The 103054-nt window shown below is 41.6% G+C and overlaps 16 protein-coding genes, 1 long non-coding RNA gene and 1 pseudogene across 28 annotated transcripts in view; 7 read left to right on the top strand and 11 right to left on the bottom strand.

The window, feature by feature from the left end:
* Positions 1 to 1523: 1523 nt before the first annotated feature.
* Positions 1524 to 4027, bottom strand: LOC135646025 (uncharacterized). Its single transcript, XM_065165080.1, has 2 exons — positions 2262 to 4027; positions 1524 to 2069 (listed from the first exon to the last, which is right to left on the bottom strand). The coding sequence occupies exons 1-2, from the start codon at positions 3773 to 3775 to the stop codon at positions 1826 to 1828; spliced, it is 1758 nt and encodes a 585-aa protein (XP_065021152.1). The 5' UTR covers positions 3776 to 4027; the 3' UTR covers positions 1524 to 1825.
* Positions 4028 to 11418: 7391 nt separating this feature from the next.
* LOC103994382 (transcription factor DIVARICATA) lies at positions 11419 to 12782 on the bottom strand. Its single transcript, XM_065163001.1, has 2 exons — positions 12098 to 12782; positions 11419 to 12013 (listed from the first exon to the last, which is right to left on the bottom strand). Exons 1-2 carry the CDS (start codon positions 12562 to 12564, stop codon positions 11524 to 11526), a joined length of 957 nt encoding a protein of 318 aa, XP_065019073.1. The 5' UTR covers positions 12565 to 12782; the 3' UTR covers positions 11419 to 11523.
* Positions 12783 to 18858: 6076 nt separating this feature from the next.
* LOC103994042 (reticulon-like protein B12) lies at positions 18859 to 21413 on the top strand. Its single transcript, XM_009414306.3, has 4 exons — positions 18859 to 19047; positions 19496 to 19676; positions 20508 to 20719; positions 21091 to 21413. The coding sequence occupies exons 1-4, from the start codon at positions 18954 to 18956 to the stop codon at positions 21276 to 21278; spliced, it is 675 nt and encodes a 224-aa protein (XP_009412581.2). The 5' UTR covers positions 18859 to 18953; the 3' UTR covers positions 21279 to 21413.
* Positions 21414 to 22417: 1004 nt separating this feature from the next.
* On the bottom strand, positions 22418 to 23879 carry LOC103994043 (L-type lectin-domain containing receptor kinase VIII.1). The gene has a single exon (XM_009414307.3). It carries the CDS (start codon positions 23680 to 23682, stop codon positions 22642 to 22644), a length of 1041 nt encoding a protein of 346 aa, XP_009412582.1. The 5' UTR covers positions 23683 to 23879; the 3' UTR covers positions 22418 to 22641.
* An 861-nt stretch (positions 23880 to 24740) lies between these two features.
* On the bottom strand, positions 24741 to 26185 carry LOC108953650 (uncharacterized). The gene is made up of 3 exons (XR_010498647.1): positions 25993 to 26185; positions 25587 to 25917; positions 24741 to 25442 (listed from the first exon to the last, which is right to left on the bottom strand). It is a non-coding gene; the product is annotated as an uncharacterized LOC108953650 (long non-coding RNA).
* Positions 26186 to 26541: 356 nt separating this feature from the next.
* Positions 26542 to 29041, top strand: LOC135645341 (ras-related protein Rab11C-like). Of its 2 annotated transcripts, none has more exons than XM_065163638.1 (3): positions 26542 to 26707; positions 26827 to 27022; positions 28303 to 29041. In XM_065163638.1, the coding sequence occupies exons 2-3, from the start codon at positions 26858 to 26860 to the stop codon at positions 28786 to 28788; spliced, it is 651 nt and encodes a 216-aa protein (XP_065019710.1). In that variant the 5' UTR covers positions 26542 to 26707; positions 26827 to 26857; the 3' UTR covers positions 28789 to 29041. The 2 variants fall into 2 exon arrangements, with proteins under 2 accessions (XP_065019710.1, XP_065019711.1); XM_065163639.1 differs by having other exon boundaries at positions 26822 to 27022.
* Positions 29042 to 29793: 752 nt separating this feature from the next.
* On the bottom strand, positions 29794 to 38169 carry LOC103994046 (uncharacterized WD repeat-containing protein C17D11.16). 2 transcript variants are annotated; one of them, XM_009414310.3, is made up of 17 exons: positions 38068 to 38169; positions 37360 to 37491; positions 37044 to 37234; positions 36892 to 36971; positions 36704 to 36802; positions 35245 to 35368; positions 35079 to 35137; positions 34876 to 34941; positions 34399 to 34469; positions 34221 to 34317; positions 33225 to 33299; positions 31696 to 31794; positions 31082 to 31222; positions 30974 to 31003; positions 30839 to 30901; positions 30356 to 30433; positions 29794 to 30281 (listed from the first exon to the last, which is right to left on the bottom strand). In XM_009414310.3, exons 2-17 carry the CDS (start codon positions 37476 to 37478, stop codon positions 30195 to 30197), a joined length of 1479 nt encoding a protein of 492 aa, XP_009412585.2. In that variant the 5' UTR covers positions 37479 to 37491; positions 38068 to 38169; the 3' UTR covers positions 29794 to 30194. The 2 variants fall into 2 exon arrangements, with proteins under 2 accessions (XP_009412585.2, XP_009412587.2); XM_009414312.3 differs by having other exon boundaries at positions 37782 to 38168.
* Positions 38170 to 38597: 428 nt separating this feature from the next.
* Positions 38598 to 44071, top strand: LOC135584566 (uncharacterized). Of its 3 annotated transcripts, none has more exons than XM_065162737.1 (8): positions 38598 to 38705; positions 40523 to 40584; positions 42890 to 43033; positions 43182 to 43255; positions 43369 to 43423; positions 43469 to 43552; positions 43617 to 43744; positions 43854 to 44071. In XM_065162737.1, the coding sequence occupies exons 1-8, from the start codon at positions 38660 to 38662 to the stop codon at positions 43930 to 43932; spliced, it is 672 nt and encodes a 223-aa protein (XP_065018809.1). In that variant the 5' UTR covers positions 38598 to 38659; the 3' UTR covers positions 43933 to 44071. The 3 variants fall into 3 exon arrangements, with proteins under 3 accessions (XP_065018809.1, XP_065018811.1, XP_065018810.1); XM_065162738.1 differs by having other exon boundaries at positions 38602 to 38705; positions 43490 to 43552; XM_065162739.1 differs by lacking the exon at positions 43469 to 43552 and having other exon boundaries at positions 38601 to 38705.
* Positions 44072 to 44529: 458 nt separating this feature from the next.
* LOC135645931 (pentatricopeptide repeat-containing protein At5g65560-like) lies at positions 44530 to 50302 on the bottom strand. Of its 3 annotated transcripts, none has more exons than XM_065164845.1 (2): positions 48329 to 50302; positions 44530 to 45381 (listed from the first exon to the last, which is right to left on the bottom strand). In XM_065164845.1, exon 1 carries the CDS (start codon positions 50285 to 50287, stop codon positions 48419 to 48421), a length of 1869 nt encoding a protein of 622 aa, XP_065020917.1. In that variant the 5' UTR covers positions 50288 to 50302; the 3' UTR covers positions 44530 to 45381; positions 48329 to 48418. The 3 variants fall into 3 exon arrangements, with proteins under 3 accessions (XP_065020917.1, XP_065020918.1, XP_065020916.1); XM_065164846.1 differs by having other exon boundaries at positions 48350 to 50302; XM_065164844.1 differs by having other exon boundaries at positions 48355 to 50302.
* Positions 50303 to 56200: 5898 nt separating this feature from the next.
* LOC103994050 (probable WRKY transcription factor 49) lies at positions 56201 to 58137 on the top strand. The gene is made up of 3 exons (XM_065162630.1): positions 56201 to 56558; positions 56652 to 56795; positions 57535 to 58137. Exons 1-3 carry the CDS (start codon positions 56290 to 56292, stop codon positions 57992 to 57994), a joined length of 873 nt encoding a protein of 290 aa, XP_065018702.1. The 5' UTR covers positions 56201 to 56289; the 3' UTR covers positions 57995 to 58137.
* Positions 58138 to 58948: 811 nt separating this feature from the next.
* On the bottom strand, positions 58949 to 61121 carry LOC103994051 (receptor-like cytoplasmic kinase 176). Of its 2 annotated transcripts, XM_009414319.3 has the most exons (6): positions 60867 to 61120; positions 60386 to 60711; positions 60173 to 60308; positions 59955 to 60097; positions 59752 to 59875; positions 58949 to 59624 (listed from the first exon to the last, which is right to left on the bottom strand). In XM_009414319.3, exons 1-6 carry the CDS (start codon positions 60928 to 60930, stop codon positions 59164 to 59166), a joined length of 1254 nt encoding a protein of 417 aa, XP_009412594.2. In that variant the 5' UTR covers positions 60931 to 61120; the 3' UTR covers positions 58949 to 59163. The 2 variants fall into 2 exon arrangements, with proteins under 2 accessions (XP_009412594.2, XP_018686214.2); XM_018830669.2 differs by having other exon boundaries at positions 59955 to 60308; positions 60867 to 61121.
* A 3552-nt stretch (positions 61122 to 64673) lies between these two features.
* Positions 64674 to 67433, top strand: LOC135644744 (uncharacterized). Its single transcript, XM_065162617.1, has 5 exons — positions 64674 to 65293; positions 65744 to 65801; positions 65881 to 65998; positions 66104 to 66221; positions 66697 to 67433. Exons 1-5 carry the CDS (start codon positions 64736 to 64738, stop codon positions 66748 to 66750), a joined length of 906 nt encoding a protein of 301 aa, XP_065018689.1. The 5' UTR covers positions 64674 to 64735; the 3' UTR covers positions 66751 to 67433.
* Positions 67434 to 71013: 3580 nt separating this feature from the next.
* LOC135644519 (dof zinc finger protein DOF3.6-like) lies at positions 71014 to 72729 on the bottom strand. Of its 3 annotated transcripts, none has more exons than XM_065162158.1 (2): positions 72611 to 72729; positions 71014 to 72417 (listed from the first exon to the last, which is right to left on the bottom strand). In XM_065162158.1, exons 1-2 carry the CDS (start codon positions 72659 to 72661, stop codon positions 71485 to 71487), a joined length of 984 nt encoding a protein of 327 aa, XP_065018230.1. In that variant the 5' UTR covers positions 72662 to 72729; the 3' UTR covers positions 71014 to 71484. The 3 variants fall into 3 exon arrangements, with proteins under 3 accessions (XP_065018230.1, XP_065018231.1, XP_065018229.1); XM_065162159.1 differs by having other exon boundaries at positions 71014 to 72414; XM_065162157.1 differs by having other exon boundaries at positions 71015 to 72429.
* A 1280-nt stretch (positions 72730 to 74009) lies between these two features.
* On the bottom strand, positions 74010 to 76618 carry LOC135645313 (ABC transporter G family member 5-like). The gene has a single exon (XM_065163581.1). The coding sequence runs from the start codon at positions 76424 to 76426 to the stop codon at positions 74147 to 74149; it is 2280 nt and encodes a 759-aa protein (XP_065019653.1). The 5' UTR covers positions 76427 to 76618; the 3' UTR covers positions 74010 to 74146.
* Positions 76619 to 77483: 865 nt separating this feature from the next.
* LOC135645667 (uncharacterized) lies at positions 77484 to 78009 on the top strand (annotated as a pseudogene).
* A 783-nt stretch (positions 78010 to 78792) lies between these two features.
* On the top strand, positions 78793 to 94743 carry LOC103994055 (uncharacterized). The gene is made up of 18 exons (XM_009414322.3): positions 78793 to 79149; positions 80139 to 80354; positions 81088 to 81183; positions 81616 to 81668; positions 84022 to 84118; positions 85682 to 85755; positions 86446 to 86563; positions 86644 to 86754; positions 87655 to 87731; positions 89250 to 89316; positions 91516 to 91581; positions 92216 to 92323; positions 92457 to 92587; positions 92694 to 92760; positions 92885 to 92952; positions 93040 to 93133; positions 93949 to 94019; positions 94134 to 94743. The coding sequence occupies exons 1-18, from the start codon at positions 79000 to 79002 to the stop codon at positions 94543 to 94545; spliced, it is 2076 nt and encodes a 691-aa protein (XP_009412597.1). The 5' UTR covers positions 78793 to 78999; the 3' UTR covers positions 94546 to 94743.
* Positions 94744 to 95303: 560 nt separating this feature from the next.
* Positions 95304 to 97165, bottom strand: LOC135584409 (ankyrin repeat-containing protein At5g02620-like). Of its 3 annotated transcripts, none has more exons than XM_065163080.1 (3): positions 96809 to 97165; positions 96286 to 96730; positions 95304 to 96226 (listed from the first exon to the last, which is right to left on the bottom strand). In XM_065163080.1, the coding sequence occupies exons 1-3, from the start codon at positions 97140 to 97142 to the stop codon at positions 95338 to 95340; spliced, it is 1668 nt and encodes a 555-aa protein (XP_065019152.1). In that variant the 5' UTR covers positions 97143 to 97165; the 3' UTR covers positions 95304 to 95337. The 3 variants fall into 3 exon arrangements, with proteins under 3 accessions (XP_065019152.1, XP_065019153.1, XP_065019151.1); XM_065163081.1 differs by having other exon boundaries at positions 95304 to 96210; positions 96321 to 96730; XM_065163079.1 differs by having other exon boundaries at positions 95304 to 96210; positions 96321 to 97165.
* Positions 97166 to 99065: 1900 nt separating this feature from the next.
* LOC103994056 (uncharacterized) overlaps positions 99066 to 103054 on the bottom strand; it is a 6399-nt gene continuing 2410 nt past the window's right edge. Inside the window, exons 3-5 of the mRNA XM_009414323.3 lie at positions 100947 to 102902; positions 100031 to 100211; positions 99066 to 99942 (exon numbers count right to left, since the gene is read on the bottom strand). Of these exons, the coding sequence (XP_009412598.1) occupies positions 99323 to 99942; positions 100031 to 100211; positions 100947 to 102902 (2757 nt within the window). The 3' untranslated portion in view covers positions 99066 to 99322. The remainder of the gene's footprint in view (positions 99943 to 100030; positions 100212 to 100946; positions 102903 to 103054) is intronic.

Below are 103054 nucleotides of genomic sequence, written 5' to 3'. Positions count from 1 at the left end.
GGTTTATGTATATGACATTATCATCATAAGCAATAATTCTATAAAGATCAAGTAATTTCTTAAGTAATTAGCAGGTTAATTCTTTATCAAAAACCTAGAAACCTTAAGCTACTTTTTTTGGAGTGAAAGTAACATTTACATCTTTTGAATTTTTTCTATCTCAAAAGAAATACATTTGATATCTATTATCAAATATGAACATATAGAATGTCAAAGAAGTCGTCATCCCACTTTTCATTACTGAGTCACTCAAATTATATAATGACAACCTTGTTACGAATATCACAGAGTACCGATAAGTACTTGATTCCTTGCCGTATTTATCTCTCACACATTCAGATATTTTATTTGAAGTCAATAAATTATTATAATTTATGTATTAACCCTCTACTACATAATGGTCTACACTAAAATATATCTACGATATCTTAAACAGACTTTCAATTATAGACTTCTCCTTCATAAATACTCATCACTTCATCTTTATGTTTTCATGGATGCTGATCGAATAGACAACACTAATGATAGAGCATCTACGTCAGCCTATATTATTTTTCTTGGAGCAAATATGATTAGTTGGGGTTCTAAGAAATAGAATACAATCGCAAGATTCACCACTAAAGCTGAATACCGAGCTATCCCTACTACCGCTGTAGAACTCAACTAGGTCACTAATCTATTGTTCGAACTTGGCATCACCTCCCGATTTACTCCTACAATATACTATGATAATATCGGTGTCATCTACTTATGCGTCAACTCGATATTTCATTCATGCATGAAACACATTATCATCGACTTCCACTTTATTAAAGATCAAGTTATCATACATCAACTTATAATATTATTAGCAGACTCCCTCTCGAAGTCTTTCATCCACATGATATTTCAGTTGCATCGGTCCAATATTGACATTCTTACTAAAAACTTAATCTTACATGAGCATGATAAAAAATTATAATATAAATAAATATCAAATTATAATATTTTATACCTATATACTCTAATCCTTAATCAATATATGATTTGAGGATAATTACATATTTAAATATATAATTTGAATGCATATTTGAATATATGATTAAAAAATCGTTTCTTATAATTTATATAAATATATATTATCTCAATCAATCAAATTATTTTACAAATAAGGATGTGCTTGATTGCTCGATAAATACAGTCAGTAGGTCATCAAGCACTCATTGCAAACAGTCGGCTTCGTGATGTGTGCGCGGCGAGAGGTGCTAACCTTCACTCACAAAGGGTGTTGATATAGTACTTCCATCAGCTGTCCTCAACCCAAAGTTACTGTAAAGAGTCGGTCGCATGAAGAGTTCTCTGTTAAGTCCATCGGCCGCATAAGCTCCCAAAAAGATGCAGCTTTTGCACTCACACGCGCACAGCATAGCCTTTTAGAGTCGTGTACGCAGCCATGACCTGAGAGAGAAGCTAAACATGACAGTCAAGTCCTTCGACTCTGCTTTCGAAGTTCTTGGACTTAGCTAAGCCTCAGATTTAGTCCATAAACCAATAACATAATGCAGTTTGCCAAAACTATACCACACATCAAGCAAGGGAGCAGATCCCACACAATGGGTGGCCCGACCCCATTTTAACAGACACTACTCTCAAAAGACCAGCCCTTCTGCCCCACCAAAAGGCCAATTCCTCCGTCCGTTCATCCTTTTTCTGACACCAAATACCTCCCTAGTGATAATATATATAAATATGTAGTGTTGTATCGCCACTGTAGCCCGACTTTTGTCTTTTTCCCTCAAATATGTACTGTTGGTTTTGTTTCTTATTTGCTTTTAGCTTGTGTTTGCTACCGCCATGCACCGTCGCCCTCCAGGGGATAGCAAGTGTCCTCGCCGCCGGTGCTCCACAAGAAATGGGCGTAGTTGGCGGCGTGGACGGCGTTGCCGGGATCCGCGGCGATGGCTTCCAGGTAGGTCTCCTCCGCTGCCACCAGATCCTTCCTCGCCAGCCACAGGAAGCTCGCGTAGCGACTCAATGCCTCCGCGTCCTTCGGCTCCGTCCCCGCCGCCCTCTTGTAGTAGTGTTCCGCCCTGTCACATGGCCGTCGCCCAACACATTATTTTAGTCCAATGTAATCTCCTTCGTATCATCTTCTCTTAGTCATTAAGACAAACAGTTGCCTCATAAGGATTAAAAAACTGCCTTCTGTGAGTGCAAATAGTCGAACAGTTTGCGGGGATCACAAAAGGAGTAATTAGTACGTAAGAATGAGATCAAGTTACCTGTCGTGATCGTGGAGGACGAGATAGAGGAACTGAGCGAAGTTGGCGAGGAGAAGAGTGTTCTCCGGGTCCTGCGACAGGGCTTGATGGTACATTATCTCCATCCGCAGGTAGTCCGCGAGGTCGTCGGGCTCCAGCACGACCGTCACGGGCGAGACGAAGCGGCGTAGCGTCTCCGGGTCCATCAACGCCTCGTCCCTCGCTTGCGTCTTCGACGCCTCTTCCAGTATCGCCTTCCAGAGCCTCGCCTCCTCTTCCTGCTGCACTTCTGCCCCCGCAACCGCTTCCGACTCGCCCTCGCCACTTGCTCCTTTTCCCTCCTCGGTGTTCGTCGCCCCTGGCGCTGTCGAAACGCCGTCGGGGAGAATCGTCCTGTACGAGAGGGACCTGTCATCCGACCGCCCGTCGCCGGTGGCGCCGGCCACCGGCTTCGCCTTCCCCCCACCGCCACCTCCGATGGAAGCGGTCCTCCCAGTGGAGGAGAAGTTCTTGATGGAGAAGTTGTGATGGGTCTGGCGATGGTCTTCCACTACGATGGTCTCAACCATCGACTGGGTCGGCGGGTTGGGCGCGGCCATGGCTGCGGCCTCGAGGTGGCCCATGGAGAAGACAGTGAAGTTGGCTAAGAGGAGCATGACAGAGACCATGAGGGTCGGGGTGCACGAGAAGACCTGCTGAAAGAGCCAGACGAAGGAGGAGTTCATCTCCCGTTGTACCCGCGACAGGATCCCCTGGAGATCCTCGCGGAAGATCACCTCCCGCATCTGGAGAGTGTAGCTCTGGATCTCCCGGATCATGAACACCATGGACGAGAAGGCCCGCTTGACGGAGCAGCAGGCTGACTCGCCCGCCTCCCGGAGCCAACCGTCCTCCCACCGCTTCTTCCGCTTTATGATCCGGAGCGAGAGCGGTAGCTCCACGCTGTTCGCGTTCTTCTCCACGCTCGCCGGCACGATCTGGTCGGGCCACTCCGGCGGTTCCGGCCGGACCGGGACCCACGGTGCCTCGGTCGACGGCTCTTGCTTGCTCGTCAAGGGCAAAGGAGAAGGCGCCGGGCTCGAATCAGAGCAAAACGACGCAGAGGAAGACAAGGCCTCACCTCCTCCACTCCTCCACGACTCTGAAACGGTCACCTCCTCGCTGCCGTCTCCCTGTTGCCGCTGGAGCTCGAGGGCCAATTCCTCGAGCCTCAGCACGAACTCCTCATCCTCCTCCTCCTCCTCATCATCACCAGTCGCAAAGCGGTCAAGGCTGGCGCTGAAGGCTCGGCGCAAGGCTTGATCAACGCTTCGCCTTCCTCTCCCTCTGCGAACCTTGAGCGATCTGGACTTCAACAGCTTGGCAGTGCCGGACCCGAGGAAGGGCGAGGCGAGGGCGCGGTCGCAGCCACGGGTCCTCTGGCTGCACCCGAGACTAGAAACCAAGGCAGCGAAGGCGGCCTGGGAGAGAGCCGTGGAGTTGGTGGGCGACAGCTGCGGCCACTGCAAGCACGTCCCGCCGACCTGAACTCCCATCCTCCACCAAGCCCAAACACCACCACCACCACCTCCTCCTCCTTCTCCTCCCCAAACCCAATTGGTCAAACAGAAGGCTGCGAAAAGCTTGACAAGTATTTGATAAAATAACAGGCAGAGGCTCACGGCCAAATCCCCATCTCCTCTCGAAGAGCCCGTGAAGGGGGTGTCTAAAAGGTCATACGTCCCTCACTCGACCCTTCTTCTAACGCTGCAGAACACCAGAACAGGAAGAAGACCTGCACCGCCTCGCCTCACTCTTCTTTCCTCCCTAAGCATATCTTGACACACCTTCTCATATATACACACCACACAAGGTTTTCCCTCTATCCCCATATAGGAATAAAAATAATAAGAAAATATCGAGGACAGAGAAAATTCATATAGGTGTATTTATCTGATCAAAACACGTGCCCCTCACGTGACCTAGCGTAGCTCCATTGTGTCTTCTCCGTTAGTACTCCTCACGGCACCCGCCTTCAACGCGGACGCCGTGAGAAGCTATGAGTCTTGTGTTGCTCGGACTTTGACGCGCAAATGGACAAGGAGATGGAAAATATCTAACGAGGCAATGGACCGAGGTAGAGAAGACGGAGAGGGTCGACGACGCTGAACACGATGCGTATATACCTTTCCTACCTCGGAGATGGGTGGTTCTGATTCGTGGAAACCCAAATGGACGGCTAATGTTAGTCTGCCGGACATTGTTGCCATTCCGGAGAAAAGGACGGATGCGAAACAGAGTCACAAAAAAGGAAAAAGAAATTTCGACGTCGCTGGAAAAGACACAGATACTTACAAGTTCTTAATACTTCTTCTTCTTCTTCATTGGCATATTCAGCACGTTTTTTTTTTCTTTTTTATTCGGAGCCCTGATAGACATTAAACATGAATCACATTATAAATTCTAAAAAAAAGTATTTCTTTAGTAAAACCCTGATATTTCTACCATTATAATGAATTTCTTAAAGGTAAATTGTAAATTAAGTGTTAATCAATTATTAATTTAAAGTAGTTAACGGAGATCAGCAGCAAATCTTTTCCCACTCCTTGCTTGAGCATATAGTCCTCCTTTACATTGTTAAGGTATAGGTGGTATACAATGAAGTGATGTATTCAATCCGACGTAACATCCTATCTGGGGCCCGCAAGGTAGGAGATTGGGCAGGAGGGATGGTGAGCACGTAGACGTGGCGGCGTTGCTTCACGTGGTCTCGCCACACGACAGTGACTCTAACAAACGCCAACCCCTCCGACGCCACCCTCCTTATCTCCTCCTCCCTATTCTCTCTCTGTTTCTTGCAGTCCCCAAACTCTCCGTCTCTAACTCCTTATCTCATTCCGATGCCCACACTCACTTTTCGTCCAAAAGATCACGTCCCTATTACCTCCAAAAGTGTCGAACTTGGACATCTCCCGCAGACGCTCGCCAAGATTTCACAGAAACCAGAACAAGTCTCAGACCTCAAATGTTCAATCTGGAGATGAGTGCATACGATAGAGAAACAACTCGGGCGAGAAGGAACGAAAACCTAAAAAATCAACAAGGGCGGGGATGCAGTGACGGCCGGATGTTGATGTTTGGGCACAAGAGGAGCCGCCCATCAGCGATACGCCCGCCCGCCCCAGCCGATGATCCTCCCTCCGCCGCGAGCCTATGGGTCCGAGTGCTGAAGCGTTCCGATGAGAGACGATCTGGTCGGACTTTAACCCATCCTTCCGAACCCCGTATAGCTCGCCGTCGACTCAACTAGGTAGGCCTCAGCTCTGTGATGGACTCGAACCCGAAAGGCCCATTGGGGTTCGGGCCCCCAATGGGTTGTAAGCCCCTTTCCTCTGCCCATTCCCTCTCTTTGGCACAGAAGAGACTTTGAGTTGGGATATATATAATAAAAACTGTGCTTTCATCGACCATATAAATATAATGATAATGATGATGAGAAAAGATATGATTCCATAATAAGAAAAGATTCGCAAACGATATTGATGACAACGACGGGTTGTTACAGTGAAATTATGTTACGCCCTCATATATTAATATAATATAACAAATAAATAAATAATATATTTATGTATTTATATTTATTTATTTACCGGTTGGAACTATCAAATCGTGGTCCGATATCAATCGAATGATATCAAGATATCAAGTTGCTTATAATATTTTTTGAGTCTTGATCGAATCGCTCACATATGATATGATGTTTTAAAATGGTATGGATGATTATAATTCGAAGTACAATTGAAGAGGATTTGCTATCGAATCATGATATATTTGCCTTCGCTTGAGTCGATCGCCCCTATTGATAAGCTAATAAATTCTTTACAAGCATATGAATATTTAATTAATAAGAAGAAATCATATATAGTAGAATAAGTTTTTCGAAGAAGTCACACTTAAAAATAAAAAAATGAAAGCTCAAGTAATCATAGTCGTGAAGAGGTTGAGAATATGAAAAAGGCTATTGTTACGATAGAAGAAATGACTAAGGAGGAAAAGAAAGAAATAATAAAAAAGATCAAAGTCCAAAACAAAAATAAGAGAAAAAATATAAGAGGCCAAAAATAAAATCATTTGAAAGTTTAATGCTATTATTACAAAAAAAAATATGGTAATTATTCTTTTAAATACTATTACAATAAAAACAGTCAAGTAGAAGAAAAGACTAACTATATTGAAAAGAAGAAAGAAGAATCTCTTTTGTTGCTAGCACATAAAGCAAAAAAAATATAAGTGGTATTGGGATACCAAAGTTAGCAATCATATGTGTGATTACAAAAGTCTACTCGTAAAATTGAATGAAACAAGATGGCTCTATTTTAGGGACTCCTTAAAAGTACTGATAAAAGATAAATGTAATATCTTGATTTGCCATAAAGATGAATATCATCAAATTTCTTTCAAGATAAATTTATTATGATCCTTCCTTCACCGCAACACTACACTAGCGAGTATATGATGGTGGTAGTCATCCTTCGTAACTCAAGTATTGGGATAAGTATAATAGAAACTGTGCTTCCATAGAACATATACATATAACGATAATGATGATGATGAGAAAATATATGATTATATGATAAGAAAAGATTCATAAACAATATTGATGAATTGATGATGATGATGATGGGTTGTTACAGTGAAATTATGTTATGCTCCCCATATATATATATATATATATATACGGGGAGCATAACATAAGAAAAGATTCATAAACGATAATGGTCGTCTCCCCTACTTACTCTGTTTGTTGATCTTGAAGAAGCCTTTCTTTGCCTACACCTTTTCGTCCTTAGCTTTCAGTAAATGTTACGAGGATTAAATTTGGGGATGCTGCTTATGGTGCTGCATTGTCACCTACAACTTGCAACTCTTACTTGGGCTATCATTGTGACACTTCCTGCGACCATTGTTGGCTATCGCACCCCTGCATGCAGCATTGCCCATCATAAGCCCCGTGACCACTACCCTCAATATTGTCATTCAATTTCAATTCATTGCTACAGACAGCCATTATACAACAGCAACAATCCTCGACAAGTTTGATGACTATAGTAGGCCACCGTCCTATACCTCGCCATAACCAACAATAAGATATCAATGATAGTTTTTCGACCCAGCAATGCTTATAGGTAAGCAAGAGAATAGAGATGCAGGTGAGTCATGAAAATAAACAGATCGTGTGGAATAGAAACACCCTTTTGTAAGTGAAAAGTGATAATAACCTTTTTCGCAAGCGAAAGGCGATAATAATAATAGATCTAATACTTTTACGATCTAAAATATTTTAATTTCAAACATAGATCTAATACCAATTGTTAACACAAAATTATAATCATATTTTTGTTAAGCTAAAAATGTTTAATGCCATAATCAAAATCAAATAATGATAAATCAATATTAGGATTACGTATCTTTTTATGTCATTCAGAAAATCTTTATCTGATCTACAACTATACCATTATTCGATCGAAAATAAACCGTGATAATGATATGCAAAGAGAACTAGACTCGTCTTATTTTCTCTTCATATTTTTCACAGGACCATTATAAGCAATAGAATATAAACCAATAGGAGACGAGAAAAGATATTATACCATAAAAGATAACGTCTATTTATATATAAAAGTAGAGGATCGGGTCCAAGATAAGTAATTAGAATAGTCTCTCTTATTTTAAGTAATTCCATCATAATCAAATTTTTTTATTGATCGATAATCATAATCAAAATTCAATCATACCTATAATATATTTTATTTAATTAAATAAGATCATATAATCTAAAAAGCCAGACATAAAACTATTGTTGCCGGTTATAACACTATGAATCTTCACGTATACGGATTAATAGGACTGGAAATGGGTTTACATCCATATGCCCATTCGTCAGATGATAGAACCGCTTCTTGCTTTTGCCTTGTGTTATATTACATGCTATAAGTCCAAATAGGATAAGATGAGCCATTGTCAATGCTGTGCTCCTGTTCTTCTTCGGAAAGTTTCATGTTTGAGTGAGAGAAGGCACAGCACGTTAATTTTCTATCTGTCTTTTTCTATAGCAGATCTGTGTCGGACGCGAGGGTTGACTTATTGGGTTCGACATTGGTGCTGGATGAATACACTTCTGAACTGCATTGACTGTGATGGTAAATTAATTTCATTTCTCAAGGTTAATGATTTAACTCGAGCTATACTTTTTTTCCCAATGTCAATATTTTGTAACCTTCAACTTTCTTGCATTTATTCTAACTTGCCCTAATCATCATTCAGAGAGAAAAATAATTATAATTTCCTTAAACATGTTTAATAATATGTTGAATTAAACTGTGAGATACATCTTTCAGTGCGACACATACTCCTTTGAGATGATTTTGTTTACGACATTAACTTGCGAAAGTGTCAATATGCCCCTCGCAATCACCATGGTCGACCCGTACTGTCCCTCGTGGACCATTACCCACAGTCCATCAGTCCGGGAAACAAGTGTAGTTTTTGTGTTCTTCACGGTAGCATATGAAAGAAAGACTCCCTCTCGTGCAGACTGATGAGGGTAATAATGACGATAAGACTCGGGTTGACGTCAGCTACCCCAGATGACGTCTCGGTTGGCCTGACACCACTTGGTCAAATGGATCGGAACGTCGACCGAGGCACATTAAATATCCTGCTCAGGCTCGGTCGGAGGGGTCGGGCCGAGCTCCCCCACAAGACGCGTAGGCGAGGAGTTCTTGCCCGGAGAGGATAGCGACCCCATCCCGATTGAAGCACCAGGATCGGCCACCTCAGTAGTCTCGAGGCACGTCCCAAGGAGATCCCCGTCATCTGGACCCGAACCAAGCCACGTCAGTCCCGAGGCCACGGCTTAAATTTGTTTACACCAACATTTTTGGTGCTAGAAGGAGGGCCGGAATGTCGAGGGATCACCCGATTAGCTCGGACGAACCTACAGTTGAGGGGTCACATCCGATTGGAGCTTCAGGGGAACATCCCCCACATGGAGATCTTTATGACGAACACCCTGCGACCTCCAGCCGACCCCACTTGGGGATCGAGTGATAGCAAACCCGAGCGGTCGCCCGGAACCCGAGGCATTGTCTTCGGATTCAACGGACTCCCTGCGAGCCCAGCTACGCTTTGTCAGTCAGCGGCTCGACGAAATGGAGAAGGAGGTTCGCAGGTCAAAGGGAGAGCTCGGGGAGGACGCACACCAAGGGTCTCCGTTCAAGCCTGAGACACAAGATCAGACAGTCCCCCCGAACTTCCGACTCCCCTCCCTGGACGCTTACGACGGCTCCACTGACCCTATCACGACTCGAGTCTAATGAGACAACTGGCCAATAACTCCATTTTGGTCCTTCAACCACGGACCAAAATGCTTAAGCGGGAGTTAACGTAGTACACTCATCAGGCCCTTACTAATCATACACATTGCCCACTTCCGATGTGGGACTAATGAGATGTTACAGACCTAGCGGACTATGTAGCCGCTTTTTGCGCCCAGATGGCACTATACGGGACCTCTGATGCTCTGATGTGCATAGCATTTCCCACCACCCTGAGAGGTCCGTCCCGCACATGGTATAGCGACTTGAAGACCGGAACGATCGCTTCCTTCGACCAGCTCGCTAAGGACTTCGAGCTCCACTTCGTGGCCTATGCACGGCCGAAGCCTTCCGTGGCACTTCTCCTCGGACTCAACCAAAGGGAGGACGAACCCCTCTCCCATTTTGTGAATCGTTTTGCAACGCAGATCTGGGGATTACCGAACGCTCATCCTTCTCTATTGATGCAGGCGTTTATGATAGGCCTGCGACCTTCCAGATTCCTCTGGTCCCTCGTGGAGCGACCCCCCACCACAGTACCAGATATGCTCCAGCGAGCTAACCAATACATCGCGGCGGAGGCCTGGGTGGCCGTGAGGAGGAGGAGTGACTTTTGGTAGCGGGCTCCATAGAAGAAGTCAAGCACCCGTATCTACCTGACTGCCTCCCGACTCGCGGTTAGCTCTGGCCTAACCCCCTTCTGCATCTACACGGCTCGGTCGTAGACTGCCCGAGTCCACCTCAGCGCGGTCTGCCTGCCTGCGTCGTGCTCCTCGGCTCCATGCTTCCCGAGACCACACCTGCACGGCCAGCCCGCCTGCGTCGTGCTTCCCGAGACCACACCTACGCGACCAGCCCACCTGCGTCGTGCTCCTCGGCTCCATGCTTCTCGAGACCACACCTGCGCGGCCAGCCCGCTTGCGTCGTGCTCCTCGGCTCCATGCTCCCCGAGACCACAGCCTCCGCTCGGCCTGCTCTACTGAGTATGCTCCTCGGCCGCACACTACCCGGGGTCACCGCTGCACATCCAACCCTTCTTAGTTGCTAAACTCCACGATTCCCATACCCCTGGCAACAGACCGGCAAGACGCCCGGCTAGGACAGTTTCTCAAAGCTGAAGTCATGCCTCAAACCCCCCTTTACAGTGACCGACGCATAGCTTCCTTGGAGGGGGAATGGCGATAAGACTCGGGTTGATGTCAGCTGCCCTAGATGACGCCTCGGTTGGCTTGACACCACCTAGTTAAACGGATCGGAACTTCGATCGAGGCACATTAAATATCCTGGCTCGATCCTTCACGCCACGCCAACACCAGTGTCAGACGCTACCAGGAGTATGAGCCTGCCCCCTGCAAGCAAACACATCAGGAAACAGTAAGCTTTCCTATAAATACTTTCGCATTCTAAACGGGAAAGAGAGGAGGACAACCAACAAACCCCCTGCGACTACTCACTAACTTGATCATCGGAGGGGTCGGGTCGAGCTCCCCCGACCCGACCTTTGTGCAGGTGCGAAGCCGTAGGTCCCCACAGGACGCGCAGGCGAGGAGTTCTTGCCAGGAGAGGATAGCGACCCCATCCCGATCGGAGCACCGGGATCGGCCACCTCAATAGTCTCGAGGCACGTCCCAGGGAGATCCCCGTCATTCGGACCCAAACCAACCACGTCGGTCCCGAGACCACGGCTTAAAGTTGTTTACACCAACACAGACCATTCAGAGTCAACGGACATAATCAACGTAGGACATGTTCACGACTATCTATGGTGTAAAATGGCATAAAGTATAAGAAAACAAGCGTTGATAAACTTAATGCCCTATACATTGACTGCCTAACCAATTCTAAGTTCTTCGAGTTTGCATGACCCACTCATCTACTGCCCTACGATACCCAGAGACGAGCAGCGGTGACACCGCTCCATTATTCTGTCAGTATTGTCCGAAATCGGGTCCATGAATCTGCTGGTCTGACAGCATCTGAAACAGGGAACTATCGTCACAAACAACATTACCATGGAGACCGGCATCCTGCGGATTCTGAACCTGCATTGTCATCCCATATGGTGCTGCTCCAAACTGCTGTTGCATGAACTGGTTCGCGCGCACCGGTGCATTAGAAACACCAGCAGCGTCATTTCGTTGCAAGGAGAAGGTCCTTGGCAGAGTAGTCGAAGTAGCCTGCGCCTGCGGTGTGGGAGCCCGCAGCCGAGCGGCGGCGAGCAGCTCGTCGTGTGACAAACTGGCAATCGTAATGTCATGAATGCTGGATCTCCTCTTGTCTTTGCCGCCCGAGTTTTGCCTGTTGAAGTACTTCTGGGCATGGCTGGCCACCTGAGTGGGCGTCCTGGTGGTCACGAAATTTCGAGATATGTTTCTCCAGTCCCCTTTGCCATGCGTCGAGAGACCCATCAGAAATAGCCTGCAAAATATGTTGACGAGCAAGACGACCTTAGACAATAAACACATGCCAATACGACGAACAGGATGTGGGTGGGAAACGTACTTGTGCTCCTCTTCACTCCACGGCACTCCTTTCTTCCTCTCATGCTCCGATGGTGCCCTCGGCGCGGACCTCTTTCCTCTGGCACAGGAAGGCTGCTTTGGCGCGTAGCAGTCCTCCGAGTTGGACGCGAACGATGGATAGTACGAGGACCGCCCAGCTTCTATCGCATTCAAGTCGTCGATGAGACGCTGGTAGTGGACGTTCACCTCCTCCACCGTCTTGCCCGGCACGCACGCCGCCACCTTCTCCCAGCGGTCCGGGGTGTCTTCTTCGAAGTCGATCAGGGCGAGCTCGAATAGCTTGTTCTCTTCCCAGGTCCAACCCCCACCACTCCGGTCAGGGACCCGACTCGAGCACGTCGATTCCGTCATCGATCCTGTCGACATCTGGAGATCTCGCGGAGGGCACCCTCTCCGGTTTCGCCTAAAAATCGAATCTTTAACTCGACTCAACGTGGGAGGAGGCATTGCGACGGCAAATACAGCAACAAACTCAACAATAACAAGAGAAATCAAAACCCACCCAGATCGTTTCCGTCGGACTGAGACGGAAATCAAGCAGGGAAGAGAGATCGAAGACTGGAAAGGAACGAAAGTCGAGACATTTATTGTCTCTCTCTCCTCCGCCTCCTCCTCGATCGACCGTGATTGGTGATTGGCGATTGGCGATTGGCGGAGCTTTGTGGACTCTCGAAAGAGTACGACGCTCTCGTCTCCGTTTATATCAGCAACGGAAGGGGAGGGGCAAAAAGGAGAAGTCGTGAACCAACAGGTTGTTCTGGATTCCCCATGTTTAACGGAGCAACTGGAATTTATTAGGTCTGTTAATTCGGTTTAGATATTTCTCTCGGCACGCCCTCCTCCCTAACAATCGCCGCGGCCTTCAAGTACCCTCCGAAACCACCTCGCGGCGTCACGAGCTCGGACACCACGCGATTACGTGTACGGCATCGAGACACAGAATCAAAGACATATCCTAATTAGATTAAAAGTATGTGAGTAATATCGGTATTATATTATTATTGTTAGCATTATCTATTCTCGATCCATTTAAATTGGATTCTGAAATCTTTTAATTGGATTTGAAGTAGATTTAGCAGGAAAAGAGGTAGTCGAGTCGATAAAATATCCAACACTAAGTCAACTTTTCATTGCATCTTGATCAACATGTCAACAGATGGATCCTACTTTGACAACATTCAGTCAATGTATATCCAACACATCATCAGGAATCGGGGCCAATGAGGATGATGATGTGGCGCCAATAGAGATTGACCCAGCAAAATCACTAATTCACGATTCTCATATTTGTCACGGGATTCCACGAACCGATGATACTTGATCATGATCCCGAATTCGATAATCATTTAAAGCATTATAAAAAGGGCTCCTAAATATTTCTGGTGACATGCTCGTTCTAATTTCAAGTTGATCCAAATAGATATGATGGGTGATCAAATCATTCGACTCTTTTACCGATTTAAATGTTGAAGGGGTTAAGCCACCGACATAGTTCTTACCGGGTCTTACTATATATTTTTGACAACTAATTCCCTTATATAAATCTCTATTGGAATCAAACCCAACAGCACATCCAACAATTAATATATATATATATATATATATATATATATATATATATATATATATATATATATATATATATATATATATATGTATATGTATATATATATATGTATATGTATATATATATATATATGTATATGTATATATATATATGTATATATATATATGTATATATATATATATGTATATTTATATATATGTATATGTATATATATGTATATATATGTATATATATATGTATATGTATACATATATATATATATACATATACATATATATATATATACATATACATATATATATATACATATATATATATATATACATACATATATATATATACATACATATATATATATATATACATATATATATATACATATATATATATACATATATATATATACATATATATATATATATACATATATATATATATATATATACATATATATATATATATACATATATATATATATATATACATATATATATATATATATATACATATACATATATATACATATACATATATATATATATATACATATATATATACATATACATATATATATATATATATACATATATATATATATATACATATATATATATATATATATACATATATATATATATACATATATATATATATATACATACATATATATATATATACATATATATATATATACATATATATATATATACATATATATATATACATATATATATATATACATATATATATATATACATATATATATATATACATATATATATATATACATATATATATATATACATATATATATATATACATATATATATATATACATATATATATATATATATATATATATATAAAAGGAGGATATTACCAATCATTTACCATCCGTCACATGTTCTCTGTATGACTTTCAAGTTGAAAGAAAAAGACAAAGGCTATTCATCACTGGACCACTCGTATGAACAAGGGTCCAAGACAGATGATTATAAGTTGTCTCATACTTATCGCTCATATAGAGAAAAAGTCATGACGAGATTGTTAGGGGCGATTGAGGGCAATATCCATAAAATATTTTGCTCATTTATGATTATATATAAAAGTATATTTTTTAGCATAGTGGAAGAGGAGGGATCATTTTTTACCTTTCCCATTCATATGCACCTATCTAGGGTTATTAACTTCAGTATCAAATGGATCGGGTCAAGAAATCTCTCTCGATCTTAGCCTTTGTGTAGGTGGCACATCGGAAGCTCAATGTTTTTACATCAGAGACATATTGGACAATCCTGTGTATGCATAATTGGATTACGTCAAGTTGACCAAGACGTCAATGATATCTTCCCATAATAGGATCCGATATCATAAGAATGCCCACCCATCAATCCCCTCAATGAACACTTGAGCGATGAGACTTTGCCCCAAACCCATAGTACTTTTATCCGAGGAGAGATAACAACAACCCTTTCGCACACATTGGTGTATTCACCTTAGCATAGACACCGATGCAATACTAGTGCCTATTCAATGACCCAATTCTCTCATCCCCAAGGATGGCCCCAAGCCACCTACTCATCCATGTCAAGTTGTTCTTAAACTTCACTCAAGAAATACATATGCTAATAAGCATTATATAAGTCATCACTCTGCTTTTGCTCTAGTTGGTCCAATAAGCGGAACCACCAACTCAGTCATAGACCTCAACTCCACCACCATCGACATCTGTCGAGATTCCTTGACCCGACGTGGTGCTGACATCCCAAGAGTGCCCGAGACCTATTAAACCGTTAGTCGATGAGGCACTTCGATCCTCGATTATAGAATTCAGTAGACTGCATCACTCTTAGTTTGCCTCCTCTAAATTCAAGGCTGAATCAGTAGACTCGATGAGGGATTCCTTATGGATCTACTTCAGGCAAATATATCGACGCTTGGAGGAGATTTGATGAGAGTTCTATGGCCAAAAGGAGAAGCATTGATCAACTCCACCTCAGGTCAATCATCGTTCACTTAAAAAATCCAGGAGGAATCAATTCCAAAGAATTTTCATCTCCCATCCTTAGAAACATTTGATGATAATGCTGATCTGATGGAGTACTTTATAGCTTTCCATACTCATATGTTATTATATAATACATCGGATGCTCTAATGTGCCATGCCTTTCTCACTATCATTAAGAGGTCAAGCATGAGAATGATACGCTCGTCTAATGCTAGTGTCCATCTACTCTTTCACCAAGCCAGCAAGGGAGTTCAAACTTTACTTTCTCAAGTACGTATGCCCTCGGCCTTCAATGGTAACACTCCTCATACTTAGGTAGTGAGAGGAAGAAACATTCACAAACTTCGTTGTATAAGTCATTAATGAGATCCGAGGCACGTAGTAGATACTTATTCATCACTCATAATATAGACCTTCATAATGAGGCTCAGGCCCTCTCATCTCTTTCAGTTGTTGATAGAAAGACCACTAGCAATTATACTCGAGGTACTTCAAAGGGCCAATCAACACATTGCTATCGTGGCAATAGTCTCGGGCAAGCATAAGAAGTCACACAAGAGGCCAAAGTATGAACAGCCACAGTCAACCCCGATCTTGAAATCATCACAATGGAGGAAAAATGAGCAACCCGAGTACCTCACCCAACGTCCGAGCTGACCCCTCTAAATATGATTAAAATTATAGTTTTCCTATAGATAAAGGAGAAGAGTCTCTTAAGGGACTCCTCACCCAATGAAGACCTTGTTAATGAAAAGAGACAAGTTCAAGTACTATTGATTTCATTGAGATTATAACCACAACACTAAAGATTATCATGATATAAAATAACAGATTGAAGAGCTCATACGATAGAGACATCTCGAGTAGTTCATCTGAAAGCACTAAGAACCCTCACCTTGACCTCATGGGCTAGAGAAAAGGTAAATTGATATCATCATTAGTGGACCGATCTCAAAGGCAAAAGAAGAGACCACCACTTTGCAGTTCATATAATTGCTTCCTGAGCTTTGCCAAATCTAGAGGGTCTATACAGTATGGTGATATCATTGGAGGCTTAACTCTTGACTACAACTCAATGTGATGATCTATACCTCTATGCGGTGGTAGAGTTTTTGGCAACTCAAGTAGCATGACGTTTGTGAACTCCTTCAAAACGTTCGACACTATAGTAGATTTATGAATGGCCTCCACATCAAGTGGCTCCAGCTTCACAATAGCTACAGAAGTTAATTCACCTTTTTATACCCCCTTATTCAATTGTAATGCTGATATTTATTATGGGTCCTTAATTCGTCCTCGAGAAACCAGAATCACATAGGAGTTATCACCTCCCATTAGGTATAGGGAGTTTAGGAACGACATTGGCACCAACTTCGCCATATATATGAACTCTATTTCGAGAATTACTTGGAAGCCATCAAGTGGCACCAACATCATATTTGTGCTTCTGCTCTGTATCTCGATCTTGATGAGTATCCCCTTTGCTAACTCGAAGACACGCTTAGCCTTCGAGTTCACCACCTTCATCCAACTTGAGTTCTTCTTCAAGTTCAGCCCAAATCGCCTTGCTTCTCGGTCGGTAATGGAATTGTGGGTAGCACCCGTGTCCACCTTCGCATGGGTTATTCAGTCATTCAGCTTGATGTCCATATATATCAGCTCACTACTCTTTGCTTTCTGTGACTTCATCTTTATGTTCTCCCTCACTTTACCCCACAACGCATTCAATAAACGTATTGCTCCTATCCGAGGTTCTTACGACTTCTCATCATCGCTATTAGATTTTGAACTACTTAAACTAAGGACGATGGCCTTGCTTTTATTCGATCTAGGAGGGTGGATTGATATTGTTAAGGTATTTAGTACTTACTTTTATGGGCACTCTCTCACCATATGCGGTCCTTCACACAAGAAGCATATGCTGGGTTTAGGTTTTGTTGCATTGCCTTTTGAGTTTGGCCCTTTGTGGAAACTCCTTTTCTTTTGCTTGCCTCCAAACTCCTTCCCTTACGAATATTTGGGTGGGTGATTTCTTGGAGATTATTTCTTCTTCCGTAGGTCTTCCGAGGAAACAAAGTCGATGACTTTTCTTCCCCAAGTCTTCCAAGGAAATAAAGTGAGCCTTTCCGTGACTATGATTGCCCAAATCACATTAATGACATTCCTTCGATGTAGTTCCTATTATGCCTATAGCCTTAGGCCATCAAGGACGCTGAACAACTTGTCTTTCTTGAACTTGTCTTGTATATCCAGCATCAGTGTAGAAAATTACTTCACATAGTCCCGAATAGAAGTACTTTGGTAGAGTTGTCTTAACTTTCTTCTTGTGATGAACTCTATGTTATTGGGTAGGAACTAGGTTCTCAACTCCTGCTTTAAGTTCTCATATGTGTCAACTCAACACCAACCTTATTGGATCTCTTCCCAACGTATTCGTCGTTAAAGTTTTGCATCCTAATTCAGATACATGATTGCTATCGAAACTTTGATTTTTTTTAGAATCGGGCCTTGTAACTTGAAAGTACATTTTCATGTCAAATAGGAAATTCTCAAGCTCTTTCGTATCCTAGGCACCTCTGTAACAATGTGGCTCAGGTGACCTAAAGTTTGTGGTAGAGTAAAACTAGTGTTACTCCCTCTCGCATTAAGAGCCCTTGTGAGCAATGTAACCCCAGACATGAGTTCCACCATGACTTCATATAGATGTTGCATGGAGTCTTTGGTGTCTTCTATCAATCGATCGGTTAGGGACTCCACCTTATCAATCTAAGATTATACTTGTTCTTATGAGTTCTCTATCTTAAAAAGTCTTTGTACGTCTTGGTAGAGTTCCTCTAAACTTACTTGAAGAATATCGAAATAGATTTCCTAACTATCTATATTACTTTTTTTTTTTTGGGTTGAGGATCTTTTATATATATATATATATATATATATATATATATATATATATATATATATATATATATATATATATATATATATTACTTGTAAGTAAGTTGATCGGATCCGTCCAAACTTATTCTGGGGCAATGGCTTATAAGTTGATTTGGCTAAAACATTCGAGTGGTTGAGATCAAAGGGAGCGTAGAATTAACGGTTTTGATGAAGCCTCTATAATTTCTTTATACAGCTCAGTCTGCACAGAGTTTCGCTCGTCCTTTTTCCACCCACGAAAAAGCAAACCACCGATCTCTTTCCCCTCGGTCTCTCAGAACGAAGTAGGAAGAGAAGAACGAGCTGCTTCGTCGCCGCCCGATCATGATCTCCGACCCAGATCGTCCCGTCGCGGGATCCTCTCCTCGATCGCTAGCGAGGCAACGATCCGTTCATGATATCTTCGGAAGTGGAATCGGTAAGTCCCGCAGATGCAGATTGCCATCTCTCTTGCTTTCTCTTCTTGTTTTGCTTTCGCTTCCTGGGAAACCCGATTCTTTGTCTTCATCGGTTGCTTCGATCCGATCATCAAGCTTCTGCATCGGGACTGTTCTCCCAAATTCCCAGAGTTGCTGTAGAGTGTAGTGGGCAGCTGCAACTCTTGTTTTCTGATGAAGTTTATGAGAACATAAAGCTATGCTTTTTTATGTCAATTGTTCGTCTCCTCCGTTTTAATTTGTCTCTATCAGCCTTTAAATCCTCAGAACTTGGGCGAACCTTGCCCTATTCCTGCAAATATTCCTCGGTTTGGGTTTGTGGAGAGAGTCAATATCAGAATTGGGGATGGAATTAGAATAGCCAGCTGCTTTTCTAGCTAATAATGCATGTATCATGATCAGTGGAATAACTGGAACTGCGATTGACAGTTGCGGATGTGATCCTTTGGAGGAGAAAGGATGTAACAATAGGGATACTTGTTGGTGCACTGGCTTCTTGGGTGGTCTTTGAAGCAGCCGGATATACTCTGCTGTCTCTTGTTTCAAACGTTCTGCTGCTGCTGATTTGTGTCCTCTTTGCATGGGCGAAGGCTGCGGGAATCCTAAACAGGTAAACCTACTCTTTCGACTGTAGGACTTCGTTTGATTCACCTCATTATGTTCTTGTAGCTTTTGAGGATTAGAAAGCAGTTTATAGATTAAATGCAGAAATTAGCTGTTCTTTTCTATATGATCTGAATTCTGATATAAAAAGCACTTTGCGATCATCTTTGTAAGTTCTATAAGACTGTAGGATTGTTGTTAGCAGGTTTTGTTCTCTGGCGAGTTCATCCAACAGTCACTCTTAATTAATTGGTTAGGAATGACCCCAACCAACTCTGAAATAACTCTCAGTGTCCCTCATTTGTCGTCCTGGTGGAAGATCGACCGCAACAAGCGAGAATAAATTTGATGACCAAATTACTTCATTACATCAACACTTATGATTTTTGGAAACCAAAGGATGTACATGCTTGAAACCGAAACAAAGTAGGCTGATCTGAATCCCTGATGATTTTTGTCAAAGAACTTAACCAAGTATGATCTCACTACTTCCAATATCAGAATAACCAAACACAATAACCTACCAACCAGCTGATCCAATTCAAATCGAGTTTCCTCAATTTTACTCTGAGAACAACAAATCTGTTAATCAACAGGAAGATTGAAATGAAGGGAAAAGAAAAGCATCATCTCTAGAGTACAAAAAAAAAAGGTTAATTATTTGTGCGCGAGAAGTACAGCATATGATTTCCATTTTGAAGTCGAAACAAATTTGCTAACCAGCTGTTTTTCACTTGTTATTTGAGACTTAGGTGCTTTGATCCGAATATAGATTTGCTAGTTGCATTTCTCGTCCATTCGTATCGTGATCTCCATTTATTTGCTGACATGAAAGCAGGCCTCCTCCACCCATACCAGAGATGCACCTCTCAGAAGAAATGACACATGAAGCTGCAGTTTTTGTTCGATTCCACATGAACATGGTCCTGTCTGCTTTCAATGATATTGTGCAAGGAAAAGACTCGAAACTGTTCTATACGATAGCTCTATGGTTATGGCTGATCTCTTTTGTTGGTGGTTCGACTGATATCCTTACTTTGGGTTACACAAGTAAGTGCTCATGGCACTAGATGCCTCTAAATCTTTGAGAGAATGTTTTAGGAGAACTACTAAACATGGATTACTGTTACAAAGTGCTGTGTGTGAGGTGGTCTTAGTTTTAAATTGTAACCTCATGCAGTTCCCTAGTAAACTGCAAATTTGAGAGATGGAGACTGGTTCTTAATGGTCCAATGATCCATCGATACACGAAATCATGGTATCGATGGATGATCCGAGTGATGGCCATCTGGTTTTCATCATTTTATCATGACTCATGAAATGTAATGCCAGGGCATGTTCAAATACATTAATTTCGTTTGCAAATTATTGAGCTTGCTGATTGGTATTAACTTCAATATCGTTCTTTTTCTTCCTAACAGGCGTCGTAGTCATGCTAACAGTTCCGGCGCTGTACGAGAAGCACGAAGATGGCCTCGACAGACTCAAGAAGTTTGCCTGTAAGGAGGTGCAGATGTACGAGAGGATCTACTCAGAGTGTCTCGGCAAATACTTCACCAAAGCTAAGAAGTGGGCTTTGGAAAAGAAAAAACTACTCACTGATGTATGATTATATTAGGGAATTTTGATTCAAGATTTCCCCATTTAGCACCTTATCAAGGAGGGTTTGAGTTTAAGTCTGTAGCATCGGAACAAACTGGCCTTCCCAGGAAGGATTTTAATGGATTCCATTTTAGGGGTGAAAGCTATGCATCCATATCTTTGGCAGGGAGCAAATTGTTGTAGAACTAGAAATTTGATGGGGTTTCAAGTACAAACTCATCCGAAGCAAACAAATAGAGAGCCCTTTTTGCCTTCAAAATTTCATGAAAATGAAATGAGTATTGCAAACGAACATGAAATGTGGATTACAAGTCGATTGGTGCACTGAAAGAGAGCAAGCCCTTCGACCAAAAGCTAATCATAGTCTTCGATGGCGAGGAGGAAAGCTTGAAATGTACATTATTAGTGCATGTGCTACAAGCCTGGATCTTCGGCACCAAAATCACTGCCATGTCATATCGTACCAATTAAATGCGAGACATCAAGATTTGTTCTCGAGAAGGATGCCAAGAAAAAGGGAAAAAGGTCCCAACCTCGTTGACTCCTTCCCCAAATGTCGGCTTTAATTTCAATGTCGAATCAATGTGCTGTGCTGTGCTGTGCTGTGCAGCAGGTACTTCACTTCACTCGAGTTGTGTGAATTGATGCTCATTCATGTTTGGGTCAAACAAAAATCATTATGAAGATAAAAGCAAAATGAAATGCTCATATTAATAAAAGCAAGAACAGAGTCAACTCTGGTAGCAGCAAAACAAAGAACTGTGGCTGTAGAGAGACTATGTATCAGATCAGTATACGATTCACCACCACATCAAAAGGATTTAATCTAACCTATCGATATTGGAAGACCAAAAAGATTCTTCCAATGTATTAACCCCTGCTTGTTTTGATCCAACCTATCATCTACCAGATTATTAATATGGAATATGTGTCTCATGCAGGGGTTAGATTAAATCCAAACACTTATCATCTACCAAAAAACAATTCTTTGTACTGTTTTCCTCAACTTGTAATCTATCCACCATCCATTCCAAAACATGGAGGGTTAATACATTGGAAGAATCTTTTTGGTCTTCCAATATCGATAGGTTGATTGTTTTGCATACTTCAGTCTGGAGATGCATATGCACTACCACACCAAGATCATCAGGTCTAACAAAATATTGCACGAAACAGCTGACATCTATTACAGGGATAAACATAGTGCAAATGCAACAGTTAATTTCTTGATGGAGATCATAGCATTCGATGAAGTTTGCTACAAAAGCTACAGTTTCCATCAAACAGACCAACATGGAAAGTTCATCATACCATAGAAGCACAAATGTACACAAGCCAGAAGACATTCTCACCTTCCAAATGCCTAATTCTTACTTAACGTTGTCGAGACACGTATCTCCAGCCGATACGATCTTTCCATATGCAACACCCACAGGAGACTCTACGGGAGCCACCGGACGCCGAGCGGCGAGCACAGCCCACACGAGCATCACGAACAACGCCAGCATTGCACCGCAAGCAGCAGCAAACACCATCGCCATGAAAACCCCCCAAGGAGAGGCCTTCCTTAGATGGACAGAAGGGCTCTCGGTGGACCGCACAAGGAATGAATCGGGATTCAGAGGCTCCGAGTGCATCAGATACGGAGCTCCGTGCTTCACTGCAAAATTCCACGAGTATATACTGCTGGTGTGAGTAGAATTCCCACTGGAAAAGCTGATGCCCACAAACACTGCCTCCCGCCACAGAACATTAGACAGATCGATCGAGTAAGAGATGGAAGAGTTCCTCGGCCTTGGATCCCTGGCTTGGCTCAGCCTCACCTCTATCCTCTTCGATTCGCCGTCGTAGTCAATCCAAGAACGCAGCTTCTCTCCGCTGTTCAGAATCAGACCAACTTCAGTAAGGTCGATGCTCCTCGTCAATGTTTCTCCCTCGACATCGATTTCGATGAAGCTTCCACCTAACTCACCAAGTTTCTCGACGTTGAACCTCCCAAACCTCACTGCAACATCACCGGTCGAGCGCCCAAGCCGATCCCTTTCTGCTGACACCAGAGGAAGACCGCTCGGTGACAAGAAGAAGGCTAGGGCACCACCGTCGCCCCGGGAGATGGAGAAAGAGAAGGAGGAGGAAAACCCAGGCTTGGTCCCCAAGAATCTGATGGCTTTCCTGTACGCGATCCGCCCTGAGCTCGAGTACGCCGGCTGCGCGATCCTGACCGCGGAGCCACTCATCTCGGCGTCCCCGTAGAGGGCGAAATCCGAGTCAAAGCTCCGATTTTTCTCCAATCCATCAAAAGAGAAGCAGAAATCGTGGTCCTTGTCAGCCGCTTCGCAATTTCTATCGGACAAGGAGACGACGAAGAGAAAGACGACAACGACGACGAAGGTGGACGCCGGAGACGGCATCGCCAGCGCAAAGATCTGGCAGCCTAGGGGTAAGTTCCCTTTCAAAGCTCACAGTGTTCTTCTTCCATGGTACGAAAGCCCCAACTCCAGAAAATGCTCTAGCGGTGGATCTGCGGGTGGGTAAGAGGTAGGGTTAGGGCTCGTGCTTAAGAGAAAGGGGCATTAATGGCGTGCGAGACGGGACAGAGCCCAAGAAGAATCTCTGTTGGTTGAAAGGAAAGAGTATCGACGCTGATGGGACTGGGCATCCGTCTGATTTCTCACTTGAACAGATGGACGGACGGATGCTGAGTACCGTTGAACTTTTATCTTTTCGCACTATAAAGTCCGGATCCTGCTATACCGTCTCCAGACGTGGTTACCGTCGTCATGGGACCCATCCATTTGCCAATAGAAATGCAGCGTCTAACGCGCTTCCCGGTCACCTTACCGCTTCGCCACCTCTTAACATTTCTAGCTTTCGATGCCACGCTGGTGCCAGCCAACGGGACCGCTGGGCGAGCTGGTCCTCCTCTTTCCTGCTCGAATTCGCGGCTCTGCGTCTCGCAGTGTTGCGGGAATTCATGTGATCTCATTGGAGGAGGAGGCTCAACGGTGGTAGCCGAAGCTGGTTTCATAATCGTGCGCGTCTCGTTGTTGCTGTTCAGGTCCACGCCTAATGCAAAGGAAAAGAATACAAGGAACAAACAGTGTTCCTCGTTATTTCCATGAATGGACTACAACAGTAGGTGAATGACCACGAATGGACGACAACTTGTTATTACCCTGCTCGCTGTATATAACGAGCAGGTTTGGTTATGGATGCTTTCACATGCAATAATACTGGATCAGTCGCGGCGGGATCCGCATTTCGTCGAATAGTTTATGTGCATGCACCGGACATTTGATGCTCGATCTCATCAAATGAATAGTTATCGTGCAAGATTTTTACAAGCTCGATGAGATTCATTTGATATATGATGTGAAAATAAAATATTAAATGATAAATCGGGTCCAACAATCCACTAAGGCAATATGAGACCACCACACAATTAAGAACACACATGAACGCAACACAGCACATTAATGATGCATGCAAGGTATATATATATATATATATATATATATATAGAGAGAGAGAGAGAGAGAGAGAGAGAGAGAGAGAGAAAGAGAGAGACGCCGTGCCCTATATAAGAACACGTGTAGCGGGCTTCCTCCAAAACCTGAGCACATCACGCATCGAATGGCCTCCTCCGAGCCTGATTGAAACCCCCTTCCCCTTCCCGCCCTCGGTTCCCAGGATGCGACTCGATCTCCGATCTCGATGTAGCAAGAATTGTGGCGGTGGAGGAAGGGGCTGAGACGGAAGCCGGGCAATCCCTTCCATCTCCGTTTTGGGTAAAGCCCATCATCTTCCATGTCGATCGATCGAAAGGCTAACCCTCTTTTCATCTTGTTCTGTCGTTATTAATTCTCTTGATTTCTTTCTTTCTTCTTTGTCTGCCTTGTATTGATCCGCGAGATTGGCGCAGATCAAAACCCTAACCCTCTTTTCACTTCGTTGTCTTGTTAATAATCTTGATTTCTTGCCTCCTTTGCTTTTCCTTTTCACTGATCAAAAGCCTGAGCAATAAATTACAACTCTGTATTTACCTTTAACAAGATCCAGAAGAAGACTTGATCCACACTGCAGCCATCCAGCTTTAAGATAAAGATAATGATTCTATTACTACAGAAGCCATCCAGCCTGGACGTATCCTCAAGCACCCAGCGTGTAGAATCTGTCACAGCAACAAACGCAAGCCTTAGTCACCACTTTCATCACGATCATATTCTGCCGGCCGCACCGATCTACTCCCAAGAACATCTCAGAACCCAAAGAAACGGATCAAATCTCCATCCAGCAAAAAGAAGACAGAACGGACCTTAACAAGTTGCTGCGTCGGAAGCACGACTATCCGAAACGTGAGCCAGCGGGAATTGCCGTTTCAAGGGTTTTGTCGGCGCCGTCAAGAAAACGGCGAGCTGTATGAGCCTTCCATGCCGCTACGGCGATTGCTTCCTCGAAGATCGGCGCCCAAGAACATCTTAAAACTCAAAAGCACTCAATAACGGACACAATCCTAATCAAGAAATGAAAGGGAGATAGGCATTAGACCGAGAAGCCACCGTCGCGAGAGCTCGACGAGCTGAGCCATAGGAGACGAGTCTCAGTGACGTTTCGATGGTTTCGGTTCTCAGCGATCTACCATCGATCTGCTCCCACAAGATCATTTCAGAACCCAAGAAAGCAACCAAAGCCCACTCGAGAAAGGGGAAGAGAGAACGCACCAGATCGAGCGGCCGCCGCCATCCTAGAACTCAACGATCCGTGAAGTGAGCCATCGGAGACTAGGGTTTGTCGGGTTATCGAGAGCGTCGACGGCGCCTCCAAAGCGAGAGGGGAAATGGTAGGAAGAGGAAGAAAGGCGTCGTGGAGAAGATTTGGGCGCCGAAGAGGGGTTTTTTGAAACGGAGAGCGGAATCATAGGGGTAACAAATGCCATTAACCTCGCATATTTATAGGGCTCTCCTGCGCTCATGTGAGTAAATTTTGCATTTATGTCACTAAATTAATGTTTATTAACAGAAGATTAGAAGTAATTTATATATTTCATTTATTTATTTTACTTAAAATTAGTTAATATTAACCACAGTCAGAAACGAATGTGTATACGTACACAAATGGACTACCTTAATATTGAAGGATATATATTAAAATTTATAAGGGTAAAATAATTATTTTCACCTTTTACAAGGATAAAAATGTAAAAAGCTGCGGTGTCGTGCCATCGAAGTGCTAATAACAAACCAAGAAGAGTATTCATATACTAAGGCGATTAGCTTTCGGGTCAAGAAGAAGAAGAAGAAGAAGAAGAAGAAGAAGGAGGAGGAGGAGGAGCTCTTCCGTGCCCTCGGTCATTTCGGTTCCGCACCGTGGACGTAGGTGACGCCCATCAGAACCTGGGCTCTCCGTTCTTTTCCTTGGACCACATCCCGGAACCAGGTGCGGCTCCGTCTTCCAACCCGCTCCTTATCTCCTTTCTCCTTCTGTTTCGGTTCCGTTTCGGTTTCTCGGAATCCATGTTGATCTGTATTGTTTGGTTCGGATCGGTGGGAGATAAGGGAGCGGGAGGAGGAGGAGGAGGAGGTGAAGATGGCGCACCGAGTGGATCACGAGTACGATTACCTCTTCAAGATCGTCCTCATCGGTGATTCCGGCGTGGGGAAGTCTAACATCCTCTCCAGATTCACGCGCAACGAGTTCTGCTTGGATTCCAAGTCCACCATCGGCGTCGAATTCGCCACCAAGACCCTTCAGGTGACCTGCTTCCAATCCCTAATCCTCCTCCTCCTCTGCATGACACAAACGAATTGACTAACTTGGAGAATTCGTGGATGCCTCCTAGCAATTAGGACCGTTGGCTGACGGATGATGATGATGATGATGAATAGTGTCGATTAGGTCTTCTTATCTTTTGAATCTTCTCAGGGTTTTGGAAAATATAGAATTTTTCTACCAATGACAAATTAGTTAATCGAAGACCCCCAAAAAGCAGAGCAACTCCAAAGCTTTTGCTCTTTTGCTTCCCGGGTCTGGTGCATGTGTATGAAACATATAGTTCCATGCTGGTGATCTGATGCATTTGCAGATCTCATAACACTTCCATAGATACCTGGCCAAATTGTCATTTGCATTTGTATTGTATGACATGCCATCTTGTTCCTTTTGAACATGTCGTAAATACAAATTATTGACACTCTTCAGTCTGCTTCTTTTAATTACAGGATTAGCATTTTCAATCATGACATTGTTAATGGAGATAGATACACTGTTACCTTAATTGCCATTTTCAATCGTTGACATTGTGATGGTCGCAGTTTTCATTCTGAATAGACAAGATAATACCTGCTGTCGTTCGTAATATACCGACTCCAAAACAATTTATTTTTTTCAGTGGATTTGTCGAATCATTTGAAGGAAATGAGCTAGATCGATTCTTTTTCATCATACTGCATCCTGTACGCAAATGATGAATAATGCAGATTTTCTTGTTGACCACATATGACTAGGAATGTGTGTTTTGTCAACAATTAGTTTTTAACCTCAAAAGCGAGATCACCCACTTTACTACCTTCCACCATCACAGCAATAATCTGTATGTCTGCATATTAAGGTTGCAGCCATGAGGTGCTGATCATGGCGGTATGATGATACATTCATGTAACCCTTAAGCTGGTTGGCAGGATAGTTCAATACCCAAGCAAATGGAGTTTGAGATGTAAATTTCAATAGCTGGATGTGTAGTATATCACCCTTGTAATCTGCTCATCATTTCTGTTTCATCCTGAGTTCGGAACCTCCTTGATCCTTGGGCTGTGAGTGAAATAGATTTAAGTTGATGCTTCACGATTCTGGAAGCACATTACTTGCATTCTAGTTGAGTGTCATGTGCATAGTTGCTGGTGTCCGTATGACACAACAAAAATGGTGTGATCTGAAATCAAGGTGATGTTTGCTTTCTTATGCTAGTAGTACCTTTTGCTCTCATTTCTGTATGTTAAATGTTAATTACAGTAATAAATCGATGTAATGAACAGGTCGAAGGGAAGACAATCAAGGCACAGATTTGGGACACGGCTGGTCAAGAGCGGTATCGAGCCATAACCAGTGCATACTACAGGGGTGCAGTGGGTGCACTCCTAGTCTATGACATAACAAAGAAGCAGACTTTCGACAGCATCCAAAGGTGGCTCCGTGAGCTCAGAGATCACGCCGATTCCAACATTGTCATCATCTTGGCTGGTAACAAGTCAGACTTGAAGCATCTACGAGCAATTTCGCAAGATGCGGGCCGGGCATTGGCTGAGAAGGAGGGGCTTTCTTTCTTGGAGACTTCAGCACTAGAATCACTCAACGTCGACAAGGCGTTTCAGACGATTATATCAGAGATTTACCACATCATAAACAAAAAGGCACTTGCAGCCCAAGAGGCAGCAAGGACCGCAGGCCCTCCCGTTCAAGGGACAACCATCGATGTATCCGACTCTGCTGGGGGCTCAAGGTCTGCTTGTTGTTCAAGGTAGGTGATGGCCTTTCAGAAGAGTTCTTGAACACGAAACTTGTTCTGCTGTGAGGAGCTATAGAGTGCAATTGATTTGTAGATTGGCTTCCTGCTTTTCGCGTGTGATTGGGAGATAGCGAGATTAGATTTCTCTTTGTCGGGAGCAATTTCCCATTCATGTGTAGGACAAATTGTTGATTTCTTGGTATCACTTGAACTTGCTGTGGAAGACGCTTTAGAATAAGAGTCACAGATCCCCTTTTTGTGCTTTTCAACCCCATTAACTAAATTGTGGTTTCCATCGTATGTGTGTTCTCTTGTATTGTTTCGAAAAAGCGAATAGATAATGTCGCACAACAAAAGCTAAATAGAGTAGAGACAAAATGACGAGGGTGGTGTCTCAACAAAGCTCTACCAAAAGGTACGATTCGTCATCTGCAGCATCCCCAGCAAGTTGATGGAGGCTCTCTGGAGATACCCACTTGTGGGCATCTGTCGCAGGGGCATCAATTGAAGGGGCAATCGGTTATTGCATAAAGGTAATGATCCTCGCAACATAACAGAAGCCGATTGCGTGCGTGAACAGCACATGCACGTGCGTGCCGAGGCCGAGGTTGGTTTGATAACACGCACGTTTACAATGTGCAGCGATCTACCCACACAGCACATTCACCGTACGGGGATATCAACGTCGATCAGGTTATTAACCTACGTACGGAGTTACCTACCTCGTGTTGCACGTTGTACACGTGCGATAACAACAAACTCTCGCAGTCACGTCCGGGGGGGGGAGGTTCTGTGGAGGGACGGTGCAAGATCCACGTCCTTCCACCACAGACTTGTGCTCGGCTATGACGGCAAGTAGATCTGTGGAGAACGGCCAAGCCGTTCAGGCATTTGAGCTAAGAATTTTGACCGTGTTGTGATGCATGGCTGTAATGAGACATCCGTCAGAATGATCATTGCAAGTCGTCTCTAATACATACATATTTCGTGTACTTGAGGAACCACAACTGCAAGAATGCAATGAGAAGACATTAACATCACCATTCCATTTGATCAAACGTTATTCCATAATTCAGTGCATAAATTTTACACAAAGCCAGTGACATCTTAGAAATGAGGAACATATCTTAGATGGTCCAACAATTTGAATCAACCTCTAAATATGCCAACTTATGTATGAAGCGACGAAATTTTAGTTCCACATCATCAGTTCTGTTTTGTTCTTGAGATGGGGAAAACATTTTCATGCCACCACTCAAATGCTTTACATGGGTATTCAAATCACACACTTAAATAAAGGTGACGGAAAATGTGCAATTGGGAATGCACCGGAGAAATTCTGCATATGCCTGCTTTCTGGTCTTGGACAAAACTTTTAATTTTTCATCTCTAGTATTGAGCTATATATAGGAAGGTTAAGGTTCAATCGGTTGGTGGCGGATCAATTGTTCGATTGCTGTACTTGCCAAATCTACCACCAACCCCAAGATCGGATAAGGTGTCCCATACCTACGGCAAAGGAAACCAAATTGTGAGAAATTAAGAAATGAGAAAAAAAATATTTCACTATGGTAGTTACTCACCTCCAATCTTCCCTTGGAGCCCCCGATCGCTAACAAGAAAGGGCTATCATCTGAGAAGGCGATAGAGAATATGGCTCCCTGGTGACATCAAATCAAATTATCACAATTGTCACTTCATGAACTTGAATAAAACATAGGAACACAACTTTGTTACTAATCAGCATATGATTTTCATTTAAAGACCAATCTGCTTATTAAAGGACACAATTTATTTTCCATGGATTTTCATATTTTGCCATTTAAAATTGTGATACTGTACAATGCAGTCATTTGAAAGATAAGCACTTTGCTACACATAATAGCATTAACATCAAACTAGCATGGGGCAGCGTATTAACATCACATGTGAATGAAAACACAGATTCAGAGAAATTAATATTGTGTGTTTTCTACAAGAATGCAGCCCAAAGCTTTATCGTATCTAATTACAAATTTCAAGATACATCAAGTCTCCTAACTACTAAACTGAAACATCACACTTACCGCCTTTGGGTTCTGAGATGCAACACATGATGGTTGATTGTTTGACAAGTCCCATAGCTTCACCTGTTTTTTCAATTGGCCATCAGCATATTATTTTATAATCTAAATTCATGAGAAATAAGGACCATCTTTTACCGTCTTGTCTGTTGATCCGGTAGCAAGAAACTGCATGAATAATATGCCAATAAGTCATCATCAACATTAATTCCTTGGAAATAAGCAAAAGAATTAATAGCAACATACATTTGGAGCTGCAGGATTATAAGAGACTGAAGAAACAGCTTTATCATGTGCATGGAGAGTGAAACTTGGCTTGGAACTGGAATCTGTATCAGATGAAGCCCGGACATCGAAACCTTGAACAGTACCATTCTCAAGACTCACCTGAAGCATATTAGACAGGTCATTCAAAAGGCACATAAGCAGCTGAAGGAGCATTGTACACCAAATAAAGTACCACTTTTTTTGTCCTAAATTGTGAATTATTTAAACATAAGTTAGACAAATCCAGAACCAGAGCAACAATATAAAAATCCTTTCTACAAATTTGATCAAGATTCTTTCACATCTAAAGCTACATTTTCATCAGTCATAGAACACAGTTTCCTTTCCGATAACTGATATCTTCCGTGATTGTGCAAAGTCCACCATCAGCTTATGCAGATAGTTATAAAGGTATCAAGAGATAGGTCATTCTGTCTGATGGTGAAGCCACCACCACCAAATATCATTTACCAGATGAGCTTTGATTGGTAAACAAAAGGGTTGGTGGGAGAACCACTAACCATATTCTGAGATTCAAAGTCTCAGACATCCCACAACTAGAAAAAGTTAATATGGTGAGGAAGAAAACTCACCACAAATGAATGTTCTGAATGTGGGTCCCATGCCAAACTCTCAACATCAGCTGTGACACACCATTCATTAGAGACCTGATTACTTGATCTCATATCCATCTGCAAATAACAGGGTATAAGAAAATTAGTTACAAGTTAAGGCCACCACTGAATGGCCAATTTACATTGACAGTACCAATTTACATGAAACTGCCAAAAAAATGTTCTTGAACATTCATTTTCAATAAGAAACTCAAAATCTAACACTTTAGACCAGAAAAAAAGAATCTGAAAACGCAAGCTTCTCAGCAAGAAAAATACTAAGAGATGGTCCATAAAGTTTAATTTGATTCTTGGAACTCGTCGGAGAACAAATTTTAAGAATTTGATGTGACTTTGATGATAAAAAGAACAAGCATTTACAAACCAGGAACTATAGAAAAACCAAATATTAGCATATTCTAGATAAACAACTTTTGGAAATCCAAAAATTGCTTATAGTGTGTTAATGTTTTGCTAGTACCCATTTGGGCTACACTGCCAACCAACCAAATATCAATAGCAACGGTGTTAGTCCTCACTTAAATATTTTCTTACATCTTGATGCAAATGCTGCTAAATGGAGCTGATTAAGTACAATGCACATAATCATGTTTTCCGCTGTCAAGCAACATTTGCAGCACACTTCACCCTGCTTGTTCCCTTTTTTTTTATGATGCAACAGATGGTCATAAAAAAAAGCACATGAAAGAAGCACTATAAATTGCCTGCAAACAAACCCAGGACAAGTAAACAATTCTTTCTTGTTATACTTATTTCTGCAATATCTATCTATATGATGGAATGAATGAGGTCATTTTATTTTTTCTAAACAAACTTAAAGAGTCATGATATGTCTGGTGGTCTTAAGCTCAAAAGTCAATATTATTTCATAAACCATCAATTCGATTTAGATTATAATTTTTCTGTCTTCTTTTTCTTGAAGTGTCTGTTGATTTTTTTTATAATATTTACTGTTTCCGAATTTAGTAGATGTAAAGATTCAAAAAAAGGAAGGCTAGTTACGCTTTCTAGCTAAAAGAGTTCCAAAGGACTCAGAATTATCATAAAAGAGAGTTTTGAACGAGGGGAAAAAATTAAAATATGCCATAATGCTATCTCATTTATTTAGCATCTAGACCCCCATCCAATTTAACAAAATCATATCATTATTAGTCTATTGCAAGGATCAACTTGCTGGAAGAACAAGGAACAGACAGAGAAATTACTACAAGTAATAAAGTGTACTTTAGCTTATTCCGCTAAGTATCTCTCTACTCTTTTCCTTTTTGTAATTTCATCTGTTACTTCTTTTCTTAACCAAACTGCTGCCAGTAACAACTAGCAGACAGTTGCTTTCATCAAGCTTACAACCCAAGCAACCAATCAACAAATAGCTAACAAGCAAGCAACTCATGAGCGACTTGGTTAATTTGCATGTGTCCTATGCACCCTATGCAATGTTATGATGGAACTGCTCTGCATCAATTAGAAACATAATCATCCCTTACCATGACTACTGATTGATCAAACGAACCACTTAGAAGAACTTCAGGAGAATGATGATTCCATGCAACTGCCTGAACCTGTAAAGTTGTGAAGTAATTATCGAACTATGTAGCAGAATGTCATTTAGTTTTGAGAAACCAAACAAAAATTATACTGTCATAAGTTACCAAACAAAGTCCACGCTACGGAAAACAGAAAATACAAGACAGATTCACAGACTTAACATTTTTTTGCTTCATCAAACTTTAGGTTCATAGTATAAATAGCTAAAAGCAAGAAAGACTAGCATTTCTCAGTCAGATCAATATGTTCTAACTCTGGTTCACACAAAGGGAAAAATAGATTTTCCTCTGCCCAGACAAGGGCTGAGCATTTAAACTGATTATTTTGGGTGACTTAGATGAAGACCATTTTTGACTAGGAGCTCCAACGTACTGGAGATGCATGAAAATAGAACTCAGAATGTCTTGCCAAAGATAAGCCATGTTTCTTCCCTAAGATAATTTTAGTTTTTTTATCTGGTTGCATTTAAACCTTTACAATTATCGACCTAATTTTGGGTGTTAATTTTGTGGCACTTGTCTCAATTTAGCACAATATTGCCATTTGAAATCTCTATCAATTTATAACATGTTATTCCATTTTGTCTAACATCATTGGATCTTACACGTTCATTGAGTTTTTCTTTAATTCCTAGAATCAAAGATCATTTATTTGATATTGTGGAATGATTAAGATAAACATTGTAATTGGAATAGCATGCAATGAATTAAAGACAACCTAAAAAAAGTGTAGTATTTTTACACATGCAATTACTCAGAAATGTAGAAAGAAGAACAATCACAAGAAAAGAATAATAGCAAACCTAAAACATATAAGGAGTATTTGAGTTAAAAAAAAAAACTAAGCTTTTAGTTTTATACTTTTCTTCAAGAAATTAAGTTTTGGCCACACATTAAATTCAATATTCTTCACTGCACATTATAAAAAATATTTACCTTATCTCTGTGGTGCTCCACTGTCACAGCACATTTGCCACTGACCACATCCCAAATCTTGACTGTTTTGTCAGCACTTGCACTAGCTAGAACATTCCTGAGATTTCATAAAAGAAACATTATGAAACAGATGCAATCATAGTATAAAATGAATAGCATCATCATTGAACATGCTCACCTCACTTCTTTGTTCCATGCAAGCCCAAGTACAGAGTCTCTATGGCTACCCTTCTTGTACTTCACTGATGTCTACACATGTCACATTCAAAGAACATGTAAGAACCAACAGAGTAAAAGGCTTCAGTAAAAGATCATCTTATAAGATGAAAATACATGAAGAATTGAAATCTGCATAAGATGACCTATCAAATTACAATGTAATTCATCAGAGTTTAATAGCCTAAGAATTTAGAACCTTCAAGTCCTCTCCGACAAGTGAATAACATTGTTATAGATAGTTAATCCCTCAAGTGTGCATATGATGGAAAAAAGGACATTAGGTACTTTTGAATTGCAAGGAAATACCACAAGGTAAATTACTTTAAGATTGCAAGATATGTCCCATTAATTTGTTTAATAATATGACCACATGGGGTGATTGAAGCAACTCAAGGCCATCAGCTACAGATTCATTCAAAAAAAAAAAAACACAAACCTTTTTCCCTTTTTTCTTCTTCTTTGAGACACCCCCCAACACTAGGAAAGGTTGAACCTCATCAATCTGTCAAAGTCATATTATACAATGTAAATAGGTTCTCGATGCTTACCAATGAACTAAAGGATCTAGACAATCAGACACAAAATAATGTCAGAATTATAGACACTCAACCAATAAGATTATGAACAGGAAATGCATACCAAATCAAGGTCCCATATCTCGATAGCTGGTTCCATGGAGCCAACAGCTATAAAGTTTCCTGCAGAAATCATGATGATGTAAAATCAAAGAACTGAGGAAGTTATTCAACAATAGTAAGACAAAGATAGTATATTACATAAGCAACAAGTGAAAGGCATGGGTCACCTTTATCACCACTTTTAAGATTACAATCAAGCCAAGCTGTACAAAGCGGAAAAGCTGGAAGGATGATATCATGATGAACATACATATTCGAATCACCATCCTCTGATTCTTCAAAGATCCAAACCTGCCATATGGTTCAAACCAAATTAAGCTTATCAAGCATGCTTGAATTTTACGAGCAGAAATTCTCACTGACAAAATTTATATGGAAATAGGATACATGCTTCAGCAACTTTGCATTGTTTTAACGGGGTGTTGACATCAAAACTACTCATGTCGGTAATTCCTACAAAAGATTTAGATAGCTTCTTCTTTCTATGCAATTTAGGCAAGAGGAGGGAAACACAAATATGAAGCGGACAGAACCAGTTCACCAAGACACCAACTACCTATAAAAGGTAGTAAAGGTCCTTTTTTTGTGGGCTTTATTTCAGCAGCGGTATTGGCTCATCCACTCCAACTATCCAGCTATCATCCAATCCAAGCACCTTACATCATAAGAGATGCTGGATTGATACAATAACATGTATGGCATATCTCATGCCTTCACAAGTCCATTACAGGAAATAGCATCATCCTTGTTTACCACAAGATGAGAAGAATGTCAAAACAGGAAAGTCCGCATGCATGCATCAAATGTTTCCTGAAGAATAACAAATATGATTTAATGTGTTTGCCAATTTCTGTATTAAAACTTGGAAGGAGAAGGCAAGAAGTCAGCAGTGCTAAAAGATACATCACATGGGTGGTAGGTGATTTTAACCTTTTTTTGGCTCCCCACAAGTGGGTTACAACTCCATATAAATGTACTATGCATTGCAGCTATTTAACAAAGGATTAAAATTTTTTATCTAAAGGAACATTTTTAGTATGGACATAAAAAAAGCAAATTGCATCAAATATATTACATGACCACAAGGTCATGCCTCTAGGTCCAGTTCAGTTGTCTCTACTTAAACAAGAAACTGTCCATGAACCACAGTAACTAGACCAATCATGAGGAACCCCATAACTAACATCAATCATCACAATTTATTTTCTTTTATCAGAAGTTGTCCTGACTGCAAGCCCGATTATGATATTGCAGCCCAGTTCATCTCTTGCATGAATGCCAGCTTACTGCAAACCATCTTCCTTAGGTCATGTAATCAAGCATTATATCAATAAGAGGACAGCAGAAATATAGGCCAGCAAACCTGAACAGATGCAATGTTCCAACAAATCAAACCAAATGTTGTTTTCCACACAATCTATGATTTCAACAATTAGCTGTTGACTTAGTAAGTTTGGTAAATGCTTATTTTCTTCAAGGCCAAAATCACAGCTAAAGACAAACACATAAGATGAGTACTGAACAAATACAAGTAAAGGTGGAAAAAAAAATGGAGGAAGTTGACAAAATATATATTGGAAAGGTAAAGGAAAAAAAGATAAGGTTTAGATCAAGTTAAAGACATGCCTCAAGATGGCTGACTTCATCTTCATTTCGTGCACAGACTATAACTGCATCAGTTGGTTTTATGGTCATATCTTCTATCTCTTCATCATCATCGTCGTCCTAGTAAAAAAAAAAAATTTAAAAAAAATATTACTTTTAAGACATTACAAAGAAACATACATTAGCTGTACTGATGACGAAAAACTCACATCCTTGTTTTGCAGATAAGGGTCCATCTCATTACTTTGATAGTAAATGTCCCCTAAACCAGTACTAAATAGCTCGATGCCTGAAAAGTAACAATTTTCAACAATGAACTAAAAATGTAAAATCATGATAATTAGAGGGGAAAAGTTGGTACCATCATCTTCATCATCATAATGGTCCATGTCAAGTTCCCGGAGGCCATCAGCGATATCTTGGAAATGAGAACCCTTATCCCCCTGGTCTTTCGATAAAGCCTCAGCAGTAGCTAATGCATGGGTGACTTCATCTGCATCTTTGGAATCATCAACGTCCATATCCACTTGTTCATCTTCGTCACTGTCTCCGCTGCACAATCAACACAGGCAATCATTTGCAAGGCCGCCAACCAAAATTAACGATGCAATTTACTGTCAAGCATCACATTTTGGAACCACTGAGTGGAGATGAAGAAGTCCAGCAAAAGATTTTACCTTCTTCTCAATGCTCCCGTTTTCAAAATCTCGTCAATTTCGTCTTTAGAGGGTGGCTCAGCAACCACTGGGGAGCTCTTGGATGCTCCCTTTGGGACCCAAGTCACTGCCGAAATCATTTTAGCGTGGAAACTGTGCAATGGTAAAGGGATTCAGTAACAAAATTATTCAGAAGCACTTTTTTTCATATGTTCTTCTCAGAAAATGGTCAAGAAATAAATTTTTCCCAACTTTACTTCACAGAGAATCATGATTGGGATGCATAGAGCTAAAAAGATTAGAATTAAATTGTGGGCACTCGGGATACGGTGTGTTCCATGTCAAATTGAAGAAACTACATAGGAAAATGAAAAGGTATCACCGCCCAAAAGCTTAGTATCAGAAAGACATAACTACGTCTCCTACAATCCTTTTCCGCTCACCTCGACAAGATGGACTGATGGTGGACAACAGATGAGGGGCAGACAAAGAGTCAGCGACTTGTGGAAGGAATAGCACGAAAGATGCGGCCGCTCGCCGACGTTTCAACGATGGCGATGAGGGCGACGGTGGAGTACGGCAAGATCAGGGTAAAGAGAGAGCCGACGGCTAGGGTTTCAGCAGATAAGCAACCAACTAAAGCAAGTAACATCCAAGTCTCAACCCGCGCACCGTAAACACGAACCCTCAACCTTTCCCCGGGATCGAGAGATCGAGATCGAGGCTTACCGACGGTTGTATGGCGGAGGGAGGGACGGAAGGAATAGGCAAGCGATTGCGACCGCAGGAGTGCGTGCGTGGCCTGCGTGGCTGCGTGCGACGGGCTTCGAGAGTTCGAGGGACAAGTTTAGGAATAGGGTTTAACTCCTGAAAACATTTCTGGTTTTAGTTCTTGGAAACGGTTCAATAATCGTTGTTTTCAGAAACAAAAACACACATCCCAGCTGCCCCCGCGAACGGAAACTTGATCATGATGCAGTGAATCTGAAACACTCAATCACGTCCACCGGCAACGAGCTTCTCTGTCGAACTGGAGGAGCTTCGACCGGGGTAGAACCGGTTCGACTCTGGTAGCGATCGAGCTGGTCCATGCCTTTTCCGGGTCCGTTTAGATCGACCAAGGGACGATTCGCCCGATTCGGTTCGACTCTGGGAAAGCTCGAGCCGGTCCATGCCGATCTGAGCTCAGCTAATGATTCGGGCGACTGGGAATCGCGCGAACCGTGTGACCGGTTGAAGGTCGACCGAAGGTTGCAGCTGCCAATTAAAAGCTCACCTGCCCCACCTGCACCTCAGACCGAGATCGAAAAGGTCGCTGAAGATGCCTGTGAGAGTGGTGGAGAGCTCGACGCCTTCGCAAGACTCCGGTTAGATTTTACTTTCCGGGAGCTTCCTCCTTTTTCTTGCTTTCGATACTAGATATTTCTAGGCCTTTCTTAGATCGATCGTCTGCTAGGGTTAGATCTTCTGATGTCGATTTTAGGATTATATTTGCATTGAGACGAGACTTCTTAGGGCTTTCTTAACTTTAGCCCTTCTGATGTGTCTCGTAGGATTGTACTGCATTTTGACGAGTTTGTTTGTGGTGGTCGATTTCTCATTGTCAGTTAAGTTTTCTCACAGTTATGACAGAAATATGATGAGTGGAATTATAAGGTTGTAGTTGTATTGCAACCGACCATCTTTTGCCCGGGAATTTGAAGAGTTGTTCTATATTAGGACATCGAGACTTCCATTTTGCAGCTTCAGGCCGATGCTGTCATCTTTACATCCATGTTTCTGTGCTTGTGGGAGTTCGAATTTAGATTATCTTTGTTGATTGATTAGGTACATAAGTTCGCAGATCATGGTGTGCCTGCAAGGAAGAAAGTTGCTGGAACCTTAAGTAGTGTTCTTTTAATATAACCGCTTCCTTTTATTAGCAATTACTTTTAGATTTTATGGACTTCTAAATACCTAATCTGTAAAATTACAGTAGTAAACTGTTCAAATGTACAATAGTAATTCTGCATTGATTCAGCAGATTGATTAAATCATTTTGTTCATGCTTAACATGTCTTTACAGTTTGTATCTTTTCAAATTATATGTACAATTAGCTATATGGTTATTTGTTCAGAATTTGACGATGATTAGCTTATAAGCTATGGTCTATATATTTTCATAATTTCTGACTTGAAAGAGATATGAGTTATTTTTTGGTTGATATCAGCTATGAAGTTTGTGTTTTGCTTGCCAAAATTAGTGGGATTTAGATTAATGTGATAGCCGATTATGGACCTAAGCTTCTTATTTGTCATCTCTGATTCGGTTGTAAATATGACTTCTGGTACATTATCCATTGATTTTGAACATGGAATGACAACATGCTGAAGAAGCACTTGGAGGGACCCATTATAGTTTGAATAAATAACAGACAATTGCCTTCATGTCTATCGTGATTGACGTAAGAGGAGCTGGAAAAGATGGGTAGCTAACGTAGATTAAGCATAGGTTTGATCATGGACTACTATGGAAGTCGTCAGTGGTGATATTTTGGAATACATTAGATTCCTAGTATTGCAAGTTGAAATCCCATTTTGATATTGACTCAATGTTTTGAGTTTTTAGATCTCTTAATTTGAGTTTAACATGAAGCTGATAATTTAAATCGAAAAATAATTATAACAATTTATCCACTTCATACAATTGCAAGCATGCACTAAATGCCACCAATTTTGGCACTGATTTTCAACCTGTTCATGTGATGCAAATTTTTTGGGTTGATTTCATTGTTCAGTATGAATCACATGTAGTCTCTCGTTTCTCATTCTTTTGCAGAACGAAAAAATGATGGTAGGGTATTAGGACTATGTTTCTTTGCTTGTATATATCTTGAAATGCGATTTTGTTAGAATGAAGTTTCGAGCTTCCTTATATTGATAAGGAGGTTGCATTGTCTGTTTAGCATTTCCTTTACATTGATAAACACATGAACACTGTCCTTTCATACTGATGTGTGTTTGGTTTTGCATGTGGATCTTATTATATTGGATGATGCCACTTATTTGAGCTGATTTTTGGTTAGCCACTCTTAGATGACGTGCATATTGTTGCTTGCAATCTTCATGACATGTGAACAAATTTCTGCTATAATGATATTTAAAGCTAATTTGGCACCATATTGAAGAATAAAAACATGTACAGGACTAGAATCAAGAACTGGACGTCCTCCACCTCCTTCTTGTTCACTTTTAAGTGCTGGGAGGGTGAGTACTTTAGTTCTGTAAAATTTCTGTTACGGGTAGATGTTTCATCAAACTTGTTGGTATTTCAGTTATCTGTGACGCAAGGGGATCTTTGTTTTCACATGTTAGAGTTATTATCTTGTTTCTTTAGATATTTACCTCCAAATTTTTACTGTAATACTTGTATAATGCTACTTGGCATCCTTTGGAGAAGATTGATAGAAGAGACATTCTCTTTATAAAATATGTGCTTGCCTGTTTTCTTCACTTGTCATGGGAACATTGGCAGATGCTTTGTGCTGCTTATTTGACAAACAGCTTATATGTGGGTCCATATAGTGATGGATTTTATTATCTTGTCCCAATTTCTCCCTTTCACCACTTCATAATTGTCACGACCTGGTTTTATAGGATAATTAATCCATTAATTTTGTTGAGTCTGAACAACGGGTCCAAAATACTTAAGTCAAAGTTTATTATAATATGAGACCCTTATTAGTTAATCTTAATCTTTTGCTCACTTCCAATATGGGACTAATCGGGATGTTCTAATCTCCCCGATTGGCTTGATGTCCTCGTCATTAATCAGATCCTGGTGCATGTGAGGTTTAGCCAAGTAGTGGCTCCATGCAATGACATGCCCTCTGGTCTCGTCCACGGGTAGCTCTTTCCTATTTGAGCCTCTCATAATGCCCTAATACTTGGTTTTGATATCAATTATCACGATCCAACCTATTAACCTCATTGATCCTGAACTACTGATTTAATATGCTTAATAATCTCAAGTTTACAGTGGTACATCAATCATACCTTTGTGGTCAATCCTAGTCTTTTACCTACTTCCAATGTGGGACTAATCGGAGTGTCAGGGTAATAGGTCAAACATGTATACGATTCTTCATCATATGAATTTGTGTAAATAACCACCCGCAGAGAATATTATTTAAGAACTCTCTTCAATTCAGAGTAAGTGTTGTTATGACTGGAGTCCCTGTTTGTGATGGAGCATATTGTTAAACTCAAAATGAAGAGTTCAGACCTTTTCCATAGCTGTAGTTCATATGCATTAATTCAGCTTATGCAATGTAATGCTTGCAATGGTAGTTTAATGTCATATACTAGTGTTAATGTAGAAAATACCATGGCTTTAAAGGAGAAAGCAGCTGGAGTACATAACCAGCACAAAAAAGCTTGCTGGTAAGTTAGACTGTTCTGATGATGGGGTCACCAGATGTACAAGAATGAGTTTACCAGATCTAAAGATCATGGACCAGTAAAGTTGCCAATATTTGAGATCATTATATTCACACATGGTTAGGTCTCACCCAAGGACAAGCCTTCCCAGGAAGTCCTTGCTGGGATTTTATTGATCATCTGATGTTGGATATTTAATATCTCTATAAAGGAGGTCTATGTATCAATACACTCATCTCAAACAAATATAACCTATTATAATTGACTATTGCATCTGTTGCATCATACAGCGGAAGTGGCTACTATAATATAGAAAGCAAATGCTGTCAACTTGAGTACTCTCTTTAGTTCTTCCTACTGTATTTATCTATGTGGGGGGTGGTTTCATGATAGAAGAGTCCATAGTGAATTTTTATTGTAGCAAATTACTGGATTAAAATATAATTCATTGTCATTGTTAATTCACTCGTTTGGTTGCAATTTGTCTTTGGGATCATGAATTGGATCGACTTGCCTTTTGCCCTCTTTATAAGTTTGAGGGCAGGGTTTGTCTGTAGATTTTTGTCTTAGAACTCCTTTATGCAGATGTTTGTGTCCCCAAGTATATGATACTCTTGCGGTGAGCACTCTGTCACAAAATAAAGAAAGAGTCTATTAGTATTATGTATTAGAGTAAATGTTATTAAATAATGTAAGTCAATCAAAGAAAATAAATATTGAAAGGTCTTATCATAAACTAACAAAATTTTTTATGGAAAAAAAGAAAACCATTTGAAATAGTTGGTGCAGTTAGTCTTACATTTTATTATACTGGTCAGTTTTCTAGGTTACCATGAAGGATAATAGGTAAGAAGCATCAGGATGCTCTATATTTCAGGATATGCTTCCAAGGATCATGCTGGTAACTGTATTGTCCAACGAATTATGCTTTGAAGGTTTCCAAATGTTACTATTTATGGAGGTTTTTCCTTCTTACGAAGGCTAAAGATATATTTCGCATATTAAGAATATTGCATTATATATTATGCTATCTTTCACCTCAGTATACTTCCTAGAAATGGTTGCTGGCAAACTCGAGAACTCCTTTTGATTCTTCCTCTATTTGGAATTCAGCAGCTAGCTTCCATTGCAGGCTTTTTCCGGTACCCAGAATGTTTCAAGTTTGCAAAAAGATGAAGCGTGGAAGGTTAATGTGCGGATCCAAGGAATTGACCTTGATAATGGCTATTTATGTGGCACAATGGAAGCACTAAATGTTCCCTTAGCAGACACGCCTGTAAGAAGATTTACCAACCTTTATCTTTTCTGCTATTTACATGTATTTATTTAACATCTTTTATCACATGATTGTTACTTACCAACCAGAACGTTTTATCAACATAAAGCAGTCTTCACAAGCAAATATTTCTTTTGCACATATTCAGGTAGTTACTTTTTGGGAGGGAGAACTAGTTGATGGAAATAATTTCACTTTTTTCACCAGGAAGTGGGAAGCAACGTATGGCCTTTTCTTTTTAGTTTATTTATCACGGATGCTGATTGATTATACTGTAAAGTATAATCAGCTTTACTTATATTCATTAACAAGCGAACCCTTTCCTCACTTTACAGGCCAGAGGATGATATTAGACATTGGTCCAAGTTCCCATCTTTTGCTCCACTTCTGGTAAGAGAACATTGATCCAAATTTGATCTATATGGTTCTGTCAAGTTGAAATTTCTGCTTCGTCAGAGTCAGGTTGAGGCTGATGGTGGTAAAAATATGGATCTGAGTAACTATCCGTACATATTTATGGTACCCTCTTACCTAATCCTTGTACTTGTTAAAATCATATCTTGACTTGCCATACATATTGCAGCGATGGAAGGAGCAGTATTTTGTTAATGTCGGAATAGACTGTGGCTTGACTATTGCGGGCTTCTACTATGTTTGCTTTTCTTGTAGTGATGGTTCCATCAATGGCTTTTATTACGATCCTAATAGCAGGTTGCATCCCGAATCTCCCTCATTTCTATCTGCATTATACATGATTATTCATTGCAAATCTGAAAATACATTATTTGATTCTAACAAACATTTGTTTGGTAAACTGCAGTCCTTTTCAGAAGCTCGAGTTGAAATGTATCCCCGGGGGTTGTTCAGGTTATACTTTCTCGTCGTATCAACTGCTATAAAAGTCTTATTTTCTAATAAAGATCTGTGGGTTGTGTAAAGATAGTTGGATGTCTTGGAAACCATGTTCTTAATACTTTAAAGCCTTCCCAAGCTGCTTAGATGGTTTAAACATGTTGAAATTTGGCCTTTTATTTGTCTGAGCTTAAGTTGGCTTTTCGTGACGAGAGATGTGTCATTCAAAACATGATTAAGACCAGTCATCCTAAAACAGCATCATTGTCCAGGTTTTGTGGGCTAAGAATAAGAGATAGTTGATCAAGCCAACTCTTTTTAAGCGATCTTCTCAACATAGAAAATCCTTATGTTTTCAGCTCTATTGACATCTTATTTATTATTGGTTAGGGCATTGTTGTACGCTCGATAAGTTAAGTTTCTTTCATGTTCGACGCTCCTTGCATGTTGTATAGTATAATATTAAAAAAAAAAATCATGTTTTTCTCTTCTCACCGAAAGGTTGGATGGAGGTTGAATGCTCGCTTTCTCTATACTTGTGATCGAGTCAAGTGAGTTAGTTCCTCACTCTTGCTGTGCTCGAGTGTAAGAACAAACCCATTTGTTTGTTTTGCCATGCTTAGCTAATGCGACAAATATTCCACTTGCAAACGAAATTTATCTTGATTGGAATATGTAGATCTATGCCTTCACATGCTGTTGTGAAGCATAACAGCCGAAGACGCAAGCAATGATAACAATTATACAATAACTTTCGCTTTGGAGAGGGAGAAAGGGTTGTAAATGTAGCAGCCTCCAACCCGTTAAAATGTGTTAAAGTCGACACATCTCCGACCATCTCCAAGTCGTCAGGCTGTCGTCGATGATTATTTAAAAAGCGTGGAGGCACAGAATGGCCTTTTTCTTCTTTTGCTTTATTCTAGCAATGATATTGTGCTATCAGCAACCGTACATTCTTGAATCTAAGGGTGTACACATCACAAATCGACGTCTTCAGGTTTGCACAATCAAAGCTCGACTAGCGGAAACAATCCTCTCTCTCTCTCTCTCTCGTCTTGGCAGGCCGGTGAGACTGACAGACTACTACATTCTTTTTGGCGCCAAAATGCAACTATAACGTGGCCAGTGATACATACCGACTATACATTCTTACCACAAATTGTTGAAGGGCTCAAATGCTCATCATCTCAAAAAAAAAAGATAAAGAGGTACATGCCAAATTCAAGAGCTAAGCTAATCAGCACCATCACCGAATGTATATTAACCTCCTTCGGTGTTCAAGATGAGATAGGCAAGTATTGGACATTAGAGAACAACCTTACTTCCAAAGACGGGCAAGCATAGCTGCTCGTAATATACCACAAAAGTAGTTCCCTGTAGAGTTGCAAACCCTCCACCTCTCCTGAGCCTACAGGGAGTTGCACATAAATCTTGCTTAATATTACAAGCCTGAACACAGAGAGAGGCACAAAGCTTTCGTGTCAACTTCTGCCCACCTGCAAGAGAAGGAAACCGAGTTTAATGTGTTTGTAGTTGTAACCTAATAACAGATGGCTCCGTTTGTCCAATTACTCGTTAATGATCAAATTAGAAGTTGATTGCTAATAAAGATACAGCTCAATGATTTCATGGAAAGAAACTTGAATGCATAATTTTGCATTGGTGGTGTATAATGGTACTGACAAAAAAAGTGGTCATGTTTTCCGAAAATACATATTAGTTTTATCTTGTGTCGAAGTGGAAAAATATACAATAACTAAGCTAGCATTTGTCCTGCTACAACATTGTGGCATGATGCGTCGAAGATTAAATGAAAAGAATAAAACCAATCAACGTAGAAGCAAAAATAGAAAAGCAAAAAAAAAAAAACAATCAAACAGGCAGAAAATTCCTTGTTCTGAATAATTTATAATGAACAATAAGTGTTTCGGATAGCCTTGCAATTTGGCCACATGCATGGCATCTTTTAACATGAACAAAGGAGAAACAACATGTATTTTATAGTGTTTCCCAAACAAGGTTCCTATTACAAGAAACAAAAACAGTTGAGACATTTAATGACACATCACAGCTTCAGAAAAGTCCATGCATTTATTTATATTTTTCTTTTTTTCTGTGGAGATTCTATCATAATCATTTTTTGTGCAACTACTGACTTCTTGACGACAATCTATCGATACGTTAAATAGTTAGATATGCAACTAATGACTTCATAATTAATTTGACAAAAAATGAGCAATCATGTTAAAATTGGCACATGACTTTATGATAATTTAGATAGTGAATGTAAAGAAAATTTTATCATGACCAGAACAGCTGCGGGTGAGAAGGTTTCGTCATAATCAACACCTTACCTTTGACAATACCCCTTAGCTACTAGCCTTGCTTTATAGGTCTCTACCTTTCCATCTACTCTGATCTTTTTCTTAAATATTCACTTGCAACCGATGGGTACAATACCTTCGGGTGCATCAACTAGGTTCCAAACCTTGTTGGAGTGCATCATTGACCTACCCATCTCATTATGGGGATATGCCCTGGAGACCGCAGCTTACCTTCTGAACAGAGTTCCAACTAAGCCGGTAGTGTCTACACCATATGAGATATGAAAAGGGAAGAAGCTCAATCTTAAGGTTGTTAAGATTTAGGACTGCCCTGCCCACGTTAAAAGATACAACCCCGATAAGTTAGAATCGAGGACAGAGCGGTGCAAGTTCGTGGGATACCCAAAGGAAACTTATGGGTATTATTTCCATCATCTCGAGGATCAAAAGGTCTTTGTAGCCAAGAGAGCAGTGTTCCTTGAGAAGGAACACATTTTTGGCGAAGATAGTGAGAGCATGATAGAGTTGAGCGAGGTTGGAGAACCAAGCTCAAGCACCACTCTATAGCCCTAGTCTGTTCAGGTACCTAACACATAAATTTCAACTTTACGTAGGTCCGACAGAGGTTGTCAAATAAGGAATCTAGTTTATTATTAGGAGAAACCTTTCCTTCGCTCTCTTGAATCGAGACTTTTAGTCTTTCTATTAGAGGGTGCTCTCGTCAAACAAGGAATCTACCTATCAATGCCCTCATCACTGCTCTCATCACAATGAGAAAGGGTAAGCCAACGAGGGTGCTAGTGGCGAGGGTCTTTATCGTCTTATTGTTGCCTTCACCACCCTAGTCACTACTCTTGTCGTAACAAGAAAGGGCGGAACAATAAGGACATTAGCGCCTCTATTATACCCATTGCTCCCACTATGATAAGTAAGGGTGAGTAACGAGGAAGAGGAGAGGAGGCGCCACTCACAATAGGAACAAGGGATGGCGACAACGATCAATGACGATTAATGGAGGATCAAGGGTAATTTTATCAAATTGATGAAAAAAGGACGTCTCTAAGTAGAAACCAATTAGGTGATGCCATTCTGTCATAGAATTAGCTAGTTTAGCCTATGTCGTACAACACTCTTAAGTGTCCGTCTATAAAGGATCAACCTATCTGAAACCTCTTATGGTCTCTTAAAGACCTGCAAAAGAGAATACGAGTTAGTGGAAACATTTAACTCAAGATCTCACAAGAAGCTATTTTAGTAAACACTTGATAGGCAATGTAAATTACAAATACAAAAGGCAATATGTCTACCCTGAACAAGAGATGGCACCGAGGCACATTCAATAACAGAGCTATCAATTGGTGCTTTCCAGGGTTTAAAATGTAAGAAATCCAAAGAACATGAACATAATATAATAAAGTATATGATTTTTCTTACATGTAACATGCGGCTTCTGAGTTATCAAATAAGAAGTAATATGACACAGAATGATAAACAGGTAAATATTTCAGATGGTAACCGAGTAAATAGAACTAAGCCTGCTGACCAACCACTTAAGATAGATACTAAATTAAAATCAGTCCCTTGCAAGATTCTGGAGCAAGCATGCACCACCAAATAGACAATATAGTTACAAGGAATGATGAAGCAGCAGCATTGCCGATAACTCTCTCTGTGTGTTTCTGTGTAAATAATTCTGATATATAATATTATACTGAAGAGGTTTATTATTACTGAAAATGCTACATATAACTCAACATGCAGGTTCCACACAAAGCACTATAAGCTCAAAACTAATACGAACATTAAAAAAGTTAATACAGAAAACATGTGCATTTTTGCAGCGATTATAATAGAAAAAAATCATAAGAAAACACATAACAACAATGAATATAAGATAAAGAAATTAATTACAGAATGTCTCCTAGTAAAAGCACCAATCAAGTGAATACTGACTGTTTTTCATGTTTCACAACAAGATAGCCAAGATATATCAGTATAGATCCATAAATAGGTGTCGAATTATACTGCATAATAAGCTTATCATGGAGGCCAAAATTATAAAACAGCATTAAAGTTGTTGCTGATGAAATCGAAAGTTGGTTTAGTTGTTGCTTTATACCGTATCGAAGAAAAAATTCACCTGACCTAAGTTCAGGATTTCAAGACCATCACAGCTTGAGGAATGTCTAGAGCAACAGCTAAGACAACACTATCTCCGTGCAAGCATTTTATCCAGAATTAGGCAAAGTACATAGATCTCTGTGCTTCCACAAAAACCTTCCTTGCAGGCTGCTTTAATTAACGAGTCAAAAACGAGAACGTCAAGGGAAATACTGTGCTTCTCAATTCCTTTAAATAGCTTTAGCAATTCCTTCAACCTTCTATTTCTAACCAGCCTGTGGATTAGACGGAGAAGAAGATCAGTTGAGAATCTGTATTCCAAGGATCTGATAAAGCAGTCAGTAGCCTCCAAAAACCTGCCTACTCTACAAAGACTATCGATCATCGTATTGTAGGTAATTCCATCTGGTGAAATGTTATTGGCACTCATAAAAGAGAACAGATGTTGAGCCTCATTTATCCTTCCATCTAGGTAAAACCAATGAAGTAGAGTATTATATGTCACCACGTTTGCAATAATTTCTCCACTATTCATCATACAAACTGCCATGTGAAGTTTTCCTCCATGGCAAAGGCTATGGATCACAATGTTGAAAGTCCTAATATTAGGAGTGATGCCCTTTTTTACCATGTCTGTAAAGAGCTTGATAACACCCACCCAGTGTCCTGCCTTACGGAGTCCGCTCATCACAACATTGTAATCAACAACACTGACATACCAATGCAGCTCAGAGCTCCTCTCTATCAAACATTTAGCCACCAAAACCTCCTTGGAATCACAGCAAAGGCAATTGAGAAGAATATTCAAAGTGAAAGCAGTAGGATATAATCCAATCCCCAACATAACTTCCAACTGATCGAATGCTTCTTTGGTCCTCCCACTCTTACAAAGTCCATCCATATATGTATTGTAAGTAATTTCATTAGGTTTCCAACCTCTGTGTACGCTTTCTGTCAGAATCTTCTCAACCTCATCAAAGTTGCCGGCTCTGCAAAGCGCTCCGATCAATATGTTATATGTCGCTGTGCTCGGAGTGCAACCAACATCCACCATGGTAGCCATCAAGCTTTTGGCTGGCTCAATTTTCCCTTCAAAGCAGTAACTTTGCACGATTGGTGTATAACTGTGGGTGGTGGGCGGACAATTCTCCTCGAGCATCCAGTCCAATACGCCCCATGCCTCCTCGATCCTCCCTGCCGAGCAAAGCCCCGTGATCAATGTCGAGTAGGTAGTCGAATCGGGACAAAGTCCACGTTTCTTCACCATCGCGATGACCTCATATGCCAAGTCGAATTTTTTCGTGCAGCAGGCGTGCAGCTTCACCAGGATATTGTAGGAGAACAGATTAGGCTTGATTCCCGAGAAGATCATCTCCTCGAACGTTGCCTCGGCTTCCTCGTGGCGACCGGCCGTCAAGAGGGCGTTGATCACGGTGCTGTAGCAGAGAACGTTGGGTTGGCATTCCGACCGTTTCATTTCTCCGAACAGTCTGAGGACGTCATCCGCTGAACCGACCTCGGCGACCGCCTTCATCAGCTTGTTGTACGAAGCGGCGCGGAACCGGGCGGGTCGCGAGCTGACCTCCCGGACGGAAGCGCGGCCCGATCTGGAGAACCTGAGCACCGCCTCGGAGAACTTCACATGCAGTTCTTCGCCGGGGGTGGAGGGATCTTTGGAGACTCCGTCGCGAGAAGAGGAAACCTCTTCGGTTTCCTCTTTTTCGTCGTCTGTCCGGGAGGGAGAAGAACGCGCCCAATCGAAAGCTTCGCAGGCCACGGCGGACATAAGGCGGCTTCCGTCGACGGCCTTGATAGGGCCGCCATGCATAAAGAGTGCTAGGGTTCTGAGGGCGGCGTCTGTTCTACCGATGGCTGCGGCGGTGGTAGCAGCGGCCCATTGTGGGTGGCGCTCGATGGACCCTAATTTGGTGGAGCTCCGGGTGGTCTTTTTGCACATACACCCCGCGATAGGATAAAATTGTAAAAACAGTGTGTATGACGTCGATGCCTTCCACACGGTTACGAAGGTTTTCTCCACAGTCGTCCATCTCACGGTTCTCGAGATCTCATCAAATAACGAACGGTTGTGATTTAAAGGAGAGGTGCATATATTTCTCTCTTCAATATGAATTTTTTAATGGATTGAAAAGTAAAAGAAGGAAAATCCAATCTATTTAACAAATAATTACAAACATTAATAGTGAGTGTGACGCGGTCGGCTCGGTGATTCGAATGTGACTCGACTCGATCCGGTCCGGTGCCAAATGTGTCTCGCAACCCAAATCGTTCCTTCGATCTCAACCGGGGAATAAAGATCAAACCCATACCGCAAACTCGGTCCACGTTTCGTTCCAAGCCGGTCGCTGTCTCATAATTCCGCCACGTGGGGTGGGCCCCGGCCCGCACGTGAAGGTGCGCCCGAACCCACAGAATTACCTCGCCAAAGCGGGGCGGCCCCACGGGCACAGCGTCGACAGCTGCGTCGGTCGCGTGTTGACCGGGCCCCACGAGTTAGGCGTCCCCTGGCTCCGTCGATTTGCCACCGTAGACCGGACCGGGGTCTGACTCGGGTTAATTAGATTGATTCCAAGGCTTTGCCGCAGTTAGTATTATATTATATTCCCGTACGGCCTCCAGTAGAGTAAAAAGTCCGGCCTCCCAACACGGCCCAGAGCGAGATGTCTTAAGATTCGTGTAGTCACGTGATGGAGGAAAAGCGGCCTTCATCCTGACCGTCCAAACTCCTACCAACGACCCCGGAGGACTAATAGGGAACGGCATGTATAAAGACACACGTGGAAATCGGCCACCGACACGCGGTCGATGAGTCTTCGAACGAACAGGAAACGCGAATAATTTGGCTGATTCAATAATTGTGTAATTTTTTTTGGCTTGTGAAAAAAAATAAGTAGAACGAAGAAAAGTACACTTATTTTTAATAATTGATTTTGAGACATTCGTAATTATATAAATATTATTTTTAATTGATTAAGGATTTGGATACTTTATTTGTTTTTTCTGGAAGAATCTATTTTAAATTCCACACCATCCTTTCCAAATATCCTTTTTCCAGTTAATTTAATGTAGTAGTTTAACATTCCATCCTCTTCCTGATCGCCAATGGATGCCAGAAGAGTAGCCTCCGTAGAGCACAGTCTCTCTCTCTCTTCTCTTCTCCTTCCCTGATTTGAGCTCACAGCTAATTGCAGTTTGCGGTGAAGCAGGAAACGGAGTAACGAACAACAACCACAGCTGCCTCAGAAATCCATCCAAAGTCAGACCAAAGCAAAGGTGAAGAGTATGAACAGAGAAGAACGCATGTTAATAGTCTATATATTTTGGCTGCTACTTTTCCTTTCTTCGATTCCTGTTGTTGCCAAGAGAAAGATCACAAGTGTATACATATTTATCCTACTACTCCTACTGCTACATGTCAAGGGTAATCTCGCCAGCAAATGAGCATGGTGACACAGCGGCGCATGATGTAGAACCTGCCTCGCTGCTCCTTGACTAGACGCACGCACCGGCTCGTAAACGACCTGGGCGTCGACCGCCGCCGCCCTTCCCTTGCGCTGGTGGACCCCTTCAGGAAGGACCCTGCTCTCTCTGCCACCACCACCATTCTTCCTCTCTCCTTCGACAGCTTCCACTCCTCGTCCATGTACGCTTCTCAAATCTTGGATCCCCCTTCCCTCTCCTGTCTCTGTTCAATCTCAGACTGAGATATATATATAGATAGCGAAGAAACAAGTTTAGGAGAGAGAGAGAGAGAGAGAGATTAGTAGGAAGAAGGCCGAAGAGACTCAACGATGGAGGTACGATTTTATATACGAAACATGGTAATGGGTAGATATAGAGAGGAGAGACAAATGGTAAATTTTAGGATTATATATATGGGATGTCCTATATATTTATCCTTACAAATTTGTAATATATTTTTTATAACAGAACTTTCTAAAATTAATATATATATTTTAAAATTACAACTAATAGTTAAATCGAAGTTAGATAATGACTACATACACACTTGAGTTTTTAGATTTTACCAGCATACATACATATACATGTAAAACAAAAGGAAATTACGCAGGTATAACACATGATTCCGACTTGACTCATCTCTGGTCCCGTTCAAGACATGAAAGCGGCTCTTTTGGTGGCTGCCGCATGCGCTTCCGCGACCACATCAAATTGACCCCGCGGTTCAATCACGTGAGTCACGTCTGCAGTGACTCACCTCGACGCCAATTGCTCGTGTCAACTCCACTAGAATCTTGCCGTGAATGTCCCCATCACATCGATCGATCCGATGATCGAACGTAATCACAAATTTCAACATTACCACAGAATTCTACCATGTAATGTCAATTATAAATTAAATGTAACTTCTCCGATAAGCAGGTCCACATCAATGGCCGTGTGACCTAACTTGTTGGACCTATGTGAAAGCACAGTACTAACATCATATGCTTTTGTTGAGATCAGTGATCGGCTAACCAAGTTACACGCTACTTGCAGGTGGTCCGGCAACCTTGGACGCATCCAATCTCATGAGGACCGTAGCGAAGTCAAATCGACGCGTGGAAAAGAGATCCAGATCTTGATACCATAAGGCTTGCGGCTCTTCGCTTTATCCGCTCTGGTTTCGTGGAGAGGGTGTGTGCGCTTCTATGAGTTGCCACAGTAAACGAAATAAAGGTACTACATTCGGGCGGACAATTCCACAAACAGCTTACGTGCAAGTACGGTGGTGACCGATTCCGACGCGGTCATACACACTCATAGAAGGCTCGCGCGGGGACCGACAGAATCCGACGAGCGAAGTCGCGGCTCGTGACCACGGTAACCACCGCCAGGACGATCGAAAGAGAGAGAGAGAGAGGCGATGCGAGGACGACGGTGGTGACGGTTGAGGCGTCACATCGGTCGTCGGTAGTACGCCGGGCACCGCCACGCCGACAGCAACAAGGACATCACGGGCGCCCCACGCAGACGCAGCCCAGCCGTGTGATGGACACCCGTTTTAACCTCGCCCCAACGTTTAATCACCCGCACCATGCTTGGGGTCCACACTAAATCAAGCATTAACTCCGCCACATTGTTTGATTACCACGTCATGCCTGGTATTCATCCCCCACGTTGATAAGACAGCAATTACAACCAAAATGTTCATCATAAAATAGATAACCTAATTTATCGATGAGAACTGGTTAAAGTAGGGTTTAGAAAAAAATGATGCATGACAGCACACAAAAGTTCACAGCCAAGCATTTGCCTCAACTCTAATCAGATTCGATCCATCAACATAAACATTACTATATACAATAAATTGATGTTACGGTATCCCATTTCACACTATAAATTGTGGAATCTGTCCTCATTGTTGAAGAACAGATCAACACAAAGAAACCACATGCAAATGCTGTCATTCTATACTGGAGGGCGTGTGATAACATTTGTCTCTACAATAGATGACAATATTAGCTGAAGATAGTGAAGTCAGTCAGATCTCTCCATTTTGAACTTTAAGATGCAAAGAAATCCATGCATGTATATGACACTGGGGTACGGAAACATGGAGAAATGATTGATTGTGAGAGATATTTTACTGCAATGCATGAACCAAGAAAATTAAGCTGATATGTGAGAGATACAGATTATGATGGGAGATAGGACGGAATAGTCGGAAGCATCCTTCGCAATCCATGCATGATGGTAACCCACGTACATGCTCTCCACAGCCACCCTGCACTGTACATGAGAGGAATTAGTATTTTACCTGAGGGAAAAAGAACACTTGTTTCTCCTTGAATCTGCACAAAGTTGATGGTTCTGATGCATCTAAAAAGAGTCAGCATCTGCCGATGCAGCATCATCAAGATTCTCATATCTCCCATGTTCCAAGCCTCTCTTCTGAGCGTCACACAGTACTCCCAGAAGGAGGTGGAGTTCTCTGGTAAGAGAGCTTGTGAATCTTCATGATGCTGCACCAGCAAACGGTGACTGGCGTTTGATATACATGAAATGTCGTGAAGCAAAATGCCAGAAACATATATAGTTTGTACTAGGCTTGATGAGGGAGACAACAGAAGACCCACTTCGCATGCGTTACAGATACGAAAGAAGAGCTCAATAAAGAGATAAAACTAGGAATCCAGAGAGCTAGGAGGAGAAGAAGAGGTGGGGTATTTATAGACCAAGTATTTCATGTGGGTGGGAGAGATGATCCCGATCATTGCATGTGCGAAGTGTATTCACAGAGAGAGACAGCGAACGGAGTGAAGCAAAGTGTTGTACCACAACATCAGCAACACTTACACATCGCAATCCATGGTGGCCAAGGGAACCAAGGTCTTTTACTCCTTCCTGACCTCGATCACTCGAGTAGAGAGAGAGAGAGACGGGTAAGGTAAGAGAACCTTCCCCTCGAGGAAGACGGAAGAGACTCCCCATTGTCGTGGATGATGGCGATTCAGGTTCCCAGGATCAGTTGCGATCCCTACAAGCATTCTGACTTGGGAGGATTTGACATCCATGAACGCCAAAACAAGCCCAAGATTCGAGTTTTCTCTCCTTCACCGACTTCTTCTTAGATCTCATTACACTTGCATTTGAAGGGAGACGTGAAATTTCTGGCTCGAAATTGACCTGCTGCTCTCCTGACCAGTGATGTGTATGCCATTAGAATGCGGCCTTCATGGTTTGATCATTCCAATAATTAGGCACAGTTTCGTCAAGCTTACACCGTAGGTGGAGAGCACAAAAGAAAAGGAAAGACTTGAAGGCATGCAATCCAATTCCATCGATTGGACGGGCTCATTGGACTCGTCCGTCACGCCGGTCGGCCGTCCTCTTGTCCGTGTCCGTGAGTCGCGTCGAGCTCTCTTGGTTTGCGAAGCTTTGATGGCCACATCCTCGATGCCTCCGTCATCTTAGAATATCGTAACCCGATCTTACATCAGTGACAGAGACCCACGTGAGCAAGATCCAAATGCCCAGCGGACGATGGCGCGCAGCTGCCTCCCACTGCTCGCCCATCACAGCAAAACATGACTGGGCCCCTTGGTCACGGACGGTCCAAATATGATCAAGCTCTGTAAGGGAGAGATAGAGACGTTCCAGTTCCACCTGGCTTCGTGTAATGGGAAAGGCGTTACTGTTCCCTGTCTTGCCCGAGGCGGGGCATGGCCGGTGGTAGGATGAGTTGTACACACGCAGTTCGGTGCCTCGTGGGCGGCTGGAGACGCCCCCAAACGCGCGTGAAGCAACCGGACGAAACCGACAGCAGCCGGTTCACTCTGTTCCTCGTCCTTCCCTCCGGGGAAGCACTGAGGAGGATTCTTGTGGTCTGATCTCTCCTTCGTACGGCCACGTCGCCGACGACTCTCTCTCTCTCTCTCTCAAGAAGTACTTGCTTCGAAACGAAAAGGTAATAGTAATAAGCAACTGATGCATGTAGTTAACCGGGGAGTATGAGGCTGGTTAGGTGTGTAACCTTTCATTTGATTACGATACCCATCATCCTGCTTTGATGTGGCTGGTTGTTTGATGGATGCATGCAATCAGTTGTGTGCCTGTGCATTACAGCTACTATGTGTTCTGGGGATATGCATATGGGCATGCAATTCAAGAACATGTTACTATTATATACACAGGAGAATTCATATTGGTTGACCACTGCATCTGTGAAACAGCCAGCCGTGCCAGGTGGTTTAGGTCCACCTAAGGTAGTATGATTTGTCAGCTATCACATCTGACTCGAAGAGACATGGAAAGACTATCTGAGAGGTGAAAATTTAGCATCACAGTAAATGGAATTCTGGCTTTTGGAGATGGTAAATTTGTGGACTGATACTTGTAAAAGCCTGAGCGTTGCGTGATGGAAGATACATACAAGGTTACAGGTCCTCATCTCCCCTTGTCTCACACTCTTTCCCACTTCCTTCAACACCATTACTGATGAAGGCAATTGACGACGCAGAGGCCAATCGGTTTGACGATCTTGATCATTATCACCGGATCATGAGGGAGCTCCGAGAGGAGAAGAGTCTCCGGTTCATCTCACCCGAGGCTGCAGAATCCAAACGTGACGCACGACAGGAATCAGTCGTCAACAAACTCATCGCGGCTGTCTACTCCGGCCCAACGATCGGCGACGTCGAAAGCGCGCTGACTTTGACGACCTTTCCGAATGGCGAAGCCGGCGGCCGGTGCAGTTCTCGATCCACGTACGTTCACGGAGAACTTCTTCTCTTTTAGAATGGCATGCATCCAGAATTGTTTTTGCTTCGGTGGGATCCTATTGAGCCCTCTTCTTGCAGAGTCTGTCCGCCAGACAAGGGCCAGGGCAAGATGGAGCACAAGTATACGTTGAGATTGAAGACCTGTAGAATTGGGTTTGCAGATGATGGCTACAAATGGAGGAAATATGGGCAAAAATCCATCAAAAACAGCCCCAACCCAAGGTCATTTCTCATGCCACCAGAGTTCTTCCCCCACAATCTGCATTAGTTCTTTCACTAGATGTTTTCTTGTTATGGTTCTTTAAGAGGGGTTAACGCTTGGCTCTTCCAACCAAATCCAAGCGAAATCATATACTTTTGTGTTGGAGAACCTTTTTTCTGTCAACGAAAACATGACGTACTTCATTTTCTTCCACCGGAAGATGCGTAGTTTTGTGTGAGACGGTGACGGGTATGTCCTTGTCACCTTAAAGTCCTCAAGCTTGCAAAACAACACAAGGCATCTTCTCGCTGATCACATCTGACAGCAGCCAAGAAGAAGAAAGCTCGATGCCTTTTTCTTCTGCTTCAGCACCGAGAAGAGCAAGTGACACCAGAACATCACTGAGACGTGCAGTCACCTACCATGAATGAGGAGAAGGTGTATGAGCTGGGTGCACCCCGAGAAAACAATTGTTCTCTCCACTGAGTCCTCTGTTGCCCTCTAAACCACTCGCTCCTTTCGGGGTAAAACTCATTAATAAGCTGCACCCACCAACCTGCTTGAATTGGAGTCCAGCTACTTCGAAGTACAGAGCACATATGTATTTCTGTACCCATCGACATTTCTTACCTTCGTCATGGAACATGGCAATAAGTTTCAGCAGTCGGGTGCTCCCACTTGGATGAAACCTCTCTTAGATATGAAGATGTATGCGAATTAAGCATATAACACAGTGTAATTTGCTTGACCTGGTGACAGGAGTTACTACAGATGCAGCAACCCGAGGTGCGGTGCCAAGAAGCAAGTTGAGAGATCCATGGAAGATCCAGAGATGCTCATCGTCACATACGAGGGTCTCCACCTCCACTGCACCTACTCACATCTCCTTCTCCCCCCACCACGAGAAGACTCCAAAGCCGGCTTTCATGCATCAAAGAAGCTCAAGCGTCGGTCCATGGCCGGAGCCCCGGACAACACAACGATCCAGCCTCGGCTGCCGTCGCAGCCTGCGGTGGACGGAACAGTGAGCCCGGTCTTGGAAGAGGATGCTTTGCGTAGCTCGGAAGGGCTGCTGGAAGACGTCGTGCCCTTGGTGGTGAGGAAGCCATGCATCTCGACCACCTCATCGTACGACCGTCGTCCTTCATCCTACTCCAACCCATCATGGACGAATAGCTCGTCTTGCTTCAATCTGGGCATTCTTTCTACCACATTGTGAGTGCACCGGCAGCATGTTAGTAGCATTAGATGAGATGACAAAACCTCAAACAAGGGGAATGATGTTTGTAATCATCTTATCTAAAACTTGTACATCCGTGGCCGAAGTGGTAGAAAACTGGGAGCAACCAAGGGAGAAGCGAACCAGTCAATCCAAACTCAAAACTCTACTCTTGCTATTGTTACCTAACATCCCACATCATTCTTTCCTTTCCTGTGGTATCAGTGAAATTAACGAGCAGTCAACGAGACGAGGTGAGATCCAATAAGTGTGCTAGGCAGGCGGCTCACTTGGGAGTGGGCCAGGCCGAATTGTTGGACAATCCCGGAGTCAACCTACTTCGACTCAAGGCAAGAGTGAGCTTAGGGCACAACTTGGTTCATTGGATTGGCTTCCATAAATAACTTGAGTATATGTCATTTATACATAACTACTAAAAGTAATATAGAATAAATAATTAATCAAAAAAGTTTAAAAGATTTATTTTTATAATAATTATTAAATAATATTTAAACTTCATTATAGTTTATAATTAGCATATTAGAATAAATTTTATTACTCTAATCACAGTACAAGGATAGTTAAATCGTAAGAAACCTAAAAATTAATGAATTAATGGGAGTAAAAATCTTAAAATTTTAATATTGATGTTAAGAAAATATAAATTGATACTTATTTATCATTTTATATTCACTAAACAAATTGAGATTATTATTCCTAAAGTCACTAAAAGAATTAATAAGAGTGAATAATTAAATATCATTGATAAACTCCTATGATGTTGATATCGTCGTTAATAATCTTATAGAACAATCACAGTCGGTAATCTTAATGAATGATTCTTTTCATATTTGGGTTTAATGATGACACCAAATTAGAAAAAGGGGCACTACAACAAGAAATTGGTGCTCATATTATTCAAAATGGTAGTAGTGGCAAAAATGAAGAAGAAAATGATATCGTGGAGAGCATAACAGTTAAACTCATCCAATCCTCGAGAACAGAAAGTCTCCAGTGGAGGAAGCCATTTAGACACTGAAAAGATGAGCAACAAGAAGAGTATCTGTACACAACAGATGAAGATGACACAGATAGATTGCTTGCTAAGAGCAACACATTGCCTAGTGTTCTACTCTTTTCATCTCATCTACCTTTGGTAGCTAATGCTCCTAAGCGTTGAGATGGGAAGCTGCAGGCCTTGGACGAGCAACCTTTCCGTTCCCAACATCCACCGAAATTTTCCGGCGAGGCATATTATGTGCACGGCCACTGCCTCTGTGGCCGCTTGACTTCAGTTCAGTCTTAGGGGTTCTCTCCATGTCTGTAGCATCCTGAAGCTGTTCTAATGCGATCACCACTTGATCCATGGATGGCCTGCGCTTTGCTTGCATGGACAGGCACTGCAGTGCGAGACCCGCTGTTCTCTGCGCTCCTGCCACCGAGTACTGCCCTTGCAATCTGGAATCCATGATGCGGATGACCCTTCGCTTGCTTGCGAGATAAGGCTTTGCCCACTCAACCAGATTGTGTTCTTCGGAGGGCCGGTTCTTGTCGATCGCACGCTGACCGGTCAACAATTCAACGAGAACAACTCCAAAGCTATAAACATCGCTCTTAGCAGTCAAATGACCTGCCAAAAGTAATAGTTCATTCACGACAACTATAGATGTAAAACAACTATAGAGGAGGCTCTCTGAATGCGTTGACCAGTTAGGTGAGAAGCAAAATCTTTATTGGTCATGGAAGAGAAGCATTACCGGTGGAAAGGTACTCGGGCGCAGCATATCCGTATGTCCCCATGACCCTCGTAGAGACATGGCTTTTGCTACCGCTGGGACCATCTTTTGCCAGCCCAAAATCTGATAGCTTTGCATTGTAGTTCTGTATCCACGGAAGACAGATCGATTCTCTGATCGAATGAATGGCCATCTCACTGAGAAGAAGGCGTTCGACTACATACCGAATCGAGGAGCACATTGGAGGTCTTGAAATCACGGTATATGACCTTTGCCTTGTCACTATGCAGAAAAGCGAGTCCTCTTCCGGCTCCCAGAGCAATCTTCATCCGTAGACTCCAAGAGAGTGGACGATAGTATGGGCTCCCTGCATCACCCACAAACTGAGACCCATCGAAGCAAATAGGATGAGTGACAGTGAAGAATGGCACAAACCACCTACTCCTGAAGAGATGATTCTCCAAGCTTCCTCGAGGCATAAACTCATACACAAGAAGCCTCTGTTCGTCCTCCAGGCAGTACCCGATGAGCTTTACGAGGTTAGGGTGAGATAGCTGAGTCAGGTAATTCACCTCTGTCTACAAGATTTAAAGAAGTTGCTCTTAAGCTACAGAACGCAAAAACTCATCGATACTTTTCGGGATGCAGCACTCACCATCCACTCCCTGTGGCCCTGGAAACTTTCCGGGTTGAGCTTCTTCACGGCGATTATTAATCCGGTCCCCGGCTTGGCTGCTGCAAACGTGTGCTCGTCGATCCATCCTTTGAAGACCGCACCGAAGCCGCCCTCTCCCAACAAACTGTCCGGCCGGAAGTTCCTGGTGGCAGTTCTGAGTTCACTGAAGGTGAAGCTCTTGGGCTTGGACGATGACAGGATCTCGCCCTCGCTCCCTGGGGTCAGAGGCACAGAGGAAGCAGATACCCTTCTGCTGGAAGCGCTCAACACAGTTCCCTTCTTGCTGCCATGTTTAGAGTTCCTTCCTACGATCCCAATTCAATGTCTTCAAGTAAATAAGATGTGTTGTCAACAAAGCCCACCAAATGAACAGAAAACTCTCAATTTTCCAACATTAGAAAGCCAAAGAACCCAAAATCCTATTGAAAGCATCAAAGCTTCAAGATGACACTTTTAGTACCTGAGGCGAAGACGATGTTCGAGGGACTGTCCGTTTTGACCTCTGCAACCCAGCAATTCCCCATTGACGAACAGGAACCACCTTCCTTTCCCTCCCACTCTTCAAATCAGCATCCCAGTAAGCAGCGTTTCAAGAACAACAGGACTCGAATGCGAGCTCAGAAGCGGTTCAGCGTACCACGAGCAGCTCGCTTGTTGCCCAACTCCGAACGAAAGCTCTGATCGGAGAGGGGTCACACTAGAAGAGAGAAGAGGGTGTGAAAGGTGGCTCCTTTTAATATCACGAAGGTTGACTTCGTTCAGCAGAGAAGACAGCTCTTGCCAAATATATCATTCTATAATTATATAAGTACAAAAATGATAATTATATTACTATTATGTAATTTTTTTAATATCAGAATAAAATCAAATAACGACATATTAACATCATGCATACCATTTGAAGGAAACATTATATAAAAATAAATAAACACATCTTTTTATATATATTTTTTATAAAATCAATATAAACAATGGAATAGATATTAATTTTTTTTATCATAATTAAAAACTTCTTTTCTATTATCTGATAATCTTAATCAGAATGTAATATATCTAATCAAATAGATAGGACAACATAATCTAACATTCTTGATGCATTTACTTGATAAGATATAAACAAAATTAAAATCATAATAAATAAAATTTTAAAAAATATTTAAAAATATTTTTATCTAATTAGATTCTAAAAATTTTGAAAAGTATTTTATACATGATCATGAAATTATAAAATAATCTAATAAGTTAAATAAATATAATAATACTATGTTAAGTCTCATTATTAATATAAATCATAATAATTATATATTATTAATGTCATACTTTCTTTTATGTGTCATAACATTATTAGTCTTTTACTCCAAGTCTCTTGAGATAAAATTTCACAATCATAAAGCTTAATTAGTAGCCTCAAAGCATACGATAAAATTAATTTTTATTTTTTATAATATAATTTATATTATACTATTCTTAAAATTATCCCTTCAATTAATATAAATCATATAATAAATATCCTATTATCGAGGTAATTTACAGAATCAGCATATGAAAAACTTATCATTTCAAACTATATATATTCCTTTCAAACTTTATATAATCCTTTCAAACCTATCATTTCAACCAATAGCTAATAGTAGCCATTTGGTTGGGCTCGACCATTATCGTGACTCTCTCCCATGGTAATCTATCCCTATACAACACCTCTATTCTGTCATGATCTTATGGTCGCTACCCTTTTATCGTGTCATCGTGTCATCATGTCATGTAGTCACTGATCGTAGCATCATCAGTACACATAACAATGCCATTATGCTCTAATGTGACGTACTAAATAGGGTTATCACTCTTTTGCTATGATGCTAACTGCAACAGTGTCTCCACCTATGGTAGGGCCAATGACCAGCAAACCTTTCATAGTGTTGTTGTCGCAAGTTGCCCATGGTAGCCCTCTGACCATGGTCTGACAACATCCTCCATTGCTCACAAGCATACGACTAATGTGAACGGGATAAACAAAATAGATTAGATCACCCTTCGCAAATAAAGGATGATAACACAAAACATATCTAATGCTTTTATGATCTATGGTACTTGATTTCAAAACAGGCTCTGATACCAATTGTAAGCATAAAAATTTTAATCATATTATTATTATATAAAAAAAATTAATGCCTGAATCAAAATCAAATAACAGTAGATCAAGATCAAGATATATACCTTTCGATATAATACTTTTCTTCTCAATTTACAAATGCACAAACATTTAATTCGAAAGAAGCAATTATATAGAACTAGACTCGTCTTCTCTCTTCTTCCTATTCTTCGTAAGACTACTATACAAGTAAAAATAAGGATTGAGTGAAGATAAGAATAGATATATAATATGTCTTCTGTAGTCCCTACGTTTCTGGAAGATAACAAAGGATCTAGAATAAATAATTAGGGAAGACTCTTTCATCAAAGTCATCCCAATAAGAAATTTTATTATAATTAAAAAAAATTATTAACCTATAAGCCTAATTAAAATCTAACCATATTTATAGTATATTTTTTATTTAATTAAATAAGATCACATATGCAACGTCCCTCTGCCTCGTATTAGTAAGAACCAATGACGCACCCATTCGATATGCTCAAGGGGTGGTATACTAGCCAAGCCATTGCTTTCTGACTTGGGAATTGTTTGCACCAGTGTGAAGACGACCCCAGACAACTCAAGAAGTCAAGCATGAGCCTAATAGATTAATGACATGGTTAGATAGCAACAAAAGAATGGTTGTGGAAGAGCAGTGGCAAAGCTTTCCCACTAGCACATCACGAATCTCATCCCGTGACTCTCACATTATGAAATTATATTTATGTAGAATTATTCGGAATTGGCAAGTAATGTAGTTTAATCTGCGGGAAAAGAAAAGCTTAGACTTTGTTACTTTTGTGTGTCTTCTTCTGCATTGTCTTTTCCTTGGGAAGGAAGAAGAATGAGCAGAGATGTCAAAGGGAGGGCTGCCACTTGCAGCAGCAGTCTCGGCCTCGAATGATTGAATCATCTTGCAGGCCCACCTCACGAGGATGACCTGAAAGACCACTGATGTTGAAGCCAGGATCGAAACAAGCAGCAGAAATAATTCAAGAGCAGCATCTGTTGATCCCCAAACTCTCCATCTACATTAAGTTCGTTGCCATCCGCCCATTTGCCTGTGGTGCAGTAGTAGTCGATATCATGCATGAACAGGCCATCGTTGAAATCACAGATGAAAGCTAGACAGTACTGGTGGGCGCAGCTGCATGCATGAGAGCTCTGTCTCGATGTGAGAGAACTCGGCCTCTTCCTCCATGCTTCTGCTGCGCTTGGTTAGGCGAGGCAGACAGCCCCCACTTTGACTCTCTTGGCTTGGTACTCCTGCCGACTCCGTCGTCGTCCGTGAGCTCCATGACAAAGAACATGTCGACGGTGCGCTGTGGAGATAAGGTTGGGAGATGGGGAGGAGATCTCGATGCCTTGTTGTGGTCAAAGCCAAGAGGTCAAAACTAAATCCTGTCTCATTAAAGGACGAGACGATCAAAGATTCTTGTGTCGTTGGTGCCTTCTAGTCAGTGCTAAACAGGTCAAAGTCAATCATGTTTAGTTGGTGATTTGGGATATTCACCATAACTCGTTTAAATGAAGATTAGGAAACGATAGCAGAGTGGTTAGCACTTAGTACTCATATTATATTATTAAAAATATATATAAATGAAATTAGTGAGAAGTTTATTATTCATGCTTCCTTTTTACTATTAATAATCTTTACTAACCATAATCTCTTTAAAAATAATAAATTATTTACAATTTAAGTATTATCGATTTTATTTTTTATTTTTTTCTTCTTCTATAATCTCTTATTTTAATGTCGATACGAACTCTCCTCGTTATGAATACTATTCATTACTAATTCTAATGTATCTTTGTTCGTTATCGATATCGCTGTTGTCCATCGACATCATCCAACCTCACTCAAGCATATTGATTTCATCATTAAAAATATAAATAAATATTACATATAGTAAAAAAATTACAAATAGTAATATCCGAAGAGGTTTGTTTTACGACCTATTATGAAAATAACAATTACCGAGAGGCATTTGCGAATAATAAGAGTTGATGCGCGGTTCTGATGTTCTTTAATCTGATGATCGAGAAATCTCGACCGTCGGATCAGATCTCTTCCCAATTCTAGGACGGGTAAAGCCAAGGTTTGAGCGAATGTGACCGCCTCGCCCTCCTGTTTCAAATTCGAAAACGCCCGCCGCCTCCGCGATCGCTCAACTCTTCCGCTGTCCCCACAGCCGCATATGTCGGCCGGGGCTCCGCCCTCCGGCCTCCACTTCCCCATGGACGATCCCGATCTCGACGACGCCGAGCTCTGGGCCGTGATCGACACCGCTGCCGCCTCACGATCCCGGAATCCCCACCTCCCCCTCAAGAACCCCAACCCCCTCGCCTTTAGCCCGTCTCCGATGGGATCGAAGTCGTTCAGAAACCCTAGGCAACTGCGCGTGACAGGCGAGGTGGCTAGGGTTCCGGCGGACGGGGAGGTGGTGCAGGAGGAGCACTGGGACCATCTCCGGCCTCGCAAGATGGCGAGGTTCGTGGAATCTGGGACGGTGGTAGACGAGCGCCGGATGGTCGTCGTCAGGCATCCGCAGCGGCCGCCGGTGGTGGCAGTCTCGTCACCGTCTTATCGGTCGCCGGATCAGGCAAGGTTCGTGGCGAAGTCGGGGAGTCCGGTGGTGGAGAGCCCACCTCCTGAGGGATGGAAGAGTGAGGAAAAGGAGAACATGAGCCACAGCTTGGGTGGCCGGTTCCCTTCGGTGTCTTCGTTTAAGCACTACCAGAACACAGCAATGGCGGTAAATTCTTGTTTCTTTCTTCTTGCTCTTCCTTACATCGAGATGGCACGTCTTGTTCTAGATTTTTCTTGCTATCATCTTTGCTTCTGATTGAACGATCTCTTCGGTAGTTGTATGCTTTAGCTGATCGTAGTACGTCTCGGTTTTCAACTACATACCTAAGTTGTTCCTGATCACTAAGGAATTAATTGATTTACTTTTCTTGTGTATGTGTCAGTGTCGATGACTCGATGACAATGGCATAGAACTACAAATGCTACATCAAAATCAAATTAGAATTACCTTAATTTGAAGGTCTAATCTTTCTTTCCAAGCTAGGCTTTCAAAACCCCGTCGGTGCTACGAGTCTAATATTTCAGGATTAATCTTTTTAACTATGAGAAATGGCAGTTGCTCACACTGTAACTATTGCTTCTAAATACTTACTTTCTGTATATTTTTTTATTCCAGATTTTAGAAAAATCCGACTACACCATGATACACGGGAATCCTTTTATTAAGAAGTCAGGTAGACGGAATTTCCTTTAGTTATTTTAACTAGGCTTCTTATCATATCTCTAACAATTTTAATCTCATCTTTTTTTCAGGATGGAGAAAGATTTCATTTTTCTTCAATCTCTCATTTGAAATTAGAGACAAGTCCATTGAGTTTGATGAGAACAGGAATGTTCAGCGTGCTGAATTTGTTGTTCGTGCATATATGCAGTATGTCCTGTCCCAAGAAACTAACTATTTCACTGGCTTGTACTTTGTTTGATTCATCAATCCTGTTCTTAGTCTTGATGTCCTCTCCCCTGTTCTTGATTCTAGATGTGGCAGGTTCGCAGATGGCTGGGGATCATGTGACCGGCGTGAGAAGAAGTTTTTGAAATCAAACCATGACATTCCTAGTACAGCTGAAACTCGAGCTAAAAATAAAGCTTGCCAAGTAAGCACCTTGCTATTTTCAGTATACATGCTTGGCAATTCCTGGTTTATCACTCATCCTGTCATTGCCACAATTAGTTTAACAGTTATGTGATGATAACTTAGTATGAAGGTTCAACTGATGAAAGTGTGGAATAAGTATGTGAATAAACTGGTTGCATAAACTTGTAGTCAACCAAAAAGAAAAAGAAATAGTAACTCAGTAGTATCTTTACTTAGAATTAGAATCCATATATTGAGTGCTTTCACATCTGGAATGAGTTTTGATCCTTGTTTTCACATCTTAGCTCAAACAATTTCTGTTTTCCCTTTTTGTTTCTCCTTGTAAAATTGTCACTCCATTAGTTATAAAAAGGTGGGACTTCAAGAAAACACTAGGTTACTGTTTTATCAGTAATAAATACTTCAAAAATGTGATGATTAGTGGCTGAGTCCATTATTTCCAATTCTAATTAACAAGAGCTTATTTTGCTTAGGATCTTCTTGGAATTGGAGAGTATCGTCCAGGTGTTGTCAATGGTCTTCACTAAGTAAAACAGTCGTTATAAGATGTAACTCAATGTTGCTTTCTTACAAGTTCTATCAAATCATAATACTCTGGATGACACGAAGCTGCTAATCAATTTTTTTGGAGAGGGAAGAGGGCGACTGTAAAGAAGAAGTGATATCCTTTTGTAATGGAAAGTACTTACGGAAAAAGCTGAGATATGGTCAGCTAGCTTGCTGATAAACATCTCCATGAATCATTCATGTGTTGCTGGAAGGAACATGTAACTGACAATGATAAATGGTAAGAATTGAGCTATATATTCTTCTTTTTGATCCAAGGGTGCAGAGCACTACTGCCTGGCCATTATCACTTGCCCGTCTGCTAGGATTCTTAAAAGAAAGGGCAATTCTCATGTTTTCCATGCCTCACTCTTCCTTTATTTACCTCAGATGGTTTCTCGCAAAAATAATGATGAGCATGTTCATTTTTGGATATTGACAGATCAAAATTCATTATGTAATTTTATCTGTGTCCTGAGGCTCATGATTGCCAGTGACAGTTGCTTCCTGATACCGAAACTGCAGCAATGTGATGCAATGATAAGAACTTCTGCCTGGCCATTATCATCTTTCTTTTTTAAGTCAGACAGTTGCTTCGAAACTGCAGCAATGTGATGAAATGATAAGAACTTCTGACTTCTTTGTCCAAGATATAACAGCAGTTGGAACAGTGGAAAGCACTGTTCCAGAGTTCCATTCATGATCGCCCACAAGTTAATTCATCAGTCAAGGTAAATATCGCTTAAGCTTGATCATGTAATTGCCATTTATATTCTGCCATATATATTGTAGGTTTTTATGTAATTAACAGGAATTAGCAAGTGTAAATCAACCATTAGTGATAGTTACCATGAAGTTGTGGTGGGCTGTGCATCACTTTGATTCTCGGCGGCCCATTGCCAATATAAATATCCATTAAATGGAGAGGACCCTTGCCCTGTAGAAAGAGCTAATTCTAGTCATTTTGGAGCAGACTTACGCTTTGGGGGAAACAGACAAAGCAACAGCGGCTACAAGCATATGTAGCTTTACAAAGGCAACTGGCAATCAACAGCAGTGTGCAATAATAAAGGGTATGCTTATCTGCTGCTCCCTGTCTACTTTATCTTTTTGACTCTGATGTGCTATTGCCTTCAAGGAGCTCTTGTTGATCCCTGACTAGATTCGATGTAAATTTCTCCGTCTGATTTAGGAGCATAGTCCACCTTTTCTTGCTTGAAAATATGGATTTAGACAATAGCTAGAAAAATAGACCAGATTAATCAGATCAGCATGCACCATGTTACATGTAAGTTTTCATTCCTACAACCAGCATGGATGGATTGGAAACATCCATGCCTGGCCCTCACAAAATCCTTCCTCCTGTAGGTTAGTGGAAGATGATGCATTTAGAATGAAGAATCATTAAAATAAACAGTTCCTGCTTGGTTTAGTGAGGGATGATGCACATAAAACCAAGCATCACGCAGATAAACAAAAGGAAAAGCTCAGACATCCCATCATCTTCCAAAAACCCTCACACCCTGTCCTCATCACTGTGAAGGCTCCTTCAAAGCAACCCCAACTATCCAAGATTCCACTATCAAATCAACAATGACAGAAGAGCTTTGCTAGGTGCGTAGCCCATCTTATTCTGCATGCTTTAGTAGTTAAGATGTATTTTTCTGAAATATTTTTAGTTGCCTTGCCTTCCTTTTGCCTCTGGCAGTGCTATTCTGTTCATACATCATTAGATAAGCAACAGTACATGTAGAATGGTCAAAGACGAGCATAAATTTAGACTTCAGACAGAATAGATGGAGACTCACATCTAAATGGTGCAGAGTGACAATATGCGTCGATTAAAATATAAAATAGAACCTTTCCATTGTTTCTTGATGTGTTATAGGAAGTAGAACAAATATATAAGAGTCAAATCTTATGCCTTTTCAGGGATGCAATTTATGATTTTACTAAGCAAATCACTCTTAGGAAACTAAGTTGTTGAACATCAATTGGTTGAAATCTGATGGATCAGAATTTTTTTTGATAGAATAGATTGTGGTCATTTTTAATAAGATGATGTTGTTTCATACATGAGGTTATGCACATGCATCATATATCATGATGCATTCTTGTTCTTGTTCAGATATTTATCAAGTTTTTTATTGATATGGATCATATATTGTCTGTCTTAATGTCAAAACCGGAACATATCATCCAGCTGGCAGATGACTTGCATCGTGCTACTACTATTCATATTTGTTCCAAGAGTGTGATTCATCCCCCCAAATCAAAGCATTTTCTAGTGAGCTGATGGATTTTAGTGTACAATTACCGAAGCTAGAATAGGAGAGTTCATGATGCTTGAAAAGCAGTAGAAACTATTAAGTAAGGTGTCATATGTCCCTCAGCATATAGTTGCCAGCAGAAAGCTAAACCCTTTACTAGACTTTTAGACACTGGTTTATCAGACTAGAGTTTGAAACATATTCTTTTGCAGGTGTGCCATAATATTATTTGATTGGATTCGGGTTGGTGTATGGCTAAAGGTTCTGAGTGATGTTGTATTTCTTCAAGATGTATCTCTTCCGAAATGCTCACAACTAGAAAGAAATCATACCTTGTGAAAGCCTTTTTCTTAATCAATCATGTGGCTCATGATTTTAAAATCCGTGTTACATGGATCTTTGACGGGCAGATCATATAGGAACTTTCAGAGACCCCTTTGATATATATTCTCCCCATGCTTCTGCTTCCTATAGATAATTTTGAATTCGAGGCATGAGTCACTTTCTTCTTTCTTTTTACCTTGACCTTTTCTTATTTAACATTTCCACATGCAATTCAGCAGATGGTACAAGCAGCGAAATCATAGAGGAAGATCTGCCTAGCATCTTCTTACCAATCTGTATCTATGGGATGGCAGATGAGTATATATTAGTTATAAGCATGCATGATTGGGCTCATGTGAGGCAAAGTGAGGAATATCCTCTTTCACCAAGCAAGAGAGGGCCAACTCATAAAGCTAAAGTTGCCCCCTCGCCTGCTCCCCAAAAGAGAAGAACACCTCTCTCTCAGGTATGTGTGTGTGCAACCCCCACACCATCATAACAGTACCATACACCATCGTATGCATGGATTTCCGAGCCCCCTTACACAGTGTACACATACGCCCTTTGCTTTGCCTTCTTTCTCTCCTTTCTCATGTTTCAATCTTCTACTGTCACACCTCCATCTGACAACGGTCTCTCTCTTTTCCTTTTTATCTGTACATAGCCTCAGAGTAACTTTATTCTCTTAAGAGCTAAGAAGAGATGGGAAGAGACGGCATTGGTCTTTGGGAAAGAGACGAAAACCCAGATTCCCTAAAGCATGGAGCTTTCGTAAGAAATAGGACATGGTTGCTTTTAGCCATTTCACTTTTTCCCGAAATTTACTCTATCGCTCTCTCCTCTTCCTCTAACTCCTTGGCATGAGTGAGTGTTCTTCTACGACCAGCCTTGGTCATAAGTTTTCTCAACGAATTTTTGGTGGGATGCATGGGCTTTAGTGAGATCTTGGCTCTTCTGTGTTGTTCCATAGCACAGTCCACTTACACGTATACATGTGTAGAAATAATAGGACAATCATATTAAAGACGAGGGGAGGAGTGAGAGATAGAGAGAGAGGGAGATGATTCCGAGGAAGAGTCCCAATCAAATCCAACTACAAACTGAGCAAATAAAGAGGTTGTCTCTTTGTCTCCTATCTTGATGTTCGTTCATGGATCCATAAATGCACATGCGCATAAGCTAGATTAAAGACAGTAATAGCAGTCATTTTAGGAACATATAGCAGCTTATTTAAAATGACTAGTCTTACAAGGATATCAATGCATTTATATACTAGCAACTTTATGGAAATCAGAACTCGATTAAGCTAGAAACTATCACTTGCTGATATACAACACTATGCAACAAGTTGTAGTTAAATATCAGTATTGGAGATGTAAGGTTGTGCACAAGCACAAGCATGGCAAGGCATGGAGACACACTACACTGATGCATGCGTGGAGTGTGGGTCAAAAGCTGTTCTACCTTGTAATGTCTCAAAAGATGATGAGTAATGCTTGGTGAGAGCTTTAATCTGCATGGAATCACACCAAAGAGCTGAAAAGAATTGAAGTGCTGCATGTAAAAGCATGATATGTAAACCTAAAACTTGAAGAAGAGATCCTCTCGATCAAAATTTTCTTGGCAGTAGAGATCATCTACATGTCTAAGTTGCAAAAATTTTGCAGTCCATAGGGAACACAATAACATTAAAGAGAGACAAAAGGATGAAAAATGATGACACTAAATATTCTCATATCGCAAATTTAGGGAATGCCTAAACTTTTGAGAAATGAAGTAGATATATACATTGTTCATATAAATCCCTCACAACGATTTCTTAAAAGTCAGACATGCCACCAACCGATCCATCAAATATCTCCGACCATAGTGTTGTAACATACAGCCCATTATAACACAGGCAAAGCACCAACCCTAACAATCCGAAAGAAGAAGCCTGCCTACCATTTGATTTGATGCGTGTAGTAGTAACATGACACCACAAACCATATCAGAGATCATACGGGCTTGCAGTAATTAGTCTACTGCTTCATCCTTCCTTCTCCGGTCAAGCAGGCCCCTTCGAAGCCATTGTAAAAAACTGAGCTTCCATGTTAGAACGTAATCATGGGAACCATACGATCACAAGATACTTCCAGATGAGGAGTTGAATCCTGAGAGATCCGTCGCCCATCCGCCCGCGCCGCTGCTGCTGCCTCCGCCACTGCTGCCACTCCAGAATTGATCGTTGCGGGAAGCATTAAGGTAACGCCCTGGGAGATCAAGCAGTTGTTGGCTGTCCTCCATCTTCGCCAGCTGAGTTATGAGCCCGGAATTCGGTCGTCTCGTTTGAGCTTGCCCTGTAATGAACCCCTCAAGAAGCCCACTGCCTTCACCAGCTGCCGCTGGCGGCGGCTGCGGAAGTTCCAGTCCTCCTGGTAATGGAAACTGCTGTATCTGCTGAAGCCTGAGAGTCTCTAATCCAAAGCCATCGAAGGGACCCCTGCTACTGCTGCTCCCTCCCAGCTGATACTCCATTGTGTTTGCGGGTTGGATGCTGGAGAAGCTCATCGCGAAGTTAGTCGACGTGAAGTCCGGAAGCGGGTGCAACGAGGCCATGAATGGCAGATGCGAAGGGAACGGGACGTGGGATGTTGTTGCACCACCTAAGCCGGATGATGTGGCCGGGGAGGAGGAGGAGGAGGAGGCTCCAGTCTGAGTGGCCGTAGTCGAGAACTTCGAGGAGCTACCAGCGGTGGACTTGGTCCTCCTGTTGCGGCGGCAGCCGCCGCCGACGGGGACGTTGCGGAGGGCGCCGCCGCGCGTCCAGTAACGTCGGCATGTCTTGCAGAAATGCCGGGGCTGCGACAAGGAGTAGTTGTTGAAGTAACAGAATTTGGTGTTGGTGGAGTCACAGCGCGGGCACTTCTGCCCTGGCTCCGGCTGAGGGACCTTTGCGAGCCGAGCTCGGTCCGCCATCGATCCAAGCCTGATCGAGTCAACCATCCCACCTTCAGTCTGCGGAGCTGCCATTAATGGCGGAAGCTGGCACGTCACACCGCTGCTGCTCACCTGCTGATGAGCTTGCTGCTTCAGTAATTACAACAAGGTAAGAGAGGGACAAAGCAAGAATTATTGTCACTGGTATCGCACAAGTGTGAGAATCTTTTAGTTTCTTATACCATTTGGAAGCAGAAGGAATCGGAGAAACGAACAAATATGAGGAAAAGAGATGAAGGGGAAGAGGAAGAGGAGGAGGAGCACTCACCTGGTTCCAGTTAGGTTGATCTAAATACCCTGGAACAGATGGAAAACCCATGGTTGGCCTAGATAGTTCCCCCTCTTTTGTTCCTTCTCCCTTCAAGATTTATTTCTTTTGTGGCAAAAGCTTCATGGAGTTAAAGAGTTCTCGTGTAGTGGGCTTTATATTTTAATTTTCTTGCTAGTGTTAGAGAGAGAAAATAGTGGGTCTTAGCTTTCAAGCTTTAAGGGTAATGGGGAAGTAAGTGGTGGCTGCGACTCGAACATGACAAAGATGAGAGAGAATAAATTATGAGACTGGTAGATCCTGTAAGTGGTGGTCTGCCCTATTGTTATCAGTCGTGTCCGTGCGAGAATTTACGAGGGACAGCACGAGATCTACAGCACACGTGGGGCCCCGACCGCTTCTTCCCCTTCCGGGTCGGGAATACGCAATTGGTGCCACGTGTTTTTTCTTTTTCTTTTCTTTTTCGCGTGCGTGCGTCCGTCGTAACCTTTTCTGAGCCGTCTGATTGCGCGATGGCTCGCGGCCGCGGAGGGCACGTCGCTTGATGCGCGCTCGTGTGGCGAAGGAGGAAGGACCACACAAAACGTAACGGAAGGCCAGGATGCGTTGGAAAGCGCCTCCCGATCCCTGTCGCCTGGGCCACACGCGCATACACACGTGTATGCATGTACGTAGGCCAGCAAAGTCCTGCAATACTTGATGACTCACATCTCTATCTAAGTGGGCTTTACTGTCACAGCCCAATGTACAGCCCAATGTGGCTCGGTCTGCGACCCAGTAGGCTTGGGTTTAACCCACACTTGTGGTACTGGACATTTTGACTTTGACCCTATGACATGTCCAGTCATAGGGTTAAATAGGAACGATCAACCCTCTATTGCTAGAGCGGGTGAGGTCAATGTGATGCTTTATTTAAGGGAAAGAGATGAGGTAGAAGCTCATGTTGAGTGTCTGACTTCCCAATCTCTTCGTTCTCAATGCACGCTTAAAGAATGGGAGGAAGACGCGCGTTTGGTGCCATTAGTTGGAGTCGGTGAGAGACGGGTTTGAACGCCGTTGATGGCAGCGGGGAGAGATAAGCCGCCAGCCAACTGTCTCAACTGTCACTACAGTGGACCGGCGAACCACTGCCAACAAAATCGTCATAAATAATCCACACCACATTCAATGTACTCAGAATCATCCCAGTCGAGAACACCACAAACATTCCATAATGCAGCCAAGTCGTACGGGATAGTTCAACGAGGAATGTCTCCTGCACGAAAGCACGGCAGATCACCAGAATCTTAGCTGTCCATGCCCACAAAGCCGCCGTGATCCAACAAACCATCATCTGTAGCGCCGAGGAGATCGAAGAACTAAAGGAACAACCGTGAACAAAGTAGTAGAAGAGGGAGAAGATGTGGATATTTAACTTACAGATCACAATTAGTTCATCTCCAACATTAACACAACAAAAAAAAAGAAGAAGAAGAAGAAAGAGAAGCTTCATACAAAAGGAGATAGTCGCAGTGCTGTAGCTCTCGCTCTGTCGCTTTACCTCCTCTTGTTCCGGCTCCCCAGCAGGAGGCTGATGTAGAAGAGGAACCTGAACAGGAATCCCCATGCCACTGTCACCCACAGGCAGTCCCACTTGCTGAGCTGAGTGATGCTCTGCTGCTTCAGTATGTCGGTGCCGGTGGTGATGCATGTGCGGCTGGTTATGTTCACCCCTAAGGAGTTGCTCATGGATTTGAGCACCCTCAGCTTGATCGCGTCCGGCAAGACCCCTAGCGGCGTGTTGTCGAACATCTGAACGCCTCTGACGAAGCACTTGTGCCGGTCGTCGAACTCGTTCTGCATCACTGCTTCGTAGGGGTACTTGACCAGGGATAGGTAGTGGAACCAGATCCAGTAGTCGTGGATGCGGTCTCTGTTGATGAAGAAGCCACTGAAGAGCAGGAAGTAGGCCAGGATCGCGACGACGACGGTGTAGCCTAACATGACGTGTGTCACCACGCCGGAGAGGAACGTCACGAACCCGCTCCCCGCCCAGAACGAGGCCAGGATGATCAGCACGAAGAAGACGAAGCCCTGCATGCCCCCCGCCAGGCCGACGGCGAAGTAGGTGGTCAAGGCGAAGGCGACGGAGAGGAGGATCAGCGGCGGGAAGCCGACGATGGCGTGCGAGAGGACGTAAGACGAGCGGCGGTAGGCGTTGTAGGCTGTCTCCCTCATGAAGATATTGCGCTCCTGGAGGAAGATGGGGAGTGCGTCGGCGCACGTATAGAACATGGTGGACATGGCTATGGCGAAGAATCCGAGCCGTTCCTGAACGCCCTTGGGCGAGTTGTCGAGGCGCCAGAAGATGGTGGCCAGGATGAATCCGGTGAGGAGCACCGCGGCGAGGCGGATAGCGAACAGCTCCGGCATCCGCTTCGTGTTGGTGAAGGATCGCTTGGTGAGCACGCCCATCTCGATCCAGAATGGATTGGCGTACTTCTGGACCGACGAGGCCGACGTCGTCCCCTCGGTCGTGCCCGACACGAGCTTGCCGCGCGAGATGCTGGCGCCGATGGCATCGTTCAGAGAGAGAGATGACCTTGCGGCAGGGACCAGGGCCGGTTGTTCGTCCTGGCGCGACTTGTTGAACTCGACGAGGGACCTTGCACCGGCCGGAGTGCCCTCGAGCTCCCGGATGAGGTCGAGCGCGAACTCGGTGGGGTTCTCGTTATCCGGGATCGGGTGGCCGAAGTCGGAGAAGAACCGGTGAAGGCCCTCCGGCGGTCCACTGTACACTGTCTGGCCGCGGGAGAGGAAGAGCAGGCGATCCAGGAGGCAGAGGATCCGGTAACTCGGCTGGTGCACCGACATGATCACGATGCTCCCGCTGTGAGCAATCCGCTGCAACACCTTGACCACCATGAACGCGCTGGTGGAGTCGAGTCCCGACGTGGGCTCGTCAAGGAAGAGGATGATCGGGTCGTGGATGATGTCGATGCCGATCGACACCCGCCGGCGCTCGCCTCCGGATACGCCGCGGTGGATCTCGTCGCCGATGATGGTCTTGGCGGCGGACCGGAGGCCGAGCTGGTCGATGAGCGCTTGCACCCGGCTCTTCTTCTTCGAAACAGAGAGCGAGCGGGGCAGCCGGAACTCGGCGGAGAACATCAAGGTCTCCTCCACGGTGAGCATGGGGTACAGGAGGTCGTCCTGCATCACGTAGGCGGAGATCACCTTCAGCAGCCGCCCATCGAGTTTCTCGCCGTTGAGGGTGATGGAGCCCTGCAGGCTGTCCCTCACGATACGGTTCGCGAGCGCGTCGATCAGGGTGGACTTGCCGGAGCCGCTCGCCCCCAGCACCGCGAAGATCTCACCTTCCCTCGCCTCGCCGGAGATGGAATTCAATAGCGTCTTGGTTCTCGAGAACGCTTCCGGCGGCGCGAGTGCGGCGACAGGATCCGTGGCGAGCCGGTTCCTCTGGAACAAGGACATCTTCCTGGGTCTCTTCACGCTGTACGAGAGATTCGTGAAGGCGAGCACGAAAGTGGGTGGACGGGAGCTCAAGTGGTCACCTCCGCCGGCTCCGGCGGAGAATTCGTCGAGTTCAAGGACATGATGGGGCGGCGGGGCCGCATCACCGTCGTCCCCCTCTCCGCTGTGGGCGTCGCCGACGTGCTTGAAGAGCTGACCGAGGGTGACCGCTTGGGCGTCGGTGGTGGCGGGTGCCAGGGGGTGGTGGTAGACGAGCAGGCCGTCGCGGGCGATGTCCTCGGCCTCCGCCATCGGTGATGATCGCCGGTCGAACAAGGATATCTTCTCCACGAATCGGGTCATCGCACCGCTCGGCTATCCCCTCTTCTTATAAGGATAGCGGGGACGGCGACTAAACGGCGAAATAGCAGCGCGCTGTTACGGTATCCACGGGGATATCGTGTGCGTGACCCCAACACCCAAGAAGAGCTGTGGAGAAGCGAGGCGTTCCACTGTTGCTTCGTAGCGGCGGACTAAGCGGTGCCTTCAGTCGTGCCACTCGATCCCATCTCTTCATAACTCTATTTATAGCAGAGGAACGATAACTGAAAGCGACATGGGGTACGAATCGCTGATACAGGTCATGTGGCAGAAAAATATAGGTAAGAGTAAGTAGGTAAGGGTGTTAAGCTACATGCTATCGTATGCATGAAACGAAGCATGGAGGCGTTCAAATGGATTAAGATGGTATCATCGTCATGAGTGGTTTGGAAGTTGGGACTAAGTAATCGAAGGGATGGCGGACGGTGTGGGGGATACCGGTAGTTCAGGTTTGGATGAGCCAACACGTACCAAACGTGGATCTACTGAGAGAGTTTTCTTTGCTTCGTCCTCACTAAAAATGGAGATAATATCCGAGATCAGATGCCTTTTCCAGGAAGTGCTGCTCATCACAGGTTGCAGATTTGCAGCGTGTGTGAAGGTCGTAACACATTCCGTCCTTAATCATGCAGGCCTCATGTTCTTCCCCCATAGCTGTGTCACCAAACGCGTATCTAAACCTACCTGTGTGGTCAACTCCATGGAGACAGTTCTTCTGCTCTCAACACTACTCTGATCTTTCACCGCCGGCAACCGATCAAAGGACACAGCAGTGATGACGCCCCTGAATAAGTCGACCGCATATCTACATCTGCTAAATCCAAATTCTTTCTTTTGACGTGTCAATTAAGAAGAGGAAGAATCAAAAGTGAGGTCTAATAATCATATCGAGCAATAGAACATGATGCCACAGCATATCTTCATCATCATTTGAGGTTTAATAGTCATGCCTTTTGAGCTATAGAACATCCAATCCTATTTCTACTCTCTCTCGCTGCAGCTGAAGCCCTAACCTTATCCTTCTCGGTTATGATGAGCCATGAGTTCTGGGTGCAGATCTTCTCTGGGCTGCGTCGACAACCGTGTGCCGGCGAGAGGATGCTCTGCGAACGTACTAGCACAAGTGGCACTAATCGGACGCTGAGTTCGTGAAGTCTGTGGCAAGAAGGAAGAGCAGGCAGTGTTGATGGCAGCACCAATCCTATTTCTACTCTCTCTCGCTGCAGCTGAAGCCCTAACCTTATCCTTCTCGGTTATGATGAGCCATGAGTTCTGGGTGCAGATCTTCTCTGGGCTGCGTCGACAACCGTGTGCCGGCGAGAGCATGCTCTGCGAACGTACTAGCACAAGTGGCACTAATCGGACGCTGAGTTCGTGAAGTCTGTGGCAAGAAGGAAGAGCAGGCAGTGTTGATGGCAGCACCATCCTTCATGGGAGGAGGAGGTGGTTCTGCAACATTGACGGGAGTCAACGTTCACTCATGCAGATAGATGTACTCGAGAAGCTACACGTCCTCTAGGAAGGAGAGTGTTCCCGAGAAGACACGCAGTTCCTCGGAAGAGTAACGCGAAGAGAACACAGTGAATATTTTAAGACCTGCAATTGATGCGATAGAACAGAACGATTAAGATGGAATGGGAGGAACGACACCATATTTAGCATCTTGTTTAGTTTTAATTTTAAAAAATAAATATCTTAAACGTATTCTTTAACTATTTTAATTTAAAAAAATAAATAGTTATTGATTGAGAAGTAACTTATTTATAGTCAATCCCAATCAATAGGAAAGTACCATATGATACTGTACAAACTGCAAAAGAGTAATATATTGGAGAAGAAGAATTTAAGTTTTTTTTTTCCTTCTAAAATGTAACAATAATACAGTAATCTTTAATGGAGTGGGTGATATTTATCGGGTTGCATGTATAAATTACACGTCAATCTCCACCGTCTGCTTTCAAAACTCTACATGAAGATAAGATCATCATTAATATCTGCTTTCAGATTTGTACTCATTAACATCTTTGTGTTTGAAGATCTTAAAGCACCACCATCATCATAGACTTGTTCCTAATGGTCGGTCGAGCTTACTCTTTGACTACCAACATCAACTTGTTAGCGGTAAATTGACTCGAGGCAACCGTGGTTTTTGGGCAACAAACCATTACCGGGTCAAAGTCAACTCGGGGCATCTCCAAGTCCGCAATTCGTGGGTCGGGCTCAGCTCGGGTTCATCATCTCTGGTCCTTCGTACCAACGTGTTAAGATACTACGCGGAGCACAGTAATGGTAGCTAATCTGCTCCCCCCACGCCACCTACCATTCTATCCTCAACCCATTATCATCTATCCTGAGGGCAGCCGGCGGTGTAGTACAAACAGACGCATTCCCCATCCCCACCGCATCGCCGCGAACTCTTCCGCCGCCGTCCGCCCTCGCTGATTCCTTCTCCTCTTCGGACCTTCCTCCACCTCTCGTCGTCCTCCGCCCTTGCGCTTCTCCTCTCCTCCCCTCCCTTTCTTGAACCCCTCGTCGTTTCTATCATCTCCTTCACGATGTCGTGGCTGAGATCGGCCGTCAACAAGGCCGTGGAGGTCGGCGGCAAGAACAACCTCACGCGCACCGTCAAGAACTACGCCGACACCGTCGTCCACCACGCCGGCCAGGCCGTGGCCGGCGGCGCCAAGATCTTCCAAGATCGCATGGTATGAACGTCTCCTTCTTGACCCTGCTGCCCCCTCGATTCGGTCTACTCGTCTTTTTCTCTTGGTCCGGCAGCATCTTCTTGGACCGTAACGATTGTGATTGGGGAATAACGATGACAAGTGGGAGTCGTTGACTTAGGGTTAATTGTTCTTGTGTAGAGTGAAATCGCTGTATTTTCTTGTGTTATGCTTATAGATTATACTTAGGGTCAGCTGCTCTAAGGGCTAACTGATACTATTGCTTGGGTATGGAACAAAGGTGATGCTAACTATTTATGATTCCTACTTCTGCAAGGGTTACTCATATTTGGAGTCTACAAGTTTGTAGCTGTCACGAGTCAATTCTGTTAAACAAGTTGAACATAGCTTTTCTTCTGTTTAGAGGTTAAAGCAGTCAAATAATCCCTTCATAGCAAAAAACCTGTATCATCAATGGAAATTAATTTTGTTTAATGTGGTTGATATGTTTTACACCTATAATCTCAGACAGCTACTGGCAATCAATAGACCTCTAATATGTTACACATGTTGCAGAATTTTCTGATTCTACACCCACTCTCTGTTCCCTCTTCCTTTTTCCTTTTCCACCCATTTTGGTTCTTCGTCTGGAACTTTAACATATTCCTGGAATAATCTTTAGCTTGAGATTATGTGAAATTCTTCTAGTTTTTTCTAATTGTCATTTTTATAGCTTAATCTTGTCTGTTTGGTATGTTCTATGGGATCTTAATGTTAATAATTTCCATTCAGTGGTAAAATTAATGAAGTTCTCAATCCATAGAAATCTTATAGCAGGAGCATAAACCAAAATACTTGCTGCCGGTTAAGTTTACATGCTAATCTTTCCAAACTGCAGGATGGGTTGACTTTTGTTATAATCACATAATTATTGCTGAGACAAGATATTTTCATAATTTCATTTCTTTGTTTCTAGTATAGGATTGTGATGAGATTACTGTTTAAAGTCACGAACTACCTTTATTTTACAGGGTATTCAAAACTATAGAAATTTCAAACAAACTGTGAAAAGATTGGAAGAAGCTGCTGTATCCTACAGGGGAACAGAGAGAGTTCAGCTACTACGAAGATGGTTGTTTGCTTTGCAGGAAACTGAAAGGGTATATGGAAGTTCAATTGATCACAAATCTCTTAAACAAACCCCTTTATTTGATGAGAGCAACTCATCCCATGGAAATGTTTCCTCGGTCAGTACATTAGTTGCTTTAGCATCCCTATTCTTATGAACAGATCTTGCTTTAGTGAAATAGTCACCCTTTTGTTTCTCAGCCGTGTAACTGATATATACACACACACTTCACCTAAATTACATTCTAACTAAACTGTACAAATTTATGATACAAGACTTTTTAGACACTTAGAAAAACAATTAAACATTCTAAACTTGAATCAAGTTACTAATTAACTTTTTCAACTCAATTGCTACATAAATTATGACCCTTAAACATGAATTACAACTCTAAAATAGGATTTCTACCCTGTGCCAAATGCACTGTTATTTTTTTGAAAATTATAATTTTCTTCTTGCTCCTTTACTAATTATGTCACCGTTACAATATCTTTATTTCAGTAGAAAAATTTCAACTCAATTGCTACATAAATTATGACCCTTAAACATGAATTACAACTCTAAAATAGGATTTCTACCCTGTGCCAAATGCACTGTTATTTTTTTGAAAATTATAATTTTCTTTTTGCTCCTTTACTAATTATGTCACCGTTACAATATCTTTATTTCAGTAGAAAAATTGCTAACATCAATATTGAACTACTACTTGGAGAGAATCAGGTTGATAGATTACCAACATTCAACTTGTTACACTTCATGTTGCAAAGAAAGTTTGGACTTGGTAATAAGTGACTTAAAAGCTTACTGATGTTTGAAGATTGTTTCTATTTGCTTTGTATTGTTATTTGCAGATTCTTTATGTTGATACGGAAGTGGGGGGTGAACCCATGAATTTCCGGGATGTGTTTCTTTATAGCCAAGCTCTTGAAGGGATTACATTGTCCATGGTTAGTTTAGCTATATTGCTTATAATTTACAAAATTCTCTTGTTGTTATAATAATAATAATAATAATTTTTTCAAACGGAAGAAACTATCTATTAGTCAAGGAGTCTGATACATCCAATGTTCTGTTTATCAGAGCACAAAACATTGCTAAACTCTTGTTGTTATTATACAACTAAGTTTGTGCATATCTTAGCTATTCTATTGTCTATACCATATAATTAGTGTCATATGCCATTATTAGAGATCCAAATCGATTATTCATGTAAAAAAGGGTCTCTTTTTACATTTTTTTTATATGATCCACAAATTTGGGAATTGTTACCATTTATCACTCCAGTGTAATTTTGTCAATTTTCTGATTATTTTGCATGTTGGGTAGTGTTCTTTCTGATCTGGAAGTTAACCGCAGGTTAACTCTTTTCTATGACTCAGATTCTGGAGGTTCCAAATGATGAAGAAGTTTCTCTGCTCCTGGAAATATTTGGGTAGATGTGCTTCCACATTTATCATTTTGCTGTTTTCTTTGTCTTTATATCTATTTTATGATGATAGGTATGTACAAAATTGGATGTCTATGATTGTGATATGATCATTGTGTTCTTTCTGTTTTTTCTTAGTGATACTGCCTTGGATAGGTTTCTTTTTTGAGTTTTGTATTAGATCGATGTTAGCAACTCCAGTAAGATTGTTAATATTGATATTGTATAAAAAAACCCTGTGATCAAACTGCCTCGTAATATGAGGTAAGTTGTTTAAATATTTGTACTATTCATTAGATGTATGGGAAATAGTGTTCATACAATTTAAATTTCAAGTGGCTATCTTGCTATGCAGTTTAAACCTTGGTCCTTTAGGTGACAATGGAGCAACATCACTGGTAATGCCAATACTCATCCTCTTGATTTAACTAAAGGTGTTGTCCATGCAAAGTTCCATGGCAGGAAAGCATCTATGTAACCAATCCCAATTAGCTGAGACATTATGGCTTGTTTTTTGTATTAATATTAGCAGTGGTTATGGACTTTTTATGGGTCTATTTCTTCATGATCACCCTGTATCTTATATACCTCTAGAATGGGGTTTGACTTCCTTTTAGCATTTTATTTAATCTTTTAATTTGTATTTGCTAGTTTATCTTATTTAAAAGCTTTAGTTTTTCTTACCATGATATCAAAGCTATAAGGCTTATTAGTAGGGGCAAAGCTAGTACTTTCATGCCAGAAAGGCATTATGGACATGATCAATTTATTCTTTTTGATGAAAGTGGGCTTGTCCATTTTATGAATCAATTTATGGACCATGGCCTATTCGACATAACAAATTCTTTCTCAACTAATTGAAGAAAAATAGGGAAAAGAATACAACATGAGTTCCTACCAATGTAGGGTTTGGAGAGGATCAATGTATACAACCTTGATGTGAAATTAAGACTTGCTTACATGAGAACTTCTCAGGGGGTCACCATTTGAGTACTACTCTTGTCAAACTACTATTAAGTTTGGAGTTTTGATGAAATCCAATGCATAAGTACTGGAAATATCTTTAAAGATTTAGTTGAAGCCTTGAGAGAAAAGCCTTATATCTTAGACTCTGAAAGACAGCACTTTAGTTCAACTGTTTAAGATGGTAAAAAGATGTCAAAAGGAGACCTCTCCATATAGATGCCCCAAGTTAGATGAGGTTGATTGATTATGCTTGGTAGTGCAAGGAGAATAGAGGAAGGCCTAAAAAAATTATATTAGAAACAATAAGAAGAGGATTTGCAACTTAGTTGGACCCATGATATTACCCTAATAGAGTTCAATAGTGGGAAGAGGTCCATGTCCCCAAACCCTAGTAGTTGGCACATTATGTCATACCATTGTTGTTATGCTTAATATCAAGGTTCGTCACACTGTGGCATATCGCTCGATACAATCGATACATACCGGTCCGATAGAGGACCGGTATGTGTGGTATATCGGTACACCCTCATATATTATATGTTGGTACACTTGGTATGGCTCAGTACAACTCAATATGTTTCGTATCGATAACTGGTTGATACACCGATACGGATCGGTAAGATGAACCATGCTTAATATAATAAATGTTTAATAATTGCAAGTGCATTATTTACATAGCATAAGTCTATATTTCCTAACTTTGATACTCACATTTTATAGTGGCTTGCCAGCATGCTCACTAGCAAGGGTTTATGATGTAGAATTGTCTGAAGGGTGTAAAGCTTATGGTTTCTAATTTTCTATATTTTTTGGCATCTCAAATCCATCATCTTATTCCGAACATCAAACACTTTTTTGTTAGCCTTTTACCTGTAACTTGATCTAAGGTGATTTATGTTCCTTTGGATACTTCACAATTCGGATATGATTAGCAGACAACCACGAAAGAAGACTTACAATTATCCTAATCTGTTAATTATTATCTGTTCTTTGTTGGTTGTTCAATCTTTGTCCGCTTTGTGTGGAATAGGAAGGTAATGTCTTCTCTCATTAATATTACAACTCCTTTTTGTTTACTTGACAACATATGTTGGTTTATTTTTTCTTTGTCAAATCTTTTCCATGTCTAAGGTGAATAACAAAGCTAACATGCAACTAGAAGTTAATAACCAAAATAGTTTGGACTAGCTTGACCCAAATAGTTATTCTTAAGGATCTTTTGTTGTTTTAGTTGAATGATATTTCACATTTTGTTTCAGTTTTGGATGTGCCCAATTTAATTAATACTTATGAACATTTCTGAGTTACATGCTATAAAGAACCTTGCTATTTTGCTGTTTTACTTTTTAACTATGATATGTTAAATCTTTTGTGTTTGGTTGATTTTATGCAGACACTGTTTGACAGGGGAAAAGGAGATTCATAATGCTATTATGAGTAGTATACAGGACCTTGCAAAAGCATTCTCAAATTATCAGGAGGAAGTGTTGGTATGTATCGTTGTTTCTTTTATTTATACCACAAGATGTGCTATGTTTTCTGTTTCACATTGCTGCTCATTTAATATGTTCCATTTAAGTAAATATGCACACACATTTTTCAAGTATGAATACAGAGATATAATTCGGTCTGTGAATCTGTCTAGATATGAAAAAAAAATATCTTCTGGAGTTGTTGTCCAAATCATTAAGTACTCTCAAATACTATGAATACCGATTTCTATCATTTGATGTTTTATTTTGCAATACTTCGGTCAAGATGAATGACTAATGTGCAAGAATTTGAATGGTTGTGAAGTTTGTTAAATGTGATTCTCATGTTTACAAGGTGTTTGTATGGTTGTTGGGGAAAATACTATAGCACAAATTCATCATGTTTGTTTAAGCTTGATATATCATAATATATCAAGCTTAAAATTGTTGAGCTTTGCTGAAAGTTCTTTTTTAGGTTTTTGGAAGGAAGGTTGAGGCTGTACATTGTTCTGACATTTGCACTGCCTGAGGCATTTCTCAGGCAAACTGTACAACTTCAACAGGAAAATGCTCACTCTTGTTATCATTTGCTGCTACTCAAAATATTGATATATTTGGTTTTGCTGGTGATGTCTGAGTATGACAATAGTTCTAGTGTAAAAATGATACTTCACTAATATTCTCATACTCATGAACAAACGGAGATTTGAAACTCTTTATTCCATTGTAGGTTAGTAACATGTTTGTGTTACAATTTTCACATTGTTTCGGCATTTCAGATTTCTTAATTACTTATTTTAATGTTGTTAATTTTGATTACCATGAAATGGATGTTGATTGTTATGATTGAAGGATGTCCTTATTAGATATTGTAGCATGATTATTGGTTTGTGCTACTGCATAAATGATGCTGGATATTCTGAGTAATTTGCAAGACTGATTTTGATCTTGGTACTGTATTAATAACATTGCCGTTTGGACCAAAATGGGTCCAATATCAACCGGTACAAGCTGATATCAATGGAGAAGTATGGAAAGAAAGAGGAAGTGGAAAAAATCTTAATTTTTTAATCTTTCTTCTTGCTTCCAAAGTCCTCTAGAAAATTGGTATTGTCATGGCTATCATCATAGTTAGTTGTGTGAGCACTAGACTGGCATTGAAACACTTGATTAACTTTGTTTTATAAATGGTATATTGCAGTTCGATTATAACCCCTAAGATGTGGGAAGCCTTACAACCAAAGGTTTTGTAGGACTGATATATGTCACTTGTTCTGAGTCGTATACCATGAATTTAATTCCTGTTTTGCATGTGAAATCAGGCTGTTTGCTTGCATTTGAATTTCTTTTTAAAGATATTTTCTGAATCAGTACCTTGACTTGCATTGAAGTGTGATTTTACATAACCAGATACATTTATTAGGTGATGTTTCAGTGAGTTTTATCAGAAAATTTTGATGGTCTTTCAATGTGAGTTCTTATGTGAGTTTTTCTATTCATGCTATGTCATTCGTGACGACATTATGATGATACTTCATATATGGTGAAACAATGATGTGCTATCATATTAAAATATTTCAGGTGAAGCGGGAGGAACTGCTTCAGTTTGCTCAAGGTGCAATTTCAGGACTAAAGTTAAATGCTGATATAACAAGGTCATCAATCGGACTTGCTTTTATTGTTCCTTCAGTTTCATGCCCATGCAATATGTGTTGCATTGCAAGTATCTTTTTCTGATTTACTTAAAGAGGAAAATGAGTTAATATAATAATCTTTTAAAATTTGGATTTTCAAGGAACTGACAGGAAATTCTTAATCACCATATTCTCCCATCAGTTAAGTCGCATAAGACTTTTGCAAGCTTAGAATATGGGGAAAGAAATTGAAGGCCATTGCAATGATGCCTTTACAAATTTTTCATATAAAATTATTGTACTGTTAACACTTGCAATATGGAAATAGTGGGGTTAATGAACCAAGCTTGATGGAACAGGCCTCTGTTTGTGGTTCGGCCAACTGTTCAGTCTTGGCTTGACAGAACTCGAACAACTCGGGTTAAGACTGCGATCTAGGTTAAAACAAGCAGGTTTATATGTCTGCTTAAGGTCAGGTTATGCAGGCTGTGGTCAGATTGCTTTACTCACAAACTCAACATAGATTTAGGTTGGTTCAGACATTTGCAACCCAGGCTCATCTCGGGCTTGTAACTTCGAAATGCAAGTGTGATATTTTAGTGGCTTGGTTCATGATAACTCACCCATTCGTGCCCTGCTTAAGTGTCATTCTTGTCTTCTTTGGATTCTTCTGCATGTCATGTTCCATCATAGATGGTTTCATATTTTCAGGTTAGAATATGAAGTCTCAAAGCTTCGAGAAAAGGTTGATGGGATGCAAGCATTGCAGGTGCCTTCAGGCGAAGATCATGTTGGAACGTCTGAAAAGACAGCTTTTGCCTCAGTCGAGGTAAGTTTGTTATTCAAGACTTCAGGCGAAGATCATGTTGGAAAGTCATAATAGAACTTAAGTTTCCATTTTTTCTGTAGGCCCTAAAAAAAGCACTGACAGAGGTTCGGATCTGCTCTAGATTCGAAGGACTGCTTTTGAAGAAGAAAAAGATAAAAAGTGGGGAGTCATTGGAGATCCATTCTCAAAAGGCATGCTTATTATTTGTTGTTTGCTTCTGAATTTTCTAGTGTATGTACATATAGCTATATGCTTCTATTTTGTGCTAATTCCTATGAGCAACATGTGATGTATTTGGCATACAGTTGGAAACTGTGTCAATTACGCTGATCTATTTTGCATTAATTAGTGAATTTTACCATGTAGAAACTTCCTGGAATGGTCTTTTGGAGCATGATAATGATGCCCATTCTTTTGTCATCAACTCTTTTGGGAAAATATCCTCTGCCTGCTTGTTGATATAACTTTTTTTGAACTGCAGCCCAAAAAAAAAATTTTTTTTTTGAACTGCAATAATATTCTTACTGTTAGAAGATCCCACTAAATATCCTTTTCTGGATTAACAATCTTGAGAAAGATTGAGGACTGAGCAGAACAAGTGCCTTATTGGTGTTGTCTCTTCCATTGAAAATTAGACATTGTAGCATATAACTTATTCATTATATCCAAGGATTTAGCGCTCTCATATATATTCTTTGTGTTTTCCTGTGCCATGGCCAGTCTTTTATTAAGCACCATTTGCCATTTTGCTGCCTTTGTTTTTGGCTGGTGATCGAAAACAGTAGTACTGTTATGCATACTCTCCTTGATACTTGAACACATTTTTTATTTCAAACTGTGGCTTTTGTTTGTCAAGAACTAAATTGGCATTGATGCTCTAAATCATAGCTGGCTGTGATGTTTCCATGCTGCACCATTTTTGTGCTGGTTCATTGCTGGACACAATTTTTACCATGATATGTCAAGCACCTATTCTATGTAGGTGATAGTTTACTGTAGTTTCTTGCTGATATCAATTAATGAATGCTTAGAAATGACTAAGTTTTGCCACAAATACGAAAAGATATATTTTAACAATGTTTATCTGGCAGGTCGATAAATTAAAGGTTCTTGCAGATTCTCTTGCCAACTCTTCCTCAAAGGCAGAAAAGCGTATTCTAGATCACAGGTCCCACATAACACTTGTATATTATTTTCATTATCTATTGCAGCTTTAATATTAAATTATGGCTTGCATTCTCTGAACTGTTTACTTGTGCTGGACATAGGCAAAGAAGATTATTAAATGACTTGTAAATAGTTTACTAGAGCCACAGAGGATAGACTCGTTAACTTGGTTATGTAGATTTGATGATCTTGTTACTATTTAGTGATTTATCCTTCCCATGACTCTTGATTATACAGAGGATAATTTTAAACATAAAAAGGAACACGTCATACTTTGACCCTTCCTAGACCCTGTATTGGGGAGCCTGTGGGAGCCTTGTGCACTAGGTTCACCATTCGAAAGGCAAATAAATAAGATTTAAGTTATTTCTTCTTGGTTCTCTTATTGGCTTCATTATATGCTGAGGATGGAAAGAAAAAATTGATGGTTGACGTAAAAAATCAAGTGTCTAAAGGGCATGTGAGTGTTCTGATAAACAATCAGGAGATTGGGTGTTTGAAATTGTTTTGCATGTATCCCGGACTTCTAGTACTTCATGTTCCATTTCCAACTTGTTGGATATTGTTGTTAACTTATTGTTTTCTCTGAAAATGGCAGCTTTATTCACTTGTTCATGTTTGAAAAGCTCTGCTTGCCACGCCATGTAAATTACTTAATCTTCATTTTCTTCTAAAATATTTTTGATATCATCAAACCAATATACTCAACACATGCCAAGCTACGAGCATGGGTGCAGCTGAAGAACACATGCTCAACACTCAGTCTCCTCTTGCCCTCTATAAGAGGACAGTACTTTATCATAACATGCTAATGCTGTCCAACCATTCACCATTAGGGAACTGATACATGACAGCTTCCACCGGAAGCTTCTAACAAATAGCAATATGCAATAGAAAGGTGCCATACGGCTTCCCAGTTAGACCAAACAGTGCTGGTGCAGGGATCTGTAGTCATGAGGAACTTATAGGCACTTTTGAAAGAGGCCATGGCAATCAGGAAGCCAAACCTTAGAGAAGAGGTACGGGGAAGACTTAAGAAAATTTTACAAGAATCAATAAAAATAAATTTAAATGCTTTTGACTTAACTAGGAATATTGCTCGACATTCAATTCAATGGTTGAACAAGATCAATGTGGCCAACCCAACCCTAAATAATTGGGACATTGTAGTTTGTGATAATGTTTGGTCTATGATATTGTTTGGTGCCTGTGAATGAAATAGATGGTGGTTCAGTCTTGATAGCTGTTTATTCATTTACAAATATTTATCTTGGATAAATCAGTTATGCTTTAAAATTATGAGATCAAGAATTTTCTAGAATGTCATAGATGTTCATTGTTTAATTAGTTATATGTAAAGGAAGGTGTAAATTGTTCTATTGCCTATTCTCAAGTCTAGCACAATTTATACTTTCCTCTACCAATTATTTTACTATTCTAAGATCTTGAATTTGTGGTGAGTTTCTGGAAGAACATATTGCATGGTAGTCCACTTATGTTTTCTCCATCTCTAAAGCAGGCATCAGAAAGAAGAGGCTCTTAACTTTCGTGTAGCTAAAGCTAATGAAGTTAGTGAAGTTGAAAAGGTAAATATATGACCCATTTATGCAGATCCATATGACAGTCATTAGGATTATTATGATGATAGTTTGTACTTTGTAGCATGGTATGCAATACCGAATCGTACCATCCGGTACAGGCGGTATGTACCGGTCCGATGGTATACCGGTATGCGGACCGTTCGGTACCGGTACAGTGCTACAGTGTTACACTGTAACAATGCTACAGCGCTATAATATTATACTGTAGTAGTGCTACAGTGCTACATAAGGAAAAAATATATAAAATTATTCGGTACACGCCTGGTGTACCGCTCGGTACGCTGGTACTGTACCATACCAAGTCAACCTCGAAACACCGGTACGGTACGGTACGGTATTGCATACCTTGCTTTGTAGTATCGTAGGCCATCGTTATATCCTTATAAATGTTTCAAAATCATAATTTTACAAGAAACATGGATGCCGTTTCTTCGTTAAATCTTTAGTAGTTTTATTGCTTCTTGAGGTATTTCTGTTTAAAGCAAAAATATTATAGGTCCTGTTGTGTTAAACAAATGCCTAGCTCATGGACAAGTAGCTTCAGTGAAAGCCCATAGTCTTATTCATCTTTTCCTATATGATCCTTATATTTTCTATTGATAATCATAGTTGCTATTAGTCTGATGGCTATGCTTGCATTTACTAAAACAAAGTTTGCAAAGATTTTCTTGGTCTGAAACAGATAAATGGGAAAATTGTGCTTGATAATGTTTCCCTTAATACATGAATGAACTTCCTGCTAATGTTCCATCAGTGTCCTGCTTTTTGTAGGGTGATCATGAATAACCTTCTTTCTTAATGTATCACTCAGTAAGATTTTAAAAAAAGAAAAAAAAAAGAAGGGGTTGAAGACAACTTGATGAAACTTGTGACTACATCATCTACTGGATTACCTGAAGTCCCAAATTTCATTGCACTGACTCGTTCGTAACACCTTAAGAGCACTGTATTCTTTATATTACAGCGTATGTTCCTTGGTACTTTGTCCTTCTTTGTGAACTTTCATCACCACTATTAAACCTAGTTTAATCATTTACCTAATGTATGCATAATGAATAGGAATGTTGGCCCTATGAAAGAGTATTTACAAAAACTTGTCTTATCAAGATCAATATGTTTTGGTGAATGTGTTGGGTTATGATAAGAGACAATTTACAATTATGAGCCATTTGAGAAATATTTACAATCATGAGCAATTTGAGGCATTTCATATCAAGGATAAAATGAGACAGAATCATTTAAGATGCATGGATATGTGCAAAAGGAGATCTATATATGTGTTGGTTTGATAAAATGAGTTAGGATCAAAAAGTGTTTAGTGTTATTGAGGTGAATATGTATAGGTGGATGTTGGTTTACTAGAAAGAATAAGAAATATTTACAATCATAAACGATTTGATGCAGTTTACATCAAGGAAAAATGAATCAAAATAAGATGAATGGACATGTCCAACGGGAGATATATAGATGTCAATTAGATGAGGTGAGTTAATTAGTAGTAGTGTGAGTTAAGGTAGAGGAATACCTATGAGTACTGCAAACAATAAAAGAAAAGATTTTTTTATTGCTCTTCTCTTGACTTGTGTTATTATCCTCATAGAACTCAATAGCAGGAAAAGCAACTAGCAATGTTGCTGCTTCTTTGGCAAAAAAGTAAGGTTTTTTTCTTAATATCAAGTTTCTTCATTTTGGTTTTTGCCAAGTTTTGTTGATATGGTATGTCTATTGTGCCAACCTTTAAAGGGCTCAAGCATGATACATGATAAAACTAGGAAAGTTCAAGAACTTGTTCCTTGCAACTCAAATTCCAGATCCTTGAGGTTCACTCGTTTCTTTTTCTGCATTTATTTTGCAGAAATCTTTAAATTATTCATGATTTTCTTTCTGTAACCCAATTTCCCATCTATCGATACATCATCTGGTTTCATGTTATCTGTTATTTAAATTGTAGTTATCCAATTAATGTTAAGTATTGAGTCTATTGCTTCTTGTGATTGTTCTTATTGATCTATCAAAATAGTTGACATGGTATTAGAGCATTTTTTTAAGCTTGTAGTTGTAGGTCATGAATCTTATTCATTAATTTGTATGAAAACTTCTAATGCACCCACTTGAGCTATTGTGTTTGTAGAGTTATGTCTTCCTGGACAACATTTATGAGTTTCTTTTGCCAATTCATGTCAGGAACTGCTCGCTGAGATTGCTGGACTGGAGAAACAAAGAGATGAACTTGAGGCTCAACTAAAGAAGGTAATTTTTATCTCAGGATAATTTTATTTTATATTACTTTTATCTGAAGCCTGTTGACATCACTCAGTTGCTCAATAATCGAAGTTACTAGGTGAATTACAATGCAAGGATTCTGGAAATTCTGGGCCTACATGAATAAAATGATGTTAAGTCAGATGACTAATAAGTAATAACTATAGTCACTGATTTACTATGCTGTTATCAAAGGAGTTCAAGTTACCAAGTATGCAGTTGTATGATGCCACCATTTGATACTGTCAAAAATCCTTGAGCTGCTTGTCATCTGGTGTTATGTATTCTGAAGTTGTTACCGGCTGCTTGTCATCTGATTTTCTGTCTCTTAAAGTTGTTACTTGTGCTGTTGCCTAGTCACCTAAGCTATTGTCTGTGCTTTGGTACTAGGCTACGTCTATTGCCTGAGATTTTCTACTTTACAAACAACACGGGATGTCACAATGTGATATAGCTTCTAAAATCATCTTCCAATTTATGTTATGTCATTGAAACTTATGTGATTCACAATATTTTGTTATTTTCTTGAAGCCAGTTCTGGACTTGAATGATTCAAAGTCATTTGTTGCAATCTGGAAGCCAGTTCTGAGGCATAACATCACACAACATTGTTACTTCGTAGGTTAATATTTCTCTGGCAGCTGTTGTTGGACGACTCAATAAAACCAGGGAAGAGAGAGACCAGTTTGACGAAGCAAGCAATCAGATTGTTTTGCACCTGAAGACAAAGGTTCTCAATACCCAATCCTTGGTTTATAAAAATATATTCTTGTAAACATAGTGTGAGAATCCTAGTTCAAATTGAAGTACCGAGTTTTAGTTTAGTTTAAGTACTGAGCCTTTAAGGTTTCTATAAATTTCAGGAAAATGAGCTTGCAAAATCTGTTGCTTCGTGTAAAGCAGAAGCTGATATTGTCCATGTCTGGATTAATTTCTTAGAAGATGCATGGCAGCTCCAATCTTCATACACAGACCTGAAGGACAGACAGATTAGGTATGCTTTCCATGCCTTTTTGATAGATTTGGATCCATGATCTGGTTCAGGATGCATGTCTACTAGTTGTTGTTTCGTTCTTCCATGTATTATCTTCTTCTTGTAGTGATGAGTTGGAGAAATGTGGGAATTGTTTTCTGAAGTTGATCAAACATCACCTTTCTGCTTGCAAGGTATTGCTTTATCCATTAGCATATTTTGGAAATACTTCAGTTGTATATAGGTTTTGTTGTCTTGATGGACACTAATATAATATTTGTCTTGTTTGACCTTGGCCCATTTCTGTTATTTGTGTAGGATGAACTTAAACCTTCTATTGCTCGTATCAGCACATTTGTGGAGAACTTGAAAAGATTAAATGATGGGTAATATACTTATATCCTTAGCCCTTCAAGGCAGTGGAAGGCATATTTTCCCATTGATTGAATGCCTTTTGCCATTATGATTTGCAGGTCAGAAGCGATGCAAAATCCTGATGATAAGATATCTAAAGAGTCAAACCCAAGGAAATATGTTGAAGAGGAATACTTGGCAACTGAAACAAAGGTATTCTACTGCATTGCTTGAAAATAAGTTTACTTATTAAATGTTAGAAATTTATGGGTTACAAAGAAGTGGAAAATGTGATCTGTTAATATGTTGAACCTTGTGGAAGTAATGAATGAACTATCTTATGATGCTATGCAGTGAATTAAAAAAAAAAAAAAGCATGTTGGTCCTTGTAAAAGCATTGTGAACTGACTTTAATCCAATCTTGTTTAATTTGACCACCTTCTCCTCTGTTGATCATGAAGAGTTTATGGACCTAGAAAATATTTTTTTAATCCAAAATCTCAATACTGTTAATCTTGATGAAATTGTTGTTGATTTTGCTAGAATGTGACTTTATGATAAATTATCATGTCATAAAGCAGTATTGTTTGCAAATATGACAAAAGCTACATTATTACAATTTTGTTGAATTTCTTGTCACGGAATATATACTGCACAAGCGAGTCTGTCATTTTGCTTAGTGGTTTTCCAGACCGAATTTTAAGCGGAACTTGATTATTGATTACCGGTTTTCTCGAAGGATAAGAGAGATTGCTTCTGTTTATTCTCTCTGTTTTATTAAACTTTGAAGTTATAATTTGATATTTTCCCAAGTCATAGACCAAATTATCTTCAGGAGTTTTCACATTCCGCCAAGACCAACTAATTTGTAAATGCTACAATCGGTAACCGTATTGAGAAGTTTACCATAGGTATTTCTTACGACTTCTCTTAGTTTACCGATGGGTCTAAATGGAGTTCTTGACAAGTGAATCTTTCTTCCACCGATGGTTATGTTTATCATGACGAATCATACAATCTCTTTCCAGATCGTTACTGCCTTCAGCGTGGTTGATCATATGAAAGAGTTGTTTTATGCTGATATGGAAAATGGTTCCAGGTACTGCATATTTTATGCTCTTCTGGCGTTCTTAGTGTGTGAATGTCTCCTTTTTCCATGTGAACTTCTTTTCTTTCCAAATGAATTCTGACTCATGGTCATCTTTGTCTGCAGGAGAGATGATCCTGATGTCAAGGAATTATTTGAATCAATTGAGAAAATGAGATTGGACTTTGAATCCATTGAAAGACCTTTTCTAGAGATTGAAGTTCCAGAGAAAATGATGATGGAAGATGATTCAGAAAAGGGTTCACCTGTTGTTCAGATCTCCTCTTCACCAAAATTCAAACGTGTGGACTCACCCAAGTCACCTCAACCTGTTGTTCAGATCTCCTCTTCACCAAAATCCAAAGGTGTCTACTCACCGAAGTCATCTCCCAGGACCGCAGACGAGATATTAGATCCGGAATCAGAAATCGCAAAGTTAGAAATGGAATTTGGAAAAGCGGGCAGGGATTACTCGACTGAGGAGATCGGAGGGTGGGAGTTTGATGAACTTGAGCAGGAATTGGGGCCAAATAAATAGTTGGAATTCGTGTACTCAGTTTGGGTGAAATGATGATGCTCACAGTACTCGGCGAGTTACGATCAACATCTGCTTTATCTAATTTAGGGGGACCTGACTTGAACAAAGAAGTTATTTATTGGCTGTATATTCTTTTGTATATCCTTTGTATCTACCTACTTTGATACCTCAGGTTTTAAAACTGTAACGTTTGCAATACCGATCCGTCGCTCTCTGAACTTACCTGCCTGTGACATTTACATGATGAACATGTCGTACTCCGGCACGTGTTTCGGATGCGGTGCGGTGCGGTGCACTGCCTCATACCCTCCTGATACAGGCCATGTCCAGCGGCCGTGTCATTTGAGTCGCTCGAGCGCCTGCGTGCTTTGGTACATTTAGGTCGGAGACACGCATATTGGTTGTATGTACTCTTTTCACGACTTGTGGCTTGTGGATCGTGATGTTTCTCCTTTGCTCATGAGCTGAATGCATTAGTGTACTACAGATGTTGTTCCAAGAAGCTCAAGTTGATCAACCGGTTTTCCCAGATTGCCAATCCGTAATCTGCAAAAGCTTATCCGAAGACTTTGTTCAACGGAACAAGCTGTTCTATGGATTGTACAGAAAGCTGGAGGATCATTAGCGCTCTCGGTCTCATCAGGGGACTCCAAAAAGAGAGAAGCATGTGGAAGAAGAAGTTATAGTGCCTGTCCATCTTTCTTCCCGACATTTTTGTTTGCCAGGAAAGAACACATCGTAACACTGACATTGGCTGAACTGATGGTGGTGTCTACGTTATGGTTTCTACTCTCAGATGGCGTACATCTTCTTGTACTCCTTGTTGACCCACTCGCTGTCTGACATCCCAGAGACGGACCACGACCGCGATCGACCGAGCGTTGCCCGCCGGATTTCCCTCATCTTTTTGGCTTCGATTCGATGGGCAATCACCCAGTAGAGCATGGTGCCCAGCGTCGTCGCCAGTATCACCGTCCCTATGACCGTCACCCCGATCGCCAGCCACTTCTGTGTACGCCCCACGACGATGAAGCAGAGGGCGAGGAAGGCGACGCTGATGAGCACGCAGGCTATCCACATCAACTTGTTGATGATGGCCATCATCTGCTTCTTGGCCTTGCTCTCGATGACCACCACGGACGTCTGCACCACCACGACGGCCAAGGATATGAAAAGAGCCACCGAGTCGAAGACGAAGAAAATCATGAACGGCGTTTGATGCGCCACATTGGCTTCTCCTAGCGTCAGCCCGGGAGCTAAGTTGTCGGACTCTACGTATTCCCCGGGAACCGTGAAGATGGCGGCAAATGCGACGCTCGCGATGAGGACGGCGACGACGGTGTTGGAGTTGATGGCGTTGTTGAGGCCCTCCTGGTGGAGCTTGTTGAGCCTCTTCGCGATCCCCTGCACGCGCCTCCGCGTCTGGCGTGTGTGCTCCAGCTGCGAGTGAACCTCGTGCTTGATGTCGCTCACCGTCTGCTTTAGCTCCCGCGCCGGGTTCGCAGGAGGGGGCTTCATGGTCCTTGCGCTCGGCACACCGTGCTCCAGGAGGACGCTGGCAACCTCCATGTGCCCCATCTTCTCCGCAGTGTCGAGGGCTGTCTCCCCTGACTTGTTGATAGCTTTGATCTCAAGGTCCTTTATCTCAAGTAATCTCTTGACGATCTGCAACGACGCATTGCTCCTTCATCTCACCCTCACTGAAAGCGATATCCAAAACACAAAGATCCTGGCAAGTACAAGGATGTGCAAGCCAGGATCACAGAGCACTTCACCTGAGCGCGGCCTTTCCTTGCTGCTATATGCAGTGCTGTGTTGCCCTTCGTGTCCACCAGGTTAAGCAAAGAGGGCTCGGACTCAAGAAGCTCCACCACCAACTCCAGGCTTGTTGCCTTCACTGCCATGTGAAGTGCAGTCTGGCCTTTCTTGTCAGTTCTGGTGGCAATCGCGGATTCCTTTCTTAGAAGAGCCTTGACGACTTCCAAGTGCCCATTTCTTGCGGCGGAATGCAGCGCAGTCTTGCCGTTGCTCCTGGCGATCAGTGCGAGGCTCTTATCAGTTTCGAGCAGGAGGTTCACCACATCGATGTGGCCCTGTGTTGCCGCCGTATTTAGCGCGGTGGTGTTGGACAAGTCCACCGTCAGCGAGAGCTCCGGAAGAGCTTTGAGCAGCTCCTTCACCACATCTGGCCGATTCAGGAGTTGAATGAGATCGAGCAAAAAATGACAGGCGCAATAGCTAGAGATGATGACATTTGCTGTACCTACATCCCCTTGCTTGGCGGCGATGTGCAAAGCGTCGTACCCATTCTTGGCCCTTATCTCCGCCATCGCAACGTCGTAATGCTTCATCATCTCGTGCACCACATCGACGTAGCCATACTCGGCAGCCACGAACAAAGCGGTCTCTCCCACCTGGTTCTGCTTGCACAACAGATCCTTCAGTTCTCCGTCATTCGTTCCCGAGAGAATCTCCTTCGCCACCACTAAATTCCCTGCTCTGGCCGCGGAATGCAGCGGCGTGTCGTCCCGTTTCCCGGTCAGTTGTTTCGTCATCTTCTTCCTGCGGATGCTCTGCTGCCCGCCCGGCGAGTCCATCTCGCTCTCGTAATCTCACAAACCACTGCCTCTTATTCGATCAAATTCTCGTCCATCAACGACACTTATCAGCTTAATAGGACCCTGCAACCAGAAGAAACATGCCATTTACCACATAATCCTGCGTCTTATCCCACACGCCCAACATTGTTCACCCACTACATAATCATTCGCACCACTTTCCGTGTACAAAAGGAACAAGCAGGAGCTGCTGCTTCCTGTTTGAAACAAGCTAAAGAACAGATGGAGAAGGAACAGAAGATGACCCTCACGCGCATAATTTGAACACTTGGGATAGCATCATTGCAAAGATCCAGAAAGAAAGAAAGAGCAGATTGGACCAGAAGGAGAGAAGGATTCTTTTTGAGGGGAATCTGGAGTCATGGGCAGGACAGCAGGAGATTCATATACCTCTCGAGTTGCACGTCCGAATGATCCAAGAATCAAATCCAGCCTCCTGTTATGTGGAGATGGCTCCTCTCATGTACTGATGACAAGGTGGAACGAAGAAGACGACCATTGAAATCCATGTCGAACAGGGACGAAGGCAATTTATATTCCCGTCGATTACTGTTGATCGAGCCATGAAGCATACGAAGATGGCATTGGGCAGAAGGAGAAGAATGAATGATGGTGGAATTAGTAAGCGATGATTACAGGATTTGAGGAGGGTGACGGCGACCGGGTGGAGGAGAACAGGTGGGGGTTGATCGTTGACCGGTCAACAGACGGGACGCTGCGTTCGTCCTGGAAGTGGCGAAGCCTTTTAGGGGACGGGATTGGAAACCGGTGGAAGGGGCGTCTCGTCACCGATCCGACGGTTGCCATCGATCACGGAGCCGCGAGCCAAGCCTCGGCTATGCTGGTCTGCGTGGGAGCGGCCCGACACGGTATTACCATACCAGCCCGCTCGTGGTGCACCTACTGGGGAAGCAAACGGGAACGGGACCCACCCTTGCCGTGTCGCTGAATCAGGAGGCAGGGAAGGGTTGGTTCCACACGTGGGACAGGTCCTACACGTGTCCGATTCTGATTCCCGAGAACCCACAGAAACGATATTTCCTGTTCACCGCACGTGTCTAACTTTTTTTCGAAGATCTTCTTGGTGCAATGTCCGATCTTCTTGGTCCGATGCTCGAATTCATGGCTCAACCTTCTGTCGATACGTCGACTCGGGTCCGACGTCCAATCTTCTGATATATTTGTTCCGGCTCAACATATAATTTCTAATGCTTTAATCAATTTACCCTTTCTAATCGATGTTAGTCCTGCGTTACTCAAAATACTTATTAGATTACAAACACATCAATTGATTTCATCATCAAAATCTGATATTTAATATACTCTTGAAATCACATACGAAGGCACTAGTAGAATAAAAGATTCTAAGATAAATCTTTTGATGCATGATTTTAAACTTTTTATAATGAAACCAAGTGAAGACTATTGGAAACATGTATACCGATTTTACAGATGTCATCAATAGTCTAAAAGCAATTGACAAATGTTTTTTGAATCTTGAACTTGTTAATAAAGTTTTACGATCTCTTTCTAAAAATTAGGATTCGAAAATAACGACAATACAAGAATCAAAAGATTTGAATCATTTTTCAATCAAAGAACTTATGGGGTCTTTGATAATCTTCCTGATGTACGTATTTGAATTTTGACACCATTAATCTTCGTGCTAGTAATTTATACTATTCATATACGATATCCAAATACAAAACCATTTCGTGTGTATATATATATATATATATATATGAGAGAATTTATTTTAAAATTTTCATTATGTATAATACATTAATAATATTTCTATATAGCATTAGAATGATAAGCAAAATATTAAGTCGATATAGTATTAGAATTATATTACGGTCAGTAACACAGATGGTACAGAAGAGCTACTCGTCAAGCTGAGACTTGATACCGAAGCTTAATGTGAATATGCATTTTAGTTTGACATCGGGTGTCACAGCGGCTCCTAAGAAACACAGGAACTATAAAGTCCACCAAGTTTTCAGAAGACATGCTCCTTAAACGTCACTAAGAACTAGTAGAACAGGTAAAGAAGAGTTACAAATATGTTGTGTTGATGCCTTGCCACAGCCTTCTGAGGGCAGCTGCATGAGTAAAGCTTGTAGAATATGAAGCCTTGCCGGAGTTGTGAATCCGTTGCACTATACTAAGACAAATTCACAAATGAGCTCCTCCAATAGGTCAGCATTCAACATCCCCTCCATCTCCATCCCAACCAAATCGATACCATATTCCAATCCAAACCATCCTGATTCCAGCAACATGTTTTCCTGATTGCAATGTAGCTCTTTCCTTTGCTTCACCACCATTTGCCACACAGCTTCGACAAGACCTTCACGATCCCATGCTGGCACACATATCTTCGACGTCAACGATGTCATCCACAAGTGCACATCCATATATGGGGTGATCAGACCTGCTAGAGTGCAATTTATAAGATCAAACAACAGTTTCCTTTCTGATCTTGGCCATGATGCAACCCCATCGTACTTCTTCTCGAGCTTATCAAACACGCTTTGGTTGACAGGATGACCGCGCGAATAGAATGCATCTGAGAACCTGTTGTCATCAGTGCCACGGACACCTGACTCTATAAGAACATCAAGTAGGTAGGTGAAGTCTCTGTCATCAACATCGCTGAATTCTCGGTGTACCTCCATCGAAGGCAGAAGCACATGATTGTCTCCTGCACAATCTTCATCACTCTCTGCAGATGTAGCTACTGACTCCAGCTTTAGACACTGTAGTTGCACGCGAAGCTCTGCCAGTTCAATCAAACTAAATAAGCAACAAATGTGCAATCTAGAGGAACTAGAAGATAAAACTTGATGACAAAGTTGTTCCCTTGCCTTTAAGATCTGCGCTTAATCTTTCAAAGCATCCTGAGCTATAAGTGCCATCTTCAGATGGAGTCTCTAGAACAAAGCTTGGACTTGGTTGGTCAAGTTCCTCAGAGCCTACAGGATGTGGTTTAGCCATGTCTGATTCACACAGAAGCAGCTTCTCTTGAGGTTGATCGCTTGATTTTTCCTGGCAACATGAAATTTGCTTTTGAGAAACTGAAAGAGATTTGCAAAGATTATTTCATGTGTACAACAAAAGAATATTAAATTGACCTAATTTAGGAGCACATAGAGCAAAATATGGACCAAAGACAATGAAGATTATATATTTTTCCAAAGCAATTAAGTCTCCCTATTTAACACAGATAAAGCATGACAATATTGTGTGAGCTGCCAAAAGAAGTGATTAAGTTTCACATCTAGGCGGACAAGCTGAGGCAGGAAAGATTGATTGCAACCACTCCAAATTGATCAGTTCTCCTTTACAGTTTTAGGTTCTCAATACATAAGCACTCGAGAGAGTAATCATAATTTTGGTAAGGAGGGAACCAACAGCAATGATATTTGGTGGGATGGTAACAAGATATAGCATGTTTTGGAAAAGTCGACATATGTGGTTATGCTAATTTATGAGATGGCCTTCAAGTGATTTCTATGTTAGTAGAAACAGAGATGAATCCACAATGTACCTTGTAAGATCCTTTTATCTACATTTCAATGTTTAACCAACTGCATCTAAAAGATTTTCCTATATAAACTTAATAAACCAGAAAAGCATGAGACCTCATAGACATCGTTAAAAAAAAGGGAAGGGGTTAAATCATCATATAACCCTATATGCTTCCTTTTGGTAACAATGATCAAATCCACTATCAATTTTTTAAAAAAATCTTTACTGTAGAATATATTGTCAGATAAATACCTCAATCACTACATTCTGAATATGGCCAAATAATCCCTCATTCTCTGATGGCACTTGAAATGCAGATAATTTAGGCACCATTTGAGTGGTCAAATGCCATGGTGTGTCTATGGGAATTGATGCACCTTTTGCTAGCTGATTTCTCTCAGTGATGGCATCATCAGTAGGTGCAGGATGTAACACCGTCTTGTCTAAGAAACTTTTCACATGAATTTTCTTCCACAACCCTTCTGAATTCACATGGATATCATGTTTAATTAGCATGGTTTCCTCACCAACAGAATGAGCTAGTTTAGAATTGTGATATTGATGCTTAGGGCTTTTCATTAGTGGCACTTCTGGCTTACTAAATTTCACAACTGAAGAAACAGAGGCTCCCATATCTGGTACATCTTTGATCATATTGGTACAACTCCCACCATCACGTTCCCTGTCACTAAGTTGTAGGTTATACGAAACTGGATGTGGCAGAGTCTTTGGCAAGAATCTGGAGCTCCCATCTCTCCGGGCATCAGCACCATGAACCCAATGACATCCCTTGCTTTTGAGTGCGTCATTGCTAGTGAGCTTTTCATATGAAAAATTCTTAGTATTTATCATGTCCACGGTAACCTTTGGTGTATCTCTATCAAATTGTACACACATTTCACCCAGTGTGCTTGAGCCTCGAGCAATAAGTCCCATTTTCTGAAACTGGTGGGTTGTTTTCCATCTTTCAGACAGACGATTGTGAGCTTCTCTGCTTGAATATTCAGTTGAATACAAATATGATGGACTGAAGCTGTTACTCCACTCACCAAAAGGGTCAGGGTTCTGACAGACTGCCTCTGAGTGGCTGAGTTTAGACTCGCCTGGAGTCATAAATGAGTCTTCAGTCCCAGGATATGGATTCATTTTTGAAGTCAAGTTCTTTTTGGTGCAGCTACTTATGGAGTGCCTCGTCTTTCTTGTATTCTCTGTAGCAATTTCTCTTGAACCCTTTACTTTGTGGTTCGATACCTGTGTGTGATGAGACAAATGTTCATCTCTTCCTTCATACTGAAGCACCTGAATTCTAGACGCTGCAATTCCAGTGCCCCTTTTGGAACTAAACAGGAAGTCCTCATGGGCAAAAGAACTAGCCTCTGCCATCTTTTGAGCTTTCTCAAGGCTTGGTTTTAAGATAACAATGTGAGCAGGATCAACATGAGTCTCAGATCTGCCTGCATCTCGTGATGCCGATGAATGTTGTGAAAGGGAACCACTGATTTCACCAATAGAGCATTCGTTAAGGCAGAATGGATACATCTTAAAAGAGCCTGTGACTTCTTGCTGCATATGAGAGCACCAATCATGATTTCTTTCTATTTTGGATGAGTTACACCAAACTTCATTGCTCCAATGCTTAGTACCTTTAGATGGTTTTAAGATTGTGATCTTGCTTCGATGAGGTGATGATGGTGCACAGTTCACATTTGGACGATGCTTTCCAATGAGAAGATCCTTGCTTGAATCAAATGCATCATTAAATTCTTTAGAGTTTTGCAGCACTTCATTGTTTGATAGACTCTTCATATCCATGACTTTCTGCCTTACAAGATCCGTGTCAGCTCCATTTCCTTGACATCTAAGCATCCCCCTGCTATCAGAGTGGCTTTGTTGCTCTCTATTCTTGGATGCTTCCATTACTTCAAAAACATCTTTGAACTCTGGACCTTCACCAGAGCTTCGCCATTGTGACCAGTCCTCAGGATGTACATGATTCCCCTCCCTAGGCATTGTTGTCCTGCAACAACTATCAACACTTCTCTGCGGTCTGACAGAAGAGGGGAGGGTATCAAGACCCATCAGTCTTGCAATTAAACTTGGCAAGGGATGCCTAATTTCCTTTTCTTTTGACACCTCATTATCTATTAGTTCTTTTATTGGCATCCCACTGGCTTTCTTGGATGAAGTTTGCCTGATCTCAAGAGCAAACTGGGAACATCAAAGCATTTAAACAAGTCAGTACAGGGCTATTCAAGGACATCCATTAAAAAGTGGCAAACATATGCTTTAATAAGCTTACAGAAAAAAACAAATAAATTAAGAAAATTTAGTAGCAACAAAGTTGAGTACGTATCAAATGC

Source organism: Musa acuminata, chromosome BXJ3-8 (genome assembly GCF_036884655.1).
Source record: "Musa acuminata AAA Group cultivar baxijiao chromosome BXJ3-8, Cavendish_Baxijiao_AAA, whole genome shotgun sequence".
NCBI lineage: Eukaryota > Viridiplantae > Streptophyta > Magnoliopsida > Zingiberales > Musaceae > Musa > Musa acuminata.
This window is presented reverse-complemented; position numbering and strand designations above follow the sequence as displayed.

Bases quoted from the DNA above. Each gene is read 5' to 3' on its own strand.
- LOC135644519 (XM_065162157.1), bottom strand. From the start codon at position 72,661: ATGGGTTTTCCATCTGTTCCAGGGTATTTAGATCAACCTAACTGGAAC. The intron at 72,430-72,610 runs GTGAGTGCTCCT...TTACTGAAGCAG, and splicing joins ATCAACCTAACTGGAACCAG to CAAGCTCATCAGCAGGTGAG.
- LOC135645341 (XM_065163638.1), top strand. From the start codon at position 26,858: ATGGCGCACCGAGTGGATCACGAGTACGATTACCTCTTCAAGATCGTC. The intron at 27,023-28,302 runs GTGACCTGCTTC...TGTAATGAACAG, and splicing joins TCGCCACCAAGACCCTTCAG to GTCGAAGGGAAGACAATCAA.
- LOC103994055 (XM_009414322.3), top strand. From the start codon at position 79,000: ATGTCGTGGCTGAGATCGGCCGTCAACAAGGCCGTGGAGGTCGGCGGC. The intron at 81,184-81,615 runs GTTAGTTTAGCT...TCTATGACTCAG, and splicing joins AAGGGATTACATTGTCCATG to ATTCTGGAGGTTCCAAATGA. The intron at 81,669-84,021 runs GTAGATGTGCTT...GATTTTATGCAG, and splicing joins CTGCTCCTGGAAATATTTGG to ACACTGTTTGACAGGGGAAA.
- LOC135645931 (XM_065164845.1), bottom strand. From the start codon at position 50,287: ATGTGCAAAAAGACCACCCGGAGCTCCACCAAATTAGGGTCCATCGAG.
- LOC135584566 (XM_065162737.1), top strand. From the start codon at position 38,660: ATGCCTGTGAGAGTGGTGGAGAGCTCGACGCCTTCGCAAGACTCCG. The intron at 43,034-43,181 runs GTAAGAAGATTT...GCACATATTCAG, and splicing joins TTCCCTTAGCAGACACGCCT to GTAGTTACTTTTTGGGAGGG. The intron at 43,424-43,468 runs GTAAGAGAACAT...GGTTCTGTCAAG, and splicing joins CATCTTTTGCTCCACTTCTG to TTGAAATTTCTGCTTCGTCA.
- LOC135645313 (XM_065163581.1), bottom strand. From the start codon at position 76,426: ATGACCCGATTCGTGGAGAAGATATCCTTGTTCGACCGGCGATCATCA.
- LOC103994046 (XM_009414310.3), bottom strand. From the start codon at position 37,478: ATGATTTCGGCAGTGACTTGGGTCCCAAAGGGAGCATCCAAGAGCTCC. The intron at 37,235-37,359 runs GTAAAATCTTTT...TTGATTGTGCAG, and splicing joins ACGGGAGCATTGAGAAGAAG to CGGAGACAGTGACGAAGATG. The intron at 35,138-35,244 runs GTGACCCATGCC...TGATTTCTGCAG, and splicing joins TCTTAAAAGTGGTGATAAAG to GAAACTTTATAGCTGTTGGC.
- LOC103994382 (XM_065163001.1), bottom strand. From the start codon at position 12,564: ATGCCTCCTCCCACGTTGAGTCGAGTTAAAGATTCGATTTTTAGGCGA. The intron at 12,014-12,097 runs GTACGTTTCCCA...CATATTTTGCAG, and splicing joins TGGAGTGAAGAGGAGCACAA to GCTATTTCTGATGGGTCTCT.
- LOC135646025 (XM_065165080.1), bottom strand. From the start codon at position 3,775: ATGGGAGTTCAGGTCGGCGGGACGTGCTTGCAGTGGCCGCAGCTGTCG. The intron at 2,070-2,261 runs GTAACTTGATCT...GCCATGTGACAG, and splicing joins GTCCTCCACGATCACGACAG to GGCGGAACACTACTACAAGA.
- LOC103994051 (XM_018830669.2), bottom strand. From the start codon at position 60,930: ATGGGGAATTGCTGGGTTGCAGAGGTCAAAACGGACAGTCCCTCGAAC. The intron at 60,309-60,385 runs GTGAGTGCTGCA...TAAATCTTGTAG, and splicing joins AGGGCCACAGGGAGTGGATG to ACAGAGGTGAATTACCTGAC. The intron at 59,625-59,751 runs GTAATGCTTCTC...TACTTTTGGCAG, and splicing joins GCCCGAGTACCTTTCCACCG to GTCATTTGACTGCTAAGAGC.
- LOC103994043 (XM_009414307.3), bottom strand. From the start codon at position 23,682: ATGCCGTCTCCGGCGTCCACCTTCGTCGTCGTTGTCGTCTTTCTCTTC.
- LOC135584409 (XM_065163079.1), bottom strand. From the start codon at position 97,142: ATGGACTCGCCGGGCGGGCAGCAGAGCATCCGCAGGAAGAAGATGACG. The intron at 96,211-96,320 runs GTGAAGTGCTCT...GCGTCGTTGCAG, and splicing joins CAAGGAAAGGCCGCGCTCAG to ATCGTCAAGAGATTACTTGA.
- LOC103994050 (XM_065162630.1), top strand. From the start codon at position 56,290: ATGAAGGCAATTGACGACGCAGAGGCCAATCGGTTTGACGATCTTGAT. The intron at 56,559-56,651 runs GTACGTTCACGG...CTCTTCTTGCAG, and splicing joins CGGTGCAGTTCTCGATCCAC to AGTCTGTCCGCCAGACAAGG. The intron at 56,796-57,534 runs GTCATTTCTCAT...ACCTGGTGACAG, and splicing joins AAAAACAGCCCCAACCCAAG to GAGTTACTACAGATGCAGCA.
- LOC103994042 (XM_009414306.3), top strand. From the start codon at position 18,954: ATGATCTCCGACCCAGATCGTCCCGTCGCGGGATCCTCTCCTCGATCG. The intron at 19,048-19,495 runs GTAAGTCCCGCA...TGCGATTGACAG, and splicing joins TATCTTCGGAAGTGGAATCG to TTGCGGATGTGATCCTTTGG. The intron at 20,720-21,090 runs GTAAGTGCTCAT...TCTTCCTAACAG, and splicing joins CCTTACTTTGGGTTACACAA to GCGTCGTAGTCATGCTAACA.
- LOC135644744 (XM_065162617.1), top strand. From the start codon at position 64,736: ATGTCGGCCGGGGCTCCGCCCTCCGGCCTCCACTTCCCCATGGACGAT. The intron at 65,294-65,743 runs GTAAATTCTTGT...TTTTTATTCCAG, and splicing joins ACCAGAACACAGCAATGGCG to ATTTTAGAAAAATCCGACTA. The intron at 66,222-66,696 runs GTAAGCACCTTG...TATTTTGCTTAG, and splicing joins CTAAAAATAAAGCTTGCCAA to GATCTTCTTGGAATTGGAGA.